This window comes from Taudactylus pleione, unplaced genomic scaffold, assembly GCF_031769625.1.
Source record: "Taudactylus pleione unplaced genomic scaffold, aTauple2 ptg000100l, whole genome shotgun sequence".
Taxonomy (NCBI): Eukaryota; Metazoa; Chordata; class Amphibia; order Anura; family Myobatrachidae; genus Taudactylus; species Taudactylus pleione.
In genome coordinates this window covers 254,674-398,852 of record NW_028284502.1, presented here as the reverse complement: position 1 = coordinate 398,852, position 144,179 = coordinate 254,674, and the positions used below count along the sequence as shown (strand labels likewise).

General features: G+C 44.8%; 1 protein-coding gene across 1 annotated transcript; it reads left to right on the top strand.

Moving 5' to 3' along the window:
• The first annotated feature begins 24,713 nt into the window (after nucleotides 1-24,713).
• On the top strand, nucleotides 24,714-141,075 carry LOC148525786 (SITS-binding protein-like). The gene is made up of 10 exons (XM_088470453.1): nucleotides 24,714-25,421; nucleotides 87,737-87,908; nucleotides 94,043-94,250; nucleotides 103,859-104,009; nucleotides 109,688-109,882; nucleotides 113,322-113,590; nucleotides 114,971-115,107; nucleotides 118,387-118,508; nucleotides 126,152-126,331; nucleotides 140,590-141,075. Exons 1-10 carry the CDS (start codon nucleotides 24,957-24,959, stop codon nucleotides 140,764-140,766), a joined length of 2,076 nt encoding a protein of 691 aa, XP_088326579.1. The 5' UTR covers nucleotides 24,714-24,956; the 3' UTR covers nucleotides 140,767-141,075.
• The last annotated feature ends 3,104 nt before the right edge of the window (nucleotides 141,076-144,179 follow it).

Sequence of the window (144,179 nt, the reverse complement as noted above, 5' to 3'; positions counted from 1 at the left end):
AACCGATGGGCTGGTCGAGAGGTTTAACAAGACGTTAAAACACATGCTTAGGAAAGTGGTCGACAAGGATGGTAGGGATTGGGACTACTTATTGCCGTATTTATTGTTGGCCATAAGAGAAGTTCCCCAGTCCTCCACCGGGTTTTCACCCTTCGACTTGTTGTATGGGAGACACCCAAGGGGGTTACTAGACATTGCCAAAGAGACATGGGAGGGGCAGTCTAGTCCTTACAAAATGGTGATTGAGTATGTTTCTCAAATGCAGGAGAGAATTGCTGCGGTAGTGCCGATAGTGAGAGAGCACCTGGAACAGGCTCAACAGGCACAGCAGAGGGTATACAACCGCAATGCTCGGTTACGCAGCTTTGCTCCTGGGGACAGAGTGTTAGTATTGGTTCCCACTGTGGAAAATAAACTTTTGGCTAAATGGCAAGGGCCCTTTGAAATCTTAGAAAGAGTGGGGCAGGTCAATTACAAAGTTTACCAGCCGGGGAAAAGAAAGCCAAAACAGATATAATATATAAATCTGTTAAAGCCCTGGAAAGATAGAACGGTACTGTCGGCCATCCGAGACCCTCTAGTAAGTCCAGGGCCCTTAGTTCCCGAAGTGACAGTGGCAAAAACCCTGTCGGCAATTCAACAACAAGAGGTCAAGGAGTTTCTGATTAGAAATAGGGTGCTGTTCTCTGACGTACCTGGAAAAACCTTGGTCATTAAACATGACATCATCACTGACCCAGGGGTTAAAGTTAATCTAAAGCCCTATAGGTTACCAGAAGCACAAAGAGAATCAGTGTCGAAAGAAATTAAAAATATGCTAGAGTTAGGGGTTATTGAAGAATCACATAGTGAATGGTCAAGTCCCATTGTGTTGATTCCAAAGCCCGACGGGAGTGTGCGTTTCTGCAATGACTTCCGAAAGTTGAACAGTGTTTCAAAATTCAATGCCTACCCGATGCCAAGAGTGGATGAACTGATTGAGAGACTAGGGACGGCAAGGTATTTAACCACTCTTGACCTAACCAAAGGGTATTGGCAAGTACCGTTAACCGAGAGTGCCAAACAAAAGACAGCTTTTTCAGCGCCAGAGGGCCTGTTTCAGTACAAGATGTTGCCCTTCGGGCTACATGGGGCACCTGCTACCTTCCAAAGAATGATGGACAGGATTCTAAGGCCCCATAGACGGTATGCGGCTGCTTATCTGGATGACATGGTCGTTCATAGTCCTGATTGGCAGTCTCACTTACCCAGGGTACAAGCAGTGTTGGACTCCATCTATAAGGCAGGTTTGACAACCAACCCAAAAAAGTGTTGTCTAGGCATGGAGGAAGTAAAATATCTGGGATACACCATTGGCAGAGGCCTGATAAAGCCTCAGCTCAATAAAGTTGATGCCATACAAAACTGGCCACGGCCTCTGAATAAGAAGCAGGTGAGAGCCTTCTTGGGAATTATGGGGTACTACAGGAGGTTTATACCCAACTTTGCCACCATGGCAGTCCCACTGAATGACCTGACCAAAGGCAAACAAAAAGTCATGGTAGAATGGAGTCCTAAGGCAGAGAGAGCTTTTCAGGAGTTGAAAGTAGTGTTGTGTTCCCAACTAGTCCTGATGACTCCTAATTTTGAAAGGGAATTCATAGTACAAACCGATGCATCAGAAGTAGGTATAGGAGCGGTCCTGTCCCAGAACAAGGAGGGTGAGGAACACCCTATTTTCTATCTTAGCAGAAAGTTGAATGTACATGAGAGAAACTATGCCACAGTGGAAAAGGAGGTGTTGGCTATAAAGTGGGCGTTAGAGGCTCTCAGGTTCTACTTGGTCGGAAGAAAGTTCAAATTGATCACTGACCATGCCCCTCTGAAGTGGATGTCTGAAAATAAAGACAGTAATGCGAGAATTACAAGATGGTTCTTGGCATTACAAACTTTTAAATTTTCAGTGGAACACAGGCCAGGAAGCCAGCTGGACAAAGCTGACGCATTGTCACGCGTTCATTGTTTGGGGGCTTCAGTTGTTCCACCCCACAGGTCGAAACAAAGGGGGGGGATATGTGATAGGATCACTGGTAAAGTGGTCTGTGGCAGGTACATTTGTCCCAGATTCCTGTCTTTTGTGTTTTAAACCCCCAGGAGAAAGTCTGCAGTGTAGCAGGCTTGAGTTTCGGCTTTTTGAAAAGCCGGTTTGGGACCTGGGGGTTGTGGGTGAGAGGAGAGGGAGGGATCCACCCACAGCCACTCCAGGTTTTGGTTCTCGCAGCCTGGTAACAGGCTTGTTAGTTTTCCACCTGAGAGTGGCCAATATAAGCCTAGTGTGTTTAGGGCTGAGTGTCTCACCTGGGAGAGCAGACAGGGAGTTTGCTCAGAGACACTTGAAAAACCTATTTGTGAGTACTGTGCTGTGCTTTGTTGCTGGCGAGGGCATTAGGCCCTGCCAGGTTCTGGTAGTGAGGGAACTACCTGTGAAGTTAGTGCCCCGACATGGCTAGGATTTATATTTATGTTTTCTTTATATTTCTGTCATTGTACAATAAAGACTGGCGCCGACCAGCTTGTACTTGCATCCAGACTGGTGTGCTGCTTCCCTGCTGCTGTGTGTGTGTAAGGAAGGAGTCCTCTAACCTAACTGTGTCACAATATATATATATATATGGCGAGAGCTGAGTTTTGTGTTTTTAATAATTTAAGCAATGTGGTCACATGCCACTTTGCACCCGAAGCCAGGGAATGGTGAGTGCAGGTTTGCTCCCCAAATCTGGGAGTGGCGAGTGCAGTGGATTTATGGCTGTCTATTTGGTTAATTTTTAATTAACATGTTTATGATCACAGCTCTGTCATGCACCCCTTAATACTGTAAGCTCATTTATTTTAACCTGTGTCAGCTGCTTTCTTGGTAGCATGACAGCAGTTATGTTCGGTGATTGTCTCACCTTTAAAAGCCATGTCAGTTGGCAGGTGAGCATTAAACAAGTTAACATGTCTTCAGTTTAAACTCTGTGATATCAGTGACCATGTACACATAAGTATGACTGATAGTGTAGGACCTGCAGAGAAATGGGGTCCTGTGATGTCGGCTGCAGGCTTAAATGCATTGATCAATACATGAACTAAAACCCCATTATTTATGTATTATGGTGAGTGACGGCTGAGTTTTCTGTTTTTATTTATTTATTTATTATATAACCTTTAGTAACCTAGCGGCTCTCACCATTGAAGTCAATAGTGGAAACCGTTCATTGACTGAGAGAGGAGGAGGTTCGCTTCTCTCAGCCACTGAAGTGAAATGCTGCGTCTGAGCTGTAATTTGGGAAGTGCCGTCCTCAGAGGATGGTACTTATGTCCGTGGTTCGGGACTTGACTTTTTTTGGTTGTGAAAATACAGGGGAAAAAAGACATAGGGGTTCCCTGTATTTTGCACAACCAGCACTGGGCTCAGTGAGTCAGTCCTGGTTTTGGAAATACGGGGGACAAAAGACGTAACGGTCCCCCCTATTTTTCAAAACCAGCACGGACTCTTTCTAGCGGATGTATAATGCCACAGCCGGGGGACCCGGCCAAAGCATTATACTTGACCGTTAGTCAACCAGGCCGGGGATTCCTGGGGGGGTGGGGACCCCCACAATGAAGGGGTTAACCCTCTCCAGGGCACCCCAGTCTTGGGCTGATAGCTTTTGTAACCCTTCAAAAGTCCAGGAATGATGATGTTCGTCCGTGCAAGATGACGTTTTGCCTCTTTCTGAGTTCCGTTTTTTTGGAGGGAAAAATCCGAACTCCACGTGCAAACTCGAATCTATCCGAGCCTGCACATCCCTAGTATAAATATAATTATTTTGGAGTATGAATAGTTATGTTCATTGTGACTGTGATGGAATAACCCCACAGGACTATATTTGTTGATATTGCAAGGCTTATATACTTACCAAGGTACCAGCATAAGCACATTATATGGACTTAGATATATTGTGGGGGGGAGTCCAGTTATACTAATCTATGGCATGACAAAGTCTATAATACGACCAAGGAAAAGTGATGGCTTGCTAGAGGAAAAGCCCCATAAGGATAATTAACAAAGACAATATCTACACTTCAAAAACTGAACCGGGACTATAAACTCTGGATTGGAACTATTTATAAATATAGTCTCCTAACTAATGTTATAACATTGTTTAAGTTTAAGGGTTTTGTATATTAAGCAATGTATTGATGTAATACATGGAGTTGTGTTTATCCTCTGTATATTAACAGCAGTTTATATGCAAAGTACAAGTGAAGATCCTTTACTTATATTCCTTATAAAAGTAACTTTAATGTTTTTTTAACTACTGTGTGTTTACTTACCTGGAGTGATTACGGTGGGAGATCCATTACTGCGGAATCTGTGGAAGGAGAAGACATTGGTGGTAAATGTGAAGTGAAATGATACAGTATTGTATGTGATTACACATTATCTATACACCACACTATATATTCTATCACTGGGTTTTCCCAGGTGAGCCCTTTTGACATTCAAAATAATTAACCTGGGTGGAGGCACTGACAAAGGGGACGTACACCACCAATAGAGGGTAAGGGTGGGTACATTAGGAGTAACAAAGGTGGTAGTAACCTGGTGACCCTTTAGTGGTAAAAAGGGGGGTTACACTTTATTGGAAAATCTGGTGAGTGGTCCTTTCATTTCACTCTATCTTAGATTTTGGATATCTACATCAATTAAGGGGTGGACTGAAGCTTACTGAACATGTGAGTGTGGACCTTACATCTGTTTTATATATACAGTACATATATAAACAGGAGGTAGATGAAATGCCGGCTGTCCGGAAATTAGCAAATGTCCATCAGTGGTATGTAGATTTGGAGAACAGCAACGCGTTTCAGCCACAGCTTGAAAAAGGCCACAGCAGTGGCTGAAGCGCGTCAAGCCACACCAATGCAAAGTATAATACAAATTTAAAATGATACAAATATACAATATTTAATAGGAAATAAATATAAAAAATCATTATATTGCACTTGATAGTAAATAATCCATGTCACATATATGCTGTAGGAATGATATTTCACGCTGGTAAAGAATAATATAATATGAGCCATTTGTATAGTTAGTCCCAATGATTTCAATGCATATAATGGAAATAAAAAGGGCCTCCTATGACTAGAAGTGTGTTTGTATTAGTACACATTCCAAGAGTATGTAAACAATCACGGACCCAATAAATAAAGGAAGCTGATGAAAATACCAGAAGGTCCGGCTATGCGTTAATGACCGGTTGAGCTGAACTTTTAGGTTGGTGTTTACCGCCACAGCGCTTCCAGTCAGACGGATGAGTGGTGCAGTCAGCATCGCTATGCAGTGAACTCCAACTGGGAAAGTCTTTCAGAATAAAACAAGCTGCTCAGGTATCCAATAATAGCATGAGTAGTTTCACACCTAAATAGATAAGTGTGCCCCTTAAATATCTGCAACCAACACTAGACTTTACCAGCCAAGGCAGGTGTCACTATAGCAATCCTGCAGTGTGAGGTTTCTCCACCATAGTGCCAACCAGACCAGGGGCGTAACTAGGTATTTGAAGGCCCCATAGCAAAAGTTTGTAAGGGCCCCATGTACCACCCAATGGTAAAAAATGTATATAACACATGTAACTTTGACAAGAAATATGGCCCCCACTCAGTTCTGGGCCTCATAGCAGCTGCACCCCTTGCACCTATGGTATTTATGCCCATGAACCAGACCTTTGCCAGTCAGCACGGGGTTGTACTCCCTAGATGGAAGCTAGTATATTTGTTATGAATGACTTGCTTAACTGGTCATTCACATTGATGCTCATCGGGAAAGTTGTGCATCATGCATGTTTTTTGTTTTTTTTGTGCCAATTATGGATCATGTTTTCCACATGAACCTTTTGGAATATAGCTGAGTAATACATTTAATATTTTGTAGGTGTATTTTCCATGTGCTAGCATGTAATGGCACCCATTCAAATTGGGCATGACAAGGCTTGTTGGGACAAATTAGCAAGCCCAAAAATCAACACATTGTTAATATTAGTAACCATACTATTACAGTAAGACCCCCCAAGGGGTGTGGAGGGAGCCCTAATGTTATCAAAACGTTTCTCAGGACCCAATCCCCTATGCAGGGCTGGTGCAAGGTGTCATGGTGCCCTAGGCAAAATTTTTAGATTATCACCCCTCACCCCGACTTTGGAAAAAAAAATTCTTGCCTGATCCTGACTGGCGTGGCCTGGGTCCAAGAACATGGATGTCTGATGTGAACGCTGTCCTTTAATTGCTGCAGTAACATTTCTTGGTGGAGGTGGGGGGGAGACTAAATGTTAGGGCAAATGGCAGGCAGCAGTAAGAAGAGACTTACCATATCACTAAAGCTGGTCACACATTAGAACGATATCGTTCCAACCAGCCAACTAGTTGGCTGGTTGGAATGATAATCGTCTAGTGTGTGGGAGCAAATGATAGTTAGCTGTTTGCTCCCACACGTTGAAAAACGTGCAGAAACGGTCGTTCCAACTAGTTGGTGAAAATCAAACATGTTTGATTTTCACCAACTATCATTCTAATGTAGGGGGGAACTTTCCCCCCAACTGAATAAGTAGGCGGACACTGGCCAGACAAACGACGTAGGGGCCCCCCGTATTAAGCACAACCAGCACTGGGCTATTCAGAACCAGTCCTGGTTGCCAATATACGGGGAACAAATGACGTAGGGTCCCCTGTATTAAATGCAACCAGCACTGGGCTCAGAGCCCAACCAGTACTGGGACTCCAAAGCTGTTTTTTTTGGGGGGGAGGGGGGCACAGGTTTTCATTTTATTTTAAACACAGAAGCACAGATGGATTTCACTGATCCACCTGTGCTTATGTGTTTATTTATACACAGATGCAGGCATAACGGATCTTCCTGATCCAAGCCTACATCTGTCTGCTGCTAACTCCTGCGGATCCTGTAGCCTGCACCACCGCTGCCCGCTACCTTCCCCGGGTTCCGGCCGCGGCTGACGCCTGCTACCCCCCCTCCCCCCTGTCCCGGCAACAGCTAATGCTCGCTTCCTTTACCCGAGTCTCACTGCCGCTACGCCCGCACTGGCCAGCCATCTTGGTGCACCCAAGTGAAGCCACAGTGAGTACACCTGCTGAAGGCACCAACTGAGGCTGCACAACAAGTTGAAGCTTCCTATCTGTATAATGGCGCAATTGTGAGGTGATACTGTAAAAACTGTAACTTTCTAATTCACTGAACTCCAAAAGCACCTACCCCGGAAGCTACCTAACAAAACAAACCCCAAGTCTAAATTCATCCTAATTGATAGTATCAGAAAAAATTGACACATGGAACTTTAGATTACTCCCAAATCCTATTTTTTTTATGTTTTTGCCCTGAAATTTGGCATGCAGCACCAAGCGACAGTTCTACCCATCCATGCCAAATTTCAGCTTGGTACAGTACCTCCAATAGTTTTTGAGGTGTAGCCCCTTAAACACCACACCCCCCCCTTGGGATTTCTCTATGACAGAATTCCTTTTCTTTAGATTCAGCCTTAATATAAGGGCATGACTTTCATAGATATCTATCAGTGTGTACAACCAAAATTGTTTGACCTGCACTACAGAAAGTTGGAGGGAAATTTATCAACGATTTCTATGGTTGTTCAAGTTGTTCCGTGTGTATGCAGTATAATGCTGCATACACACGGAACAACTTGAACAACCATAGATATCGTTGATAAATTTAGGCATACATCTGCTGCATTGTGGATCCTTTACCATAGGCCGTGCGTGCCGCACCTCCTGCTGGAAAATAAAAAAACTATATACTGTATATGTATAAAATAAACTGTGAACATTGAGCTCGATTCAATTCAGCGCAATGTTTGGTCTAACAGTTGTCAGTTAAGTCAGAGAATGCCAGTTCAAGGGTGTTTAGTCTCGAGAGCCTGCATTCTCCGATTAAAGTGCCATCCGAATGGCTGTTAGCACCGCGCTAAGCAGGAAAACAGCCGCGCGGCCAGCACTTTTGTCGGATTTCTCTTCACATCCTCAGGGGGGTGTGGGCAAGAAATCTTTTAGTTGGTCCAAACAGCGCAGTGAATTGAATAGATTCGGGAGCTATCTCCCTGGGATATTCAGCATCACACTGAATTGAATAGAACCCATTGATATATCCCCTTCATCATCTTCCACAAAACACCCCTACGCACCCACACACAACATCACACTATCCCCAAATAACTTACATATAGCCCAACACATAATGCATACCTCCCAACATGACCATCTCCAGGAGGGACACAGTGCTCTTTTCCTGGACTTCCCTGGTAATTTATGGTTGCCATCACCTGTGTAGAACTCGTTCATTGATAAGAAAGATGTTTCACCACAGCTGAGGCAATCATAAATTACCAGGGAAGTCCAGGAACAGAGCATTGTGTCCTTCCTGGAGAGGGTCATGTTGGCAGGTATGATCATGGTAATACTACACCCCCCACAATATTATTATACAAACCCCCCCTTATATACTCAATCCCCTATATAAAACTATAAAGCCTCCATCCCCCACAGATTCTTACCTGTCATTGCAGAAGGTTATGTGGTTATGTGGTCCTTCCAGTGTTCATCCCACTGAGCTGGCTGGGGAGGAATCAGTCATTGGAATGGGCGGAGTCTCGGATGGAGGGGGAGGAGCCTCGGGAGGGCTGGGAGAGGGCAATACCTGATATCATTGGTGGCTGGTCCCTGGGGAGAGAACAGCCACCATGCAGAGAGTGAAGGGGGCTGGGCTGGTCACTTTTGCTTCTGCTGGCTGCACTCTACAGACATGTCACACTATGACATGGCTGCACTGCTGACTCAGCCAGGCAGCAAGTGACAAGTCTGGGGGCGGCAGCTGCGGCATACAGGATCCGCGGCCAGTGTTACATGAAAGGATGTCTCTTTTAGGTGCCGGCACTCTAGGGAGCTGCCTAATGAAAACGTCGGCCCTGCCCCTATGGCAGAGGTTCCCAAACTCAATCATGCTTAGGCACAGATGACTTAATTAGTCAATTTGATTTAACCATCTATTCTCAACCATGGATATTCATAAAACCTGGACTGTGAGGATGCCTTGAGGACCAAGTTTGGGAACCACTGACCTATGAAATACAGCTTCATGCTGACTTGGCTAGGTCATGTTTGTCTCTAAGGTGGGAAGACCTCACACTGCTGGTTTCTTCACTATAGTGCCAAGCAGAAGCGTATTAACAGGGCCGTAACTAGGGTAGTGCGACATGTGCCATGACACGGCACCGCAGGGCAGGGGGCGCAGTTCAGGCCAGTACATTTTTTGTTTATAATCACTCTCACTTGTAGCTTCCTCTTCTTTTATCCCCGACATCTCCTGACCTCCTCTATCTCCTTTCTGGCTGATGCCCCCTCCATCTGGCCACATCCCCAAACACCTTCAGTCACATCCTCCTTTATTTAATACACAAAGTTATCTGCCCCACAATTTCTGATGACAGCCCTGATCACAGCCTCAGACCCAAGTGTTACCAGCACACCTTGCCAGTGAGTTCAGCTGCCTGCACAGGGTACATCTCCCCGCCGCTGATATGTGCTGCATATACACTACAAGCAGCACTCGTCCTATATCTTCAGTTGGTCAGCTACCCTGCTGACTCCAGACTTGTGCATGGCTGTTCTGATGGGCAAATCCTGCTGCAGCTTCACCAGTGCTCTCCTACATCTAGAGCTGGTGAGTTATACTGCATAATTATAGTGTATCATCACTGCAGCCATTGGATTCACACTGTATTTGACAGTGACGACTGAATGACAGTGGTTCGGGATTGATACCCCTTCATCATTGTACGGGACAAATCATATTTGTCATGGCCATGCTCCTTTCTGGGGCAGGTACTGTAAGTTATGTCCCTATTTGAAAAATGAGGTGGGGGGGGCGCCAATGCTCTTTCTGGCCCAGGGCACCAAAAAGTCTAGTTACGGCTCTGTGTATGAACACATGTGTGCAGCATACCCCTTCATCTAAGCAGTGGGCCCCCCAAACCAGGAATCTTACCACACTCCAGCACACGGATCCCCCCTCCCCCGAAGCCCCATCTTCCCAGTGATATTTGGGAAGATAGTACATGCACACTAGAGAGTAAAGGCTGGCACAGTGCTAGAGTCTTTGCTGTCACTGTGCAGTACCATCTTCCTGAAGATGTCACTGTAAGATGGTGCCTCAGAGGAGAATGGACCAGCTTTCCGGAGCGATCTAAGTATAGGGTGCAGGGTGTGTGGTGTGGGGCCCAAGTGTACTGCATTGCATACCCTGCACCCATTATAAATATGCCTATGGTGCCACGAGTCCTGGTTGGCAAAAACCTAGTGCTTTTCTGAAATTATTTGTGATATATTTGATTTGTCCATATTTGTATTACCTTTTTCTGTAACCAATAAATGTTGGAAATTTTTTCGGCTTAAACATTCTTAATCCAGTGTATTCTCCGTGTCCTTGTCGAATTCACAAGCCTGTGAGGTCAAAGCTACATACCTATATGTGAGTGTGCAATATTGATATTTGAGGGGAGAACCTAACCTAACGACTCCCGTGAACATCGTTGGTGTGGCAGTACTGTGTTAGATTAACCGCACATGCTGAGGTAACCATAATTCTCTGGTGACGATTCTCAGATTGAGGTACCTGGAGAATCGGCAGTCTGGTCATGACAATTTGGTAGCAAGCAGTGGGATAATAATTTTTTTGTAATAAAAACTTAAGTCAATTAGTTGTGTGATTCTGGATAGGATAAGCATCCTAATTGACTGAAGAGTACGCTCAAGGCTTATAATATTTTAAAAGATGTACAGTTGTAAATACTTTCTGTTCCCCCCCTCTCTTGTTTTTCTTTTCTATTTTTATTTGGCAAGAAGTGAGATCCAAAATGGCCGCTGGGTACAAGCATCTAAAGAAGGATGAGCTTTGTGACCTATGTGAGGACAGAGAGATTGTTAGCACCAACAAGAGTGAACATCAGCTGATCCAAGCACTCCTAGAGGCAGATAAGGGCCAGGATGTTGGAAAGGATATCGCTGAGGCAAAACTTATTGGGAGAAATCCTCTGACACTGGACATTACAACTGATACTAGGGAAGGTCAGATATCTTTACTAGTTCCAGTGATGATACGGCCTTGGATAAGTACTTACAAAAAGGCCCTCAAAGATGTGAGGGAAACAGACAGTGTGTCGCTCCTACAGCTGTTACAGCAGTTCCATGTCAGAGAGGCTGTGGAACGTGCGAATGCCAGGGAAGCTGCAGAAAGCCATGCGGAGAGCTTATACCAGCTGGAGCTGTCTTGGCTGCACTATCAGCCTGCAGCTAGAGACTTACATGTCACTCACCCAGAGCATTCCCTGTGCTGGAACCTGAGCTGAGAACCCAGACAGCAACAGAGGATCAGAGTGAGCATGTTCTCCCCGATCCAGATGATCCATTTCCCATGATGAGTCTGGCAGAGCTAATTGAAGAATGCCAGCTGTGAGGTGTCTCCTGCCACAGCAATACCCGCAGTTAGATAATCGAGCAGCTAACCTGCGTACAAGAAGATCCGACCAATGCTTCAGTGATAATTGCATGTGTACTCTTCCTCTGGGTCCCAAGATGAGTCTTGTAGACCAGCTGTGGTGTCTAGAGGATTGTTTTGAATGCACTTTCAACAAGTATGTGATTGGGGGAAACTCCATACCTCATTTTGGCAAGACCAGTGTCGCCGGGTGGATGCTGAAAGGCAGCGCCTGCAACAGTTTCTTTCACAAGCTAGAGAAGCAGCCACCCAGCCTACAGAGGTGGCCCGCAAGGAAAAGATGCCCTCACCAGCTACAGTCGACGTGTAGTATGCTGCCGAGATATTGCATCCGAAGGCCCAGTTCACGCTGCTGGGGAAAGCTGATGGTACTAGCAGCGTACCACCACAGGACACCCAGAATGTGCTACTGGGGGAGGCTGATTTTGAAGAGGACATAATTGTTGAGAATCCTATTTCTATGAGAGAGGTGGGAGTGTCTGCGACTATTCCCACAAATGTGTTGGGTACACAGATAAAGATTTTCTGTCCAACCATCCAACTAGTTGATTGGTTAGAATGAAAATCTGGTAAGGTATGATAGCAAATGACAATCAGCAATTTGCTCCCATACACTGGAAAATGGACAAAAACTGTTGTTTGAACAAACTGTTTATATTAAACATTTAACAAACTTGTCTGAACGACTATTTTCATCTATTTTCTGGCATTTAGGAGCAAATTGCTGATCATCAGTTACTCCCATATGTTACCAGATTTTCATTCCAACCAATCAACTAGTTGGTGTCACGTCTGAGACTGGAGTAGAGGACGTGGAGGGCCTAAGATGTGGAAGGAAGCGGAGACGTGGGGCCTGGATATATGTTCTCCTCTCCTCTCCTGTTGTCGAGACCTGGGCAAAGGTGCGGAATCTAACCCACAGGATGGTGTTCACCAGTGACCCCCCCAATTGGGATTTGGGCTTAGCTGCACCCCGTGAGCAGGTCGCGGTCCTTTGACCAGGTACCCAAGCCCTGCGGGAAACAGAGACACAACACCCGTGGCCCAGAGAGGAAATAACTGGATAGGCACTAGCAATACCCTAACCGTACAATAACTATATCTTGACACGTAGATCAATATCAATAAGAAGTTCAAGTGGAGACTCACGGTTACTTGAGAAATCACCAGAGATAGAAGGCACACAGGTATGGATGGTATACACTGCTGCATGGATATTCACCAGAGACGGGAGGCACACAGGTAGAGATGGTATACACTGCTGCACGATATTCACCAGAGACAGGAGGCACACAGGTAGAGATGGTATACACTGCTGCACGATATTCACCTGAGACGGGAGGCACACAGGTAGAGATGGTATACACTGCTGCACGATATTCACCAGAGACGGGAGGCACACAGGTAGAGATGGTATACACTGCTGCACGATATTCACCAGAGACGGGAGGCACACAGGTAGAGATGGTATACACTGCTGCACGATATTCACCAGAGACGGGAGGCACACAGGTAGAGATGGTATACACTGCTGCACGATATTCACCAGAGACGGGAGGCACACAGGTAGAAATGGTAACACTGCTGCTGTAAAGAAGGTTAGGAACCTGGACCGGGAACTCACTAAGGCACGCTAGGAGACAACTGTTGTTCAGGCAACTTCCTGTAACCTGTGGAACAGTTATATACCCAGGGGAACCCTTTGATAGATGCACAGCATCAGCTGATCACTCACCTATCCTGGGAAGAAGATACTGTCACATGGGCTGACTGTCATGACGGCCCCATGTCCGGAATTGCGATGCCAGACACCAGCCCACCAGGAAGCCACTGCATGTGGGGAGAATACTCAGCTTCTCCCCCGACGCCGTGCCAGCTGTCCGACCACCCAGAATGACAGGGGAAGCTGGCGGCGCGGTAAGCGGGAGCCGATCCCCGGCTGAGCCCTGACAGTACCCTCCCCTTTCAGGGTGGGCACCGAACACCCATCAGGCTTATCTGGAAATCTATGAAAACTCTGGACTAGTCGCGGAGCGTGCACATCAGAGGCTCTGATCCAGGCCCTTTCCTCGGGGCCGTAGCCCTTCCAATCAATGAGATATTGAAGGGTGTTAAATCTGTGTCGAGAATCTAGGATCCTCTCCACCTCAAATTCAGTGCCTTGTAACGTCTTAACTTGAGGTAATTTAGGAGAACAACTCTGAAAACGATTGAGCACCAGAGGTCGTAAAAGAGAAACGTGAAAAGTGTTTGAAATCTTCATTTGAGGGGGAAGTTCCAATTTATAGGTTACTGGACTGATTACCTTAAGGACACAATATGGCCCAATAAAACGTGGGGCGAGTTTCATGGACGTTACTCTTAACCGAATATTCTTGGAGGACAACCAAACCCTGTCCCCAACTCTCAACAGAGGAACAGCCAAACGTCTCCTGTCCGAAAATTTATTGTAATTTTTTGAACATTGCTTTAATGATTTATGAATTTTACTCCACAAAACTGAAAAGGATTGGATATCCTGGTTCACAGCCGAAACATACATAGCTGGAAGCTTTTGGAAATCTGGAACTCGTGGGTGTCTACCAAAAACCGTAAAAAAAGGAGTGGATTTGGAGGAAGAATGGTACTTAAAATTATGAGAAAACTCTGCCCAGGGTAGGAGGTCCACCCAATCATCCTGGGAGGATGACACAAAGAGCCTAATGAAGGTCTCCAGCTCTTGATTGACCCTTTCCGTTTGACCATTCGACTGTGGGTGGTAGGCCGAGGAAAAGTTCAGTTTGATTCCACAAGTATTACGTAGGGCTCTCCAGAATTTGGCTATAAATTGAACACCTCGATCAGAGACTATTTCCTTTGGGAGACCGTGTAATCTGAAGATGTCTCGAATAAAAATTTTTGCTACTTGAGGGGCTGAAGGAAGGCCAAACAGTGGGATAAAATGTGCCATTTTGGAAAAGTGATCCATGACCACCCATACCGTGTTATGCCCTTTGCACCGAGGTAATTCAGAAATGAAATCCATTGAGATGTGGGTCCATGGAGCAGCTGGGATAGATAAGGGACGTAGAGGACCAACCACTTTTCTACGTGTAGTCTTATGTTGGGCACATTTAATACAGGACAGGACAAACTCTCTGACATCCTTCTTCATGGTAGGCCACCAGTAAGATCCAAGTAAGAACTGGTTGGTTTTGGTGATTCCAGTGTGACCTGCGAACAAGGATGCATGAGCCCAAACCAGTAATTTTTTGCGTAAATTAGGAGGTACAAAATTTTTTCCAGGTGGTAGAGACACTACTTGAGTAGGAGCAAACACAATTGGGTCCAAAATGGAACGAACTTGAGAACACTCCTCCTCCTCCAACTTAGTCATAAAGGAGCGAGATAATGCATCAGCTTTTTTGTTCAACAAACCTGGATGAAACTGAAGTTTTAAATTAAACCTAGAAAAGAAAAGTGACCATCGTGCCTGCCTGGCATTCAACCGGTGTGCAGTTTGCAGATAGATCAGATTCTTGTGGTCTGTAATACTCATGACAGGAAATTTAGCCCCTTCAAGAAGATACCGCCATTCCTCCAAGGCTAAACGCATAGCTAAAAGTTCTTGGTCGCCTATAATATAATTCCTTTCTGCAGGAGAAAATTTACGGGAGAAAAATCCACAGGGATGAGTCTTCCCGTCTTCAGAAGTCTGAGATAATACCACCCCTACTCCAACAGAGGATGCGTCCACCTCCACAATGAATGGTTTGTCTATTCGAGGCTGGCAGAGGATTGGAGCTCTAGAAAAGGTTTTTTTTAGGTTTTGAAAGGCTTGTACTGCTGGAACAGACCATTTAGAAGGATTGGCTCCTTTCCTTGTGAGGGAGGTAATGGGTGCTACCAGCGTAGAAAAGTGTGAAATAAATCTCCTATAATAGTTTGCGAATCCTAAGAAGCGCTGAGTACCTTTTAAAGAAGTAGGCAGGGGCCACTCCGAGATTGCTTTTAGTTTATCAGGATCCATCTGGAGACTCCTCCTGGAGATTATATGACCCAAAAAAAGTACCGAAGTTTGATTAAACATACATTTGGATAGTTTTCCAAAGAGGTGATAAACACGAAGGCGGGACAATACTTCCCGTACATGAAGACGATGGCTCTGTAAATATCTGGAAAAAATTAAGATGTCATCGAGATAGATAACAACAAATTTATGAAGAATATCCCGGAAGACCTCGTTAACATAACCTTGAAAAATAGCTGGTGCATTGCAAAGACCGAAGGGCATTACTAGGTACTCGAAGTGCCCGTCTCTGGTATTGAACGCGGTCTTCCACTCGTCCCGCGCTTTAATTTGAATCAAGTTATACGCGCCACGTAGATCCAGCTTGGTGAAGACCTGAGCCCCTTGGACTTTGTCAAAAAGTTCTGAAATTAAAGGTAAGGGGTACCGATTCTTTATGGTGATCTGATTTAAGTCTCAGTAATCTATGCAAGGACGGAGTCCTCCATCCTTTTTCCCTACAAAAAAGAAACCTGCCCCTGCCGGAGAAGAAGAAGGCCGAATGAACCCTTAAGCAAGGTTTTCTTTAATGTATTCTTCCATAGCCACGGTCTCTTGCAAGGACAAGGGGTTAACACGGCCACGTGGAGGACTTTTCCCGGGAAGTAAATCGATAGCGCAATCCCATGGTCGATGCGGAGGAAGTTCGTCTGCGGTTTGTTCACAGAATACGTCAGCAAACTCTTGATAAGCCTCGGGCAACCCCGGCTGCGGGGGTGTCTTGGAGACTCAGGACGGAGAAACTTCTTAGCTGGGTTGGAACCGTTGCTTGGTTACATACTGGAATGACCTTGGTCAAACAATTTTGAAAACAACATGAGCCCCAGGATAGGATTTGCATAGCATCCCAGTCGAAGACAGGATTGTGTTTTTTCAACCAGGGCAATCCTAATACCAGGTCATAGGAGGATTCGGGTAATACAAAAAATTCTAGCATTTCTTGATGTAAGCATCCAACTCGGACAGTCACAGGATAAGAGAGCGAAGAAATGGGTAACCCCACCAGAGTTTTACCATCTAGACCGGACAGTAACAATTTATTAGGTAGGGGAACGACTGGAATACCCAAAGTGTGAATCAATTTTTCTGCAATAAAATTACCAGCGGCTCCAGAATCAATTAAAGCATGGACCTTTCTTGTCCTGGACTTATGGGAAAGCGACACTACTAGAAGACTTTCTGATAATTGGGATGGCTTGAGAATGACCCCCAACTGAATGCTCCCTACTTCAGTCAGGGCCTCGCATTTCCCGCAAGTAGAGGACAATTCTTCAGAATGTGGTTAGGTGCAGCGCAATAAATACACAGCTTATTTTGGAAGCGTCTATTGCGTTCTGCCGGAGTGAGTTTGGTTCTATTGACTTGCATTGGTTCCTCTTCACTAGCTGAGGTGGTCATAGGCGGATTGGCAGCAGAAGAACAAGCTGGTAGACGTTCACCTCTTCCTCTACTAGCCCACCTTTCCCGGTGACGAAGATCAATTTTGATACAGAGAGAGATAACGTCAGCGAAGGATTCTGGCAAATCTCTGGAGGCGAGTTCATCCTTCATCCTCTCAGAGAGTCCATGAAGGAAGGACCCTTTAAGAGCTTCCTCATTCCATTTTAATTCTGATGCCAGGGTCTGAAACTGGACTACATACTGCCCTACGGATCGTGTGCCCTGACGCACACGGAGAAGATCAGAAGATGCAGAACGGCCTGGCTCATCAAAAATTCTCTTAAATGCTGAAACGAATTCCTTGTAAGTAGATATGATGGGGTCGGCCCGTTCCCATAGAGGAGAAACCCAGTCTAATGCTGCTCCTGTTAACAGTGATATAACATATGCCACCTTCGCCCGAGACGTGGGAAAATTCTGGGGAAGGCACTCGAATTGGATCTCACATTGGTTAATGAATCCGCGGCACCGCCTGGGATCACCGTCAAACCTTTCCGGAGTAGCTAACTGGAGTCGGGGTTTGGGGGTAGGAGCCACCAGTGGAGGGACTGATGGAGAAGGTGCGGGAGCTGCAGCCGGAGGAGCCGGAAGAATAGAAGCCAACGTGGTTTGAACAGAAACCAGTTGCCTCGAGAGCTCCTGTAAATACTGAGCCACTTGTTGTTGGGCCGCCTCTTGGTTGTCCATCCGAGAGGTCAACTCTTGTAGTGACGCAGTACCTTGGGATCCTGCAGCCTCCATTGGGCCTGAACAAACTGTCACGTCTGAGACTGGAGTAGAGGACGTGGAGGGCCTAAGTTGTGGAAGGAAGCGGAGACGTGGGGCCTGGATATATGTTCTCCTCATCCACAGGTCTTGAGTGTTGGCGAGACCTGGGCAAAGGTGCGGAATCGAACCCACGGGATGGTGTTCGCCAGTGACCCCCCCCAATTGGGATTTGGGCTTAGCTGCACCCCGTGAGCAGGTCGCGGTCCTTTGACCAGGTACCCAAGCCCTGCGGGAAACAGAGACACAACACCCGTGGCCCAGAGAGGAAATGCCTGGATAGGCACTAGCAATACCCTAACCGTACAATAACTATATCTTGACACGTAGATCAATATCAATAAGAAGTTCAAGTGGAGACTCACGGTTACTTGAGAAATCACCAGAGATAGAAGGCACACAGGTATGGATGGTATACACTGCTGCACGGATATTCACCAGAGACGGGAGGCACACAGGTAGAGATGGTATACAATGCTGCACGGATATTCACCAGAGACGGGAGGCACACAGGTAGAGATGGTATACACTGCTGCACGATATTCACCAGAGACGGGAGGCACACAGGTAGAGATGGTATACACTGCTGCACGATATTCACCAGAGATGGGAGGCACACAGGTAAAGATGGTATACACTGCTGCACGATAATCACCAGAGACGGGAGGTACACAGGTAGAAATGGTAACACTGCTGCTGTAAAGAAGGTTAGGAACCTGGACCGGGAACTCACTAAGGCACGCTAGCAGACAACCGTTATTCAGGCAACTTCCTGTAACCTGTGGAACAGTTATATACCCAGGGGAACCCTTTGATAGATGCACAGCGTCAGCTGATCACTCACCTATCCTGGGAAGAAGATACTGTCACATGGGCCGACTGTCATGGCGGCGCCCATGTCCGGAATTGCGATGCCAGACACCAGCCCACCAGGAAGCCACTGCATGCGGGGAGAATACTCAGCTTCTCTCCTGCCGCCGCGCCAGCTGTCCGACCACCCAGGATGACAGGGGAAGTCGGCGGCGCGGTAAGCGGGAGCCGATCCCCGGCTGAGCCCTGACAGTTGGATGTTGGACAGAAAATCTTTACGTGTGTACCCAGCTGCATACACACGGAACAACTTGAACAACCATAGATATCGTTGATAGATTTCCCTCCAACTTTCTGTAGTGCAGGGCAAACGATTTTGGTTGTACACACTGATAGATATCTATGATAGATATTTCAGTGAAGCTCTTTTCATAAGCAAATCTTTACAAAATCGTCCAAGTTGGCCTGCATGCATGAAAGACCATAGATATCATTATCATTCATGTGGGAAGGGAACGCGCAACCTTGGTCGTTGTCAGGTTAGTGACTGCAAAAAAAGTGAACGATATGAACTAGAAAGATATGAATGATATCGTTCAAATTGCTCATAAAAGTTGTACTGTGTGTATGCACCATAACCCTTTGCAGATTCCCAGGGCAGAATCTAGGCAGGCAGAAATGTGTTACAATGCAAATATGTGTGATATGGGGTTATCAAATGATTTGACAACTGTTCCCTTATCAGTATTTGAGGTTAATACTTTATGCAACAATGAGTCCAATGTAACACCTTCATTTACAGTAATGACCCAGCCCACAGCAGCACAGAGGGGCTGTGAGTTAACCCTTGCAGGTGTGGAGACCAGCTCAATAAAGGTTAATCCTCCTCAACCCCCTCCCTCCCTGTACACCAGAGATTCCCAAATCTGGTCCACAAGGCTCCCCAACAGTGCAGGTTTTAGATGGTTGAGCACAGGTGGTTAAATAAAAATGACTGAGGTACTAACAAAGTCATCTGTGCTCAAGCATGGATATCTCTAAAACATGAACTGTTGGGGAGCCTTGAGGACTGCATTTGGGAACCTCTGCTGTACACAGGGCCTGATTCAGAGCCGGACGCTCTGACAGAGCGCTCGCTCTGAATCAGGGCCGGCCCTCTGGTTTTTCAGAACGGCCTACTTGCCACTCGCATAGCTGTGGGTGACCACCCACAGCTATAGCAAGCGGCCATGATGATGGTCACTATGGTCAAGACCATCGCGACCATCGGGCTTGCGACGAGACCCTTGTGGTAGGGTCTCATTGCTGCAAGCCCAAGAGTGCTTTCAGCTCAAACAGAGCTGAAAGCACTCCCACTGACATCACTTGTGATGTCAGTGGGGCCGGCCCCAGATGGTAGGCGTTCCCATGGGAACGCCTCCTTCTGGGCAGCCACGCCCCCGGCCCGCCCACAAAAGGGGGCGTTCTGTCACTCAACATCGACAGCATGCCCCCTTTGGTATGAGACCCGGAGCAACGATTTGCCCGTCGCTATCCGGGTCTTGCACATGCGCACTGGGCCACCATCGACCCGCATAGCGCTCGCGAGCGGGTCTGAATCAGGCCCACAGTTCAGTCTCAGTCACTGAATTGGGAAAGGGCGGGGCAGCTACTTCCCTACCTCCTCACAATGACCAGGTATTCCAGAGGGAAAGCTGAACAGTAAACTGACCCTAGCCTTGAATCTGAAAGAGCAAGAGTTAGCCAAGCAGATCAGGAAGGGAAACATGATAGAATCACCCAGGAATACCAGGAAGGTAAACCAGATATAATATTTTGGGAAAATGAAATATCTTGGGAGAAAAGTGTCAGGGTTGTGCAACAAGGTGCAGTTACTGGCATAGCCGAGTGTCCCACGGTATATGGTACTAGTGAAATTACTCCAGTCCCTGGTGCAAATTATCTAGCAAAGTTACAAGTACCAGGGGTTGATGGGAACAAAATGTATAAACATGTGTCCGATGTGATTCCTGTCATAATAATAAGTACCAGGGAGGAAGCAGCACAGAGGAGCTGTTCATTAATCCCTGAAGGAATGAGCAGTGGTCTGCTAGCAGTCACAGAGGACAGTAACATTGCATGTCCAAAGTCTCCCCACACTCACACACAGACCTTCATTCCAGCAGATCTAGGAAGAGAGGAAGTTTTCAAGACGGAACCTGGTAGGTTCAGTGATGTGTTAGAATCTACCCCTGTTTATATGGCAACTGATGGTCCAGATATCAGGGCCAAAGCATATGGTTCCCAGTATGTAATGTCCCTCTGTGCTATGATGGTTCATGAGAGGGAGGAAAGGATTCTAGCCCCAAGTAACTATGACAGAGAGAGCCTTAGCCTCAAACTCCCTGCTGCTGAGCCTGTGCTTGTGATCCTGTCACATACCACTGACCAAGTCAAGAGCTATCCACCCCCACTGGGTTGTTGGATAAGAACCTGACTGAAATGCTTTATTGAAATGCATTAGATGATCCTATGAGTGAGGAGGGTGTGTCAGAGTCACAGCTAGCACTATTGAAAACCCTATCCCTTGAATTAGAAAGGCAGGCTGGTGACCAACTTTTTACCAATGTGGTGTCTGATTGTACTTGGTGTCTAGTGAATGATACTGAGTTTGTAAAAGACCATGCTCCCTCTCCTGTTGCAGGTCTCAGGGCGCTAGAGATTGACAATGATCACTCCCAGGTACTGTGTAGGGAGATGGAGCCAGGGCAGAGTGATAAAGGGAAGTACTCTTTACCTGAACCAGCAGTGATTCAGACAAGTCCAGATGAGCTGGAGGCCCAGGACTGCCCAGAAGGAATGAGTGATGTGCAGTACTCAAGGCACAGGGTAGAAGGAGGTATCCTTCACCCAGAACCAGACTGGGTGGAGGCTATGGCTGCATGGTCTACCCCTAAGGCTGACAAGAAGGTTGCATCTCTGTTAGGTACTGCTGAGTACTCCCGCAGGTCTGAACCCCACTACAGCACCCATAACCAAATACTTAAGTATTTTGTGGAATCCCAGGGAAGACTCCAGCAGAGGTTCCTGCCGCATCTCCTCTTTGCATACAGCGCGGTACCACAGGAACACACTGGCTTCTCACCCTCTGGACTCCTATATGGGTGCAAGGTGTGCGGCCCCTTAGATTTGGTTAGGAAATAGTGGGAATGTAAATTGATTCCCCCTGAAATGTCAGTGGTGTCGTACATGGTGAAGTTCTGGGAGGAGTTGCAGTCCCTAAGGAGAATGGAGCAGAACGACCTGAAAGTTGCGCAGGTGAAACAAAAAGTCTGGTATGACTGCAGCACGAGGGAGCGCACATTTGAGGTGGGCCACAAGGGCCTGGTGCTGAGCCCTATGCAGCTGACCAAGCTACAGGCTGCCTGAGAAAGTCCCCAGATAATAGTACCACATCTCCAAGATGTCAATTATGTGTTGGCAGAACGGGTGTGGCAAAAGAGGCAGACTGGAATCGGTATGACATACCGCTGCACCGAAGCCCGGCGGATGAAATATTGACACCGGAAGTCAGCAGATGATGATCCCGATGGCGCCTGGTAAGTATCCAACCCTCCCCTCCCCTCCCCCCTAACCCTCCCTTAGGGATGCCTAACCCTAATCTTTCCCCTTAGTGCCTAACCCTAACCACTCCCCATGGGTGCCTAAACCTAACCCCCCTTCCCTGCTCCCTAAACCTAACCCTCCCGGGGGCTGCCTAACCCTAACCTCCCCCCGGGGGTGCCTGAGCTTAACCCCCCCCTTCCAATAGCCTAATCATAACCCTCCCAGGGTGGTGCCTAGCCCTAACTCGGGAGTCCCTAACCCTCACCCCCAGGGCTAACAGGTCCCGACGCCCGGCTTACCTACGTTCGGTATGCCAGGCGTCAGGACCTCGGCATGGGGCTGATGATAGGCGTCGGTATTTAGATGCCTATCATTAGTCCCATGCCGTGATTTCACAGTCGGGAAGCCGGCGGTCGACATTTCGACTGCCGGCTTCCTGACTACATACCGGCACACTGTGTACCACATTAATTTGCTCAGAGCTTGCCATTACATGGAAACTTGTGTAATAACCATGTGTCGCCTAAATGAAAATGATCAGAAACCTGACCCCTTGGTGGATTTAGCAGCTGCTGCTAAAGAGGCAGATGGGCGCTGCAATTAGGAGACATGGTAGTGGGGGTCACAGGAGAGAATGTGTCTCTCCTGTGTCCATCTTAAGGGGTAGGTGTGGTGTTTAATCTCAGGAATAATCGCCAGAAATAATTTCATGTGAATGTGTATATATAAATTTGTATGTCAACATGGTTTCTAATCTGTGCCCTGTATTTGACCTGTGGGCCTGATTCAGAGCTGGACGCTATGTGCGCTTGCTCGTTCAGAAAAAGGGGCCGGATATTTAAAAAGAGCGCTCGCTCTTTGCGGTCTGTTGACGCCTCTATGTCTGAATGAGCGAACGAAACATGCGCTCGCTATTTTTTTAAAAACGCCCCCTGGCCGCTCGCATCCTACGTCATCTCCGCTATTTATTAGATTAATCGAGTACATCGAAAGGCGTATGAACTGCTTGCAGTGCTTGTGGTAGCATTTTCCTACCGCAATCATGCGAGCAGTTCAGGCTAAAAGACAACCAAGTGACGTGGTCAATGACGCTGCTTTGTTAATTATGCACACCCTAAAAACGCCCGTTTTGACCGTTTGGCACACCTGCGTTCGGATCTCCACTCCCCGTTTTCAAGCACCTTCCCCTGTTACCACCCACAAACGCCTCATCTGTCACTGAAATTAGCAGGCATTCGCTATTTTGCGAGCACACAATTTCCGACCGCAATGACTGGTTCGCGCATGCGTATTATTACAACCCATACGCATGCGCAGTTGTGCGAACATCGCTCGGAGCGAGCGAGCGGCCACTTACGAGCGGCTCTGAATCAGGCCCTGTATTCCAACAAGGCTTGGGGGAGAAGGAGCAACTTCTGTCTTCCTGGAACCAGACCTCCAGATAACCATCTCTAGTGCCTAACCATAACCTCCCCCCAAGGGTGCCTAACCCCACATTACTGCTCCCTAAACCTAACCCTCCCTGGCGGGGAGTGCCTAGCCCTTACTTTCCCCCGGGGGTGCCTAACCCTAACCTACCCCCAAAATCTAACCCTAACCCCTCTACGCTCCCTAAACCTAATTCCCCCCGCAGCTAAGTGCGAAGACGCCCAGTCTTACCTCTATCGGTCCAGCATCCATCTGTATCTTTATTTTTATGTCTAGCCTGATATCACAACTGGGCGGGCATTTACATTTACCCGCCCAGTTGTGATGTCAGTGTCGGCAGCCCCTGCAGCCAGTGTATGGGTTGTCGGTGGTACTCCCATACACACATGCCGATGCACCGATATATCTTTCAGACATATCGGCATCGGCTGTGCTGCATGGCCAACCTGATATGTCTGTGAACGTCATCATTCACAGACATATCGGGTGTACACACGTCCAGATGCACGATGTGATATATCGTTCATTAATCAAATGAACGATATATCGACAAAGTGTATACCCAGTATTAATGTGCAGTAGAAGAGTTCTTCAAGCACTGATTCTGCTACAATGCGGTCTTTATAACTTTAAGTTCCGGGAATTGATTTAAATGGTTTCAAGCAGATGCACAGCTCAGGTCAGATACAGCTAGCTATAGGGGGGCTGCCCGCCAATCACCTAAAGCCAGGTATTAGATCTATGCCCTAAGTGCGACAATAGTTAACATACAGTAAACATAAAGGGCTTGTCCATATAAGAAACAAGTTTTCCTAACAAATGAGTTACTAATGCCGTAAGAGCACTTAAAACAAATAGTGTATTTTACAAAGTGTAAAGTCTTAATAGAGACACAATGTCAGTTTGTTTTAGCGAGAAAAAGAAAAGTGACACTTTATGGGAGTGTATTTAAATTTGGCTTCTTGGGTCACAAGTAGTGTAATTGATTAGGTACAGTCCACATGCTATAGTCGTCACTGCTGAAGCACCTGGGACAAATCTGGCAGTGGGACGGCTCTGAGCTGATTCCTTATAGTGCCAGTTGTAGCTATTTCAAGGCTCTCTCCTTCTGCTGAGAGCACAGAATACAACTAGACAAGAATAACTTCCCTTTACTTATTGCAACATGTGCTAAGCTGAAGATGGCTTTTCAAAGTTCACATATGAAAATGCTTTATCCTACATAATGTTTGATGTTTTTTTCATGAAGAAGAAACACGTTTTTATTGTAAGAGTAATAACTGAATACTGTTTGCAATGCCTCACACACGCACAAGGAACTCCAGCCCTGTCCCTGAAGTTAACTGGGATGCAGGACTTAAGGAAATGAACGAAACATGGAAAGGAGCTGTTGCCTGTGTCGGGGTTGCGATTTTCTTTATCATGACAATCGGCATTATCTACTGGCAGGTGATGGACCAACCTAACAAAAACTGGATCCTGAAAGGAAGAGTCAGCGGACTTATATGGGATAGGAATACTCACACGTTGATACTGCAGACATTAAGTGAAAACAAAACATACGTGGAGATAGACGTGGGGAACTTTCCCGATATGGAACAAAATTTTGTTAAAAACTTATGTTGGCTCAATAAGACAGACTTTTGCTATACATGGGATTCTATAACAGACCTGAAAATTACGCTAGACCGCAATTTTGCAGCTGGTACTGAATGCTACAATATAACTTGGACCCCCATACACTGTGATGTGAAACTAAAGGTATGTTTAATCGATCATTACTGATACAGTATGTGATCTTGTAGATATCACAAAGCCTTAGCAGGGTTTTCCAGTTTCAGGTTACTTTTATTTAATGGTTCATCATTTATATGCCCTCCTACAACTTTTACATGTACATTATTTATTTGCACTTTCAACCTTGCTTTTATATTATCAGGAAAAGTAGTTTATTGTAGTTAAGATTTCACAAAACAGCTTCCTGGTTACATTGCAGAAAGCGCAGGGGAGCTTATCACGGACGTGGGGAACATTAGGTAAACAGGTGATATAAATACATGACTGAAAAGCAGGAAGTAACAAAGTTAAAGCAATGCATCTAACACAAGTTGCATGAGGGTATTTTCAAGACAAAAAATTAAAACTATTTTTAGGTGGGAAAAGGTAAGATAATAAGGAAAACATACCAATCACCACATATCATAAATTTTTCCTTGTTTGGGAAATTCTAGGAATACAATATTTAATAATCTGGAATTTTTCCTTGTTTGGGAAATTCTAGGAATACAATATTTAATAATCTGGAATTTTTCCTTGTTTGGGAAATTCTGGGAAAACAATATTAATAATCTAGAATTTTTAAATATCAAGGTAAGAAAGATGATACTACTATAATAATAATAATATTAATAATAATAATAATATGTTTATAGCACAAATGTGCCAGATAATGACTTCTTTAGTCTAACTCAAACAGAGCTTTGATATAACACAAATCCGTGCAATATAATTTTATTTCATAAACCTATTACTGTTATTTTCTAGCTAATGCGAGCCATTCATCTATGGCCCAATTCCCCGTTCTGCCGACGCCGATCCAATCCACCGATCGGCGATTAAAAACAGATCTGCGGACATTGATGATCAGAGATCTGTCCGTGGATTGGTGAAATTTAACATGTTAAAAAATTCCAAAATTGCTGATTTCCACCATTTTCGGCCAGAATTGGGGAATCGAGATTGTCAAATATATTGGATTTCTCAGATCCGACAACTCCGGTGTCAGCAGAACGGGATAATTGGGGTAATCCATTGTAGATGTATTGGCCCCATAATAAGGGACATGAGGTCTATCAGTCTGACCTAGTTTGGAATTTTCTGTAGCTTTAAACTTTTTAACCACATTAAATTGTCCTTAATGTTTGCAAGCAGAGAATGTTAAATATGAGTATATATCAAAACCCCCTATTTCTTATTTTATTTGTTTCAGATACAATTTTCAATTAGTTTTTTCTATTTTATTATTTTAGGGTTGTTCTAATCAGTGAGATGTTTAGCTAGTTAATATTTACCAAATTAAATATTAATAAGAAAAATGCAAACAGCTGACACTGAACTCCAACAGTGCAATTTATATATAATGTAAATATATGTTTCAAGCTAAATATTGTTGCTTCATCAAGATTTTGCCCAAGTCCCCTTGTTTCAGTCCAGTGTCCCCATCTATTCACCTGCCGATTGTCTGTAGTGAATCTAAAACATCTGAGCTTCCATAATGGGTGCATCAAGATTCTTATCTCCTTCTCAGCTGTAAGTGATGGTCTATGTTTGTTACATAATGAAGCCTATAATGGCTCATATTCACACAAGTACATAAAGGGGGTATATATGAAACCCTGGTGAGGGGTAAAGTAGAGGGAGATAAAGTACCAACCAATCAGCTCCTGTCATTTTTGAAACACAGCCTGTAAAATGTCAGTTAGATGCTGATTACTCTGTACGTTATCTCTATCCAAGGTTTGATATATCTCCCCCTTATTCTGTTCCTTTGTGAACAGAGGACATAATTCAGACCCGCTCGCTAGGCTGCTTTCGCATTCTGTGCATGCATATTTATAGCAGTGTGTGTTGCGTGAACTAGTGTGAACGATCGGGAAGCGTTAGCTCCAGGGCCGATTTAAGGTCTGTGGGGGCCCCTGGGCAACAAACATGTGGGGGACCCATCAATAAGTTATATATATAAATAAATATATAATATATATATATATATATATATACACACACACACATACACACACCGGTCTATCTGCCTGATGTCCAATGCCCCCTGTAGTTGTGCCCCTGCCCCCTGTAGTTGTGCCCCTTCTGCAATGCCCCCAGCAGTCGTGCCCCTTCTGCAATGCCCCCTGTAGTTGTGTCCTTTCAATTCCCCCTGTAGTTGTGCCCCTTCTTTAATGCCCCAGTAATTGTGCCCCTTCTGCAATGCCCCAAGTATTTGTGCCTTTCCACCAATGCCCCCAGTATTTGTGCCCCTTCTTTTATGCCCTTTGTAGTTGAGCACCTACTCAAATGCTTCCAGTAGTTGTGCCACCTGCAATGCCCCCAGTAGTTGTGCCCCTTCCAATGCCCCCATAGTTGTGCCTCTTCTTAAATACCCCCAGTAGTTGTGTCTCTTGCAATGCCCCCAGTAGTTGTGCCTCTTCTTAAATACCCCCAGTAGTTGTGCCCCTTCCAATGCCCCCAGTAGTTGTGCCTCTTCTTAAATACCCCCAGTAGTTGTGCCCCTCTTCTTAAATACCCCCAGTAGTTGTGCCCCTTGCAATGCCCCTAGTAGTTGTGCCTCTTCTTAAATGCCCCCAGTAGTTGTGCCCCTTGCAATGCTCCCAGTAGTTGTGCCTCTTCTTAAATACCCCCAGTAGTTGTGCCCCTTCCAATGCCCCCAGTAGTTGTGCCTCTTCTTAAATACCCCCAGTAGTTGTGCCCCTTGCAATGCCCCCAGTAGTTGTGCCTCTTCTTAAATGCCCCCAGTAGTTGTGCCCCTTGCAATGCCCCCAGTAGTTGTGCCTCTTCTTAAATGCCCCCTGTAGATGTGCCCCGTAAAGTAGTACCCCCAGTAGCTCTCCCTCCCCTCCCACACCCGTTAAAAAAACGTACCTGTCTTCGCTCCACTCTGTCACGGCTCCCGAGTCCCGCCATCACTGCTACTGCTGCTGCCGCTGTCTGCTGGATCTAACTGGGTCCAGTAGAGGTGCGCAGGCTCCTCTCCTCTGCAGTGCGCGGATGATGTCATGACGTCACCCGCGCAATGCATCACTGGGAACGATGGCCTCTGAAGCGATCAGTATTCAGAGGTCAACGTTCCCACTTACCTTAGTTGATCACGATCTACGGGCGGGAGCTCCGCGAGCTTCCAGTAGATCGCGATCAACCTTTTCGCCGGGCATGTGGCCAGGGGTCGGGGACAGTGTGTGGGGGCCCCTGGACGACCGCCCCTGTCGCCCTGCCCTTAGTCCGGCCCTGGTTAGCTCGCTGCACATAGACAGCCCGGCACATTGAGTGACAGAAGAAGCCTTTTGTGGGTGGTGACAGGGGCAGGCCACTAGAAACGGGGGAATGTAGGTGCGAACGCATAATTAACAGGCAGCGTCATAGTACACGTCACTTGGTTGTATTTCACACTGAAGCAGTCGCAGTGCTTGTGGTAGGGTATGGTCAGCCACAAGCACTGCGATCGCTTCCGATGGTACTCAATGTCACCGATGGTTGCATACACTTACTGGAGATGACGTGCACTAGTGGACATCTTAAGACAGGTTGGTGGGCGTCTGTATACACAATGCAATCGCACACTAAAACATAGTGGGCGTGCTAATGCTTTGCCGTGCGATCGATTGCCTTGCCGAATTTGCATACGCATCTAGCGAGCGGGCCTGAATTGGGCCCAGAGTTTGATCAGAGGTAAAATTAAAATATAAAATGAATCAAACAGAAGCATTATCAAATTTTGAATTACATTCTAGCTTAATAACTTTAATTGTGAAAATGGGTCTAATGAAGTGCACAGATCAGACTTTGGGTGTACTGTATATGTAGACCCTGGTGAGTAGCTATTTTGTGAGATTACATCCTATAAAATCAATAAACAGATAATGAAAGCACACTAAGAAAAAAAGATCATGATCAAATTACTTTAAACGTTCCTGCTTGTGTTTTCAAAGCTACCGGTTTATCTGTCTAGATTTAACTTTCAAAACACTTCTGAAACATAATACACGTAAAGTATGTAACATGTGATATCTAATTGATAAAACATGCATATATGCATTATTAAGTATACAATTATAGCAGATTGTAGCATTTCTGGGAGCAGCATACAACACAGAGAGCATCCTAGTGACCACAATAAACCACATGGTGGCCATATAATACAGCGAGCACACTAATGATATATATTCAATACTGAGAGCATCCTAGTGAAATATATTTAATACAGAGAACATGCTAATGGAAAATATTGAATACAGATAACGCCCTACTGATATCTATACAATACAGGGAACATCCAAGTAACTTCCATACAATACAGAGACCATGCTAATGATGCCATACAATACAGAGACCATACTAATGATGCCGTACAATACAGAGAGTATTCCAGGGACTGTCTTACAATACAAGGAGCAATACAGTGAATGCAATAAAATACAGAGAGCATCCTAATAACAGCCAAACAACACAGAGGACATCCAAGTGACTGTCATAAAATATGGAAAGCATCCCAATGATCATTATACAATACAGAAAACTTAACCGTGACTGACATACAGTATAGAGGGCATCCTTGCAACACCATACAATACAGAGAGCATCCAAATGGGACACACACATGATACAGAGCATCCTAGTTATATATTCACACAGATACTTATCTGTTTGAAGTATCTTAAGCCATTTGATTTTGCTCTATGTTATAATTTTTCTATACATATCATTGCCTCCCTCTGTCTTCAAATATAATGGATCAGTCTCCAAGATCTACCATCTGCACCATGGATGATGTTTATGGAGGCCCAGTCATACAATGGGAATCTCTTTATCCTTCTCTCCTTTTTCCTACTCTATCATTTTCTTTTATCCTTCTTCCTCATCCACCTACATCTTTTTCTTCCTACTCCTTCATCTTTCTTATTACTCTATGTTTTTCCTCCTCTATCCTCCTCCTACCTCCTCAATCCTTTTCCTTCTGTCTCCTCCTTGTTCAACCTTCCTCCATCACTCAACATTGATCATGTGAGGCTAAGTGAAAGAATAGTGGGTCTCATTCAGACCCGGTCGCAAGCACCTATGCGCTCGCAACCGGGTTGATGGTCCCCACAGAGCATGCGTACAACGGAGCCGGCTTCGACTTGCGCATGCGCGAGACCCGGCTAGCGACGGGCGCTCCGTCGCTAGGGGTCTCGTAGCAGACGGGACGAGCTGTCGATGTTGAGTGACAGCTCGTCCCGTTTGCTGAGCGGGCCGGGGGCATGCCCGGCCAAACGGAGGCGTTCCAGTCGGAACGCTTGCCATTTGGGGGTGGCCCCACTGACATCATTGATGATGTCAGTGGGGAACTTCCTGCTCAAACAGAGCAGGAAGTTCCCTGCGGCTTACGAGAGCCCAGACCCAACCTTAGGATCTGGTCGTAAGCCCCGATGGTCGCGATGGTGATGACCATCGCGACCATTACCCTGATCGCAAGCTAAGCTGTGGGTGGTAACCCACAGATTAGCTTGCGACCTGGAGGCAGCACTTCTGGAGGCAGCACTTCTTGCGATTGACTCTGAATGAGGGCTAGTGTGTGCTGAATTTCAGCACATGAAGTTACTGTGGAGTTGATGTGGTGCAATGCATATAGTATACCACTCCAACAAAAAAAAAAGACTAAACTGCTTTATTACAGTACAAAAAATGCAAAACCAACAGTTTGATTAAAAAAAACACAAGTTAAAAAAGTTTTACAGTTCCTATCAGATTACAAAAATATTTCAAACTATGTAAATGTAAAATGTTTTATCTTAAAAATAATAATAAAAATAAGACCAAGAGCAAACTCTTAAGCCAGTGGTTCCCAAACTGGGTGCCGTTACACCGTGGGGTGCCACGGAGCACTTGCAGGGGTGCAACGGGTTGGTGGTCCAGAACCAAATCAAATTAAATCTGGTCAATGTGATAGGCAAAACGAGTGCTGGTGGCTGCCAATGATAAAATATTTGGCAAGCAGAAGTACCACTCAACCACCACATAACTGAACCTAAGGGTGACAGGTAAGCACAATTTTCTTAAATATTCTTTTCTGAATTGCTCAATAGCAAACTTTTGATACTCTAGAGCGCCGTGATTCAAGAAAGTTTGGGAACCAATATCTTAAGCAACATACTTTTAGTCAACTTGCAGACAAGGATTAATTGAGAGCTTGACCTAAACATATTTTTTGGCAAATAAAAATTTGGGGATCCAGCTGTATGTAGATTCGATTGCATTATGCGCTTATGACTCATTACCCTTAGAGATGCAGCATGGGGGAGGTAAGTGTGCAAAAGTTGGCCAAGTACAGTTGAGGCATGTTCGCATAATGCCTCATGTAGACCACATTAAATTCAAACATGCACCTTTTAGGAAGTTTATAGCTTGTGGGAGTTGATCTGTTGTGCAAAATACATACTGATGATGATTGCAACTGCTTCTGATTGCTCAGAGTGTGTTTTGGTCCCTCCAAGTGTATTATTGCTATTATTAGTGTGGCTACTGCAATGTATTGGCACTATTTATTATACTGTTGTTGATATTTGTGGTCCATGACACAAACAGCAGATTCCATTTAACTTTATTAGGAGGAAGGCCACGGATTGTATTTATAATTTTTATGTACATCAGTATTTAACTGTATTTTACATGGTAAATGCAATTTTATTATTTATTAATAACACTGTGCAGACACAGACTGTGTTATGTATATGACAATTTATTAAAATACTATATTGTGTACAAATTTACTGCTGAAAATTTACCATTTACTACTAACTGTTACTAATGTTTCAAACCAGGCATATAGCGTTCCCACTAGGCTGTTTAAGCGGGGCGCCGCGCCATGCCTGATTTCAAAAGGGCAGAATGCGCCCTGCCCCCCTTGGCGGTGACCCGCTAAAACAGTTGTCCCCACCCGTGGGCCGCAGTGTCCCACAGGTGAGGAAAATTGCGGCATAGCAATTACCGGCGGTGAATAGATGCCAGAGACATGAGCTCTTGGAGGTATCCCGGCACGTCCGTAAGTGCTGGGCATGCCCCCAAGAGTGCTGAAAAGGGGGCGTTTCTTAAAGCGCTATATAAATAAAATTATTATTAATAATAATAACAATAATAATAAACAATAATAATAATAATTGGAGAGGAATCCACATGTTGGGGTGACATCCACATACATATACTCTTAAACATTTAAATGTGATTAAAACAATTGCAGCGGGCCCCCTCCTGTTGACAGCGCCCCCCCCCCACACTTTACAGTCACACATTTGAACTTGCTGGTTGGCTAGTGGGTTCCCCTCCTCCACTACGCCATCTTCCCACTGATATTCGGGAAGATAGCTCATGCGCACAAGAGAGCAAAGGCTCTTGCACAGTGCCAGAGTCTCTATTTTGAATTTGCGGTGCTATCTGAAGATATCACTGGGAAGATGGCGCCGCAGAGGAGGAAGGACACTAGGTTAAAAAGAATTTGGATGCATGTTCCCCTTGGACGCAGGGGCCATTGTGCATTACACACCCTGCACACATTCTACATACGCCTATGGGTGGAGCTAACTACACTGCACAGGGGCATCTTTAGAGAGGAGGGGGCCCGTGTGCATCCTCTCTCATGGGCCTCCTACTCTCACCCCGGCAGCAGGCCACCGCAGAATAAGTAGACTCTGGGCACTAGAGTGCGCCCATAGTCTACTGAGCATGCGCAGATCGCCGGGGAAATGACGCGGCCGCCATTTTCCGGGCAATTTCCTCACAGCGCATGCGCAAAATGCCAGAAAAATGGCCACGGCGGACATTTTCCGGCGTTTTGAGCAGCGCTGAGAGACCCGATGCGGGACCTCAGAGAGGTAAGTTTTATATAATATGGGTGCAGGATGTGCTGTACGGACCCCCCTTGGACCCGGGGGCCCATGTTCACCGCATCTCCCACACCCATTATAGATACACCCCTGACACTGCAGTAAGTGCAGGGACTTTGGGGTGGAGCAATACAGGTTCATACTGCCTTGGCTTCTGCTCTTCTTTTTTTGTGCATCAATGGGGGCTGGCACAGGTGCAGAGGGAGAAGCAGAACACCCCCTCCCCCTCTCTGTAGAAAATAATGTATTTGTTAAATAGGACACATTCTTCAAAATGATCCGTTTTATACATTTTGTCCTCTTTTTTTGACAACTTTCCATCTTTCTTGCATGCTCCACAATTTAGCAAACACCCATCTCAGTTACATGAACCCATAAGCGGCTGGGAGCCTTATGTTGCTGTGAGTCTTCTACCATATAGCTGCAAAGACCTCTATTTAGTTCAATTGGGACTATTCATCATTACTAAAATTTCTCTGGAGGTAATTAGGTTTAGAACTCGCATGGAGTTCTACCTAATTACCGGAGGAATTCATCATTCCTCCTCCCCATAACTATCTATTCCGAAAAGCTGTCATTTTTGTGATGACAGCTTTTTGGGAAATAGATACTTTCCCTGCCTGCTCTAGCTTACCGCAGCTGTAATCAGTGCTGTGCATGCGCTGTTACATCCGTAAAAGCAGCGCATGCGCAGCACTGCCTACAGCTGTAGTAATTGTGTCCCCCCCAACCCCTGCCGCCCCCCCCCCCCTGTCCCCCACCTACCTGGCCATTGCAGCCACTTCCGGCTCTGACTGCTACTCAGACACTGTGTTCCCCTGGCAGAACACAGTAAAGTTTAGACAAAAAACCCAAGGTTTTTTTTTCTAAACTTTACTGTGTTCTGCCGGGAGAACACAGGGGGTCATTCAGACACGCTCGCGAGCGCAGGACGCTCGCAAGCGGGTCGATGTTGCCCCACTGCGCATGCGCACGACGGAGGGAGCTCCGTTGTGCGCATGCGTGAGACCCGGACAGCGACGGGCTCTCCGTCGCTCCGGGTCTCGCACAAAAGGGGTGGTCACCCACAGCTATGCGAGCGTCCAGGAGGACACTCCATTTTCATGGAGGAGGGCCCTGATTCAGAGCGATCGCTCTGGTCAGAGCGTCCGGCTCTGAATCAGGCCCACAGTGTCAGAGCAGCAGCCGGAGCCTGAGAAGCGACCAGAGTGACGGAGGGAGCCGTCAGAGAACCTACCCAGCTGACAGCAGGTATGAGCCGGCAGAGAACCTACCCAGCTGACAGCAGGTAAGAGCCGGCGGAGAACCTACCCAGCTGACAGCAGGTAAGTGCAACCCGCTATCATACCTCCCAACTGTCCAACATTCCTGTTAATTCCTGTTAATCACTTGGGATTAAGGCCCTGATTCAGACCCGGACGCAAGTGGGCGTACGTACGTTCGGCGTACGTAAAAAAATATTTAAATTCAAGCACTCGCTCGTATTTTCGTACGCAGCTAAAAATCCGCCCCAAACTCAACAGACCCCTCCTCTAACTAACGAGCGTGCCAAATAGCGAGCGTACATCCCCGAAATGGCTTGAAGGGAACGCACGCACAAGTACAAACCGGAAGTGGGCCTGTCAGATTCCGATTACCTGCTCGTTTATTCTGCCTAACTCCCTCAATCGTATCATGCCAATCAATGTATCAATTAGCTTAATTGTTTTTTTTTTTTCAACACAATGCAATAAACTTTAATCTTGTCCGTGTTTGTGTTTACCCGCAGAATACGTACGGCTTAAACATTCGCTTTTATTGGTCAAAATACATGTTAGCCCCAATTAAACAATTGTTCTATTTGTTTGGATCCCCGCATATTTTCTGTGGTTCATTTCTTTTTTTAAATTTGCTTACGCATGTCACTGCATCAAGCCTATCATAACTCTCAAGAGATTTCTGGCCCTGTCGAACACATGACTCATATACTAACCAATAGAATTGGTCCTGTTAATTTCCCAAATACATTAGCCAATCAAATTTTTTTTTGGTGCTTTATTAAAATGAATTTTTAAAAAATACACCATTGCCATCATGAGAGCCGCCGCATTCACCAGGCGCGAGCTGCTGGTGCTCACGGAGGTGATGGACAGGCGGATCACCAGGCAGCCTCCACCCATCACAAATCGCAGAAAGCGTTCTGCATATGCGGAGGTACGTCGCCGCCTGCGCTCCTTCGGCTCACGCCGACATATCGGCCAGCTGGAGCGCAGGTGGTCGGACCTGCACCGGCGGACGCCCCGCTTGCTGGCATGCTTTCGCATGCAGATCGCGGAAAGTAAGTTTTATGGACTGTGGTTTTCATGTTTATCTTGTGGGCCCTAACTGCGTGTGCATGTTTTCATGTATGTTCTATTTATTCATTGTACTCATATCTGTATGTGCATGTTTTCATGTCTGTCCTATTTATTCATTGTAGTCATATCTGCATGTGCATGTTTTCATGTCTGTCCTATTTATTCATTGTACTCATATCTGCATGGCCATGTTTTCCTATTTGTTTTTTTTTTTTTTTTTGGATTCATGTTGAAACTAACCACAATTTTTTTTTTACATCTTTTAGGGGCACAGCAAAGACTACGGCGTCATCGGCAGACAAGACGCCGGTCACGGCCCCTCTCGCCAACCCCCAATTCCTCAATTACCCCCTCCTCCCCAGACCCTGTGGCCGAGATTTCGGGGCTACTTCCCCTCCAGCCCAATTCCCCCTCTCCTCCAACCGCCCCTCCTCCAAATACCCCCTCCCAGGATTCAGCCAACACCCTGCCCCTAGGTTTGGGGAATGTAGCCACCTCCGAGGAGGTCGAGGGAGTGGCTTCTCGCTCTGGCGTTTTGCAGAATGGTATGTTTTTTTGTTTTTTTTTGGGCACCACAAACTGTTTGTATGTAATCATGTGTCGTCCCCTTTTTTGTTGGCTTTTTGTCGCCTTTTTGTATTTTTTGGGGTTGTCTTTACCTGTTCCTGCTGATTTCACCATACACATATCACACCTGTGGGCATTTTTTTTTGGCCCTTGTATTTTTGGCCTACCACATTTTGGGGTGCTGGGTTTTATCCGTGTAATGTTGGTTTTTTTCACAAGCTTTTAAGTTTTGGTTTGCTTGTTTTGTGTTATTTTGAATGTGGCTTCATTATTGATGTATTAATCCCCAAACTTTTGTCACCCACAGAGGAACAGAGGCGTCGGGCTGAAATCTGTCAGTGTGTGGCCCGTATGCGGGAGCAAGTCACCAGGCTGCTGCAGGGCCTTGACCATCTGGCGGTCCTCCTTAGGAATTAGTTTTTTTTTTTTTTTTTTTACAAATTGTTTAAAAATAAATCAGTTTTAATTAACGCTCTGTCTCATGCGTTTTTTGAAAATCAAAGATTCTTTACACTGACATAAGTAGACTCTTCAAGCAAGGATTGCCAATTAATCTCACTACAGATTGTGTGTTGTATTTTGAAGGCAAACAGGCACAAGAAACACCTACCAGTACCAATGTCATTTTCCTTTTTTGGGGTGAGCAACATTATAGTTTACAACATTTTACAGGTTCCTATTTGGTGGGCAAGCTGCTTAGGCCGATCTTACGAAGCCAACTGATTGTACAGGATTCCTTGGGTTGTTGGTTTGTACCCCGAAAACATATTACATTTTAGCTCAACTTGCTTCATTACTGGGTTACCCCTTAGGCAAATGTAACATTTGTGAGTTTGGTTACACTTGCTTCTAACGTGCCCAAAAAGGAAACAAATTACACTCTCAAAATATTTATTCACAACAGAAATCAAAAAACAAAGTGGTCACTCACAAACAAAACACACAGTGATAATCAGAAATACACCACATACCAAAAACAGGAAACAAACACACAACAAATCAAGAACTGGTTGACGAAGGTCCATGCCCACATGATTCCACAAATATGGCGTTGCAATATGGGTGACATAATATATTCCACAAGTTTCCACATAAAGGTTTTTGAAGGGTAGCAGGAAGTAGTCATCGTGGGAGTGCCAAAGATTATGCAAACAAACAGAAGATGGGGCAAAAATTAATTAAAAAAAATATGAATGCAAACAAACTGTAACACATTGGGTAGAAACACTGTTGTTTGGTCAATAATGACCTAAAATATCTGGCCACCACATCATCGCGTATGGCCCCCCCACATACTGACCTCCGACCAACCTCGGGGGGGCCATCCTCAGGTAAGGCATCCTCTGGCTGCATTGGGACACCACTCCTTATGGCGATGTTGTGAAATATCCCACACAGGACCACAATTTTCGAAACCATATCCGGCAAATACATGAGCTCGCCACCAGAGCGGTGGAGGCATCTGAATCGGCCTTTTAAAAGGCCGATACAGCACTCCACCACTTGCCTGGTGGCTGTAAGTTCGGTATTAAACTCACTTTGTGGGCCTGGTGTGGGAGCCAAATAAGGAGTGAGCAGCCAAGGCATGCAAGGGTAGCCACTGTCTCCTGTGGAAAAGAATAGACAACATCAGGATCACTGTGTATCAAGCTTAACATTGTTATGCACTAAAGGTCTCCACTTACCCAGAAGCCACGCATCACCAGCTTGTAGGTTGGTTAATTTGTGCCATATCCCTGATTGCCGGATGACGAAGGAGTCATGTGCACTTCCTGGTAATTTTGCATTCAGGGACAGGATCTGGAGGGAGGCATCACATACCACCATTACATTCAGGGAGTGATAGTGTTTACGGTTGCGAAATATGGCCTCCAGCCGTGCTGGAGGCTGAAGTGGTATGTGAGTACCATCCACAACCCCTATGATGTGTGGGAAGCCAGCTATTTGGTAAAAATTGGCCTTGGCCACACTAAGAGCACCCATATCCAAAGGCATTTTAATAAAATGATGGAGGTGCTTGAAAAGTGCCTCCATCACTGCCCTCAGGATCCTGGAAAAGGAGGATTGTGAGATGCCCGCCACTATTCCCACCGTTGTTTGAAACGATCCTGAGGCACAGAAATGTAACACCGCCATAAATTGCATAAGTGGTGGTATTGCTGTAGGACTGTCAATTTGCCGCTCAAGATCACTCTCTATTAATGAGAGAGTGTCTATGATGGTTTTGGGAGGAAGACGGTAGCATCTTAAAACCTCATCATCGGGCATTCCAAAAAGGGTGACACGTGTTCGAAATATCTGGGGCCTTGCACGCCTATGATGCCTACGCCTGGGATGAGATTGAGGTTGGTCGGCTTCCGGGAGCATGGCCAGAACAATCCGCCCCAGATCAACATGAAATGGCAAGATTTGAATGTAAGGCTTTTTACCCACCCCAAAATAAAATTAAAACAACTTAGCTTGATGATACCATCCATTGCTGCTTACATGCCGGGGTATTGTCATGATACGTCCAAACTGTAAATATTCCCAATATTAAAAAAAATCTGTTTAGTCTGTGCATTTATGTTTGTAAATTTGGTGCAAGACAAAACATAAAATAGGCGAAACACACATTTGGCCAATGAGCAAAACGACATTGCACACAGTACGTCAAATTGGGGTCAAATGTAAGCCAAAAATGCTAAAGGGAAAACACAAACAATTTTACAGGATGAATAAGCATTTAAAAATGCGCTAATTAGTTCGCAAATACAAGTCACTATACAAACAGAGAAAAATGCGCTAATTAGTTCGCAAATACAAGTCAATATACAAACAGAGAAAAATGCGCTAATTAGTTCGCAAATACAAGTAAAAAAATGGACTTACCAAGAGCTAATATATAAGATTCCCGATCAAAAGGTCTTTGGGACCGAAAGAAAAAAAAAACCTAACAGAGATGAAATTAGGGAAAAAAAACTTTAGAAATATAAGAAAAAGAAGGAGACACAAATTGAACCAAAGTTAGACTTCACAAAACTTACCAAATCAAGAAACGAGGCCAAACAAAACTCCAAAAAATAAGCGACCGGAAAATAAAAACGCAACTATAGCAAACAAAATAAACTCCAAACAACGCCAACTCCTAAATCCGCAAACAAGAAACTCCGACCAAGGTAACCTCCAACAATCCAAAAACGCCACCTCGACTCGAGACACACCAAGCCATAAATAGTGTTTAGTTTCCCGCACAAATTAAGGAGGGATCATAGGAACACACAATCAATGATGCGGCCGCAAAATAAGGACGCATGTATAAATACGTCACGAAACACCATTTAAATTCTGGTGTATTTCTTGTTTGGAGCTCAGACATGGCTACAGACCAGGGAAACAATGGACAACAGTCAGGCGGTAAGTATTTCATGCATTTTGTCTCAATGATTAATTTGAAACATAATATTGGGCAAGTTGTGAAGTTGAGAAATCTGCATATTTACACAAATAGGTGAGGAGGATGACATGGAAGAGGCTGCTGGGCCCAGTATTCCGGGCAAAGCTGCCAAAAAGAAAAGGCAGCCACATTTCACAAGAAAGGAGATGGAGGTTTTGATTCAGAAGTGTGTGGACATCCTGCCACAGGCAGACAGGAATATGAGTACAAGCTAGAAGTGGAGAATGTGGGAAGAGGTAGCCGTTGCTGTCAATAGGGTGGGTGATTATGTCCGTCTAGCCCGGGATGTCAAACGGCGGTAAGTAAACACTTGCCCCCCCCTATAAACAAACCCCATTTTAAACAAAAGGATAATGGTTCCAATTTTATCCCACAGATGGGGCGACTTCAAATATCGCCTAAAGCAAAAACTGGCGGACAGGGCTAGGCGTGCAAGGGGGACAGGTGGGGGTCCCACCCCTGTGTCATTGGAGTTGACGGATTTAGAAGAGCTGGCACAGGGGTGTGTGCAGCCTGTGGAGGTGTTTGGCGTGTCCAACATGGATACGGACATGCCAGACTTTGTGGCTCCTCATGTTATCCCAGGTAAATATTGTGATGTCACCAACTCTGAAATGTTATTGTGCCAATATGTAGATTCTAATGTGAGTGTTTTCTCATTTTTCCAACAGAGACACAGGCGGATGAGTCTGCTCCAGAGGGGAGCCTTGGCCGCAGAATTTCTGCTGGCTCTGCAGGGGAGGAACCAGTACATCCGGCTGAGGACCCTGCAGAAGCCAGTCCAGGGCAATCCCCCTCGCAGGCAGTGGCCCTCCTCACAGAACTCAATTTCAAATCGGATTTCCATACGGAGATTCTGCAGAGGATGGACGCCAGTCTGATACGGGTGTCTGAGGCCCTGGAGCAAAATGCTGCGGCCAACGTGGCCATTGGTCAGGCCCTGGCGGAAAATACCAGGGCCAACATCCGCATCGCCAATGCCCTGGAGCAGCTCGTTCGCCAGCACATGGTGGAGCCGACCTCCCTTCCTGCCGGAACATCAGGATCCTCCACCTCTGGCACAACATCAGCCAATCCTCCAAATGTGCCTAGCCCTGTGCCTAGTCCAGAGGCCACAACATCTGCCTCTGGACAGGCCAGCCCGATGACATCCCGGACCCGGTCTGGCGCCCTCCCTCCCCCAGCCAAACGGGTGAAAAAACGGTGACAGCAATGGCTACTTTTCCCACACTCCTTCTGTGCTTGGCTCATATTCCTTTCTGGACAAAACTTCCCTCTCCTTTCTTGTGAATTGTTTTTAATTTTGTGTTTTACGTTTCATAAATCTTTTATGTTGGCCCAATTATTGTAACTTTGGGATTGAACCCTGCAAAAAATCGTTTTGTAAAATCGGTTTTTTATTTTAATTTTTGTTTGAGCAATAAAAATAAAAAAAAAGTCTGAAATTGTATTCTCACATTATTGTCAAAATGGGTTACATTTAATCCGGGGCTAAAAGGCAAAAACGGGCAAAAACCACATTTTACATGAATTAAAAAATGGCCCTTTAAGGAACGTTTAAAATTTTACGTAACGATGCAAATTCAACAGGCCAAAAGAAAAAGGTAAAAACAAAAAAAACATGATGACATTATTGTTACAATAGGCCAAAACCAACAAATTGAGGCCAAAAGAAACCCCCACAAATGTACGCAAATTGATTGTGTAATCCTGACATTAGCAGCTATGATTTCCACCTGCGTACGCTTTTGTGCTAACCCAAAAAACTGATTTAAAAACACATACCAAGCCGGTTTTCAATCCAACACTAATTGCTGTTCTGACCACCCGCGATTAATCGCTGCAACATCGTGGAGTGCCGGGACGGAGGAGAAGGCCATCGCCAATGTGGTCGAGTAATCCAGACCCTAAGCTGTGCGAGCATTTTGAAGGGAAAGAGGATCATCCAGTGACGTATGAGTCGGTCCGAACACATTTTACGTTCGCATCTGCTAATGTATGTACGCCCCAAAAACGCCTCGCCACGCCTGCGTTTTTCCAACTCCACCCCCGTCAACACCCAAAAACGCCCTGTTCTGTCAATCACATTGGACATGTCACTTCCTGTACGCTATTTTACGAACGAGACAAAATAAGCTCGCAATCTGCCGTACGCACGTGCGCAGTGTTACACCGACGCATGCGCGGTTAGTCAACATCGGAACGCAACGAGCGTACTGCTGTTAGCGAGCGGCTCTGAATGAGGGCCTAAATCCTCACTACAACCGTAATCGCAATTCAATTGCAATACATACGTGATTTAGCTGGTACACAATCACTAAAGTGGACACCCTATTTAGGTTTTGCTCCAATTCTATACATATACCACATCTCCTTTTATAGGTATATAATTGAAGTATTAATTATAATTTTATTCTGCAAATTCAGCATCTTAACCCTTTGGTTGAAAAAGTACCCGGGAGAATTTCCTGGCTCATTCCTGAGAAAGAATCTTCTATTTTTAAACCTGGAAATGTAACACTTCCTGGTCCAGTTTCATTACTGCACATCAACACCCTCTGTGAGGAACAGCTTCAGAGTTATAACTAGTATACATCTCCTCAAGGACTGGACTGACAGCTTGTGACCAAGGAGACATGTTTATAGCTATAGTCGCAGTGGTCCAGGCGACTGCCATGGTGTCTACCAGCATAGGGGACCCTGGTTAAGAGAACAATGGATGACAGGTCACTTATAGCTTTGGCTGTACTTAAGCAGTAAATGTTTGCAGGATGTTGGGAAGTTGCATATCTGACTATGTGAAGCGTCTCTAAGCCCTATTTAATAGTATATGTCTACTCCAGTCCGTTTGTGTAGTCTATGTATTCAGGAACATGTCCGTCAACTTGTCCATGTGAACTGACAGTACTGATGTTTGACTGTATTCTTCTAGCTTCTTCATTATCGGCTTCAGTGAATTACTTGGATTAGCTAAATAAAAGGATGTCTTTACAGAGGCTCAAATCTACATTCCCTGTACTTCATAAAAGATCACCAGAATGTCTTTAATAGTCATCTGGGGGTAAATGTAATAGACTGCGGCTTTGAGACATCGTTGACTTCCGTGCGGGACTACCTGATGTCTCAAAGAATAGTAGTAGTCTTTTAGTAGGCAAAATCAACCTAGCACGGGACTCACCAATTAGGTTCTATGTAACATTTCTCTAGTACATTCTATAAAATGATAATAGAATATAATTAGTTGCTATGGGTAATACCTAAACTTGCCCTATTTAGAAGGTTAGATAAATCTCCCCCATTACGTTGCAGCAGGAACCTTTTCCAGTGATAGCTATGATGGTATATGGAGCCTGATGTCTTTTGGGATTTATAACTTACTAGCAACTCGCCCCGGCTTCGCACGAGAGCAATTTTGAATTTACAACTACTGTATAGTCTTTTTTTTTTAACCGAGGTCTTAGTGGATTGCCTTGTAGGTGACATTTTTCCTCCTGATGTCAACACAAAAAGATTTAGGAGCTCATTCAGACCCACTTGCTAGATGCGATCACTCGCTCCGAGCATTTGGAAATTTGGCTAAGTGACATCAAGGTAGCAGCTCACAGGGCAAGGCATAAGCACTCCCACTTTGTTTTGGCGAGCAATCACTTTTCATTTGTAGACGCCCACCAGCCTGTCTTAAGACGCCCACTTGCGTACGTCATCTCCAGGAAGTGCATGAAACCATTGGTACATCGAGCAGCATAGAATGCGATCGCAGCGTTTGAGGTTGACTATACCCTGCCGCAAGCACTGCGAGCACTTCAGTGTGAAATTCCACCAAGTGACGTGAACTATGATGCTGCCTCTTAATTATGCATGCCTCTGAAACGGCGTTGCCACACTCAGGCACGCGTGCGTTTGCACCTCCACTCCCCCGTTAGTAGTGCCTTGCCCGTTACCACCCACAAATGGCATCTCCTGTCACTCATTCAGATGGGCTGTCTATGCTGGGCGAGCGAGCACTTCCAGACCACTCACAGTGGTTCACGCACGCGCATTGGGATGTATACGCATGCGCAGATTGGAAATATCGGCCGCGAACGAGCAATCGGTCACTTGCGAGTGGGTCTGAATCAGGTCCTTAGTTTTGACGTGACACGCAAAAGGACCATGTAAAATTCCCATGTGAAATAGAGTCTTCACTTATACCCCTTTTACACCGGAGCTCCTTGGTGTAAAAGGGGAGAAGGTTGGATCGCCGAGTCAAGTGACCCGGCAATCCAACCCAGGTAACTTGCAGGGTTTAACATGGGAGTAACCAGTGAAACCCTGCAGTGGGAACGGCGCGCTCCGGGTCATGATGACCTGGAGCGCGCCGCATGCCAGCCGATTGGTCCGGCTTCAATGCCAGAAAAGCCGGGTCTATGCAGGCCCGACTCCGGTGTGAACGGCGCCGACTCGGGAATGTCCTGGGTCGGCGCCGGCTAAATTCCGGGTCTGATCCGGACTGGAACCCTGTTCCAACTCCAGGTCAGACCTGGAATTTAGGTGTAAAAGGGGTATTAGTGTCTGTCCCTGTGCTTTATTTATCGTTATGCCAAAGCAGACTCTTACCGGGAATTTAACTTGTTTGAAATTATAGGATTTTTTTTTACATAAATTAAATAGGAATGGTAAAAAAAGGGAAAAATTAAATGTTGTATCAGTAAACAGGGCTTACTGTTCATCAATTTTTTTGGAGAAACTAACAAATAAGTATCAATCTCTATATGGTATAAAATAGAGGGCCTGATTCTGACCCGCTCGCGAGAGCTGAGCGCTCGCAAGCGGGTCGATGGTGCCCAAGTGCGCATGACGGAGGCGGCTCTGTCGTGCGCATGCACGGGACCTGAATAACGACGGCCAAGCCGTCGTTATGGGTCTCGCACCAAAGGGGGCGTGCTGTCGATGGTGATTGACAGCACGCCACCTTTGGTGGGCGTGCCAGGGGCGTGGCTGCCCAGACGGAGGCATTCCCATGGCCGGCCCCACTGACATCACTAGTGGTGTCAGTGGGAGTGCTTTTTGGCTCTGATAGAGCCAAAAGCACTCCTGGGCTTGCGGCAGTGAGACCCTACCGCAGGGTCTCGTCGCAAGCCCGATGATCGCGATGGTCTTGGCTATAGCTGTGGGTGGTCACCCACAGCTATGCGAGCGGGCAGGAGGCCGCTCCAAAAAGGAGCAGGGTCGGCCCTGATTCAGAGCGAGCGCTCAGTCAGAGCGTCCGGCTCTGAATCAGGGCCAGAGTCCATTGTTGTGATATATTTTTAATGGTTTAGGCAGCGTAAGCCAAGAGAGCCCTCGGATGTCTGTTTTTTTCATTGACTTGCTTCACTAAAATCGTCACTGCTTGGCTCCCTTTTGTCATACATTAATGTTTCATACACCTAAACCTTCCTCGACAAAAGCTCTATAGAAAAGTGAACAATGCATCAAAATCCATCCATTGGTTCTCGAGATTAGCCTGAACAAACAGACAGATACCTACCAGGGACTTTATTTTATACTATGTAATAGCTCATAATGGGGGGGAATTCAGGGCCTGATTCAGACCCGCTCGCTATGCGCTCGCAAGCGGGTCGATGGTGGCCCAGTGCGCATGCGCATGATGGAGCTGGCTCCGTCGTGCGCATGCGTGAGACCCGGATAGCGACGGGCAAACCGTTGGTCCGGGTCTCGTACCAAAGGGGGCGTGCTGTCGATGTTGAGTGACAGCACGCCCCCTTTGGTGGGTGGGCCGGGGGCGTGGCTGCTCAGACGGAGGCGTTCCCATGGGAACGCCTACCGTCTGGGGCCGGCCCCCACTGACATCACTTGTTACAGCTGAAAGCACTCTAGGGCTTGCGGCAACGAGACCCTACCACAAGGGTCTCGTCGCAAGCCCGATGGTCGCGATGGTCTTGACCATCGCAACCATCTTCCTGGCCTCTCGCTATAGCTGTGGGTGGTTAAAAAAACAGAAGGCCGGCCCTGATTCATAGCGATCGTTCTGTCAGAGCGTCCGGCTCTGAATCAGGCCCTCAATTCAGTGCGATGTTGAATAGCGACGGGAGGGAGCTCCCGAAGTTATTCAATACACTGCGCTGTTTTGGCAGCTAAGGATTCCTTCTCGCACCCCCCTGAGGATGCGAGGAGAAATCTGACCAAAGTGCCGGGCGCGCAGCTGTTTTTCTACATAGCGCGGCACTAACAGCCGCGCGCCCAGCACTTTGATCAGAGAATGCCGGTTACCACGCCTTAACACTCTTGTTAAGGAGCGAGAACCGGCATTCTCCGATCACACAGCGCACTGAATTGAATAGCTCAGGGAGCTCGGTTCCGGCGCTATTTAATTCGCGTGGAATTTAATTGCCCCAAATGACCTCTGCAACAAGGTACTAGCTGAAAAGAGGACCATTGTACCTATTGCAGCTACCCAAAATGAATGCAGTGACCTTATAAACAAGTAACTTTAGGAAAGTTCGGGATTAGGTATTTAGTATTCCCCAAGGTACCAAACCAACAAAAGAGTTAATCAGAAAGATGCTGCAGAACCACTTATGGACAAGAAGCCGTTTTAAATTGACACCCTCTGAAAATACAGTACAGTGCTAGTCAGTGGTGTAGTACCTAATTAATAGAGTGCTAAGTCCTTGATATGATATTTAATTCCTAGTAACTTTCTCCATTCGCTGGCAGAGACTTGTTCCATTTTTTCTCCTCAAGTGTCCAGACTAAATTTAGGACTCATATAGATGGGTGTTGAAAAGTTGCACTACTTAATATGTAAACAAAATCTTGTACTTTGTCCATGCTTTAACAGAGCGTTAGAGGTACGTTAATTAATGCATCATGTACCAGCCTGGTTTAAGATGTCCACTTGTGCATGTCATGTCCAGGAAGTGTATGCAACCATCGGTACATCGGGTAACATCGGATGCTATCGCAGCGCCTGAGGTTGACCATACCCTGCCGCAAGCAATGTGAGCACTTCAGTGTAAAAACAAGCCAGGTGACGTGTACTATGATGCTGTCTTTTAATTATGCACACCTCTAACACGCTGTTGAGATGCTCAGGTACGTCTGCATTTGCAACTCCACTCCAAACGGCTCCCCCTGTCACTCACTCTGCTAAAGTATGCACACACGTACTGCGATGCATATGCATGCGCACAATGCATACACACTGCATACCATTGGCAGCAGCGAGAGTATGCATCTTAGCGAGCTGGTCTGAATGAGCTCCTGAGTACGATAAATCAAGTAACTGTGTATTGCGGTAAAACCATGCTGCACTGCAGGTGGGACAGATGCAAAATGTGCAGAGATTTGGGAGGAGTTGTCTATACCCAGTGTAAAAATAAAACTGCCCAGCATTTGTGGGCTACATGCAAAAGCAGCCAGTATTTACCCTGCATGCTAAATAAATGTATATATTTGCACCCCTTGCAGTGCAGCACGGTTTGTCCAGGTACACAGGACCTCATTCAGAGTCGGTCGCAAGCGCTGATGCGCTCGTAACCGACTTGATGGTGCGTGCGCAAGCCCCGGAGCGACAGAGAAACTCTATCGCTCCGGAGCTCGTTACCAAAGGGGCGGCTGACGATGTTGATCGACAGCTGCCCCCATTTGGTAGGCGGGCCGGCGGGTGGTTTCCAAAATGGAGGCGTTCCTTTACTTTTTTTGTGGGCGGTCGCACTGACATCAGTGATGTCAGTGGGGAGCTTCCTGCTCCATCAGAGCAGAAAGCTCCATGGGGCTTACGAGCGCCCAGACCCAACCTTAGGGTCTGGTCGTAAGCCCCTATGGTTGCGATGGTGGTCACCGTCGTGACCATCAACTTGGTCGGTCGTTAAGCTGTGGGTGGTAACCACAGCTTAACGATCGACAAGGAGGCGGCCGTTCAGGAAGCAAGCGGCCGCCCTGATTCAGTGCGACCATTTGCAACTAACGACCGCCTCTGAATGAGGTCCCCAGTTACTTGCTCTATCTTACGCTATTCCCAACTCTAAATCAGGCCCTGTGTCAGGTATAATGACAGTGCCTTTTTATTACATAGTTAATTTTATAGAAATATTTTAAGGACAAACCATGTTTGTTTTTTTTATTTAGCATATTACATTAATTGGATGTTTATTTTATTTAGAGTAGACAATATGGGGTTAATTCAATTGTTTTTTTGGGGCATCTTAACTAATGGGCGTCTATTAGAGCAATTCAATTGTTTCTTCGATTCAGTGTTTAACGCACCCAGAAGCACCGGGTTTAGCAATGCAAAGCAGCTAAACCTGACTAAACTCCTGGGGGTATATTTACCAAGGTTTGATTTTGTTTTCTGTTTGATTTTGCATTCGATTTTGGTAAAAAGAAAAAATTTTATGAAGGGATTTACTAAAGTCTAAATCAAATGTCAAATTGAACAGAAAAATTAATTTCAAATGAAATCGAGTTTCTGAAAAACATCGGTTTACTCATAGAGGACTATAGGATCCCTTCATTTACTAACGTTCGATTTGCAAATTGAATGAAAAACGAACACCAAATCGAACTGCAAATTAATAGAAGAGCTTCATGCTTTCGTTTTCAGCATGAGCAGTTCGATTTGACACAGATATATGCAAACATCAGTGAGATGCATGCATGTATCTTATTGTAAAAAGGTTTGTTAAGTGTTAATTTAAAAAATAAAATGACATGGGGTACTCCCATAAAACCACAACCAGCCCCGGACGTTCATAGCCAGTGCTGGTTGTGTAAGTACAGGGGAAAAATTGCGTAGCGTTCCCCTGTACTTAATGCAACCAGCACCAGGCACTGATCCAGTCCTGGTTTTGGAATTACAGGGGAAAAAAAGCGTAAGGTTCCCCTGTAATTTCCACAACCAGCACTAGACCCTTTTTAGCGGGGGGTAATTTCACGGTCAGGGAACCCCTTTCACCAGTTTCTCCAGCCGCAACATTACCCCTGACCACTAGCCAGCCCAGGCCAGGGATTCCTGGGGAGTTGTGGACCCCCCAATAAAGGGGTCCCCCTCTCCAGGGCACCCCAGGCCTAGGCTGATAGCCCAGGGCTATCCCCGGAACCCATGGGCGGTGGGTACCGGGTTGATAGTGTAAAAGTGTAGTGCAAAAAGAGAAGTGTAAACATTGTCTTTACCAGTAGAACTGCAGGTCCCAGCAAGCCTCCTCTGCATGCTGGTACTTGGAAAACCACAAGTACCAGCATTTGGGGCATTAAGGGCCCACTTGTACCTGTAGTTCACCAGTAGAAATGTTAAAAGAAAGACATTACACACACCGTGACAGTATACATTTAATACGTATATACACACTCACACATACTCACCTACATTACCTGGACCAGTCCCATTCTCCCTTTAGGCATCCTTGGTCTTCGGAAAATAAAAAAATGAAAATACTTACCACGAACTCAAGTACCATCCTCGAAGGATGGTACCTCCCGAATGACGGGCTCAGACGTGGCATTTCCCATTGAAGTGCCGTGTCTGAGGGTTCATTGGCTGAGAGAGGTCAGCCCCCACCTCTCTCAGCCAATGAACAGCTCCCACCATTAAAGTCATGGTGAGAATTGGAGGCTAACCTTTAGTAACCCTGCGGCAACCACAAACTGCTAAACTTCCTGTCACCATCTAGACCTCTGCCAGCATATGCAATCGCAGGGGCTCAATTATGCACGCCCCTGTAATGGCATTAAAACGCACCGGCATGCTTGCGTTCCACCGACCACCCCCCCTCTCCACCCTCAAATGGTCACTTCATGTCAATCACTGTGAGATTGGACTGCGTGCTCACTGTGATTGCTTCCCGATAGCAGCAGCCGGTTCGTGCACTGCGATGCATGCGCGCACAGCGCAAACATTGACTGGCTGTGTGTGAACGCAGCTGTGCGATCCAAGCTGAATCAGGCCCTTTGCACACATTTTTTTCTCGCACTTCAGGAGGCTGCGAGAAAAAATGTGTCTGCCACGGCTAATGGGCATCTATTGGACAAACAATAGAGTTGCTCTGATAGACAACTATTACTTAAGATGCCCCAAAAAACAATTGAATTCCCCCCAAAAGTGTAAACAGAATAATACTACACCTAGCAATCATTATGTGTGTACAGCAGGTGGAAATATTAGCAAAGACAAATCACCTGATTCAGAGGTGGACGCTAATGCAACTGCGATTGCAACTTTTTATGCAATGCTACTGCGCACTTAGGGAAGCAGTCGGGAAGCCGATGGACGGTATCCCGACCGTTGGCTTCCCGACTGTCTATACCCGGCAAGGGGTAAATGACAGGCACCGAAATCCCGACGCCTGTCATTTTACCTACGCCGGGAGCCTGACACCCGGCTTACCAATCTTCGGTAAGCCGGGCGCCGAGGGCGGACAGCCATGGGGGGGAGGGTCTTAGGGTTAGGCACCCCCCTGGGAGGTTAGGGTTAGTCTAGGGGAAACGGGGGTTAGGGTTAGGCACCCCAGGGGGGAGGTTAGAGTTATGCACACACCCCCCCTGGGGACTTAGGTTTAGGCAGCAGGGAATGGGGGGTTAGGTTTAGGCACTTAGAGGGGGGATTAGGCACTTGGGGGAGAGGTAAGGGTTAGGCACCCCTAAAGGAGGGTTAGGGTGTAGAATTAGGTTTGGAAATACTTAGCTTTGACGATCGGGATTTCCTCCTCTACCAGGATGCCGCTGTCGGGATTATAAATCGTATGTATTCCGTGCACTTATGCTAAGGCCACAGCGAATAGGATTCATCACATGAGCAGACTGAAAAAATCAGCCACTTGCGTTCAACACCTCTGAATCTGTCTAAAATATTGCAATTATTTTTGATCACGTCCCTGTCATAGAACACAGTGTAACATTCCCAAGCATCATAGTCTAATAGTTTCCAGGGAAGTGAAGACCTCAAGAAATACGACATACATCTCGTACAGGTAGTAGTTGTGCTTATTCCCTATAACTTTTTCTCCTTCTTTTGCTTTTTAAAAATGCCCCTTCTGTGTCTCACCTGATCACCTCTTCCCCAGCCTTTTACCACTGTTGTCACCGGGTAAATAATGGTTAACCAGCAGCCTGATACAATGTTGTTATGCCCCAATTAATATTTAAAAAATGAGTAGACTTGCAACTTCAAAAACAAAACATTAGCTTATTTAAAAGCAAAATATTGAACCTTAAAAACACCCCCGAACTTGTGACATCATGATATCATGTTGAGGGGGGCAGGGTCGCCTAGAGCAGGAGCATCCTTATTACTCTCTAGACAGCAGGGTGCCATTCCAGGTACCCCGAAATCCAAATGCTGGTGCCACAGCCCCCTAAGGCCATGCACTCTGGGCAGCAGCACCAATCACTCGCCCAGCCCTGGTCATGGCTCTGCTACTATCAAATGATATGTTTCTTTTGGAGGTAATTTGGCAACACAGGAAAATCTATGCTTCATGCGGTCGAATTTCGACTTCATGGGTTATAGGCAGTGGCGGTTACTCAGTGGGGGCTGCAGACCAAAGATAGCAGAGGGAGGGCCAGATAAAACATTATACTAACTCTGCCTTTAAACTTGTTTGTAATATTGCTGGGTGTCTGCCAGGAAGGTAAGCTCCCCGGTTATCATCGCCATGTATCACAGCCGCTGCAGCCAGGACGCAACGATCAGCACCTCCTTCCTGTATCTGCCCACCCCCCAGACCCCTGTGTACACATGTGCAGTAATATAGAAGAAAAATCTACTGTTTCATACTGACAGTACTTTGTCAATTGCACGGTGTAAACTGCGAGAAAATCTATTCTAAAGTCAATGAATTTATGAAACCATGAAGAAAAATGTAACATTTTATAAAGCGTAACATTATGGAATAAGGGATCGGCTGTATTTCCTTCTGTATCCAACAGTGAAACCATAAGGATCTTGTCCTGATCACAGAACTGTGTCGCCAGTGTAGTGATGATATACATGTTATGGTATTTGCTGAATTGGGATCAGCAGTAATACAAGATGGAAAGTTCCAAGTTAGTTTATATGCTCACTTTCAGGGATGCCAAGAGGGAGGGGTGGGTGGGTACTGTTTATCCAGGCCTGGGCTTGCTGGAGGGGCCCACTGGGGGCCCAGGTCAGCTGCTGTTGGGGGGGCATTGTCACCATTTGCAGCGTTGCTGAGGGGGACAAGTGTTAGAACCACATTACTATGTGAATAGTTGCCGCCACGTAAATATTTCAATAAATATAATTATTCCTATAATTTCTAATGGCCATTTACAGAACATGTGGCACTACAACGTGTATTTAACGAACATGGGTATAATGAAATGTGTTTGTCTTTTACAAATTATGTTTAAGAAATACTAATTTAAAGATCCCCGCATATAAAAATAGTGATTGTCCATCTGTATACAGTATTAATAGCATTTGTACAGTACAGTTGGTCAGTCTTAAAAAGTGGGAAATTTAAAGAGGCAAAAACATTCCTGGTACGCAGGGTTGTCTTAACAGCAGTGTGGGCCCTGGGCAGAGCAATGCATTGAGGCCCCTACCCACCCATTCACGGGAAAAAAATGTAAATGGTCAATAAAATTAAACCCTCCTGCATGCCAATCAGACCTCCCACACATGCATAGAGACTCTGGGCCTGATTCAGACCCGCTCGCGAGCTCTGAGCGCTCGCAAGCGGATCGATGTTGCCCAAGTGCGCAAGCACGACGGAGCCGGACCCGAATAACGACAGCCAAGCAGTCGTTATGGGTCTTGCACCAAAGGGGGCGTGCTGTCGAAGGTGATTGACAGCACGCCCCCTTTGGTGGGCATGCCGGGGGCGTGGCTGCCCAGACGGAGGCGTTCCCATGGGAACACCTACCGTCTGGGGCCGGCCCCACTGACATCACTAGTGATGTCAGTAGGGCCGGCCCCAGACGGTAGTGATGTCAGTAGGAGTGCTTTTTTGTTCTGATAGAGCCAAAAGCCCTCCAGGGCTTGCGGCAGCGAGACACTACCGCAAGGGTCTCGTGGGTGGTCACCCAAAGGTATGCGAGCAGCCAGGAGGCCGCTCCAAAAAGTAAGAGGGACGGCCCTGATTCAGAGCGAGCGCTCTGTCAGAGCGTCCGGCTCTGAATCAGGGCCACTTGCTGGTCTGAAGCCGGCGGATGAAGTAAAACTGGGAGAGAACTCGTCACCGGGGGGGTGGGGTAGGGGAGGTTAGAACAGAATACAGTGCACCGGCAGCCGGCTTATAAAAATATCACAAGTTTACCAACTGGCCGCGGGTGCAGGGGGGCGGGTTGGCGGGCCCCTACAAGCTTCGGGCCCTTGGGCAACTGCCCAACAAGCCCAATGGAAGAGATGGCCCTGCTGGTACGGAAATAACAAATTTCATCTGGATGAAATCATTTATACTTACACCCCCACCCACTGAAAAAAAAAAAAAAAAAAAAAAAAAAAAAAAGTTCTTTTTTTCTGTTAACATCACTCACTAATGACATTAACTGAACAGCTATTACAATGGTACTTGATAAAAAGGGAGAATATCGCCTGTGGCAATACAAAACCTTCCCTTTTTGTTCTACATCGTTTAATAAATAAAGCAGTTTCCTGGTTATTATAGCAATATTGTTGTTAGAATTATTATTGATTGATACAATTTTCAATATTTATTCTTATTCTTTGCATTTTATAAAGTTCATATTTATTGACTAACAATATAAGTTCAGTATACAGTAGTGATGGTTATTCAAGTACATGCATTCACACCTAGGGCTGTAATCAATTAGGAGTGAAAAGCCGTTTTTGCCCGTTTTTTGGAGATAATTTCACCTGAAAGTTTATCTCCGTATTCAATTCCATTCCATTTTAGCCTAAGCGAAAAGTCAATGAACTGAAATAGGCGAAACTTTTTCACAACAGAATGGCAGGAGAAGAAAAGTGCAAAATATATAATTTGGGGTGCAGATGTTGGGAAACCACCCAGAACCCTTGGTACCCCCCCCCCCAAAAGGACAATTCACACCAAAAAAGGGGGAAAAAATCCCAGAACACCCCAAATAGGGGGCAAAAATGAAAAAAGTGGGGAGACAACTTCAAAAACTAGCGAAATAAGCTTCTGGGAGTGCTCTAACAAGGGCCCAAGTGTTTTAGGCATTGCAGGTGCTTGTATGACGGAGGAAATTTCCTTTTCCTAAAGATGCATACACACACCGATTTTGTTACCAACGATTTTATGAACGATTTTCTGTCAGATTATCTGTCAGATTTTTTAAAGTGTAATGAATGATTTTTTTGAACTACAAACGATTTTTGCATATTCCCTTAATGAAAATCGTTGAGTTGACACGTGTGACTGAACTACAAACTACAAACGTGAACACACATGAACGATAATTGTTCATCGTTTGACTCCGAAAGTGAACATTTTTTTCAAATGATTATCGTTTAACGATAATCTTTAAAAAAATCGTTGTGTGTGTATGCAGCTTGACACTTCACTTTAGAGACATAAAAATATGCTAGTACCCATTTTCAAGCATCCCAAATTTGATGGGACTACTTATTGTCTCCAAAAAACACTGCTTTGTGCCGTTCTTCACCACTTTTACCTAGACGCTAATAGCAAGCAATTACCACCACTTACTTGTTCAATTAGGGCTAATACTAAACTACCAAAATGATTTCTGAAGTCAGCCCATCTTTTTTGGGGTACAGAGTGTTTTCCCCAATTCATCCTGCACTTTTCCCCTGGTTCACATTCGCCGGGTCCCATTTTCACCTGTTTGGAAACTGAATACGGAGTAAATCGGGAGCGCTCACAAAAAGTTTTCACCTCCAAAACAGGCAAAGACAGCGAAAATGTCAGGTAGGCGGAACTTTTTTGCGGAGGCGAAACTAATTGAATACGGCCCTTATACAGTCTTGTGCTTGTCTTGCTTACATGCACTGGCTCAGCAGCAAACTGAATATTGCTATGTATGGGACTGCCCTTGCAGAAATCCCTGCACTCCAGTATAAACTTCAACCAGATTGAGCTGTGGCATAACAGCAACAGGGACTATGGGTATATTTACTAAGGGCAATTTTGGTTGATTTTTGGTCGATTTTGTATTTCGGGGTCTAAATCATACATTAGTGCAAGAAAAAAAAAAAAAATCTAAATCATACATTTACTAACATGATTTTGACATAAGACATATCGTGATTATACAGATATGTCCTCTTGCATCTTTGACGCTTGTGTGGCAAATCGCGACACTCATGGCGAGAGTCACGCACCCACGAACATGTACGCACATTGCGACTCCCTAAGATTGTATGGTGAAAACAAAGTACGCGGCATAGCGTGGTGCATCGGGCACGGCTGATCGCATGGCGCGATGTGTGTGCACGTTTTGCAGTTCGATTGGCAAAGGTAACGACATGTCATAATGACATATCGTGCATATCGAGCAGTGTGTATACACGATATACACGTTCCCACGGTCGCATGTGATGTCATTAGGTTTGATGGGTTGCACCTGACTATTTCACTTGCGCTCTATGGCCCGTATTCAATTTGAGGCGAAAAGCCGGAATCAGTGAAAAAGTTTTGCCGATGGCGTCATTTCGCCAGGTGGAAAAGTATCGCTGTATTCAATTTGAAAGACTTTCTGCCTAGGCGGATGCAATGTAATAGGCGAAAAAGTTTCGCCTATGAATAGCAGGCGGACAAAAGTGCAGAATTGGGGTTTTGGGGTGCAATGCTGCGGGAACCCCCATGCAGGCTTCAGGCAGTCCCCCAAAGGTAAACTGTGTCAAAAATTTAAAAAACACACTTAAGAACACCCCAAAAAAAATCACTTTGAATTTCGGGGCGAAAAAAAAAAAGTTGGGGGACAAAGTTAAAAACTAGGGAACTTGACTCTGGGGGGTCCCCAAGTATGCCCCAGGTGTTTGTTTCATTGCAGGACCTTGTGACAGGTGGATTTTTCAAATTTTTTTAATCTTAACTTTAGCAACTTTAAAATATGCTGGCCCCCATTTTCAAGTACCCCAAAATTGCTGGGATAAGTTATTTTCTCCAAAACAAACTTCCTGAATTCTATTCCACTTATACAAAAACGCTATTTAGCAGCTATTGAGCCCATTTAAAAACACCAAATACCTTCAGCAAGCCAAATCTACCATAGCTAACCCTCATGTCAGAGCATCTTTTGGGGGGTGTCAGGCTGATTTCCCCAAATCTGACGGTACTTTCCGCTTGTTTAAGTTTCGCCAGGTCCCGTTTTAGCCTACTTTCAAAATTAATACAGGGATACGCGGGCACGCGCGCTATACTTTTACGCCTACAAAACACGTGATGTAGGCGAAAAGTCTGGGAGGAAAAGTATCACGGGTCCGGTCAAATTGAATACGGCTCTATGCACGTTAACAAAGGACCGAACAAGGGATCATTCCGTCGTTCATTACATGTCAGCCTGACATATTGGCTGGGTACACATCGCTCAGTGTTTACCCAGCTTTAGGCCCCTATTTACTAACAATCAGCATTTCAAATGCGGTTGCAGTTGTAGTGTGATATTTTTGCCGAAAATTAGCATTGCGAATTCAGGAAATATCACAGGAATGTACGAAGATTCTCAAGCAGGGACAGAGCTTGGGAGAAAGCTTTGTCCCTGTGAATCCTCTCCACACACCTCACAAAAAACTATAGGGCCTCATTTATCAATGAGTTTTATCATATGCAACAAGTTTTAAAACTTGTTGCATATAATAAATGGTGCTCCGGCCAATCAGCTCCCAACTGTCATTATTCAAACATGTCAGTTGGGAGCTGATTGGCTGAAGCACCATTATCATATGAAACGAGTTTTAAAACTTTTTGCGTATAGTAAAACTTGTTGATAAATGAGGCTCATGGTGACAGTGTCTCCGCGTATGCAGATATATAGCTGCTACAGAAGGAGATCCATGTGAGTCTACTGGACTTGATTTACTTAAAAATATTTAAATCACTGACTGGTTGAGTAGACTAGATAACACTATTGCTACTTTTAGAGGTCATTTATTGTTCATTAAGAAAATAAGTATAAAAAGGTAAAAAAGGACTACAAGGTCCTCAGGGTATATCCGTTGTTATTTAACCAGGAAACCGGGCTACCTTGCATCCTTACTGAGAGTATCTAAACTAATATAGACACCCAGACTTCTCATGGTGTTTGCGATCTCTCTAACACATAATATTAGAGATGTGCGGGTCTGGATTTCTGAAATCCATACACACCCGAATTTAGGGGTTCCAAGTAGAACTGGGTTCCAAGTAGAACTGGTTCTATGTTCGGATTCACTTTTGTGACCTGGTTCGGATGTGTTGCCGGTTCAGAACTCACATTTAAAAACTGAACTCAGGTTTTGGATTCGGTCATTTTAGATGTTTTTATTGATTTTTATCCAAATCCAAAACCAAAACCAATATACTTGAGGGTGGTTTTGCAAAACTAGAACTAAAACCAAAACACAAAGATGAACCCGGAACCAAAACCAAAACATACGGGTAGGCGTATATCTTTACATGATACAAAACTTTTTTTTTTTAAATGGGACATCACCGCTCAGATCAAAATCAAGACCGTGTGAGATATTGCAGACATAAAGGAGGAGACAGAGGAATGCAAAATGGAAGAAAGAAGTGCAAAATGGAGAGTAGAAATGTCAGTCCTGTCCAGTGGCAGCTCCAGAGGTGGGGCTGCAGCACAGTCCAAAATTCAAATAGTGGAGTCACACCACCAACTGCCAGTGGGTTCCAGCCAGTGATGTTTGGCAGCGAGTGAAATGGCAGTTGGTGGTGTGACTCCCCTATTTGAATTTTGAACTGTGCTGCAACCCTACCTCTGGAGTCTCCACTAATTCTTTCTAAGGGCTTATCTATTCTACACACTTACCGACAGAAACTGTTCAATTGATACATGGAACTACAGTATACAAAGTACAAACCTCACCACCAATTGACACTTCATGATTACTTTAGCAAATATGACAAGCACACAGATGATAAATCACTTTTTCATGTGAAAATTACTTTCAACCACCCTTCCAATATAACACTGTACAACAAATGAATACTTTTAATTTGTTTCCTTTCTAAAAATAGTCATACATTACTAATTTGAGGTCAAGAAAAACTAAAATGATTTCAGAATATTTTTACTAGCTCTATTTTTTGAGCTACACTACTTGCACTATACTGAATGTACAGGGGCGGATTGGGCCACCGGGACAGGTCCCGCTGGGCCGGTCCAATGCACCTCTCTGCTGGGCCGGCTGACATGCCCTGCCGGGCCGGCTGACATTGGCTGCCGGCACAGGCTAATTCCCATGTATGCCTGGGCTGGCTGCATCGCTTCCTGGATTTACGCTTCTATGAGGAACGCAAACCGGAAGCTGTTGTCCTCTCCGGCTAGCAGCCATTTCAGAGTGCGGCCCGTCAGCCAGGAGCAGCAGTCTCACTGTATGGAGCTTGTGCTTGTGCTCCTACGAGGCAACCACAGCGGCCAGGGGCAGAGTGCGGCACTGTTAGCAGGGCCAGGTGAAGCCAAGGGTTTGTCCGTTTGTGACAAGACCACCCCTTAGCAGTGCGGGGCCAGGCAGCAGGCAATGCCGACATCGGGCAGGAGGACACAGGAGTGGGCCACCCACAGTTACCACAATCACAGTGGTGGATATAGCCGGAGGTATGGTGCCTCCTTATCTTTATCAGCCCACCTTCCCAGCAGTCCAGAACTGTACCACCTGTCGCCACAGTCTACACACCGTAATCCTGGACCCTGGGGGGTCATGTAAGGGGGCTGCACTAGGACAGGATGGCCTGGCGCTCTACTTTTAAACGTAAGAGAAGTATCGGGATCCTATATGTAACTAGAACATTGACTGCATATCCAGCTGTGATGAGACTACAAGTCCCAGCACACTATCAACTGAATGTGCTGGGACTTGTAGTGCCATCAAACCACGCCTACTTTACGAGCAAGCCACGCTGTGTCCCTACACTCAGTCTCCCTGTAACTCCCCCATCAGTGTCCCGGCTTTCACAATCCATGCGCCGGGGACTGCAATAGTTTAAAAAAAGAAAAAGAAGCCCAGGCAATGCTGGATTATGTATTTGTATGTTTATATGAATCTCTCTCTCTCACTCTCTCACTCTCTCCCCCCTCCAGTCATTAGGGCTGCTACCATAAATTTCCCGGGCTGGTTCTCCATCCCAATCTGCCCCTGTGTATGTACATTAGTAATATAGTCATAGTGAAAAGCTATTTTAAAATAATCTGATATTTTCTTGATAGAAAATAAATAACAGTTGTTTTAATTCAATCAATCACAAATAAGAACACAAAACGAAACAAACATACAGCATACGAAAGTACTATCTAATATAGTGGCCTATTCATGGGGGTGCTTTCTCTGCACCACAGTTATCTTGTGTGGGTAATCCCGTGAATCGCATATATTTGAATAGGAGAGGGGACAAACAACTGATTAATTTAATTGGGTCATTGGGCCCTGCCCCCTCTGCGCGGAACGCAGATAGCTGCTAAGATTCTCTCCATTCTGCCCACTTCACTAGGAATACCCCTACAGTACATAAATGGGCTATATCTCGGAGCTCAGAGCTAACTGAGGGCCTGATTCAGAGCCGGACGCTATTTGCGCTCGCTCGTTCAGAAAAAGGGGCCGGCTATTTAAATTGAGCGCTCGCTCTTTGCGGTCTGTTGACGCCTCTATGTCTGAGCGAGCGAACGAAACATGCGCTCGCTATTTTGTAAGACGCCCCCTGGCCGCTCGCATCCTACGTCATCTCTGCTATTTATTTGATTAATCGAGTACATCGAAAGGCGTCTGAACTGCTCGCAGTGCTTGTGGTAGGATTTTCCTACCGCAATCATGCGAACAGTTCAGGTTAAGAAACAACCAAGTGACTTGGTCGATGACGCTGCTTTGTTAATTATGCGCACCCTTAAAACGCCCGTTTTGACCGTTTGGCATGCCTGCGTTCGGATCACCACTCCCCGTTTTCAAGCACCTTCCCGTTACCACCCACAAACGCCTCATCCTGTCACTCAAATTAGCAGGCACTCGCTATTTTGCGAGCACTCGATTTCCTACTGCAATGACTGGTTGGCGCATGCGCATTACGACCCATACGCATGCGCAGATGTCCGAACATTACTCGGAGTGAACGAGCGGCCGCTTACGAGCGGCTCTGAATCAGGTCCTGAGAGTTTTAAATGTCATATTCATTCTTTGCATGCTGAAATCAATTAGAAGCAACTATTTTCACATCGGAAACATTTTCATTGTTGTGCAGTGTAATCAGTCGATACCTTTGTGTTTGGTTATACATGATACACTGCCTTTAATGGCTAGACAAAAGATGTACTTTTCCAACATATCTACAGAAAAGAGACTAGCTACAGTGCATTATGAAATAACAAACAGATTAGTATCCATCCAGTGGATAAGGGAGAGAGGGTTGTAATCATGAATTGGGATAATTACTTAGCTAAGGTTAGCAGACAACTATGTGATTGCACCTGTATAAGAGACTGGTGTATGATTCGGCTGTAATTTACAAAAACTTGAAATTGACAACATTATTCACATGGGATGTTCAAATAACTAGATAGATGAACGCACTGCCAAATTCCTCACCCAAGAGATCCCTAGAATTCCATTATTATATATTTTACAGAAGATTCACAAATCTCTCAGTAATCTCATGGAGAGAGTCTCTATGCCAAACATTAAGTCAGTTCATGGCCTTTTATCTACAACCGATTATTCAACATACTAACTGAATTTTTCTTGAAGGACACTTCTGACCTTTTGTGTAAATTGTCTAACTTTCCTGTTGACACCGAAATGGTCACCCGGTCTGACATTTGCTCTAAGATGGCTTTAACACCATAGCTCTAGAAGTATTCATTTACCCTGTGGGAACACTATTTGCACTTTTCTATGAATTTTTTGGCATAGTTAATGTGAAGTTAGTTGGACTTTTCAGACTTATTTTGCCTTAATATTCACAGTATTATGATATTCATATGACCTGGCACCCTAATGTATATTATATAATAAATAATAATAATAATAATATATATATATAATTATATATATATATATATATATATATATATATATATTTAAAAAACATAAAAAATGGTGGAGCACAAGTACTTCTCACTTTTTGAAGTGATTGCAGGGGGCTAGACATGGTGATGACGACATTCTCCGTAAATAACAGCACTTACTTCACATTTTGTTTTTTTAAATTGATTCTGATTTTTGAACAATTTCCAACGTAATAGTCCCTGTTCCAGCGAGTCTGTTGAAGATCTTTCCAGAGAGAATCGATTATATTGCCTTTTTTTTTAATCTTGATAGATGGGTGTAACAATTCTAAATGTAGGGTTTATCTATTGCCATTTCAAATCTTAACCTCCATTGAGAACTTCATAATTTTTAACTTATTATTATTATTATTAATAATAATTTTTTTAATTATTATTATCGTTTATTTATATGGCACCAGAAATGTTCTGCAGCACCTTACAAAGTACATTACCAAAAAAGTGACTAACAGTACAATAGAAATACAATGGAGGACAATGACAGGTATAATATACATTGCTACATTGGTGACCATAACACCCAGATAAGCAACAGAACATAAGCAATCAAGTGTTAGGTGCCCTAGTAGGGAGTAAGAAGTAGATGAAAATAAAGTAAGGAGAAGCACAAGAGGGGTAGAGGGCCCTGCTCGCAAGAGCTTACATTCTAAAGGATAAACTATAAAAATAATGGGTTTAATTATTAAAATAATTTTATATACTGTGGGCTATGTTGATTATTTCTGGCCTTATAGCAGTACATTCTGTAATATGAATTATTTTGTTATGATCATCTGTGTGGGAACATCAATGCGCTATTTTATGTTAAATCTTTTGCACTTTGTTAAGGAGTCATGCGGATTGTTAAACCTCACTAATCCTCTCTGGAGACGAAAACGACTTAATGGGTACAGAGGATTTGCGTTCGGGCTGACAGGCAGCATAACTGAAAAATTCCAAAGAACTTATTAAAGAATGTGAATCTGAGGCAAAGGCCAAAGTAACACTTTGTGTGAGAATGAGTGCAGTGAATTATAATAATCAAAATGACTGGGTTCAACTTTTATCAGATACATAAATGGAAGAGTTCTAAATCAAATTTTTTTTTCCATTTAGTGTGTTACCTTGTGAAGATAAACTCTTAACCTGCGATTTACCCTGTCAAGTTACTGAAGTTGCACAGAATGTAAAAAAAAAGATATTAAATAAAAAAAATTATAAAATAGAAAAAATAAATTCCACACTAGAATAAGTCGCACTGATCCCCAGTGCCCTAGAATGTGGAAGAATGTCTTATCTTCCCAACTCTACCCATGATGTGTTGGTTATGCATTGGTATTTTATTGTGACCTTGGACTGACACTTCAACCACTAGGCTGGGGTTGATTTCATTGTGATGGCCCACGCAAATGCCCAAAAGGTGGCTTCACCTACTCTACTCAGATTTCCAGTGAGCTAGAGAACCTGGAAGAAAATATTAGGCACTGAGCTACTGTATGTCTATATTAATGTTCCACCCTAAATAGATTTTGTACTTTTGTGTCCACTTAGCCTAGAGGGAGCAGCAAGAAGCGATTACTGTCAGTGTCCCTGCTAATACCAATTTTAATTTACTAATTAGTTGCTTTACTTAATAGAATATTTATGTAAATGTATTGTTTAATAAACATATCACGTGTCATCAGTATAGCTATAATAAACAAAATGCCCTGTTGTGTTGGCGTCACTTGTAGCTTTATGTTAAGTGTACATACATATAGTAGCCAGGATTATGTATGTAGAATACTTGTCATTAGTGCAGATATTCATCAATTCCATTTTCAGCTACAGTAAGACGTGAAGTTTGTCTGAAGAAGGGCACGGTCTCATTTAAAATTTGCTAAGGTTGGGCAGATGAGGGCAAATATTTTTATGGCTGTGGATAATCTCTCCACTCTTTCCAATCAGGAATGTTGGCAATGTGGTTGTGGGATCAGATCATGGTTCTTTTGAAGGATTAGGAATGCTCTTGGTGCTTGCATTGGCTTTGCTTGCCTAGATGTGTTGCAGTGAAAGAAATGCAACTAACAGAAAGGAGTCATTAAAGCTGAAACTAATCTAATTGGTCAGTTTCTCTTGCATTCAAACACATATGTATATATATATATATATATATATATATATACAAAATGGGTGTAACACCACACACTGTGGCAAACACAATACGTCACTCCAGGATTTGAAAATACACTGTTTAATGCGATGTTTCGGGACTCTGTCGGTCCCGTCTTCAGGAAATGACGTATATGTAATTTCCTGAAGACGGGACCAACAGAGTCCTGAAACGTCGGATTAAACAGTGTATTTTCAAGTCCTGGAGTGACGCATTGTGTTTGCCACCGTGTGTGGTGTTACACCCATTTTGTACATTTCTCCATTGTTCGGGCACTCAGGCCATTACCACCGGGATGAGAATTGAGTGCCAAACCAGGACTTTGTGTGTGTATGTACATATATATATATATATATATATATATATATCTATATCAAAACAGCTTTAGTGTGTCCTATATTTCAATCATAAGGCACCACAAAAATAATATTAATGTACAAATTTTATTAACATTATAGTGTATGAATTTTTTAAAAAAAAGGTTGATTTTCCTATTAAATAATGACTACTAATTATTGTTAAATCACCCTAAACATTTATCTGTGGCTGTTTTATCTGAATTCTCAGGTGGCAGAACATGACGCAAGTAAATTAAATGCTGTCACCCAATTTAGACTTGGTTCTTAGTACAAGAGGTCACTGCTCTCACCAAGGTATTGATGGACGGTGTACACAAATTATTCTGCAGCGCTGTAGGAGATGGTCCACGTAAATTAAAGGAATGAAAGATCTGCACAAATGGTAGAGAGAAATCGTAGATGTGGTGAAAGGAGCAGATGACTGACAATTACACAAATTGCCAACACTGCTGAAATGATATAATTCATAAGCATGCCTTACATAGAGATTGAAGTGCTTTTAAATGTCCACTGATCCATATAAGCTACTGTAAGTGTAAAGTGAAAACATGGTATTTTGGTACATATATATTTTAGAATTATTGTTAGACCGCATGGGGTCTGATTTAGAGTTAAGTGCAACTTTGGTGCACAATATTCAGCTGATTTGTTTTGCATGGGTCGCATATGCTAACAGTTTTTGTATGTATGGCAAATACTCTGTGCTCACACTGTTCATACTGTACATAGGGACTGATTTATAATTGGGAGCAATTACACCTCCACATACCTGTCCCACATCAGTTACATCACCACATACCTGTCCCACATCAGTTACATCACCACATACCTGCCTCACATCATTTACACATCCACATACCTATCCCCCATGATTTGCACCTCCACATACCTGTCCCACATCATTCACACCTCCACATACCTGTCCCAGATCATTGACACCTCCACATACCTGTCCCAGATTATTTACACCTCCCCATACCTGTCCCACATCATTTACACCTCCACATACCTGTCTTACATCATTTACACCTCCACATACCTGTCTTACATCATTTACACCTGCACATACCTGTTCCAGATCATTTACACCTCCTCATACCTGTCCTACATCACTTACACCTGCACATACCTGTCCCAGATCATTTACACATCTACATGTGGTACCCCGAAAGTGTATATAACCTAATTGATGTGTATGCCATTTATTTATATGCCAGTTTATTTATATATGTTAACCCCTTCCTGGGGAACCTTGGAGCGATCTACCCCTCAAGGGGAGCAAATGGAGCCGGCTGCCCGCTCTGCACATGGGGAGTCATTGGGCACGTGGTCCATTATCAGGACAGCCCAGTCATAGCAGAGGGGAGAACCCTTTGCCCAATTCCTGCATGGATGGCCCGTGGACAGAGCGGCGCGTGCGGTCGGCGGGAAGCAGCTCCGCACGCGACCGCTAGTATATAAGGAGACGCTCGCAGGGACTGCCGGGTAGTGGAGTCCTGAGGAGAGCTCTTAGAAGGAGGGAGCGGGACTTACTTGAAGCGGCTAGCCGTGGAACGGGTGCCGCGCTACCCGGAGGAAAGCCTCAGACATCGTGAGGCAGCAGCAGCTAAGAGTCTGGTCCGGAGTGTGCAGGAAGCTGTCAGGGCTCTGCCGGAGGAAGCAGAGTCAGAGGGAGCCGCCCAGAGACCTTCCCTCGGGGCTGGTGAGGTGACAGCCAGAGCCAGGAGCAGAGGCGGGGCTGAGGCGGGCTGTGGGCGTCGGCAAGTGCCGGAGGCTGACCCAGAGACTGGAGGAGGGTGTCAGAGGTGGTGTCTGAAAAAGGAGACCTCCCTTTGGATGTACAGCTGCCAGAGAGGTCTGTAGCAAAACAGCAGAAATCACCTCACATTATAGTGACACTGCCTTACTATCAGGACACCACTTAACACTTAATTACATAAAAGACTGTGCCTGCTCCAGTGTAGCAAACCCCAACCAGCCCTAAGTCCGGCAATGATAGCACAAATCTATAAAGCAGAGGCAGTGACAGTAACCCTTCTTCCCTCAACTTGTCAGCTGTTAGTGTCAGTGCTCAGCATAGACCTTACCAAGACTGTGTTGCCCTCACACAAGCAAGAATAATTAAGCATACTGACAGCCCCTTTTACCTCAGAATAAAACTAAGTTCAGCGGAAGGCAGTGCTCCCTGAACTGACACCACTTTTACCTCAGAATAGAACTCAGTAAGGACAGCGAGTGGAGTTATCAAATCTCTCAGACTTAATCCAGAGAGCATAGTCAGAAGAGACTCAGACAATTAATTCATAAACGGACTTAATTGGATAAAAATCATTAACCTTTAGAGGAGTTACCTCAACTTTCGAATGCAGGACAGATAACAGACATATCCCACAAATGACAATTGCCGGATCTTTATAAAGGATCTATATACTTTCCCTCTGTTAATCTACTCGTCAACCCGGGCAACATTGTATCAATTTTAATAGCCAATTATCTCTAGCATGCAGAGATAGACTACAGACTAGGGTACTTCATATTCAGGTGCACCTGGTATTAGTGAGGCATTTGTTTTGAGTTAAACTACGGTCTGAAAGGGAAATGTTATATGTTCATATGTCAATCACCTATTGATTCCACAGTTGGTTAGCGTATCCTGAGATCCTGCATAATAAAGAAACGGACCAGAGTGTACTTTAATTCGTTTAAAAGAGTGTCCATCCTAATGTATTGTAAATGTGTTAATGAAATGTTATTGTGAAGAATTGCCTTTACCAGTTATTTTCCTGAAAATAAATACTTTTTGTGAGTACTTACATTTGCCTGTATCACCGTCTGGAAGGTAGAGAATTAAGCAGAACTGAGGAACTGGTAAGGAAATATCTGCTACACCACCCTTATTATCACCTTGCCCCTTTCGGGGTATGACATACATACCTGTCTCACATCATTTACACCTCCACATACCTGTCTTACATCATTTACACCTGCACATACCTGTTCCAGATCATTTACACCTCCACATACCTGTCTCACATCATTTACATCTCCACATACCAGTCCCAGATTATTTACACCTCCCCATACCTGTCCCAAATCACTTATACCTGCACATACCTGTCCCAGATCATTTACACCTCCACATACCTGTCCCACATCATTTACACCTCCACATACCTGTCCCAGATCATTTACACCTCTACATACCTGTCCCAGATCATTTACACCTCTACATACCTGTCCCACATCATTTACACCTTCACATACCTGTCCCAGATCATTTACACCTCCACATATTTCTCCTAGATTATTTACACCTCCACATACCTGTCCGAGATCATTTACACCTCCTGTCCCAGATCATTTAGACCTCCACATACCTGTCCTAGATCATTTACACCTCCACGTACCTGTCCCACAGCATTTAACCCATTATTGAGCTTTTTATAGAAATTCACTTGAAAATTGATGACTTTTTAGGCCAAATTGTACTATTTAAACCTCTCTAAGTGCATAATCATTCATTGTGTGTACCAGAGGTTCTGCACTTTGGGCCTGATTCAGCATGGATCGCAATTGCAACAGCATACGCAGATCGGCCGATGGTAAGTACTGTGCATGCGTATGCGATCACGCACGCAGTTAGGAAGCCATCGCAGAGTGAGTGACTGGACGTCAGTTTTTTTGGGAGTGGTCGGAATAATGCAGGCGTGCCTATCAGTCGTACGCCGTTGCATGGGTGTGCATAAATTAGCCACTGCGACAGCATACACAGCTTGAGTACTCACCGTGCGACGAGACTTGCAACTTCTGAGAAAGGTCAGAGCTGCTGTAATTCTGCATGACGGGCCAAAATTACCGATGTATACGCAGGACTGTGGGGTAACCAGTAGTGGGCGTCTCTCTGCTGGCTGAGCAGTTGCAAACATTAGCATATTTTATCAGCAGAACTGCGTGTGTAATCGCAGCTGCGATCACTATAGCGATCCATAAGGAATCCGGCCCTTTGTCCCAACATTTGTACCTTAAAATAAAGATTTCCCTACCTTTCACCTGCTCAGGGGAGTGAGCACAAACACATGTGAATTTGCTGGGGAAATGCAACGCAAGTCTGGAATTGAATTGCAAAGGATGGTATTTGTATGCCACCCTTAACTAACTATCCTAATACAGTATAAATGTTTAAACTGCTGAAAATGCTGATACCTTAAGAACATACTTGCCTACTTTTGAAAAAGCATTTCAGGGAGATTGTGAAAGCAGCACCTATGAGCGCGTGTTACAGTGGGCGTGTACTGATAAATCTGAGAGGCGTGTCCTAAACCTGACTTACATCCAAATGTAAACCAGCCCAAAAGCAGTTAGTAAGATCTGTTTGTTGATGAAAACACACTAATATTTTTCAGAAATTCATAGGGATCATTGTGCCTTATAATAATCAATGCAAGGAAATTACACTAATGATCTCATTTGAATGTATATATCTCTGTTTTTTAATATAACAGCTTCATAATGGGGGTAAGGATGAAATGAGGGAGATTGCTAGACTCTTTAGGGAGACAGGGAGATTGCTGCTATTTCAGGGAGTCTACCTGACAATGAGGGATAGTTGGCAAGTATGCTTAAGAACCATTTTAAAGTTGCTTTTACAATCATAACAGTTTTGAACTGGATACTATTCATTTTATTCTAATAAAACCTTGTATTCGCCATATTGACATTTAATTACCAAGAGTGTCTAGTGTTCAATAATGAAATTTTTGGAGATTGAGGGGTCTATTTACTAAGCAGTGTTATGAGAAGTGAAAAGTGAAGAGTGAAAAGTGATAAGGTGCCAGCCAATCAGCTCCCAACTGCCATCTCACAGGCTGTGTTTGAAAAATGACAGTTGGGAGCTGATTGGCTGGCACCTTATCACTTTTCACTCTTCACTTTTCACTTCTCCTAACACTGCTTAGTAAATAGACCCCTGAATGTTTTACACCCAATTCAGGCATTCACTTATTTCCATTCCAATGATTACTTCCTGTGACAGAAAGAGACACACTGACTTGTCCAAGGTCACAAGAAGCTGACACTGTAATTCAAACGGTGTTGTCAACATTTTGCAGTCAGTGCACTAAGGGCCGGATTCAGCCACGATCGCAATTGCAACTACGTACGTAGATTGAGCAATTATTAGCCACTGTGCATTCGTATGCACAGCGCTAGGTGTGCACAGCGATCACGCATGCAAATAGGAATCCATCGCAGAGTGAGTGACTGGCCGTGAGCGTTTGGGGGTGGTGATGGAGGAGTGGTTGCAGAAACGCAGGCGTGTCTGTCCGTATAAACACCATTGCATGGGCGTGCATAAATTAGCCACTGCGATTGCATACGCAGCTTGTGTACTCACTGTGTGCGACGAGACTTGCAATTTTTGTGACAGGTCAGAGCTGTAATTGTGAGTGACGGGCCGATGTGCTTCAATGTTACCGATGTATACGTGGGTCTGCGAGACATTACGGATGTGAGAAAGCAGTAGTGGGTGTCTGTATGCTGGCTGAGCAGTGGCAAGCATTACCATATTTTCACAGCTGCATTGCGTGCGATTACGCAGCTGTGATCGGAGTTGCAATCTGTGCTGAATCTGGCTTTTAGTCACCAAACCAATTCTTGAGTAAAACAGTTGTGTAAAATTCAAGATTCACAGGGAATGTAATGATCTTAGATCAATATTAATTGTATTGATTGAACGTTTGACCAAGCAGACTGGATGTAGTATTTGGATGTATTTGCCAACCGCCAAACTTCCCGACAGTGAAATCCCGGCATGGGACTAATGATAGGCGTCTAAATACCAACAAATTCAAATAAACAAGGTGTAGCGCTCAGCCTGGTTTGTAAGTGGTCTTGTTGTTAGTAGATGTTGTACCTTCTCTAGGTGCTCTAATTCTTTATACTACAAAGATGAGTCTAATTGTGTACAAATGCCCAAATGTAGTATAGTGATGATGTTCTGTACACAGTGATTGAATAAAAAATTACTTTACTATGGCTTAATTGGCATAATATACAAATACAGAAAAAAGCATATACAAATTGCTGTGGATACAAATAATTGCAGTCCTAATTTGATGCTATTAGGTTGAGTGGTGAGAGATAGCAACAATCATTGATCAAATAATTTGTCTCTGAGTCTGTATCAAACTTGTGGGTAATTTGACTAACAAACTAGAGAAGGTACAACATCTACTAACAACAAGACCACTTACAAACCAGTCTGAGCGCTACACCTTGTTTATTTGAATTTGTATGTACTCTATATAGCTAGGGGAGCCTATTTGGTTGCTAGCAGCTGGTGGCCATCATACTGTAAAACAGCTCAGTGCGCAGGATTGCTCCAACCATAAAGTGTAAATACCGATGCCAATCATTAGCCCCACGCCGAAATCCCGACGCCCGGTATACCGAACATAGGTAAGCCGGGCGTCGGGAGGTGATAGCCTTGGGGGGGAGGGTTAGGTTTAGGGACTCCCAGGGGGTCTTAGGGTTAGGCACCCCCTCGAGAGGGTTAGGGTCAGGCTAAGGGAAGGGGGGTTAGCGTCAAGCACCCCTGGGGGGGAGGTTAGGTTTAGGTAACCCCCCGGGAAGGTTAGGTTTAGGGTGCAGGGAGGGTGGGTTAGGTTTAGGCACCCCTGGGGGGAGGTTAGGGTTAGGCACTAGGGGGGAGGTTAGGGTTAGGCTCCCCTAAGGGAGGGTTAGGGTTAGGGGGGAGAGGGGATGGTTAGGGGTTTTACTTACCTCTGTCGGCATCTTTTTTCCCGGCCTTCCAGCATTGGTAGTTCATCCCCCGGACTTAGGTCGGGCGGTAATTCATACCGATTCCCAAGCAGTCGGCTAAACTCAGAAGTCAAACTAAAAGAGTCAATAGCCAAAGCAACATAAGACAGTAGCCACTACCAGGGGCATTGAGAGGGGGGGGGGAGCGGGTACAGATTACCGGGGCCCGGCGGGGGCCCGGGTCCGGCGCCGCTCCCCCTCCCTCACAGCAGCCCAGCTGAGCTGCAGTGGAGACTGCTCGTGGAGTCTCCTATGCCTGTGGTGGTGAGCGATCACACTGATCGTGTCCCCCTGGCTTTGATCAGGGCTGAGGGGGCACAGAGCGCCCCCCTCCCCAGCGCGCAGCGCCGCTTCGCGGCACCGCACATCTTTTTTTTTTTCGGGAAGGGGGTGTGGCCACGCCTCCCGCGATTACACCACGCCCCCTATTACCCGGGCCCACCGCGGCTCTCAGCGGGCCTGGTCACTACAATTAGATTGCTAAATATACTGTATATTTGCAAAGAGCTGTTTGTATCTGGTTGGCATGATTAGCAAGCACATACTTATATCTCCATTGAGACGACTATGGGCCAGATTCAATTACCTGCGAAAAGCCGCGTTTTCTCCAAAGACCAAAACCGGCACACTTTTTTCACCATCTGAAAGCAGGTGAAAAGTTGTTCAAAATCTCTATTTTGGCTTAATAATGTGGGGTCTTGGTTCAGAACCACTAGGACACCCCCGCCCCTCCCCCTAATGACTAATTAGGCAAATTAATTTTTTTATTTGCTTTATTTGGCTAATAATGCCATGTCAATTTTGGGGTGAAAAAGTAGTGGAGAATCCGTTTAAAGTATTGGGTCTTGTACTGTGGGGCCTGTATGGATGGGACATGTGTATTAAACATTGCAGGTGGCTGCACTTGGTGTATTTTTTAAAAAAATTAAAAGTGCACTTTTTGGACTCAAAAATATACTTGCATCCATTTTAATGTACTCCCTAAATACTTTACTTTAAGAACCCTAAATACTTTTATTAGGGCCACTTTTTTGTATCTAATTGAATTCCCCCCTAAAAAACAAAACTTGGTTTTACAATTTGAACTGCAATATGCATTAAACACTAAAGCTAAGTACATATTTGGAAGAGTAATGATCAATAATCTCTTTTTCTGAGAGATGAAATGATCATGAGAACATCTGATTCCCAGTGTACACACAACTCAGTTATCTTCCAGATCCAAAGGATTATCTGTCCTAAAGATCTACAAAGGTGACGTTTTTAAATAATCTATCAGGCATAAAAGTCAGATGGCTTCTGGCACTTTGATTAGTGGTAAGCAGCACCCCATTCCCAAATCAGAATTTAAGAAGCCATCTACTTGGTATGATGGCTTTCTGGAACTTCTACAGTGTGCTGAAAGGCGGTGCAGGACCACATTACTGGTGAATAAATTATTAAGGTCTAGGGCAGGGGTGGCCAACCAGTCAGAGTCAAAGAGCGCAAAATATCTGTAGGTATGTAAAAGAGCCAAGATTATGCGCACACACCGATGGTGTACATGCAAAAAGGGGTGTGGCCTTTTGCCAGCTAGGCCATGCTCCTGGTATGATTTTCGTAGGAGCATGTAAAAGTGCATGCACACAATCACTGTGGATGTAACTATTAAAGGGAAAGAAAAAGCCAGAATATAAAAAACATTTTAAAAAAACAGATCCTCATAACATATAAACTGAAACAAGCCACATCCACAAAAAATACATTGAAATAAAAAACTGTGTCACTTCAGACCCTCCATGGAGGGTATTCAATTAGCCGCAGAGTTTACGCCGCAACTAATTGCCGACCAAAATACCCACAGTGTGGGTAAAGGCTATTCAATTAAATAGCCCTTTTCCTGGCCGAAAAATTTGGGACTCGCGCGGAAACACGGATTCTGCATAAAAGTCCAAAATCAATGTGTTTTTTTTCCCACGCTTGAGCCTGATTTGGTATTTTTTCCAGTCAGTTCAGTCTGACTGCAGGGACTCGCGCACGGGGTAATCCCCGCTAATTAAATATCCACCATGTGTCACTCCAGTCCTCCATGTCACTGCAGTCCCCCTCATGGTTCACTTCAACAGCCTCTTATGCATCACTTCAGCCCCCCATTTGTCATTCCAGCAGCCCCTCGTGTGTCACTCCAGCCCTCCATTTGTCACTCCAGCAGACCCTCATGTGCCACTCCAGCTCCCCCTCTCTTTCCAGGCCGCTCCAGTCCAGCCACCTTCCCCCACACTCCCTCCCTCCTACACGGGCCACTCCAGCCTTCCACGTCACAAAAAAAATTAAAAAAGCAAATAAAAAAACCTCACAGATCTTACCTTGTTGCAGACTGTCTGTGTCACGTAGGTAGGCTCTGGCATCTGCGACCGCATCCTCTTCATGGCTGCAGGTTCAGTCACTCCTCTTTGCGTCGTGACGTCACCACATCAACCCATACAAGCCTCCGGAGAGGAGCAGACTGCTGCAACAAAGGACGAGCCTCCTCTGAACTGCTGTGTGCCCATCAGAGGAGGCAGTCAGTGTCAGGCAGGGGAGCCACATCAGGACAATGGAAGAGCCACATGTGGCTCAAGAGCCACAAGTTGGCCATCGATGGTCTAGATGTGTCACTGGTGATCTAGAGTTTGTATTGTGTCAAGAGATTTAGATGTCCGCATTTTACAGCTAACATAAATGTGGAATTCTGCATTGGAAAGTAAACAGAGGTTTATAGAAGGTCTACATTGTAAATTGCTACTAGAGATATCTGGTCTGCATTGTAAAGCCTCCAAAGATTTTGTGATTTCCCTTGTAATGCTTACATACATTTTAGTGCCTGCTTTGTAATAGCAACAGATATTTGGCTACCTATATTGGGCACTGACTTCAAGAACAGGGAAAGCATTATATATGAGTCACTAAGAAGCTCTCTGTATTGTACTGTATTTTATATTACTCACACAAATGCTCTCTGTATTAGTCAGTAGAATTTTAGATTTCACATCAGTTACTAGAGAATCATTTGTATTGTAAAATGGTAACTAGGAGTCTCTGTGCTCCAGTGCAATCAAGGGAAGACTCTCTGTATTGTATAGAGATGATTAGAATGCACTGTGTAGTGTATACTAGTCTCTAGATTGTTAATTGGGCTCAAGAATAATCTCTGTATTGATTACTGGTCAGCAAGGCTGTATTGTACTTTATTATACTACAGTTCTCTAAATAAAAAAATAAATGCCCACATTGCACAAATGTGATATATGCCACCTGCTTCCCAGATAAACATATATAACCGTGTCTGGTCCTCACCTATAGCAGCTACTAGTTCCCTTTGTGCTCACTGGTACTCAAATGTCTTGCGTGCAATATTATATATTCAGGGGTGGATCCAGAACAAACTGACAGGGGGGGCACCGCGGTAGTGGAAGGTGTGGGGTGGGTGGTGTTTTGCGCGCGCCGTAGGCGTGCAAGTTCCTGGGTGTGTCCTCATAGCAGGGACGTGGCCTCACAGGGAATGCCATACCCACGAGCCATGTACTCGTTTTCATCACGCTGAGGGCATATAATGACCAAGGCCAAGACAATTTATGTCCTACCTGCCAGCTGGTGTTCTAAGCTCCATTGGTAGCTGTCTAAATCTTGGAAAGTCTCAGACCTGTCTGTAAAAGAGAGGGAATAAATACCTGCATTTAAGTGTCAAATAACTTCGATCCCGCCCCCTGAATCTGCATCTGCTAGCCTGCCCTCTCCCTGCCCTTATCTATATTACTTCCCCCTCCATAGCTGTCTATTTGCCCCCTCCCTCCATATCACTTTGATTACCACATCCATTGTTGTCTCAATGCCCTTGCATATCTCCCCGATTACCCCCTCCACAGGTGTCTCACTGCCAATGTCCACATAACACTGACCCCTCACAGATCACTCATTAACTCCCTCACTGCCCACCTAACAGTACCCACTGTCGACCTTAGAGCACTCACTGTCCCTTTCATTGTCCACCTCTCAACACTCCCCTCCCCACCACACAGCACTCCCTCCTTCATTGCCACCCCCATAATTATCATTTTTACTATTTTTAATATTAAAAAACACAAAATTGGCTTCCACAGGGAAAAAAACAAACACATTGCTCCACATGGGAAAAAATAAAAGACATTTGCCCCCATAGGAGAAAATAAATTGGGCCCACAGGAATAAAACACACATATTGCACCCTACATGAAAAAAAAAAAAAAAACACCAGCCCCCTCACAGATGAATGACCTCACCTGTTAGTAGCAGAAGCCGAGGGCAGCATAGGTCTGGTGTTGGCAGGGTCAGAGAGTCTTTGGATACAGGTCTGGTGGATGACAGGGTGAGTATGCACAGACAGGTATGGTAGGTGATAGGTGAGTATATGGGTGACAGGACGAGAAAGTCAGTAGGCAGGTCTGGACACAGCAACCCTTCCCCTTCAATGTTTTCCTCTCACAGCACTTCCCCAGTTCAAAACACTCTCCCCCCTTCATTATATCACAGCACAACCCCTGCCCCTCCCTCATTGTTCATCCCGTCACAGCACTCTAACCCTTCCTTCAATATTAACCTCACTCATCGCCAAAGGCAGCACCAGCAAACTGCTTACCTTCAAACTAACTCCCCTGCAGTATCGCTCACACCAGCCTGCCCTCACGTGACACTGCTGAGGAACAGAGGAGCTAATGGAGGCAGAGCTGCTTGGCTGCTCCGATTGTGTTAAAAGTGTACTGTAATAAATGCAGGGCAACCCCCCTCACTGTGTTTCTGCAAGTCCAGCCCTACAGCCAGCCCCCCTTCTCTGTCCCTAGCTCCAACAGCCCCACTTCTGTGTCTCCATCCCCAGCAGTTTCTTCTGTATCCCTTTCGCCAGCAGTCATCCTCCTGTGTCCACAGCCAGCCCCCCTTCTGTGTCCCCAGCTCCAGCAGCCTCCCTTCTGTAGTCTTCATCCCCATCAGTCCCCCTTTTGTGTCCCCAGCCAGCCCCAGCAGCCCCCCTTCTATGTCTCCACTCCCCAGCCAGCTCCAGCAGACCCCCTTCTATGTCCCAACTCCCCGGCAGCCCCCCTTCTATATCCCCACTGCCCGGCAGCCCCTTTCTATATCCCCACTCCCCATCTATGTCTCCACTCCCCAGCCAGCCCCAGCAGACCCCCTTCTATGTCCCAACTTCCCGGCAACCCCCCTTCTATAGTGCCCACTCTAGTCTCCAGGCAGCCCCCTTCTGTGCCCCCAATCTCCCCTTCTTACCTTATTACAGAAATGCACTCGCGGGCTGGCCTGTGGCTCCTCTGTCCCCTCTTCAGCGGCGCGGCTGTCAGGACATCACGCGCGCCGGGACTTCTCTTAAAAAAAAAAACATTGCACACGCGTCACACGGCTCCGGCAGGTGTGCACATCAATAAGCTGCATGGCCCGGGGAGGGCTGGCAGCAGCAGCAGCCTCATCCTCGTTGCGGCCGTGCAGCTGTGATCAAAGGGAAAAAAACAACAACTCCTAATCGGCAGGGGGGGCAAGTGGCTGGGTGCCCCCCCCCTCCCTGAATCCGCCACTGTATATATTTATAATAAAGACTGGTATGTACATACAATCATAATTGTAGAGTCTAAGGGCCTGATTCAGACCCGCTCGCTAGATGCGGCCACTCGCTCCCAGCGTATGGAAATTCAGCTAAGTGATGTCAAGGCAGCTGCTCGCACGGCAAGGCATAAGCTCGCCCACTATGTTTGGCCGAGCAATCACTTTGTGTTTATAGACGCCCATCAGCCTGTCTTTAGCCGCCCACTAGCGTACGTCATCTCCAGGAAGTATATACAACCATTGGTACATCGGGAACCATCGGATCAGATTGCAGCGCTAGCGGTTGACTGTACCCTACCGCAAGCACTGCGAGCAGCTCAGTGTAAAAATCTACCAAGTGACGTGTAGTATGATGCTGCCTGTTAATTATGCACGCCCCAGAAACGACGTGAAAACACTCTGGCACGCCTGCCCCTGTTACTACAGCCTGCCCCTGTTACCACCCACAAACGGCCTCTCCTGTCACTCCCTCCACTGGGCTGTCTTTGCAGGGCGAGCGAGAACATTCCGATGGCTCGTACTAGTTCGTGCACGCGCACTATGAGCTACACGCATGCGCACATTAGCAAACATCGTCTGCAACGAGCGGCCACTTGCTAGCGAGCAGCTATGAATCAGGCCCTAAATCCCTGTTATGAGACAAAGCAAAACAAACATGTTTTACACATATCATGGTCACGGCTGGCGGCAGACAAGGATAACCAAAAAAAAAAAAAAGATATCAGCATGTGCAGGTGGGCAAGGAGAAGTCAGAACAAGCAGAACTCAGAGTGGGCAGCAGGTAGGAAGTAGTTTATTCATCAACACTCACAATGTCAACAGTAAGAATGTTGACAGTGTAATGTTGACCAGAGAATGCCACCAGAGTAGTAATCATATTTCAAGCATTATAACTTTAGACATGGTGCTTGTCATGTTAAAAGTTATAACACTGACACGATTAAAATGCTTGAAATAACATTACTATTATGCAGGCATTCTCTGTCTGACATTACACTGTTGACATACTGACTGTCAATATTGTGAATGTCAACAGTTCATACCAAACACAGGAAGTCAATAATAATCAAAATGTGCTGGCTCAAATAACAAGCAGATTTGTAATTGATACATAGCACAATAGCTAAATGAATTAATACTATAAAAGGCAATGAGTCAATTGGGCAGGCAATGGGGGAAATCAGCACTTACCAATCCTACCAGAAGATCAATCAGCCCTCACATTGTTGACAGTAATGCTGAGCACTTGAGTATCAGAAGTTAAGCAATGTCACAGCAATTAATGTATTACACTCCGAACACTTAATACCACCTTTTTACCTCTCCGGTGACTGTCTAGGATAGCACCGAGGTCCGTGCATGCTGTGCATCACTCCAGGATAGCACAGAGGCCCGCTCATGCTGCACATCACCACCAGCTACTCCTGCCCCGTCTGCTCAGTATTCTGTCACTGAGCATGGAAATGACTCTCCGCAGTTACTTACTCACAGCATGATGGTATACAAGCTGCACGCCAGAGGGCCTGACTCAGAGCCGGACGCTATTTGCACTCGCTTGTTCAGAAAAAGGGTCCGGCTATTTAAATTGAGCGCTCGCTCTTTGCGGTCTGTTGACACCTCTATGTCTGAGCGAGCGAACGAAACATGCGCTCGCTATTTTGTAAAGACGCCCCCTGGCCACTCGCATTATACGTCATCTCCGCTATTTATTTGATTAATCGAGTACATCGAAAGGCATCTGAACTGCTCGCAGTGCTTGTGGTAGGATTTTCCTACCGCAATCATGCGAACAGTTCAGGCTAAGAGACAACCAAGTGACGTGGTCGATGACGCTGCTTTGTTAATTATGCACACCCTTAAAACGCCCGTTTTGACCATTTGGCACGCCTGCTTTCGGATCTCCACACCCCGTTTTCAAGCACCTTCCCCTGTTGCCACCCACAAACGCCTCATTCTGTCACTCAAATTAGCAGGCACTCGCAATTTTGCGAACACACGTTTTCCGACCGCACTGACTGGTTGGCGCATACGCATTACGACCCATACGCTCGCGCAGATGTGCGAACATCGCTCGGAGCGAACGAGCGGCCGCTTACGAGCAGCTCTGAATCAGGCCCTCTGTCACCTTGCTATCCTCCATCACTCAGAGTGCTGCTCCCAGACAAGCTGATCACAGTCTCCACTCCCTGGGGATTCTCTCCTATAAATTCCATTTCCTGACTGGCCACTGTTGCCAGTACAATGTCACTTCTTGCTGAAGTTACAGCTCAGTGCTGAGCTCCCAGGTACTCTGCATATGAACGGTCCCAGTCCATTATATCCAGTTCCTAGATCTGGTAAACAAAACTTGTATACCATCTTGCACACCAGTCTGGTTTTTACCACTGAGATTTGTTCTTACAGCCACCATCGGTTCCAGACGATACCTCCAACCATCGGTCTCATCCGATGTTTCCAACATCAGACTCATCAATTAAGTTCCTCAATTATCAACATCGGTCCCAACCGATCAAGTTCAACAATTCATCAACATCGGACTCATATCAATTAAGTTCTTACATTTTTCAACATCGGTCTCAAACCAATCAAGTTAATCAATTCTTCAACATCAGATTCAAATCCATCAAGTTCTTCAAATCATCAACATCGGTCTCAAACCAATCCAGCTCTCAGTCCAGCATTATCGGTCCCAATCCGATTCTGCTCATTCATTCAGTTTTATCACCTCCAGTTCGCACCCAACCTGCTGTTTAATAAAGACATTCTATTTCCGTCCTCGCCTTTGGGGCCATCATCCACTGTCGTATCTCTATCTCCTCACATCATTGCATGAGGAAGTCCTGGCTCAAGCCATCCAAGTTCCTTCACGCATCTTCAGCCTCCCACACCTGTTCCTACCCAAACCAAACCTCAGGTGTGACATAATATACAGTAGAAACCGTCTGAGAAGCTTTGGAACACATTAATCTGCCACTGTTTTGATTGCAGGCATTCTGTTTCTAAACCTGACCACCATTTTATCCATAATCATCTTCCACCACTGCACATTTTGTACACCATAAAAAAATCTCCCAAGTTGATGTCTCTGCAACATGAAGCGGGTAAGGGCAACAACCATTTAACATGCGATTTAACTTGCAGAATAAAGAGGCAGTATGTGTAGGAGACAGAAAACCATTACTAGAGAGAGACTGTTGGAGGTAACTCTCAGAGAGGTTCCGTACAATGGTCTTACTTCTGCATATGTTAACTACTAAATCAGAGATTAAAGTAAAGAGGAGTTTCCTTACGCATTAAGTAGAGAGATCAGAATACTTCTGTATGCAGCTGCCATGGTAAATCCTTGCTTAAGATAGTGGCAGGTTCGGAGATCCAAACTGCAGGACAGCAGGATTCATTCAGTTTTATCTCTTATCATTTTCTACAAGCCCACTGGGAACATAAAGTGGCCCTGGAAAATTTGATAAAAGTGGCCTCATGTAGGTGGGACCAAATCTAACATAAGTGAGTCCAATATAAAAGTACATGGGTTAAAATACATTTTATCTAGCAGTGTTATCTGCCTAACTATACCCAAGTTATAGAGCATCCTAGTGACTTACAATACAGAGAACATGCTAGTGTCCACCAAACAAGACAGGGCGGGGTGCTGGGTAGTTACGGCACTGGTTATGTGATTAGTCTATCTTGCGGACACCTTGGTCCTTAACCTTTGTGCCCCAGCCTCCAACCCACCTGCTAATAAGAAAAAAAATCTAATAAAAAAAAAAAAGAAAAAAAAAACAGAGAACAAAACAGGAAAAAAGATCAAGCAACCTTCAGGCAAAGACCATGGACATTTAGCTCTTGACCCCTATAAATCTAATACTCTCTTTCCCTCCTTAGAGGACTAGGCCCGATGATAAATAGGAAACTATTTAATTTTTAATTTAATTTTGAAACATTCTTATAGGCAAGACAGCTCAAACAGCATACACTTTGAGCTATCTTACCTATAAGCAGTTTAGCATATTGATGATTAATACAATGATGTATGTACCTTCTATGCGTTAAATTTGATATTACAGTTAAAAAAATGCATTTTGATGTGCAGTTTGGTCAAAATCAAACTAAAAAGCACAGGAAAACCTGCAATTTGATCAAACTGGAGTCCTGTAGATCTTCCCCTTAGAATTTTAGTTCTCATTAAGTATCAGTTTATTTTCAAAAACAGTTGTTGGGCAAGGTGTTTTTGAGACCCCTGTTATCAGTATTACTAAATTTCATTTTTGGGAATTTGAGACTTCCAGATTTATAAATAAATCAGATATTGTGCTAGACACATTTTAAATATTGTTCTCTAAGAAAACTTTTAGTGGTTTTAGTGATTATCCTAAATTCAAGTGCAGAAGCAATACAAAGATGTGTTCTGGAATTAAAATATCATGACACTAGATACAGTGCAGTATGCTATTGGCATGTGTCATTTAAAACATGATCTAAATTGCCTACAAACTTTCCACAAGGTTACCACGGGCATTTGTTTCTACTTGTAAATTACAATCAGTAAATATCAAGTAATTAAAGCCGAGCAACATTATACTGTAGCAATGTATTGCCAATGGAGTGTGTGTGTGTATATATATATATATATATATATATATATATATAGTGGCATGATCAGGGTAAGGGTGCTGTCTTCTGGAGAACACGGTTACACTTGTCATGCAGCAGCTAGGTAGTAGTAAACCAGTCTAGGGCCTCGGTGCAAGTATCTGCAGCTACTTTTCTTAGCATTATAAAATAAACAAAACATAAAAGTAAATCCTGGCCTGTTTGGCTCTAACTGAACAAAATGATTCCCTCTCTTAAAGTGGAGAGACTTAACTTTCCTCTCACAAAATAGAAGTCTTAAGCATAGAACTTACATTCAGTAATCACAGTATCTCTCAACAGGCCTCTGACCTGTTCCCTAGGCAGTGAGAGGCTGATTACAGTGACTGAAACACATTTATCAGCCTCTAACACAGGGTTTCCCAACCTCGGTCCTCAAGGCACACTAACAGTCCAGGTTTTAGTGATATCCATGCTTAAGCACAGATGGTTGAATCAAAAGAACTGAGGTACTAATTAAGACACGTGCTCAATTATGGCTATCCTTAAAACCTGGACCGTTAGTGTGCCTTGAGGACTGTGGTTGGGAACCCCTGCTCTAACAGGTGGTGTGGCAATCAAGGCTGCTAATCATTTTTATTCTGCAGATACCTTTTTTGGTCTAATATATATTGTTGATTTTATATACTACACTGTGTTCTGAGCAATGACCCTGGCTGGGAGGATTTACTGAAATATACAGTACTGTGCAAAAGGTTTAGACAAGTGTGGAAGAAATGCTGCAAAGTAAGAATGCTTTCAAACATAGAAGTGTTAATAGTTTATTTTTATCAAATAACAAAATGCAAAGTGAATGAACAGGAGAGAAAACAAAATCAAATCAATATTTGGTGTGACTACCCTTTGCCTTCAAAACAGCATCAATTCTTCTAGGTACACTTGCACACAGTTTTTAAAGGAACTCAGCAGGAAGGTTGTTCCAAACATCTTGGAGAACTAACCACAGATCTGTGGATTTAGGCTTGCTCAAATCCTTCTGTCTCTTTATGTAATCCCAGACAGACTCAATGATGATGAGATCAGGGCTCTGTGGGGGCCATATCATCACTTCCAGGACTCCTTGTTCTTCATTACGCTGAAGATAGTTTTCCACACCTGCCTAAAACTTTTGCACAGTACAATATGGGCCTGATTCAGAGCCACTCGTAAGCGGCAGCTCGTTCGCTCCGAGCGATTTTTGCCCAACTGCGCATGCGTACGGATCGTTATATGCATGCGCGAACCAGTCAGTGCGGACGAAATTCATGTGCTCGCAAAATAGCGAATGCCTGATAAATTGAGTGACAGGATGAGGCGTATGTGGGTGGTAACAGGGGAAGGTGCTTGAAAACAGGGAGTGGAGATCCGATCGCAGGCGTGCTTAAAGGTCAAAACGGGCGTTTTATGGGTGTGCATAATTAAAACAGCAGCGTCATTGACCACGTCACTGGGTTTTTTTTAAGCCAGAACTGCTCGCAAAATTGTGGTAGCAAAAACCAACCACAAGAATAGCGAGCAGCTCATACCCTGTTCGATGTACTCGATTAATCTAATAAATAGCGGACATGACGTAGGATGCGAGCGGCCAGGGGGCGTAGTTTCCCAAAAAACGACCGCAAGTTTTGTTCGCTCGTTCAGACCTAGAGGCGTGAACAGACCGCAAACAGCGAACAGTTAATTTGAATAGCCACCCCTATTTTCTGGACGAGCGAGCGCAAATAGCGACCGGCTCTGAATCAGGCCCTATATTCAGAGCCAAATAAACCTTTAAGTGCAACATTTCAATTGGAATTTATGTACACTTAATCACAAAGAGGTATTGTCCCCAATCTTCTATTTATTCCAATATCTGCATCCATCCTGATTGGGTTCTATATTGAAAGCATTTAATTTTTCGTATGCCGGGACGGTATTTCCTCTATTAGACTGTGTGTGTTTTTCAGTTTTTATTGGCATGGTGAGAACTTCTAGCAACTACAGGAGGAATAAATAGGAACCTCTTGTGAGATTATAAAGTTATGCCAACTTTGCAGGACACTATTCAACCATCTATTTGCACATTATTGTTGCATTTTTTGTGTCTTTCATAATGCTGTACAGTGCCCCTTTGTCTATGTATAAGTGGCAGCCAGATAAATAGCAGTGAGGAGCATTTCCAACTTTTTGTTTTATAAATTACAAAACAAGTTATGGAATATGTGAAGCCAGTCTTCTCAGATTAGAATGTGAACATGTAATAGAGGAAATGACAGTACTGTACATGACGTATACGTATGAACATCGATACCTGCCAGATGGCTTTGTCATCAATGGTTTCTAAATATTGTCATGAAATAATCAGTGGTTTAGCTTGAGCGCAGTCGCATATGAACAAAGCACAGCCACCCCCAACGATGCACACCATAGGTGGTCCTCCAAACCTACCTGTCAGTGCAGACAGAAAGGTCTATCACGTGTTGATCCCAGTATGAATGCAGATTTGTTTACAGCTGGCACACAGGACAATATAACTATACAGGTCTCAGGTGCATTAGTTAATATAGTGAAATGCTACCTAAGTAAAAAATCCTGTGTTTTCATAGCAGTTATGGTGGGTATACACTTTGGTGACGGATCGGTTAGAAGACCGATCCGCCATCAGAACGGCCGATTGGTAAATTAAACATAATGGCAAATCGGCCGCTCGATGTGTCTGGCCTGACATCACAACAGGGCAGGCAATTTGCCTGCCCAGGTGAGATGTCAGTGTCGGCACTCCCTGCAGCATGTGTATGGGTGGTCGGCGGGTCGCACATACACACAGCCAGATTTACTATTTACTGTGCTACATGGCCAACCTGATATGTGTGTAAATTACATTGTTCACAGACATACCCGCGCAAGGCCGTTAAGAGCTGGCCCAGGCCCCTTTACTGATGGAGGGCGTGGCCTAATCATAGCAGACATGGCCATGTCCCCGTAGAAAAAAATAAAAAAAATGATTTGCAGCGCCAAGAAGCGGCGCAGTGTGCTGGGTAGTGGGAGTGCTGTGAGCCCCTCAGCCCGGCGCAAATCCAGAGGGGTTGCGATCAGTGTGCTTGGTTCCCGCACAGACAGAGGAGAAGTGAGCAGTCTCCCACCGCAGCCCAGCATACACTGCTGACAGGTACGAGGGAGGTGAGGCGGCATCGGACTCGGACCCTCGCTGGGCCCTTCTATCAAGCCCGGGTAATTAGTACCCGCCCTCCCCCCTCGGTGCCCCAGCACCCACGATGCACTCGTGATATATCGTACAACGATAGAACAAGCGTTATATTGCCAAGTATGTTCCCAGCATAAGACATAGGACCTCATTCAGACCCGCTTGCAAGCTCCAGGGCTCGCTACAAACGGGGCGGCTGTCGACGTTGACTGGTGATGTCAGTAGGGCCGCCCCCAATGGCAGGCGTTCCTTTGGGTACGCCTCCGTTTGAACAGCCACCCCCCCTCCCCGCCTACAAAACGGGGCGAGCTGTCAATCAATATCGACAGCCCGTCTTGTAGTGAGCCCAGGAGCGACAGAGCTGCCGTGCGCAGGCTCTCTGGCATGCGCAGTGGGGGACCATCGACTCGCTTGCGAGCAATGTGCGCTCGCAAGCGGGTCTGAATCAGGCCCACTGTGCACATACTTGATGATATTCATCTCTAAACAGTCAATATTGTATCAGCATATAAATGCATAAAAACATGGAGTCACCTTCAAGAGGTTCAGGTGTTGTTCATACCAAACACCAGAATGGGGAAGAAATATAATAATGACTTTGACCAGGGAATGCTTATTGTACTGGAATGGTTTCTCAGAAACTGCTCATCTCCTGGGATTATCATGCACAATAGTCACTAGAACTTACAGAGTACGCTGCACAAATCAAAATACATCCAGTGAGCTGCAGTTCTGTGAGTGAAATGTTTTGTTAATGAGAGAGGTGAATGGGCAGACTGGTTCAAGCTGACAGGATGGCAACAGTAGCTAAAATAACCATGTGTTACAAGAGTGGTATGCAGAAGAGCATCTCCGAATGCACAGCATGTCAAATATTTAAACGGAAGGGCTAAAACAGCAGGAGACCACTCCGGGTTCCACTCCTGTCAGCTGAAAACAAGAATCTGAGGCTACAGTGGGCACAGCGCCACCAAAACTGGAGAGTTGAAGGTTGGAAAAATGTTGCCTAGTCTGATGAATCTCGATTTCTTCTGTGATATGCAGAACTGGTCAGAATTAGACATTAACAATATGAATCCATGGATCCATCCTGCCTTGTGTCAAGAATTCAGGCTGGTGGTGGTGATAGCAATATTTTTGTTTTAAATGCCACAGCCTGAGTATTGTCGCTAAACATTGGACCTGATTCGCATCTTCCCAATTATCGGGAATCTCCGTGTGCGCAGGACCCATTCTTTACATGTATGCATAATCGGTTTTGCATAGTCGCACGCAGCCCCTTTGATGCCTCTTCCTGATTGACAGGCAGAGGCAGTTAAGGGGCAGTATGGGGGCGGGGCGGCCAGCATTCACGGAAACGGGGGCGTGTCATACACCCTATGATGCATTTGCATAATAGCAAGGACGTTCCTTGCTGAATTACCCCCATTGTCCTTATTCTGAGTTGGATGCAAATTGAAGTGCGGATGGATCTTTGGATTTCAGCATACTGTGCATGTGCCAAAGAAGGAGTTTGACGCCTACGCATGTGTTGGGTCAGGCATACGCATACGGAAGGAGATTACTATGGAGTACAGATTTATCCGTCCAATGATGGTGCAAGCTTTCAGTGTAGTGGGCATTTCTGGTTGGTAACTGGGTGATTACCATGCAGAAGCACGGATGCACTTTCTCATGGGAATGTCATAGGAGTGTAAGTCGTGCGTAAGGTGACTTTCGTGTTCATTTGGAGCTTGCAGATGGAGATAGGACCCCTGTTTCAGATGGCTCTTTGGCAAGTGCAGACACTAATGATAATGGCTGCAGATGTAAAAATCGTGGGCGGGCTAGGCCTCCAAATGCAGGCACGGGTGGGTTCTTTCATTAGAATAAGGAAGTAATTAGGCTGCCGCAGCCGAACGGGAAGGCGGACTCTATATCAGGCCCCATGTGCCTCCCTTTATAGGCAGTCTACTCATCGTCTAATGGTTATTGTAGCCATGTCACAAAGCACATGTCATCTCAACCTGGTTCCATGGACATGACAATGAGTTCATTGTTCTCCAATGGCCTCCACATTCACCAAATCCCAATCCAATACAGCACCTTTGGGAAATGGGGGATTCTTAGCATGAACATGCAGCCAAGAAATCTGCAACAACTGCATGACGCTATTATGTCACCATGGACCAGAATCTCTAAAGAATGTTTCCAGTAACATGTTGAATCCATGCCAATTCACATTCTTCTGGGGGCAAAGAGGGTGTCTGACCAGGTACTAGATAGGTATGCCTAATAAACAGTGGTGTAACTAGGGTATTTGGAGCCCTGAGCAAATTGAAAAATGGAGCCCCCCCCCTCTATGTGCACGCACTGTAAAATGGGCGTGGTCACAAGGGTGTGGCCACTGAAAACATGACACACCTCCCTTTCTCATCACTCTGGGAATATTCCTTTCCATTCCATATGCACCTTAATGCAGTGCCCCCTATAGTGACCCCCCTATGCATTGCCCCTTATACAGTACCTATAGTGGTCCCCCCTAGCAGGCCCCCAGTAGTGCCTCTTATGCAGGCCTCGAGCAGTGATCCCCCTATGCAGTGCCCCTAGGAGTGGTCCCCCTTATGCAGGCCCCCAGTAGTTGTCCCCCATATGCAGGACCCCAGTAGTGATCGCCCCCAATGCAGTGCCCCTTATACAGTGCGCCTTGTAGTTGTCCTCCCTATTCAGTGCCCCATGGCTAAAAGTGGTCCCCCCCAGTAGTAAGCCCCTTATATAGTGCCCCCAGTAGTAGTCCCCCATATGCAGTGCCGTTTATATAATGCCCCCAGTAGTAGTCCCCCCTATTCAGTGCCCCCAGTAGTAGTCCCCCCCAATAGTAGTCCCCTCCAATGCAGTCCCCTCTGATGCAGTGCCCCCAGTAGTAAGTCCCCACTCAGTAGTGATCCCTTCTGATGCAGTGCCCCCGGTAGTAGTCCCCCCTGATGCAGTTCTCCAGTAGTAGTCACCACTAGTGGTCCCCCCGGTTGTAGTCCCCCCCAGTAGTAGTCTCCAGTAGTAGTCCACCCCTCCGATGCAGTGCCCTCAGTAGTTGTGTACCTCCCAGCAGTAGTCCCCAGTAGTGGTCTCCCCCAATGCAGTGCCCCCAGTAGCAATCCCCCCCAATAGACACACACGTAAAAAAAAAAAGCACTTGCCTGAATCCCGCTCCTGCTCCCGCCGCCACCATCTGCTCCTCTGTCCTCCAGGGCTGGCCCACTCTGCATTATGGGAGAGAAGTCATGATGTCTTTCCCATTACCCACTGCAGGAGCCGGAAGATGGAGCTCATGAGTGAGGTCCAGCCCGGCTCCGGCAGTTGTCGCAGCAGTCAATGAGAGTCTGTCTGACTCTCATTGACTGCTCAATAAAACAAACACACAGCCACCCCGCCACCAACGGTACCTCCTGTCAATCACTCTGCAATGGGTCTGCGTAGTCACTGCAATCGCAGTCCTGATTGCAGTGGAGTGTTCACGCACGAGCACTGCAATGCATACGCCGAACGCAACAATCAGCCATCTGCGTGCATAATCGCACTTGCAATCCTTGCTGAATCAGGACCCTGGTTACAAGTTTTACATGTTGCTTGCAGTTTAGGACTCAACCTCATTGATACAAAGGTGAGAATTTACGAAGCATCGGCTTCTGTAAGCCGCTGCTTCCGGGTGGGTTGCAAGTACTGTACGTATTTAAAATGGCACCCGGAGTCAGTGTAAAGCACACCAGGTTTTACACCGACTCCGGTTGCCTTTTTAAGAATATGTACCTGCAACTCGCCGGGAAGCAGCGGCTTACAGAAGCCACTGCTTCGTAAATTCTCCCCAATAGCTTTCTAACCCTCTATGCAGTCGGATCGAAGCCACTTTGATTGATTACTTGCAAACAGGCCCATGACCTGTTTAATTACTATTATTCATATACCCAACAGCAATAGAACATACTGGTACTTATATTACTGCAACTGGTATTAATGTACACCTTCCTCTGCATCGTGGATATGAGTCATATGAGTGATTTAATCAATGAAGTGACACCAGTTCACTTAACCCTAATCCCTTCACATCTGCATGGATCCCACCACTATATCCTTGGATTCGGCAATAAAAAATATCTAATTTTATCATGTGAATAAACTTTGATCTAATTTACAGCAAATATTTTGCATATAACCTACTGGCTGATTTGTTTCAGGACTGTTTTTCAATGACAAATGTATCATGGTATGGAGGAGCAAGCCTCAGTGCTCAGCACTGGCCCATGAACAATGTCAATGTGGCTCTGCAACCATTTGTCATCAGCAACTTGAAATCCAGCCCAGGTGCCTATGGATCTGTCTTAGAAAGATACTTTCTGGGATCAACAGGTAAGAAAGTCACAAGCAGTGTGTTCTATTACAGTGATCTATTTCAGTGTTATGTTAGTGCGGTGTTTGACCTTCCATGATGAGATGATGATGATGTGTAAATTAGTGATATGCTAATTTACACAATGAGAATGGCGATCTGCAGAATGGCAAAGCAAAAGCTGCGCGCAAACATTGTATTGCTGTATCCGCTGCAAAATTGCAGAAAAAAACCTTGATTAATAGCAAATTTCCTAATTTGTACATATGTATTGTATGAAGGATATCTATTGTAAAGGGGTATACAGAAATGTCCCTATCACTAGTTCTGAATGCAAACCTATTAATGACCATCAGCATACAATGCCATATCTGGTGGCCAGAATACAGTACAGTGCCTCACTCTTTGACGGGCAGCTGGAGAATAACATAGGCCCGATACATTGATGACTAGTCAGGACTAAACACAACTCATTCACTGGTTGTTAATCTGGTCTCATGTGTGGTAACTAGTGTACAGAGTGGTTACTGTAATAGAAAACAAACCAATTTCTCTCAGTTAGTGAACAATACCAACCCCATTAATTGGTGACTAGTAAACAATACAGAACCCATTCAGTAGTGGAAAATAGACAATGCAGATCTCATGCAATGTTAGTTAGTTGACAACTTCAATCCTCAATCACTGGTGATTTTGTTCCCTATGTAAAGTTGGTACCACAACTGTTTTCCGATAATATTTTGGCTGACCCAGTTATAAAGCAGTCCTTAAGCATAAGAACAGTGGTCTATCAATTACTATACTTAATTCCTTTAGCACATGTGGGTGGATTCCATTTGATTCAGGTGTATTATCTGTCCTAATGTGTTTTTTTAAGTGTACCTGCACTTTAGTGATAGATTAAGAGGATCTGGGGCTGTTGACTATATGTACATAATGGTCCTTAGCACACATGGAAATTTCAGCTACATGTTCAATATACAGTATGCAAAATGTAATGCCCCTGCCACATAGATAGATGAGACTTGTATACTTCTCTGATATACCTCTCTCATGGTCTTGGGTCACCTTATATCCACTCTTTCCCTTGTTACACATAATTATCATACCTCCTCCCCCTACCTCATATCATATGTGACAGTGGGATTGAGGTCTTGTGTTGCAAGGAAAGAATTGTGGGGGAGCATATTTTACAAGCTTTTGTACCACTCTCCCCACCATTCTCATATTTGTCCTACTATCCCCGCCACACCATTTCCTACCTACTGCAGGGTTCAGCTGATGAGGCCTCTAAAGAGAAGCTCTGTGCAGAGGACAGGTAACTCACCAGCATGAGCACCACTGATGGATGCCCATGGCTCCTCTTCATGAGCACAGCACCACCATTAAATAAAAGGCATTTATATTTAATAGGCAGGATTATATCCCCTGACTAGCCTCATTATTTTAATACAGAGAATATACATTGCATTATTAGCCCCTACATTTTACATAGAAATTCCATTAACAACACATTACAATACTAGTTGCCCATTGAGGAAATAGAGTCTCTGTATTAAACGGCCCCCACCAGCCACTACATTACATTAATAGCTCCCATACTACATTAGTATACACCACATTGCATTAATAACCTCATACTTTGTGGAGTCTGTACATGACAAACATGTTCTGAAGGATGAGGGAATGGAAGGAATACATGTGGGAATTGCAGAAATGCAAAAGTAAGTTTAAGTGGGGGAGTGGGGGACCTGACTTTTGCACCACATTATGGGTCTGATTCTGAGTCACACAGCGAGTTTTTGCATACAGTGCAGTAGCGACTTTATGGATCTTTGCATATACCCGCCCTAGTCGGATGCAACTTGGCCAGACCTGTCTTCCCATGTCTTTCATGGCAGAAGGTGGCAAAAGCAATCTCATGGAACCACCCTGACTTGTTAGAGTGTCGTGGGCGTGACTCGAGAGCTCCATGTGAGTCATGTGTATGGGGAAGGGAAGCCTGTTTTTGACAGATCACTTGCACCTATCATGGAGCTGGTGCAATTACAGATATTAATGATGATGGTTGCAGCTCCCAGCGTAAAATGAATGTGTGGCACGCACACAAACCCCAGCATTGGTTGAACAAATACTCACATTAGCATAAAGTAATAAAACAGGCTTCTGCGGCAGCCACTTTGCTTGTGACTCAGAATCACCCATGTGTCTCAATGATGTAGCTGATTCCTGACAAGCTAGTAGGATGTGCTCTCAGAAATACTACTTCCCCTAACAGAAAGCCTGCTTTGAATGTATGGTGGTGGTAATTCATATTGTACACTAAACAATTATAGCAAAAAAAAAATCTGAGATTGTGCTGCGTCAGTATCAGATTTTACAGAAAAAAACATTAACAGTAAAAATTTGGTTTTCTGGCTTCACCCTAAATATAATTTCTGTATTTATTAATATAACATGTATATCCACAAGCCAGGATCTGACATAAGGTGACTGGTGTCTTTATTTCTTCCGGATGCTTAAATTCAAGGCTATTTTTTAGTACCCTTCAATGTTGTTCTGAGATCTCGCTCAACATGTGAAAAACGAATCTCCTTTGAGTTGTGGATGTGTATATGCTACAAAAAGTGATACTAAATAAATTACCAAAAAAAATCTACTTGTTTTGAATTTACCAGTAATGTGCAAATTCTAGCAAATACTGTCCTCCCAATATAATCCCGTGTTTTTTATTAGTCATATTTGTTTTTCTTTAATTAAATCAATGCACAGATTCACCAAATCAGATGGAATTTCAGGGTCCAGCCATTAGCTCTCTGCAGAAATTACAACGACCCAATCATGTAAAGTGATCTAGCAAATGAAAAACATTTGTGTTCCTTACAGATCAATGGTTGGAACACAAACAGAGCATTAGGAGAGGTTTCTTTCTAGGAATTTGGAAAATCTAAGGATGGGGCTCAAATCTTTCTCCTAGACTGTAAGAGAGAAATCAAATATTAAATAATTTTAAAAATATGATTGTTTCCTGTGTGCCCAAAAATCAAGAATGACACATCTTGAAAAGTTTTGTTCTCAGAAATGTTCAGCAATTAATTTAAAGCCCAGGAATTTATACTTACGTTAAATCCTTTTTTTTTAAATCCTTTAGGGACCATGGAATATATTGATTCATCCAGGCACTATAAAAAATATTTGCTCCTTCATTGACTATTCCTATTCCAATACTTTATCGAACTCAGTTATTTTCTAACCAATTCCCTATGATGACTGCACTGAGTATTTGTGCAAATCTATAGCTCGGGCCTCCAGTGTTCAATTATAGCAACCCCTTTTAACATAAAGCATGATTTGCTAACCGGTTGCCCCAAGGACTTATTTTGGCTAGTACAAATTTACAACATGCAGCTGTAGTCAACAAAGATATATATGAAAACACCAGTGTGATAAGTAAGAATTAAAAATATATTGTAAATTGTTATCCTGAAGACTGGAGGCTGGAAACTAGTACAGCACCTGAAAACCAACATACAAAGCAGTCCCTGGCACCACTCAGCTAATCACAGATAAGAGACTGCTCCTGATTGGCTACCCTATTTTAATACTATGGAAGCAAAATGATTAACTTGTTCATCTACTGGCGGCACAGCCATTATACATTTGTACTGGTATTATGCCCTAGTGCACATATGCATGTTGGAACCGGTAGTGCCCAAGACTATATTTTCAGATTTTTAATCTGGTACCCATGGTGTATTCTTCTGTTACTCTTCTGGTACTCTTAAATATAATTTTAGTAGTAACAGAAAATAAACTATCATTAATCAGGCATAATGTACATGCACAAAAAGTTGGGTTATCTGACACTCAATAGTGATATAAAACACACAAGAAATAGTTTTTCGCTGCATTGGTGTAAGAGTGAGTATATTAAAGTCTGCTTTTTGTCATATGAGGCTTTTTGTTTTAAAATTAACAGAATTTAATAAGAAAAGATAAGCATATAAATAATAATAATCATTAAATGAATCAAAACATCAGAATATAATTCAAGTAAAATTATATTAGCACCTGCTATTGTATTATTTCTTGATTGAGCTCTTATGCAATATGCACCAATAATACAATTAATGATTATATTTGTATTATAAATATGAGATATGCACCAACAAAGGTCAATATTGCTTAGAAGGTAATTAATGTTTAAAAGTTTCAATACTCAAAAAAATGCATGCTACAATAATAAGCAAGAGCTGATCAGGAAACTGAATCACATTGCTGCAAAAAATGTATTCATACAATATTAAGGAACTTGGAACATGTGGGAGGGGGGGGGGGCATTCAATGGTTTGTAATAAAACAAATAGGACATTAATTTTTCTTCCCTTAGAACTGAGGGAAGGATAGATGAATAAATTATTTATAACAAATATATAAGGAATTTATGTAGAAAGCGATATTTGGCTTCCAAAGCATTAAAAGGAAGTACTGAAGAAATGTTCCGTTATATTATATAATTAAGCCTAGGAGGGAGTGAAAACTTGGATAGTCTCCTAGAGGAATGAACATTTTGTGGGTAGGAGCTACATTATATAAATAATGTTGCTAATGTATTTATCCCAGTCTAAATAGAACCCTGTCATTCAATGTTCAGGAAGAGGAAATCCAAGTCTTTTCCTCTTGAACATTAGAGTGCAGTGATTATATTTTTTTTTACAGCAAATCTTTAGAGGACTTTAAAAAGTATGGAAACTTCTAAACAATTAAATTACTGTCTAAGCAATATTGCACTTTGCTGGTACATCTCTCATATTTATATTTATTTATGTGAATACAAAGATAATTGTTAAGACTATCGTTGGTGCATATTACACAAGTGTTTAATCAATCAAAACATAATACAATGGCAGGTGTTTGTATAACTGCATTTGTTTTTGCATGTGACATAAATTCTGATGTTTTAGTATATACATTTTTGTGATTATTATTATAATCTTAATAGTAGTAATTTAATTTTAATTTGTATGCTAATTTTTTTATATATTATATATGAAAACAAGAAGCATCCTTGCTCTTATGACAAAAGTCAGACACTAATACACTTATACTTATACCAACGCAGTGAAAAAACAATTTGTCATAGGTTAGATATACTCCCACAGTTGCCATCTTGTATTTATATCAGTAATATAGTATCACAGACGGTGTAACGGTTAGCGTTATTGCCTCACAGCAATGAGGTCATGGGTTTGATTCCCACCATAGCCCTACCTGTGTGGAGTTTGTATATTCTCCCTGTGCTTGCGAGGGTTTACTCTGGGTACTCCGGTTTCCTCCCACACTCCAAAAAATATACTGGTAGGTTAAGTGGCTCCCCACAAAAAATTGACCATTATGTGTGTGTGTGTGCATATCATAGGGAATATAGGCCCTGATTCAGAGCCGGACACTCTGACCAGAGCGCTCGCTCTGAATCAGGGCCCTCCTCCATTAATATGGAGCATCCTCCTGGACGCTCGTATAGCTGTGGGTCACTACCCACAGCATATACGAGCATGCAACAAGATGGTCGCGATGGTCTTGACCATTGCGACCATCGGACTTGCGAGTGAAACCCTGTGGTCGGGTTTCTCAACCACAAGCCCTGGAGTGATTTTGGCTCCGTCTGGCAGGCACGCCCCCGGCACACCCACCAAAGGGGGTGTCAATCAACATCGACAGCACGCCCCCTTTGGTGCGAGACCCGGAGCGATGGAAAGTCCTTCGCTCGCTGGGTCTCGCGCATGCGCACGACGGAGCTCCTTCCATCGTGCGCATGCGCAGTGGAGACCATCGACCCATTTGCGAGTGTACTGCCGCTCGCGAGTGGGTCTGAATGACCCCCATAGATTGTAAGCTCCACTGGGGCAGGGAAAGATGTGAATGGTAAGATATTCTTTGTAAAAGCGCTGCGGAATATGTATGTGCTATATAAATAACTGGTATAAATAATATCAATATAGTTAAGCAAGGCCAGAGATTTTTAACAAATGGTCTGTTGCAAAACTTGAGGTGATGACAGAGTATATATAGAAGATAATTATTTCTTATTTGGTTATTTATAATTTTCTTATATAATTATTTTGTATTTTTTTTATTTGTTTGCCTTTACCAGGTGTTTCAGTGCTGATCAATCCCAATATTCAAATTTCCATGTCAATTGAAAAGAATAAGTCATTTTGTGTGGAAACACCAGCAAGTACAGAGAGGTTCCCACTGCAATATACCATTTGCATTGGTCAGACCATCCAGTCTGTTCACCAAGAGATAGAAAGCCAGCTTTATGAGAATCAGAGAATGCTTCCGGATATCACTATTGTTAGGTAATTCTAACAGTAAATAAATAAAAACTAAATATGTTGAGTTAAAATGATGTAGAATGTATGGTTTTTATTTGCGTATTTCTCATTTTCTTACAATTGTTATTAATGAATTATGGACCCGATTCAGACCCGGTCACTAAGTTTCGCTCGCTCGCTATAAGCGATTTTCGCCCGTCTGCGCATGCGTATAATTCGCAGTGCGCAAGCCAGACTTTGCAATCTGATTTTGGTTGCTCATAAGCCACTATCATGTCGCTGCTTTGAGTGACAGATAGCGCCGTTTGTGGGTGGTAACAGGGGAAGGTGCTTGTAAACGGGGGAGTGGTGTTGCGGACGCTGGCGTGTCAGACCGCCAAAACGCCGTTTAAAGGGCATGCATAATTAGCAAAATAGCTTCATTGTACTTCACCTGCGTGTTTTTCAGGCCGCACTGATCGCAGTGCTTGCGGTGGGGAAAGGTAATCTAAAGGGCTGCAAGCAGCTCCGATGGCTCTCGATGTTAACAATTAATCCTACAATTCCCGGAGATGACGTGTGTTGCGAGTGGCAAGGGGGCGTCTTTATACATTTGCGAGCGCTCTTTGACATAGCTCGCTAAGACATAGAGGACGTCCTTACACAACGCAGTGCAAGCGCTTCATTTAAATGGTCGGCCCCTTTTTGCTAGCGAGCGGCCGCATCTTGCGGTCAGGTCTGAATGAGCTCCAATATCTTGATTATTCTTTCCAAAAATGTTAATGGTGCAATAATGGTGCAATAACCTCAAACCTTTTCTGTGGTCAGTAGTATCTAGCACACGGCAAGGCATGTACAGTATATACTATCTCTCTGTGCAGTTTAAGGAGTAGTGTTTGCCGCTTTTTTGCCCTGTTTCCTGTGGAGTTTGTACTGTGTTTATCCTAATCAGAGAAATGGTCACTTGATAAACATACAAAAAATGTATATGGAAATAACAGTGTAGAAAGGTAATAATATGGAAACCCCACAGTGTCCAGATACAGTAGGAAGAAGTGGGGTTCTCCTTCCACCAAAGATTTTCACTCCTCCATATATAGTGAAGGAGGAGATTCCTTTAGGCAGAGATAGTGCTCTTATTAGATCCCTCTCTTAGGGTTCAACATATCATAAAGTAGGTAAATTCTCTTTTCTCTCCTCAAGGATATGATACTTAAAAACAATGATACACTAAAAGTTGTCTTTTCCTTTTTTGTATAGTATAATACAGGGATGGGGAACGTCAGGCCTGGGGGCCGTATCAGGCCCCTGGAATCATTTGGTATGGCCCTCTGCTTTTTTCTGCTAGCCTCACTTGGCTAGCAGGCTGCCAAGAATGGCATCCTGCAGCCAGAATCTATGCAGCAGTGCCGTTTGGAGCGTCCTTAGGACGCTTCAGATGGTCACACCGCTGCCCTTACGGCTGCCCAGAGCATCCTCAGGATGCTCCAGGGATTGCTGTAATCACCAGTGATTGTGGCCACCTCCCGTGTGATGTCACACGGAGGGTTGTGGCCTGCACCGGCCCGGGTAAATAATGTTATATATATCAAAATGGCCCTCGTCAGAAAAAAGGTTCCCCACCCCTGGTGTAATACATATAAACCTTTTAAAAAAAATTACTAGAAAAAAACATTACTGTGGCCCCTTTAATCTAATAATATTAATCAGTGGCAGCATGAGTATAATAATAATAATAATAATAATAATAATAATAATGTGTCACCTTTAGTTTAATAAATACAATCAGTGCTCCTTTAGTCTAATAATCTGTGCCCCATTCAGCCTAATAATAATTACCTGTGCCCACTTTACAAAAAAGGAAAAGACAACTTTTAGTGTAATACGTATAAATCTTTTTAAAAATGTTTAATAGGAAAAAACATTCCACTCGCATTTTGCATAGAATATAACAGCATATCACAAGAATAATACCACAATCTCCAGATATATATTACAGATAAATATGTCACAGAATAAAGCCAATATAGGCTTATCAAATTCTTTTGGAATCCTGGGTATTTCCTTAGAGCCATTGAATTAGCCGGACAGATGGTATGGTAGTAAGTCCTCGGTCATTTTCGAAACATAACGCGTTTCAATACTGTCCAGCAGAAATGATGAAGGCAAATAGAACTTTTTTGCATTAATGTTAGGCTGTCCATTACATTAAATATTATTTTCATCTTTGGTATATTATTTTTAAGAATAGTCCACCTAGTGTATAGTCTACAGTAGCAGCTCCTATGATCTTTGTCCCATTGCAGAATAATCAGGCCATTGAAATGGATATCTCAGGAGCCCATATTATATTTATATAATCTTCAGTATCGGACTGGGGCATTAAGGGACCAACAGGGAAATGCAGTGGCATGGGCCAGCTGAAGGGGCAAGGACCAACTGTTGGGTAGGTGTGGTCATCAACAGGAGGACAGTGACCATCCCACAAAGGACATGGCATATTTTGCATTATCTGATTCCCAGACACAGAATTGTGCCCAATTTAGTCTAATACTTTTTATCTGTGGCCCCTATAATCTAATAATAATAATCAGTGGCAGCATGAGTATAATAAAGTGTCACCTTTAGTTTAATATAATTGGTGTCCCATTTATAATAATAACCTGTGCCCACTTTCATCTAATAATAATAATAATAATAATATGTACATCTTTGCATCTCACAGTCACTGGCATACACTCTGTGCCACTCACACACATTGTGCCTCTCACATACACTGACGCACACTCTGTGCCTTTCACACACATGGATACACATTGTGCCGTCTCTCGCACACACTGACACATACTCTGTGGCCCTCACTCACTGACAGACATGTCTCTCTCACATACTGACACACACTCTGTGCAGGATGTAGTCGGTATCCCGGCGTGCAGGATGCAGACAATTTGAATACTGGCAACGAAATCCCAAAAGGTCGGGATCCCGGTATTGGCATCCTGAAGGTAAGTATCAGGTTGTTAGGGGGAGGTTAGGGTTGGGCACTAGGGGGAGGGTTAGTGTTAGACACCAGGGATGGAGGGTTAGTATTAGGGTGCGGGGAGGGGAGGGAGAGGTTAGGTTTAGGCATTAGGGGGGGTTAGGGTTAGACACCGGGGATGGAGGGTTAGTATTAAGGTGCGGGGAGGGGAGGGAGAGGTTAGGTTTAGGCATTAGGGGGGGGGTTAGGGTTAGGCATCGGGGAGAGAGCTTTACGGTTCGAGTAGGGGTTAGGAAAACACTTACCTGTCTTACCTATAGGTGTCGGGATGCCACTGTTGGTATTCATATCCAACCCCTCTTTGCATCTCACACACACTGTGCCTCTCTGTCACACACTGTGCCTCTCTCTCACACACTGTGGGGGGAGATGTTTTAAATCTTTGAGGGAGGTAAAGTGGGGAAGTTGAACATAGCAGCCAATCAGCTTCTGTCATTTCCTAGACTGTGCTAGATTATTATTTATCTTGCACAGTATGGGAAATGGCAATTAGAAGCTTATTCTAAGCTATGTTCAACTTCTTCACTTTCTCTCTCTAAGGCCTGATACATCTCCCCATGTCTCTCTCACACAGGTACACACTGTGGACCTTATTCAGAGTCGGTCGCAAGCACTGATGCGTTCATAAACGACTCGATGGTTAGTACTGCGCACGTGCAGCGGCCGCACTACGCGTGTGCAAGCCCCGGAGCGACAGTGAAACTCTGTCGCTCCGGAGCTCGTTACCAAAGGGGCGGCTGTCGATGTTGATCGACAGCTCGCCCCGTTTGGTAGGCGGGCCGGGGGGGTGATTTCCAAAACGGAGGCATTCCTTTACGAACACCTACCGTTTTGTGGGCGGCCGCACTGACATCATCAGTAATAGTGTCATGTCAGTGGGGAGCTTCCTGCTCCATCAGAGCAGAAAGCTACCTGGGGCTTATGAGTGCCCAGACCCAACCTTAGGGTCTGGTCGTAAGCCCCGATGGTCGCGATGGTGATCACCATCAACCTGGTCGGTCATTAAGCTGTGGGCGGTAACCCACAGCTTAGCGATCGACAAGGAGGTAGTCATTGCAAGTGGCCGCCCTGATTCAGAGTGACCGCTTGCATCTAACGACCGCCTCTGAATGAGGTCCTGTATCTCTCTCATACTATGGGGCAGATTCAATTAGCCACGAAAAACCAAGTTTTGGTGAAAATCATTCGCAGGTGCGAACTTTTCGCACAAAAATGTGTATCATGTAATCCTATTGCCGAAGTTTTTGCATGTGTGAAAATTCCATAGACAAAAACGGGCAAATCTCAGAGCAGGTGAGAAAATGTGCAAAATCACTATTTTTGATTCAAAATGTGGAGACTTGGGGCCCGATTCAGCTTGGATCGCAGTTGCTCATACACACGCAATTGGCCGATTCTTGCATTCTGATCATGCATCACAGTGCACGTGCGCAAACTAGCTATTGCGATCAGGACTGCGATCTCAGAGGCTACGCAGACCCCTCGCAGAGTGATTGACAGGAAGCACCGTTTGTGAGAGGTGACGGAGGGGTTGTCGGAGAAACTTAGATGTGCCACTGCGTTTGTGCGGCGTTTCAGGGGCGTGCGTAAATTAGCCACTACGATGCCATACGCAGTGTGAGGCGTGCGTGGAAGTTAGCAGTTTATTAGTAAGGTATGGGCTTGTGCAAGTGTGCGTATGGGTTCTCAATGTTACAGATTATTTCGCTATGTTGCCAAAGTGTATGAATGTAAGTAAGGGGAAGTGGGCATGCTTATGTTAGGCTGCGATCGCAATGCGAATGCAAACATTTGCATATCACAGCTGATATTAGCAATTGCGAGTGTGCGCTATAGCAGAATCAGGGCTTGATTCAGCAGTGCATGTTGAACGCAGATTCCTGATTATGGCAGAGGCATTTAAGGGGTGGTGCGGGGGCGGGGGCAGCCGGCGTTCCCGGAAATGGGGTCGTATCTGCCCCGTATTCCTGCGTGAATGGACGCAGTCTTCTGGGCTCGCAAGCTGGCCAGCCTGAGTAAGCTCCATCACTCATCGCGATGGTGATCCCAGCCTGCAACCTCCGTCGCAGTGTTGGGATCGCAAATGCAGCAGAGGGTGTCATACACCTCCTGCTGCTTTTGCATTATTGCAAGGATTGCAATTGCACACCAGCCTGCGTGCAGCTCTGTGATTGCAATCCTTGCTGAATCAGGTCCTAAGGCCACCGGTTCAAATCCTGACAGTGGAAGGCCGACAGTAGGAGATCCTGACGCCCGGTGGTAAGTATCCTAACCCCCCTCTCCCCCCCTAACACTCCCTTTGGGGTACCTAACCCTAACCTCCTCCCCTAGTGCCTAACCCTAACCTCCTCCCAGAGGTGCCTAAACCTAACCCCCCCTCCCCGCACCCTAGACCTAAACCTCCTGGGGAGGTGTCTAACCCTAACGTCCCCCCGATGGTGCCTGACCCTAACCCCCCCTTCCCCTAGCCTAACCCTAAGTCCCCCCGGGGGTCCCTAAACCTAACCTCCTCATTCCCGGGCTAAGTGTTATGCTTACCCGGCACACAACAATCGGGATGGCGGGGGTCGGTCTTCCAACGTCGGGATTAAGATAGGCATCAGTATTTTGACTCCTATCTTAAAGGTAGTATTGGGATTTAGACCGGCGCCATTGCGTCTGCCGGTCTATTAACTACATTGTGATTTAAACATTGCAGGTGGCTGCAGTAGGTGTATTTTTTTTTTTTTTTTATAAGTGCACTTTTAGGACACAAAAATATACTAGCACACATTTTAATGTACCCCCAATTTAACTACAGCAATTATTTTCTCAAAAAAATATTGCTTTTTATAATTTTTCAACACTAATACAAATTTGCATATAACAACCATTTAACACAATTTAAGAACCACAAATACTTTTATTAGGGCCACTAATACACTTCTATATTGATTTCCTATGTCAGTTAGGCTTTTTATGGGGTACAGACTGATTTCCCCCAAATTTGCTGTCCTTTTTGCTGGTTTCACCATACACAGTTTTCGTATGAATGAGTTTTCACATCTTTTGTAATAGGATATTGTGCGAAAAACGGGAGCGTGCAGACAAAAGACGCGAAAATATCGCACCAAAACACGAGAATTGTGCAAAAAACTTCTCCAACGTTAAGTTTTTGTCTTTCTGCGGCTAATTAAATCTGCCCCTATGTCTCTCTCATGCACCCTGTGCCTTTCTCATTTTCACAATGTGCCTCTCACACACAATGTGCCCAGGGACGTATTAAGAGAGGAGGGGTCCGTGTTCACTCCCCATCCGCATTTACAGCCTCCCTAGATTATACTAGGGATGTGCGCCGGACCATTTTTGCCGGATTTGGATTTGGTTCTAATTCGTCGTCCGGCTTTGGATTTGGATTTGCCAAACTGCGGTGACTGGCTTTGGATTTGGATTTGGATTTGAATTTTTTTACAAAAATTGAGAAAAAAAGCTAAAATCACATAAAGTGGTCTTTTTTTTCTTCCTAGAGTATTATTAACCTCAATAACATTAATTTCCAGTCAATTTAGATCATATCACAGCTTATAATATTGTTTTCAACATTATTGGCCAAAGGATGCAGTGAGCTGACTGGTTACTAAGCGACAAAGCAGCGGCACAACGACACACACACCACAGTATAAAGCACATCTATGACACATTGCCACACAGCAGTGGCAGAAATGAAAAGTAGTGCACCCACCCAGTGGGGTACGGCCAGCAGAATCACAGTACTTGTTTACATAGTGGGCTACGGCCCTAGGAGTCACAGTGCACAATCTTATTCACATTACACCACACATAGTGCCCCTGATTCACATTACACCATAAAGTAGTGTCTCTTATTTATGTTACGACACACAGTACTGCCTCTTTTACACAATGCCCACAGTAGTGACCCTTTTACACAATGCCCACAGTAGTGCCCCTTTTACACAATGCCCACAGTAGCGGTGTCCCTTACACAATGCCCCCAGCAGTGGTGACCCCTATGCAGTCCCCTTAGTAGTAGGGTCCACTATGCAGTGCCCCCAGTAGAATGCCCCCCATTAGCAGGCCCCCCCAGTAGTATGCCCCCCATTAGCATGCCACCCAGTAGTATGCCCCCCCAGTAGTATGCCCCCCATTAGCAGGCCCCCCCTGTAGTATGCCCCCCATTAGCATGCCACCCAGTAGTATGCCCCCCCAGTAGTATGGCCCCCCCAGTAGTAGGCTGCCCCAGTAGCAGCTCCCCCCAGTAGTAGGCTTCCCCAGTAGTAGCCCCCCTGTAGTATGGGCCCCCCCTGTAGTATGGCCCCCCCGTAGTAGGCTGCCCCAGTAGCAGGCCCCCCCCAGTAGTAGTAAGCCCCCCCAGTAGTATGGCCCCCCCAGTAGCAGGCCCCTCGGTAGTATGGCCCCCCCAGTAGCAGACTCCCCCTCAGTAGTATAGCCCCCCCCAGTAGCAGGCCTCTCAGTAGTATGGCCCCCCAGTAGTATAGCCTCCCCCAGTAGCAGACCCCCCCAGTAGTGCAGCCCCCCCAGTAGTATGGCCCCCTCCCGCACCCCCAGTAGCAGACCCCCCCAGTAGCAGACCCCACCCCAGTAGCGCCCCCGGCCCTTGCACAAATACAAAATAAAAAAATAAAAACTTACCTGTATCCCCGCTCCCGCGCCGTCCGTTCTGCTGTCACACGCTGAGGAGGGAGCCGGAAGACGGAGCTCATGTGTGAGCTCCAGCCGGCTCGCTCCGTGCAGCAGCCAATGAGAGTCTGTGTGACTCTCATTGGCTGCTGTAACAAACACACAGCTGCCGCTGGCGGCTGTGTGTTTGTATCTGTGTAGGGCAGAGCGCTATCACAGCGCTCTGCCCTACACAATAGGAGCCCTGATGTCGGATTCTCTAGTGAGAATCCGACATCAGGCGGCCGCCGTTCGGCCCCGAACGGGGATCCGAGTCAGGCGCTGAACACCCGAACAGGGACTCGGATCCCCAATGTTCGGAGCGGTTCGGATTTCACAGAATCCGAACCGCTCATTTCTAGATTATACAGCATTTTCCTCCCTGCAAAAGGGCTCGATTTATTCCACTGACTCGAAGGTGGGACTCATCTATGCAGTGTCGTAATTAGGGGTGGGCAAGCAGTGCCACTGCCCAGAGTGCCTAGGGGGCACCTGGAACAGCACCCTGCAGCTTTCATAGGATGCTCCAGGTGCTCAACTTCTCTCCCGGTCCAAACGGGATACTCAACTTCTCCTTGGTCATGGGTGTGAACCACTGCAGAGCCTTAGGACTCTCTGAGGGCCTTATTTATCAGCGAGTTATATCACTCACGAGTGCTAAAACTCGTTGCGTATGATAAATGGTGCTCCAGCCATTTTTCAAACAGATGAGAGGAGCTGATTGGCTGGAGCATCATTATCATATGCATTGAGTGAGTGATAATACTCGTTGATAAATAAGGCCCTCAAGGTGCTCAGATACTCCTTGGTCCTTGTTACGTCACATGATTGAGGGGAGGGGCTTGCACAGGACACATTTTTGCCTTCTATGGCTCTGATCCTACGCTTTCATTGGGCCTCCATTTCAACCCTTCGGATGCAGTGCAGGCCAAATGTACTAAGCTCTGAAAAGTGATAAAGTGGCGAGTGATCAACCACCAGCCACTCAGCTCCCAACTGTCAAGTTACAGGCTGTGTTTGAAAAATGACAGTTAGGAGCTGAATGGCTGGTAGCTTATCACTATCTATATTATCACTTTCCAGAGCTTAGTACATCTGGCCCTGCGTAGTCTTGTTGTAAAGCTTATTTCTTTTCACACCTAACTGATGTGATTTTCCCTATATTTCATAATTAATTTAAGAAATAAATGAAGCTAAAAGGAAAAGAATTTTGGGTGTATAATGTAAAAGTTGAAGTGAATGTAACACCACGCCATGTGCAATTTCTGGTGCATCCACAAATGTTCAAAATGTGGGGGCAGATATCCGTGATATGCGCTTTGTGGGGTAGGCAGATAGGGGCTGATTCTGAAGCAGACGCAAATGCGGCCTCAGCCGCGTCTTTTATCGCAGTCACATTTGCGCCTTACGCTAATGTCATGGCCGATATGCTACAAACTGAAATGTCCACTTGCAACATTGTGAGACAGTGCATTTCCGTATTGGATCATCTGTAGACGCACCATCGATACTTACACCAGCCCTATGACAGGATCATACCTGAAAAGACACCCTCTATAAATAGGCTTTTAACGGGTAAAAAGACTTTTCACACATTCTATGCATTTCTATGTGTTTCTATGTGTTAATTTAACGGCCGTTAAAAAGGGTCTCTAACTGAATAGCCCCGGGCGTTACAGCCCAAAGCTATCACCCTTTTTCACACCCTTACATTGACGTGTCTAATTGAATTCCCCCCATAGTTTTGCATATCTTTTTAAAATAGATTATTATTATATATTTTTGGTAACTCAATAATAAGAAGCACAAGATCAGGCGAATATCATAAAACAACACAAACACACAATAGATATTATCAGCATCATACTATAAAATGTAAGTGTCCTGTCTCTTTCCATAGTGGAAATTGTTAATTGTCACTATGTTTTCCATTCAGGAGGCCAATCTGGAAACATTATGGGGTATCCGATTCTGCAGCAAAACTTGAAAGAGAAGTAAGATCCTTCCATAATAAATTAAAGAGGCATGGCCTGGGAGAATGCCTAATATCTATCAATGAACATTCCACAATGCTACTTTCTAGCAAGGTTAAGTTTCAAATTTATATAATCTGCTGACTGAATGTACACATAGTAAAAAGAAAATCTGCTACTATTGTCTTGGTGTATATGTACAGTACAATCCATGCAACTGTCAGTTTCTGTCTGCACAAGGTGCCTTTGAGCTCATGTCATGGGGCCTTACTAGCAGATGTTGCTGGAAAATTGCATCTTCACAGAAACAAATCGTGTTTGTCTTTGCATTATATATGTAGTGGTTATTAGGCGGGCATTGGTGAGTGGGCCATAGGGTCATATTTATTCATTTCTGCCAATTTTCTCCCAATAAACAAAATCTCTTATTACTGCTATTTTTAGTGATAATAGATGCTCATTTGGGGATATTTATCAAGAAAATCTAGCAGAGATAGTGCATAAGATAAGATGCTGTCTGTAAAAGATTTATGCTTATGGGGATTTTAGCTGTGCATCTGTGTTCATATGGCAAAAGGAGGGGACGAGCAGCCAGCCTGTCAAGAGATTAGAAGATTCCTCTCCAGCCAGACATGCTGAAATATGGAGTGCACTACTGCACAGTCTCCTTGGTGCTACTTCAGGGAAGCATCAGTACCTTACCAAGATAGCAGCAGTTTGGTCTTCTGCGCGTGCTCAATGCCATTCTGTCACTATGTTACAGTGACACCGTAGGACACAGACATGCTCCACTAAGATCCTGCTATATATTCACAGTATACCAGCTATCACTGTTTGTATATTCAGACATTCTCAGCATAAGCAGAACCAGGAAGCACTGGGCCTGATTCAGCAAGGAACGCAACTGATAATATGAACGCAATCGGCCAATTGTTGCATGCATCGCAGTGCGCCTGCATGAATCGGCCACTGCGATCGCAGCAGCTACGCAGACCCATCGCAGAGTGATTGTCAGGAAGTGCCGTTTGTGAGTGGTGACGGGTGGGTGGTCGGGGGAAACGCAAGCGTGCCAGTGTGTTTGAGCGCCGTTGCATGGGCTTGCATAAATTATCCACTGCGATGCCATACGCAGCCTACGGACTCAGCGTGCAAGGAAGTTAGCAGTTTCTGAGTAAGGTCAGAGCTTGTGCAAGTGTGCGTGAGGCTGCGATGGTTCTCGATTGTACCGATGTTTTCACAGTCTTGCTAAAACATTACGGATGTGTGTAAGGTACAGCGGGCATCCTTATGTTATGCTGCTGCGGCATTGCAATCGCAAAGAATTTTCATACTATCGCAGTTGAACTGCGTGCTTAATCGCTATTGCATTCGCAGTTGCGATCTGTAATGAATCAGGCCCACTATCTGAAGATAGCGCTAGCTAATAAAGTCAAGCTCCGAAAACAAAACTTTCGGAGCTTGACAAAAAGCTTTGTAGAGTTGTCCCCATTAGGGCTGGCCAGTGGCGTCACTAGGGGGGTGCGGCCCACATTGGGTGTCACCTTTCAAGAGGGTGACACCAAAAAGAGCAACACACACACATGCGGGCTGCACCCCATCCACAGACCCGTCCGCTGCCCGTACACCGCCTGCCGACCCCAAATGGACTGGCCCTGCAGCCGCCGCTGCGGGTCAGTTAAGTCTCTCACTGCGGCGCGGCCGGCGTTCAGAGCCACACACAGGCACAGAGCATCTCTCTTTGCCTGTGTGTGGCTCTGGACGCTTGCCGCGGTGACGTCATCAGGCACGCGGCACGCCGTGTGGAGGTGTGTGCTCGCCGCCCGGACAAGCCAGCCTGGACTTCGTAAAGGAAGGTAAGTAGTACTGCACAGGGGTGGGGGCACAGCATAAGCAGCGTTACTGGGGCCACTGCATATTGGCACTACTGGGGATAGTGTATAGGGGGCACAGTATAAGGGTACTACTGGGGGCACAGCATAAGGGGCATTACTGTCTGGGGACATTGCATAAGGGGAGCTCCTGGGGGTATTGTATAAGGGGTGCTACTGGGGGTACTATATAAGGGGCATTGCATAAGGGGCGCTACTGGGGCACTGTGTAAGGGCACTACTGGGGGCACAGTATATGGGGGTCTAATACAGGAGGCATTGCATGATGGGCTATAATACAGGGGGCATTGCATATTGGGCACAGCTGCAGGGTACATTGCATAAAGCGGCACTACTTAAGGGGGAACTGCTTAAATGGGCAGAGCTACCGGGGGCATTGCATAAGAGGCACTACTACTATGGGCATTGTGTATAAGGGTCACTAATGTGGGCATTATGTAAAAAGGACACTACTGTGGGCATTGTGTAAAAGGGGCACTACTGTGTGTCGTAACATAAATAAGGGACACTAATTTATGGTGCAATAAGGGGCACTATGTGCGGTGTAATGTGAATAAGATTGTGCTACTGTGCGTTGTAATTTGAATTGGGGATAGTATTTTCTTTCGAGATCACGCCCCTTTTTTACACCATGTGCCTTAGGTGCATGCTGTCCTTTTATTGATAAATTGCTGAGGATGGGGCGGTCGTTCCACCACATCTCTAGGACCACTTTAAGCACTGCTACCCAGAATACCGGGCGTGGCATCATTACGCCCGCCGGGTGCGCCCGGCATCCTGGGAGGAGCACAGTGTGAATGCTGGACAGGTAAGGGGGAAAAGTTTGCGGCGCTGCGCATCTTGGTCTCAATTTTTTTTTGGGTGGAGAGGGGGGGGGTGTCACCATGCATTACAGCACCAGGTGACACCAACCCTAGTGACGCCTCTGGGGCTGGCAAAAGAAATCTTGGTGCCCAGTACACTTTTTGGGGCCCCCATCCCGCACTGTGGGCCTGATTCTGACCCGGTCGCAAGTGCTGTACGCTCGCAACCGTGTCGATGGTGGGCCAGTGTGCATGCACACGACGGAGCCCGCTCCGATGTGCGTATGCGTGAGACCCGGATAGCGACGGGCAATCCGTCGTTCCGGGTCTCGTACCAAAGGGAGCGTGCTGTCGATGTTGAGTGACAGCACGCCCCCTTTGGCGGGCGGGCCAGGGGAGTGGCTGCCCAAACGGAGGCGTTCCCATGTGAACGCCTCCGTTTGGGGCCGGCCCCACTGACATCACGAATGATGTCAGTGGGAGAGATTTCGGCTCTGTCAGAGCCGAAATCTCTCTGGGGCTTGCGGCAACGAGACCCTACCACAAGGGTCTCGTCGCAAGCCCGATGGTTGCGATGGTCTTGACCATCGCAACCATCTTCCTGGCCGCTCGCTGTAGCTGTGGGTGGTCACCCACAGCTATGCGAGTGGCCAGGAGGCAGTTCTAAAAAAAAAAAACACCGGCCCTGATTCAGAGCGAGCGCTCTGTCAGACCGTCCGGCTCTGAATCAGGGCCTGTGCCCCCAAATCAAAATATATGCCACAGAGTGTCCCCAAATTACAGAATATGTCACACTGTGCTCTGAAATCACATTTATATGCCGCATTATGCCCCAAAATCACATTATGTGCCACACAGTGCCCATAATCACAGTATGGGCGGAATTTAATTGTTTACGCGGTCCCGATCTCCCATCTAAAGTGACAGGAGATCGCGGGCCGCTATTCAATTGCTGCCATTTTTTGTGCTAATCGCGCCCAAAGTGGTCGGGTTTAGCTGCGTAAAGCAGCTACCCCCGACCAAAGTACTAAGCGCGACCGCGAAAAGTGATGTTGGGGCGCCCAAACAGGTCACTTTTCGCACATTTCAGCTCTCACCCCTCTGGGGCTGCGAGGTGAAATGGAGCGCTGACAGCTGATCGCGCACGACAGGAGCAACAATTGAATAGCTCCGTCGGGCGCGATGGGGGGCAGGAAACAATTGAATTCCGCCCTATATGTCACCCTAGTACCACTAAATCTCCTTATATTCCATATGGTGCCTCCAACTTTAGTTGTACATGAGGCCCCCAGATCTCAATAACAGAAAAATAAATCAAAGGTGCAGAAGAGCTTGATATCTTATTTTAAATATGACTTTATGAGATAACTACCAGCTGCTAACTTTCTAGTTGATTCCCAAAAAAACTATTGAGCAAAGTCTACATGGTTACGAGGAGCAAAGCTGTAGTTGCACACTTCTGTTTCATAACCGAAACAGTCACAAACCTGTGTGGAGACCTGCAGGAGGTTGCGTCACCGGCCAGTCTGTAATGTCTGCCTGTGTCTGCGGCATAATACTCTTTTTCCCTGTGATGGCACATGTGGGGGCTGAGGGGGATCTAGACTTTTCTTTTGGGGGGGGGGTTGAAAATGAATCCTGCTACCTCCCCTTGCTACTCATCCCTCCTCCCACTTCCAGTCCTGGCTCCTCCCATTTTCAGGCATTGACCTTACATCATAGCTTTGTGTATGCATTCCTGTCTCCATTTATTTAACTTTTTTCCCTTCCATTTCAAATTTCACTCTTTCCTCGTCACTATGCCCTGTCCTAAGCATATAGTTTGTGCTCATAAACCCCTCCCCTCACCCTTCTATATTTTATACTCATTATCCATCCCCTTCCCTCACCCCTTATATTTTTTATGTTCATTACCCACTCCCCTCACCCCTTATATATTTTATGTCCATCATCCCTTATATATTATATGCCCATTACCCACTTGCCTCAACCTTTATATATGTTATGGTCATAACCCCCTCCCCACACCACTTATATATTGTATGCTCATTATCCCCACCCCTCACCCCAGTCCTAGGTTAGGATGTTTTACCTTTAATTTCCCAATTTCCAGAGTGCATGCTCAGAATAGCCGGTTAGCTCCAGCGGCGGCCAGCTTTGTAAAGGGTGCAGTGCCTACTGAGAAGTACTATGCTGTAAAAGTTAAACTACAAATCGCATGCCAGTCTCCTTTCTTCTCTGATCGTCTGGGTGCCTCAGGCTGACAGCTGACTAAGCCTGACTGTATGTGGACAGCACGGCCAGTCCAAGCTGGTGCTCGCAGCTCACCCAGGCCTCTGCTCTGCCCGGAGCTGCACTTTTCACCCCGCACTGTGTGGGGGAGAAGTTCAAGAAGTGGGTCAGCCCTGGCCACATTAGATATTCGGGCGGGAGAAGGAAAAGGAATAGATCAGTCATTGGCTGATCCGGTGTCGGGCTGCTCATGCTGTAAAATGGCTGGTCTTTGGGGAGGGGCCAGCCACCAGGAAGATTAGCACTATGGGGGATATGTACTAAGCCTTAGAGAGAGATAAAGTGCCATCCAATCAGCTCCTGTCACTTAACAGACTTTACAGAATATGCTTGAAAAATGATAGGTGCTGATTGGTTGGTTGGTACTTTATCTCTCTCCACTTTATCTATCTCCAAGGCATAATCCATCTATATCTATGTCCGGGGCCTTGAGCGTGGAATTAATGCACCAGAGCTGCCCCCGATAAACCCTGCCATGGATGGGAGGAGCCGCCTCAGCTGTTACTACAGTATCACTTGTGAAGTGAAGCGCCTGCGGTGTAGACTAGGTAGCTCAGCTGGCCTGGCCTCGGTACATGTTTCCCCCTAGTCACCCCCTTTCGCCGGGCCTGGTCTCCATAGAGAACTATGGGAATCGTGGTTCTTTAGCAAACATGGCATTTCTTTAGTAATGCCTACCTATTAAGCATACATACAATATTAAATATTCATAAAAAATTAGATATTCTTTTAAAAGCAATTTGGAAATCTGACTTAGGTGAAGTAACAATTGTTAATAACTCACAGTATACTCTCTTTTTGTTTGTAGGACCATGTAACTATCACAGACCAAGGAAGAGAGACTCAAAGACCTCAGAAAGATCCGCATCCGTTTAAGCACCTCAATCTTTCAATAACCACATCTCCGTACCAAAGTGTTAACTCAGAGCAACTTCAAAGTTACCTCAATAAAGAGCAAGAAAACTATTGGCTCAGTCTACAATCAAAATTAGATGGATCATTGGTATAACATGATTTTAGTTTTTTAACAACTGTGTTTAAGTTTTACAGAAAATTTGTAGATACAATATAATAAACAAACAAAATTAACTAGATATAGGTACATATATTTTAAAGTACAATTCTACTTACTTCCCAAAATGACTTATAGGGAAGTTAATACACTCTGTAGTCTTACGTCTACACTATATGGGTTATGAGTCTTGTTTAATCAGGCTAAAAGTAGCATGATATTACTCTTATATAAACTCTTTTATGGGCCCTTCTATTGCAGAATTACATAGCAGTGTCATTCACTGGGTACGTATGTAGGCAAGTTGTGCATGACATTATTAAAAGATGAACCTTGCTTGATCTGACCTATGTATTGCAGGTGACCGATTGCTGTATGTGCCACAATTGGCATTGTTGCCTATTATTTCTGTTTCGGACATACCCCTTTGAGCACTGTGCACTATCCCATCACTCAGTAGTGTTCGTTCCTTGGTGAACACAGCTGATTTGATCGTAGATGCAGTCCAGATAAGAGGCACTGCATAGTGTTTGTGCATCCTATGTGATGGAATATAGAACCAATTAAAGAAGATAGATTTTGCCTTCACCCTATACATTTCTGTCTTTCCAATGTTGAAGTTGTATCCAAGCACTGTCTACAGAGGAAAGGGGGCCGCCGAGCTGAGTCTTTCCCTTGAAAGTTTGTTTATTTGTCTGTCCGGTTATGGATTTGGACAACCCTGTACAGATTGGGATGAAACCAACACGAGGTCATCCAGTTGGATCCTGGCAAGGTTTTAGGGGGGTTAGGGTCCCGGTCGGACCTCCCATTGGTGTACGCTGGGCAGAACTTTGACCTGGGGAGCCTGTTCTGAGTTTTCCACTGGATGGATTTGGCCGAAAACTTCACAGAGTGGTAACATTGGATCCCAGAAGACATACTAGGATGTTGAGGTCCCGTTTGGACCTCCTGTTGGGGACCCGGGAATGCTGGGCAGAGCTTTGACCCAGGGAGTCTGTTCTGGGCCTTCCACTTAATGGATTCTGATGAAATGTTATAGAGGGGTGGCAATTGGTCTGGCATACCTAATGGAGTGGTTAGGGTCCTGGTCGGACCTCACGGCGGTGTGCGCTGGGAACAACTTTGTCCCAGGGAACCCGATCTGGGCCTCCCACTGGATGGATTTGGACGACATCACATAATTTGGACAGAGTGGTAAAATTGGATCAAAGAAAAGACATACTAAGGGGTTGAGGACCCAGTGGGACCTCCCATTGGTGTATGCTCGGCAGAACTTTGACCCAGGGATCCTATTATGGGCCTTCCACTGGCTAGATTTGGATGAAAACTTCACAGAGGGGCAATTGATCTGAGATGCCTAATGGAGTGGTTGGGTTCAGGTCGGACCTCAGAGGAGTGCGCTGGGTAGAACTTTGACCCAGGGAGCCTGTTCTGAGCCTTTCATTAGATGGACTTGGATGAACATTTCACAAAGTGGTAACAATGGATCCCAGAAGACATACTAGTGGGTTGAGGTCCCGGTCGCTGTTGGTGTACGCTGGGCAGAATTTTGATCCGGGGAGTCTATTCTGGGCCTTCCACTAGATGGATTTGAATGAAAACTTCACACAGGGGTGGCAATTGGTCTGGAATGCCTAATGGAGTGGTTGGGGTCCGGGTCGGACATCATGGTGGAGTGCGCCAGGCAGAATTTTGACCCAGGGAGGCCTGTTCTGGGCCTTCCACTGGATGGATTTGGACATCACATAATAAAACTTGAAGATTTAAACCTCTGACAATATATATATATATATATATATATATATATAAAATATGGCTATTGTTCTGGAAATATAGGTTCAGGAACTGTGGATGGAACTATTGGGGGTGGAGCTTAAGAAAAACAATTATATTATATACTGTGTGTGTGTTTATATATGTATACTGTATATATATTATTTACATATTACGTATACATATATATGATATTTAAAAATGAAGGCAGTCAATAGGGACTTTAAGATAAAACTTATCTTATAGAAAATACATTTTGGCCCAGGACATTATGTCATAGTTAATGAGAGGTTAACTGAGTTCCTGCTGAAAAACAGCACTGGATGTACAGTATATATACAGTATATGTGTGTGTGCGTGTGTCTAATTGATATACCACTCCTTGGTGTGCGGATGTGCTTTGATATAAGCACAAGACCAAAGACATGCATATCCTTTATCAGAGAGCGACTGCACACCTAAGAGTGGTATATCTATCTTATAAAATGGTTCCTGATGTGACAAAATAATTCTATGTGGAGAATGATGTATGGAGAAATAGATACAGAATAGGATGAGAAAAGAGTTTACAATATACTTTTTTAATTGGAATGTTTTTTTTTAATAAATAAATATTTAATGCAATGATCATGTAATTGTTTAAAACAGATGAACATTAATGACTACTGTCACTGTGGTTCATTTTGTAAAGAAAATATGTGTTGTACAGTAAATTGTACTGGCAGGAAGTGCTTAATGCTTCTTCTGGTCAAGTATGGCATGATTACTCTGTTTGCTGTACTGGATTCTGAAGTGGTTGCTCAGGTAAGGCCTGTTCAAGTTTTTTGATGAGGACTACTATCAGGTCCATTGAGTCATTAAGTCATTTGGACATTTCTTGAAATTTTTCTGTCAGAAATGTGTATGTCAGTGAAGCAGTGATGTGTATGACTGTCAGTGAGGCAGTGATGTGTATGTCTGTCAGTGAGGCTTCGTGATGAAGTTCAGATTACAGTTGGAAGCAGACCAGGCCTGAGGTGGACAGTCGAAATAATTCATAGTAATGTGATCTAGTGTGTCCAATCATGTTGGTTCAATCTCTCTCAGTACCACACAATTATATATTTATATATATATATTAGGGATGTGCAGGCTCGGATAGGTTCGAGTTTGCAAGTGGAGTTCGGATTTTTCCCTCCAAAAAAACGGAACTCAGAAAGAGGCTAAACGTCATCTTACATGGACGAACATCATCATTCCTGGACTTTTGTCCAGGAATGATGATGTTCGTCCATGTAAGAAGACGTTTAGCCTCTTTCTGAGTTCCGTTTTTTTGGAGGGAAAAATCTGAACTCAACGTGCAAACTCGAACCTATCCGAGCCTGCACATCCCTAATATATATATATATATATATATATATATATATATATATATATATATTAGTATCTCAGGGGGAAAACTAGGCTTCCTGTCACACTGTCACACAGGGCAGGCACAGACTCAACTATGTGCCCCCTTTCCTCTGTAGATAGTGGTTACCCATGGCTTGCTTGGATAGTCAGCAATCGAGTGACCAAGTATGTATATACACCTAGAAACAAGCCACGCTAAACAGTAGCATTGTTTTCTTGCTATTCACTTGACACAAGATTTTTTCTTATTTTCTCCCTATAGGCCCCAATTCTTACAAAATGGAAAGGACAGTTTTCTGTCAGATTAAATGTAACCAGTAATGCTGCTGTTAGCTGGTATTTCAACAAGGTGATTAATTTGAGAAACAAACTTGGGGCACAATACATCACATTTGAAGGGGCAGAAGGCAACACATTTCTAGAGCAATCAATGCAGCCTCCCAAAGGCTTGGAGGGTGACCGTTATGCTGAATCTCTAGCAAAGGCGATTGCACAGCTTGGCAAAACTGCAATAATTACAGCCAGCGCAAGGTAAGGAATATAAAGCTGTATATAATGTAACAATACTTTCTGTGAGGAGATTCATAGATCATCATTTAATGTGGAGATAGAGAGACCTTTAAGCTAAAACATTATTTCTAAAATTATTGTATGGGGACTATCCTCACATTCAGCAAACACTATGGGCGGTATTCAATTTCAGTGCACCCGATCTCTCGTCTAAAGTGACAGGAGATCACAGGGCGCTATTCAATTGATGCTGATTATCGCACTGACCGCGCCCATACGGGTCGTGTTTAGCTGTGTGAAACAGCTACCCCCGACCAAAGTGCTGGGCAAACTGGGCACTTTTCGCCCAATTCAGCTCGTACCTCCCGGGGGGTGGGGGTTGAGATGGTGCACCGGCAGCTGATAGCGCCCGACAGGAGAAACAATTGATTAGCTCTGTCGGGCGCGACATACCACCCTATGGATCATTTCAATTCATAAAGCCTTGTACAAATGCTACTTTTTATTTATTTATGTATGACATATTCCAAAGCCTCAGCACCTATTATGATACTAGTAAAGGCTTCAGCAATATGGCACATGTGGGAGAAGCATGCATTTTCCTTTGTAATAACCATATGCCTCTCTGCGACACTCACACATAGGGCCTGATTCTAATGCTGGGTACACACTGGCTGACATATCTGCCGCTCAATGGAATCTTTCAAACTTTATCTCTCTCCAAGGCTAAGTGAATAGAACCCTGTGGGAGTATCTTCTTTCTATAATTATAAAACAGTGGAAGAAAAATATCCTCGGTACTATAAAAGGCTGCACCTGATTGGACAGATGTTGCCATGTATCCACTAGCAGATATTAATGAGCGATTGCACGATTATGACATGGTAATTGTCGGAAACGACCAGCGATGCGCGCTCCCGCTGGCCGTTTCCGACATCAATCATCGGCTGAGCATGCCGGTCAATCTGCCGATTACGACAGATTGCCCATGTTCAGGGATGATGGAGAGTGCCTACACTGAACGACTAATCATTCAGTGTAGGCACTGCAGGGGATGGGGAGCGACGGTACGATTACGATGTCGTAAGCGTACTGTCGTTACCTCATCTGCTAGTGGATGTGTGCCTTTAGCATCCAATCCTATTCATTTATTTTTTAATACACCCATCCAATAGTATGGGCAGAGTTCTGAGTTTAATACACCCATCCAATAGCATGGGCAGAAGCTTCAGACACCACTACCTAGTGCCTTAATTCAAGGTGGAGCCAGATGTTGTGAATAACATGTATCAGGGAGATGAAACTCAAAGGATCAAAAAGTCACTTAATTTCTAGCTGCTATTTGAGCTGTAAAGCAAATGTAACAAAATATAATGACTGCTAAATTGTCTTTGTCAACAGGTCAAATTACTTACCGCTCTTTGTGCAAATGAGTCCTCTTCACTCAGACTGGAGCTATCATGGAATAAAGGGCATCATCCCCTCTGTACTGCACTACAGTTTGTTAGGAAACAATTTTTTCATTCCAGATGCAGTAGGTAATTGTTTTATTGGTTGTCTGTCTTTGCACTCTATTACATATACCCCAATGTGCTTAAGTTTGTTAATTCATACAGTATATTAATTCACGAGAAAAAAATACAACTGCAGTTAGCTGCTTTCAGTTCCTAGGGCTCGATTCAGACCCGCTCGCTAGATTTTGGAAAGGCAAGCGATCGCACGCCAAGGCATTAGCACACCCACTATGTCTTGGCGAGCGATCGCTCTGTGTATGCAGATGGCCACCAGCCTATCTTAAGAAGCCCACTTGTGCACGTCATCTCCAGGAAGTGTATGCAACCATCGGTACATCAAGTACCATCGTAAGCGCACGAAGCGCTTGTGGCTGACCATACCCTGCCGCAATCACTGCGACTGCTTCAGTGTGAAAGATAACCAAGTGACGTGTACCATGACGCTTCCTCTTCATTATGCACGCCTCTGAAATGGCATTGAGATGCTCGGGCACGCCTGCATGCGCACATCTACTCCCCTGTTTCTAGTGGCCTGTCACTGTTACCACCCACAAAAGGCTTCTCCTGTGACTCATTCAGCGGGGCTGTCTATGCGCAGCGAGCGTACACTTCCCGATCGCTTGCACTGGTTTTTGCACGCGCATTGCGATTCATACTGATGCGCAGAATGCAAACAATCGGCTGGCTGTGTGTGAACGCTTCCTAGCGAGGGGGTCTGAATCGGGCCCCTAGTCCGAAGCAATCCGGAGCTTGGCCCTGGTTAGCCATTGCAGTCTATGGACTACTTTCTGCACAATTTACCAGGAGAAAGATCTGTAGGATGGATGCTCGCACATGGGTAGTCTGATGACCGAGTATGCGCAGTGGTGCGGAAGTCCCCAACGCAACCAGAAAGTCAAGTGACAGCAAAAGCGATCACTTTACTTTTACACATCGCAGGGATGAGTTCCTGTAGGAGCCCCTCTATATTGTTTAATATATTCCAGTGATACATAATTTCTTATTGCCGCAATAATTATAATATTTGGGTCTTAAACCCGATAATTAATAAACATGTTCTTCTGTAGCTTACCAAGCATCCATATTGCAGCTGCTATAGATTTGTCATTAGTGGCAACCACTGAGCAATTTGAGCCATCTAAACTGCCTCTGATACCCCCATAGCTTATACTTATTATTTTCACTTCTTTTGATTGATTATATATATATATATATATATATATATGTGTGTACTGACCCACCCACTAAAACTTTATTCATTAGTGTTTCTGCTATATAGTATTAAGTTTATTCACATTACTTAATGGACTATATTAACTTATGGACTATCATTTAAGAACATTCCCATTTGATTTTATAGGGGTAAACAAATGAGATTGAATTTAATTTCATTTATATTGATTTTGTGTTTATATTTTATATGGTAAATGTGACTATCCTGTTTATAGATTACTCTGTGAGGACACTATTCTCTCTTATACACTTCAGCAGGGGCCGGCCCTAGGGGTGTTCAACCAGTTCGGTCGAACAGGGGCGCCTCCCATAGAGGGCGCACCCCTCCCCAACATCCCAATTTCAGCGGGACAGTACTGGCCCGCGGGTGGTGAAATCGGGCGGTCGGGGAACCCCACCGCCGGACCCTGGAGTCTGAATGGATGCTGCGCACATGCGTGCGCCATACATTCAGTGACGGTAGGGGGCTGGGGGAAGCCCAGCTAGTGAGGCCCCCCCCAGCCTGACTTTATTTGGAGGCATGCCATGCGGGCACGCTTCCAAATAACGTCACATAAGGGGTGTGACCCATGGTAATTCGGTCACGCCCCCATTTTTGGCTTCTCTGTGCGCGATGTGAGGGCGCACTTTGAAGAGCTGGCACAGGGTGCTCTGAACCCTGGAGCTGACCCTGCACTTCAGTATATTATGCTATTGTGTAGAAATTGGGTAATATGACTTTAACATTACTGTCAAGCCAAGCTATGCTATTTCTGTGGTTTCTGCATGCTTATGTATGCACCCTTGTTACATTATCCTGATTCATACACTAGTGTTCTAGGGCTGGACAAATCTCTACAGTAGATGCAACTAACCAAGGATATGTATGTAAATGCAGTTTTTTTATGCATACGTAAAATGTAGCTATTTTGGTAACATTTCCATTTTTAAAAAAGGAAGCTCGAAATTAGGCTTACAGTTACTAATAGTACACTAATGCTACTAGCTATGGTGGGAGAGAGAGTATGTGTCTCTGGGCCTATCCATCATCAGGGGCCACATGGCCCCCAGTGATTAAGTATTTGAATAGCTGCGAGTTGCAGCAGTGGGTAATAAGTATTAATTATCACTGCAAAAGCAGCCGTCCCCGCGATCAGTAGTAACAATGCTACCGAAGTAGCTTCTCCATGCCAGCCTTGTGTGCATGCATGACCTGAGGTAGAGCATTCACTGCTTGGTTCCCTCTTTGCATCCCTGGAGCTCCTTCTCATTGGAAGGAGCAGGGCTCTGGGAAACAAAGCCATCTGAAGATGCGTTGGTTCCCGCAAGCAAACTCCAAAATCATTCAGTTTTCAAAGTTTGCTGAATACTAGGCTGCCCTCTCGGACAGAAACTAGTGATGATCAACAGGGGCACCAAGAGGGGGGAGGGGGAGCGGGTACAAATTACCCGGCCTGGGCTTGCTGGAAGGGCCCGGTGGGGGCCCAGTACCGCGCCCCCCCCCTTTCATCACAGCAGCCCAGTACACGCTGTTGTGTGCTGGGCTGCACTGGGAGATTGCTTGCGGCTGCTATGAAGCAGCCACAGCAGTCTCCTATGCCTGTTGTGGGAGCGATCAAGCTAATCGTGCTCCCCACTGGTTATGCGCCTGGCTTTGTGGCGCTGCAAAACTTTTTTTTCCCCTTGATGGGGTCGTGGCCACGCCTCCCACGATTAGGCCATGCCCCCTTTATCCGGGCCCACCGCTGCTCTCTGATGATCAATAGGACCTATGTTAAAAATAACCACTGCAAGTTGCTAAATAACACATTAAGGGCTTTTTAATAACATTTATCAATGACAATTGCTTTCAATATATTGCTAACGCTACACAGAAAATTGGAATTGCTGATTGCTTGCTAGATTTCCTCCTTCGATCAGTGTTGGTAATTACTGTATCCTCTGGGAAGTTAGTAAATATGGCCTAATTTAGCATTGCAAATTAAATGTAGGGACTGTTGCATTGTATTTTTCAGTCATTTGAAAAAGAAAAAAGTACTTTACATTTTTAATTCTGCATACAATTTCTTCTTCATATGTGCTTATTTAAAGGTGGAACGCTAGCTGATGAATTTTTAACAGATGAAGAATTATTCATACGGTGGCTACAAATTGTCACATTTCTACCTGTCATGTCTTTTAATACTCCTCCGTGGGTTTGCTGCAATGATTGGGTAAGATTTTTAAATACTGTAACAAAAAAACATTATGGCTGAAAAAAAAGAAAAATATCACAATAATTATTATGGTAGTTGATTTCTAATGTGCCTCCACGCTCCACAGCGCAGGTCAGTTTGGAAAAAGAGGGAAATACATAAAACGGACATTACAGGATAGACAAAAATAATACAGACGTGTAAACAAAGGGTTAGGAGGACCATGCACATAAGAGAATTTACCATCTAATTGGTAGAGGACACAGCTGAGACAAGAGGGGCTTAGGCCGGTATCCTATTAGCAGAGAAAAAAATTCTGATGCATAAAATGGGTGTTTCTCGCAGATTTTTTTTGTGGTATCCATTAAGCTCTGTTTTTTACGTCCGCAAATGTTGTTTTTCTCGTGAAAACACATTTGATCCGCGAAAAAGTCATGGCAAAAAGGGATTCTTATCACGGATTTGGTTTCACCTGCCTGAGGCAGGTGAAATAAAATCCCCGATAAGTGCTGGCAACAGGGCTAATTGGATAGCCCCGGGCGAGGTAATTAGCCGCGGTAATATACCGTGGCTAATAGGATACTGGCCGTAGTGTGGCTCAGAGTAGAACTTAGGAAGCTGTAGTAAACTGATGGGATTCAGAAAATGTTTTTGGATTTATTAGGGCTTCCATATCTCAATAACGGCATGGGAGAGTGAGTTAAGACTACCAGAGATGAGATGAGATTCAGGATAGAGGTAAATTGAAGAAGGAAGAGGGAGAGGTTCAGCATGATGAGTATAGAGATGTGGTATTTAGACTTTGTTGCAAGGAGTGCAGTCTCAGTGAGATTTTGGGGACAGACAGTTGAGAAGTGAGTGAGAGGAGAGAAAGTGGGATTATTGATTATACAAAAATCATTCAAATAATTTGTAGACCAAGTAATGGAAATAAATAAGGTGGTAGTTAGGGGGATAAGCTGTGTTTAGAGGGAATTTCTTTAGGATTGGTATAATAAGAATGTGTATAAAGGATATGATGATGGGGACCCACTTAATGTATAATATAACTGCTCAGGAGTGATGCCATCTGGAAGGAGCAGCCAATCACGTGCATGTACAAATTGTGTTTTTATTCTATTTTGAGATGCTGATCAAAGGTAAGTATATTCCCTACTGAGAGGCCCAAGTAACCTGCTAGACCAAAAGACTTGGGGGGCTTATTCATCATTACTAAAAATTCAATGGAGATAATTAGGTTTAGAACTCGCATGGAGTTGTACCTAATTACCGGAGGAATTCATCATTCCTCCTCTCCATAAGTATATATTCCGAAAAGCTGTCACTTTTGCGATGACAGTTTTTTGGGAAATAGATACTTTTCCCTCTCTACACTAACTTACCGCAGCTGTAATCTGTGCTGCGCATGTGCCGTTACATTCACAAAAGCGGGGAATGGGCAGCACTGCCTACAGCTGAGGTAATACTGGTTCCCCTTTAGTTGTCCCCCACCTACCTGACTGCTGCAGCCGCCTCTGGCTACTGCTGCTCTGACACTGTGTTCTCCCAGCAGAACACAGTAAAGTTTAGAAAAAAATAAAGATTTTTTTTTTAAACTTTACTGTGTTCTTCCGGGAGAACACTGTGTCAGAGCAGCCACCGGAGCCGGAGGAGGGACCATGGAGCGCCAGAGGCAGCCGAAGAGGACCTGCTCACGCTGACAGCAGGTAAGTGTAACCCGCTTTACGCCACCTGATAGTGGCGGATAGTAACACCATCAAATTCCGAAAATACTTAATTTTCGGAATTTGATGAATAGCCTAATTTCTACATGGAATTAACTCCAGCGGACTTAACTAGGAGATATCAGTGATATTGCCTGTGTTAAGTGTCTTAATACTAAATAAAGGTAATTAAGGAAAATGTCCTTAAAACCGTTATTTTAGTGTTGATGAATAGGCCTCCGGGAGACAGCCAGTCTAAGTTATCCCTCAGAGAAGCCCAGCAATCTGTGAATACCCCCTAGGGGTGTCAGGGGCATTTAATTGCAAGTAGGTGTGAAACGAGCTCAGCTTTATTAGGTTTGGCTAGAATGTCAAACTCCCTAGGTCTCCTATCCCCCACCCCCATACTCTCAAACCAGAGGGGGGAGCTTTCCCTACCAAAAAGGGGACAGGGCCCAACCAGTATATTAGCTGAGTCCAGTGATCAGCCGTAGTTCATTTTCGTGACCATAGGGTCAGAATACACCATACCCCCAAGAAGAGACCTCACTTCTGCCATTGTTCAACCCTGTACAGGTGACCTGAACTTTGTTTTTCCCCTTTATTTTATTTTAACTTGTGTGAACCTTTAATAATTATTATAATCTTTGTAACCTTTTGTAACCATACACTTTGAAGTGATTACTAAAATTAAAATCTAATTTTTTGTTCTGATTTTCTGTGATTCTTAAACTCACTGCCTGCTATGGCCACATGCTACTGACTTAAAGGTATATTTTTCTGGTGAAGCGGAACGGAAGAACCTCAGTGGGAGGGGAATCTCTCAGTCTAACTGTTGGTGGTGGCAGGACTTTATTTTATTTTTGGTAATAAGGTAACCCGCAAACCTCAACCGTCACAACCATCCATCTTAGATAGCAATCTGAGTACGGATGAGTTCATGACACAGGACAAGGGAAATATCAGATTGAAGATAAAATATAAAGATGTGCATGCAATGGCAGAGGGAACAGAGAAATTGGTAACAAATAGGGGGATAGGTCTAGGGTGAGATGTTGAGATAAGTACAGAGACCTCATCTTTGTTTACTGGATAGAATACAGTTTGGATTGTCAAAGACTATATTGGCAGCTGGGCTGTATTTTGTAGTGCTAAAGGGCCTAATTCAGAGGTGCACACTACTTGAACACAATGCTGATATTCACGTACTTGAGTAATTATTTGCAAGTATGCATGCGGCAGACGTTCAGAAAACCCCTAAGACGCATATGTTAAAGATGATGCTGTGATCGCGACAGATTGTATCAGCAAAGTGAAGGGCATTCTTGGGTGGTGACTGGGATGTGGCCTGAAGTGAACGCAGAAAAAAAATCTGTCTCATGGGCGTGTTATGGGAATGTCGCGTACGTGTCAGTGAGAGTGGTTGCGTTCTCAGAAGCACAGTCACAACCAAAGAGGCCATGTTCAGATGGAGAACGGCACCTACCATTTGGAGCACGTAATAGTGCACCGATGGTAGCATGTCATGAGTCACCGGTGGTTTTGGCAAATCCACCCTCAAATGTTATGGTTTTGGATCTGGCAAAACCACTCAGAAGTGTTTTTGTGTGTATTAGGTTCCAGTTTTTGGATTGCTTTAAAATTGATAACAACAGCTAAAATCATGTAATTTGGACCTGTTTTCATGCAATCCAAAACCAGAGATTTGTTTTTTAAATCCAAGTTCCGAATTTACAGCAGACCCGCGCCGAAACTCTGGGCCTGATTCAGAGCCGGACGCTCTGACAAGAGTGCTCGCTCTGAATCAGTGCCCTCCTACCTAAAAATGGAGCGGCCTCCTGGCCGCTCGCATAGCTGTGGGTGACCACCCACAGCATATGCCAGCGGCCAAAAAGATGGTTAAGACCATCGCGACCATCGGGCTTGCGACGAGACCCTGCGGTAGGGTCTCGGTGACCGCAAGCCCTGGAGTGATTTTGGCTCTATCAGAGCCAAAATCACTCCCACTGACATCACTAGTGATGTCAGTGGGGCCGGATCCAGACGGTAGGCGTTCCCATGGGAACACCTCCGTCTGGCAGCCATGCCCCCGGCACGCCCACCAAAGGGGGCGTGCTGTCAGTCACCATCGACAGCACGCCCCCTTTGGTGCGAGACCCAGAGCGACAGCTTGGCTGTCGCTGTCCGGGTCTCGTGCATGCGCACGACGGAGCTCCCTCCGTCGTGCGCATGCGCATTGGGGTAACATCGGCCCATTTGCGAGCGTCCTGCGCTCGCGAGCGGGTCTGAATGACCCCCTTTTTCTACTCGGAAACCCCAAAAGTGATCCAAGCCGAGACTCGGTTCTACTCGGAAACCCCAAAAGTGATCCAAGACGGGACTCTGTTCTACTCGGAACCCCAAAAGTGATCCAAGCTGGTACTTAATTTAACTCGGAACCCCAAAGTTTGGGTGTGTTTGTATTTCAAGGAAACCGCACATCTCTAGTTAACAAAGTGGGCATTTCAGTGCTTGCACATTCAGACGCAGGTTACTGCATCAGGGGATGGCAGAAAGTAGCATTTGCATATTATTGCAGCCGCGACTCCGGCAACAGATGCATGAGCAGATGCAGCGTTCACTTCTGAATCAGGGCCAAAGTGTGTGTGCTTAGTTGAAGTAAAAGATGTTGTGGTTGGAGAATGGGAAAGGCATATTTGAAAAACTAACAGTGGAGCAGAAGTAGAAGACAAGGTGTTGTCCTTTACAGTGAGAAATTAAGTCCTCTGGGAAAAACTAAAGGAGGAAGTGAGATAAGTTTTGTGGCAGCAGAATAATGGGACTCTTAATGGAAATTATAAATCTGCATACCATGAGAGTAAGCAGGACAGAGGATATGAAATAAGAGTTCCAGGCAGCAATGTTGTCAAGGAATTTGGAAAGTGGATCATGGGTTTCAAAAATTACAGAAGTACAAAAATGGAGAGTAGAGAATAGAAAAATGTGAAGAGCATCACGCTACAGTTGACAAGTGGCAGTACACCACCATCTCTGACAACTGTGACATGAAATTCCACCACAGTATCAGCAATAGATGACAGGTGTCAGTGTGACACCAACACAGACAACTTCATATTCTTTTTACTTATTGTAACTGGCACCAGCGGAGACACCTATCCTTTTGGATAAAGGGGGCTGTCAGTGCTGCAGTCCGGAGACTATCCCTGCACTTGTGCAATGGATCTGGCAGGGGTCAGAACTGGCACATGTGCAGAAGCACCGATGGGGCCAGTGCATGGGTACAAACACCGACATCTAGAGACTACATTGGCTGCAGCCCCTATAAGCTAGGTAGGGCTGTCAGAAAGGCAGGGAGTGGCTTTCTATTGAAAGAGCTCACTCCGTTAATCGTGGTGCCGACTGGCAATCCCCCTGTGCCTGCTTGTCCTGTGTGTGAGTAGCAGATAGTGCTTCCAATCGGAAACCACTGCCTGTGAAGCTAGTGCATGGTTATACTGGCACGCTGGGGGTGATGAATTTTACAGGGTGGGCAGTGCCCCTTGTTTAAATCCACCACTGATTAGCACTGAGAGTACTGTACTACAAGAACTGGACTAGCATAATCTTCACTTATAAGAACCTCTTTTTCCTTCCATCCATATATGTTCACCAGTACTCCTGAAATCCACGTGCAGCAACTACTATAGGTAGTATAGAAAAAATGTCTTACTGGTACTGTAGCAGTCCCGACACTATCATCCGGAGAAAAGTAGCACAGCAGGATACAGTTCCTATCAATAGTATAAGTAGGGGTAGCATTACAGATCAGAGGCCAGCAGCAAGTTGCTAGTGTAGTCAGATTCAGGCACTTGGTCAGAGGCTGGGAGCACACAGATATTATATTAAGATTCAGGAACCGCTTGGTCAGAGGCAGGGGGCTAGCCGTTAACATAGTCAGGTCATGGCAAAAGGTCAGAGGCCGATGGTAGACAGATAACATAATAAGGTACTGGCAAAAAGTCAGCAGCAGAATGAAATAAGTACAAAGAGCAGGAGGCAAGGTTTTGCAACAGAACCTATGTCTATCGCCATGAATAAGGCACCATTGGTTATAAAAGACAGACAGGCAATAGAGGAGCAGCTGATGAGCAAAGATCCACTACTAACAGGCGTAAGTGCCCGCTATTGCACTGAATTTTGTTGCTGGAGATTGCCTCAACAACCAGCAGCACAGAAATGACTCAAATGTGTCTGCTTATTGCCCCTAATAAGGTCAAGTCTATTAAGACATTGAGACTTCACTGGTATGCAGTCTTTAAGGCCCTCACTGCTACCAATTAAGACTCGTTGAAGTTATCAATGACTTTTGTTTTGTTCAACTGTTTATTGACTACAGCTCTGTTTTTTTTTATTGTTTCTGTGTTCTCCAACTCATTGACTTTGGCTCATCATTCACCATTCTTCCTTCCCCACTGCTTCAAGTTCAGCTTTGTTCCTCATGACCTGTCTTCTAAGGACAATGTGGTTTGGTCAATCATGGTGTGTCTCTGCTAGCTTCTCTGGTCAAGTGGTCCTTTCCTAAAAGCTAGAAAATACAGTAGAGAACTGGGAGCGCTAAAATATCTAGAAATAGTAATTTAATGTCTCAAATAGAAATATAGAAATCACATAAATATATGGGAAAAAAATTACTGTAACATAACAATCTAACATATGACAATAAAATTAAATAAAACACAAATGGCATACAATGTAAAAATCAGGGCTAGCAGTTGACAATAAGCACATATATATGGACACTGTGGCCACAGATAATAATCCAACAAGTAAATGCAGTCCGACTTACCTGTTGCAGTTTAGTAGGTGCATGGCTGAATAGCAGCCGCGGGTTAATAGGGGATGAAGTCAGGCCGACGCCCAGGTTACCGAACGAAGGTAAGCCGGGTACCGGGCGCAGACAGCCGCTGGGGGGGTGTTAGGTTTTAGGGCTCCCGTGGGGACTTAGAGTTAGGCACCCTCCCGGGAGACTTATTTTTAGGCTAGGGTGAAGGGGGGGTTAGGGTTAAGCACCTCGGGGGGAGGTTAGGGTTAGGCACCCGCCCGGGAGACTTAGGTTTAGGCTGTGGGGAAGGGGGGGTTAGGTTTAGGCACTTAGAGGGGGTTAGGCACTAGGGAGGGAGGTTAGGGCTAGGATCTTCACTGCTGCTGGTCTTCCGGCATCGGGATTTGAACCGCCAGACATAGGTCCGGCAGTATTTCATACTGATCCCGTTAATAGCGGTATATTAATCAATATGAACAATCCAAAAAGCTCCTTGAAAACTGAACATCTGTATATTCAAAGTGAAAGCTGAGCATTATATAGCAGTTTAGTAGGTGCATGGATAAATAGCAGCAGCTATTGGAGAACATAAAATGCTTAATCCACCACTCTGTCTGTTTCCAGTCTGGGAATGTGACTCGGGGAGAAAACTGCAGAGGATCTGGTGTCAGAGGAGGTAAACAAGGAGGTAGAGGGATTTCTAAGTTAATACATGGTTTGATGTGAAATTGTCACAAACATATCTCACTTCCCAATGTGTGGCTGGAAAAGTGGAGGAAGGCTAGAAGTCCAGGGTTGGATGAGATGTTACCACTTACCAGCAACCATGAAAATAATTAGGGGAATAATAGGGACATATGAGGTTGAATTTTAAGTATGAGTTATATTCTACTTACAGTATGTAGGCTGAAAAGTAGGGGGGTGCAGTGGTGCCAACAGTCCAATCTGTCTAACCATGGCGTTAATTAGTGTAAATTTAATAAATTGGCCAAATGCTAAAAGGGTTCCTTGCATTTACCACAAATCATCTGCAGAATAGATGAACTTATGGTTCAGTAGTTGTTTTTTATGTTATATTCTAAATATATTAGACAGGGCCAGTAGTGGCTTCTTCGAAATAACCGATCATCTAATTTCCTTTTGTTTTAATGTCATAGGTATTGAACCTCACAAGACGATACATACAGAAACATAAGCACCTGGTTGTCCCTCTGTTAATAAAATATGCTGAAGAGTGGCTTAGCTCCGGAAACCCCATCTTCAGGCCTGTCTGGTGGCTCAGTCCAGATGACCCAATTGCATTCACAATAGACAATGAGTTTCTAATTGGAGACGAGGTAAGAAAATAAAATGTCTATGAACAGCATAAAAATAAAATAACCAAGAAAAATGCACTTAAAACTGCTGAATATACTGCAAAGGTGACATTTGAGAGAATTAAGTCATTGTTCCACTATAATCATCTCCAGAATATAACATTGTACTATTCATGTATTTAAGTGTTCTATGTACTAAGCCTTGGAGAGTGAGTAAGTGGAGAGAGATAAAGGGTCTGATTCAGAGATGGCCGGAATTGCGCATCTGCACACAAGCGGCTCTGCAATTCCATCCATTTAAAATGCAGAAGAAAGTGTCAGACAGGAAGTAGTTAGAATCCCGGTGTCGAAATCCTGACTCAGTACTAAAGATAGGCGTCTAAACACCGACGCCTATCTTTAACTGGATGACGGAAACTCGACAGGTGACTTCCCGAGTGAAGGTAAGCGGGAAGGGTTAGCTGTTAGCTGTGCGGGAGGGTTAAGTTTAGGCACCCCTGGGGGGGACTTAGGGTTAGGCACCCCCCGGAGAGGGTTAAGCTAGGGGAAGGGGGGGGGTTAGAGTTAGGCACCACTGGGGGGAGGTTAGGCACCCCCCGGAGGGATAGGTTTAGGGTGCAAGAAGGGGGGGGTTAGGTTTAAGGATCCCCGGGCGGACTTAGGGTTAGGCACCAACCCGGGAGTTTTAGTTTAGGGACCCTTAAGGGAGGGTTAGGGTTAGGGGGGGAAGAAGGGTAGGATTAGCATACTTACCTGCCCCGTCGGGGTTCTGCTATTCTGGGCTTCCGGCATCGGCATTTCACCCAGCGGCAATTCAGTCACCGGGATTTCATACCCAACCTGTGTCTGACACCTCCTTGTTGCATCTGCGTAATCGTAGGGCTGCGACCGAGGTTGCAGCCTAGCATCACCATCGTTCGCGATTGTTGTCACTTGTCAGGCTGCGGTAAGCTTCAGGGCCCTATCAACTTGCGAGGCCAGGAAGTCTGCGTGCACCCACGCAGACTCTGGCCTTGTCCCTCCCGGAAAACGGGGGTGACACGCCCCCGTTTCCGGGAACTCTGCTCAGGAACGCCCCTGCTCCACCTTCTAAACACCATAACCTGTCAATCAGACTGCGGTTGTGAGGCTCTGCGAGCGAACCATGCGCAGTCCTCCCACCATCGGAGATGTATGCTAACCATCAGGTTAGCATACATCTCTGAATCAGGCTCAAAGTAGCAACTAATCAGCTCCTAACTGACATTTTTCAAACACAGCCTGTAACAGGATCTGATTGGTTGGTAATTTATCTCCATCTACTTGATCTCTCTCCAAGGCTTAGTACATAGACCCCATAGTCTCTAAAGCCAAGTAAAGAACTTTCAAAATAATTCAAATAACTGCCTTTTTAAAAATGAAATTTGTTTAGGTGTGCCTCTGATAGGTGAATGCTGTTTGAGCAATCTCATCTGCCAGGAGGTGATAGTAATATATTTTCAATCCCAACAAAATAGGTTTTACCTTTGAATAAATTGCTGCTTTAAATCCCACCACAGAAATGACAAATCACAGCTCATTAAATAAACCTCTATGTACTGTAGGCAAAACCACGTCCAATCTTACCATGTGGATTTGCTTAAAACACGTGGTACAGGGGTTTGCAGTTGTTTCACATTGAGGGCCAAATGTAATAGGGATCGAGTTTTCGCTAAAATCCAACACGCACCTTCTCACATTTTTGAAGGTGCGAGTTGGTGCCGGGACTCGCAAATGTAATGGCCTGCGAACTTTTGAGCTCGAGGCTACTACACTATGCGAATGTGAGCAAGTATTTCCCATGTAAACTCACACCTTTTAATGCGACTAGCATTAAAAGATGCGAGTTATACAAAAGCCTTCACAGATCAGTGAGGTCCGTGTGTTAAAAAGAAAATGACATGCACCCCCTCCCCAGAAGGATAACCAGCATGAGCTTTGTACAGCCTGTGCTGGCTTTTAAAATACAGGGGACAAAATGCGTAGGGGACCCCTGTATTTTAAGTACCAGCCCCAAACTTTCTCTAGCAGGGGGGGGGGTAATGCCACAGCCAGGGATAACCTTTCACTGGGTCCCCCGGCCAAAGCATTACTCCTGACCGCTAGTCCTCTTCGGTCCTTCTAGGCATCCAGGGGGTTAAAAAAAAACAAACAAGAAAACCCGATACCATGCCGGACAGGAGGAAGGGTACGTTTACACATTGCCTTCCTCCACGCGAATGACTGGGACCCACGTGTGCCGAGTCATTGCAGGAGCCACCTGCCAATCAGCAGGTGCCTCCATAGGAGCTGTCCGCTGATTGGCTGTGTACAGTCAGCCTGTCGCCTCCATAGACTTTAATGGTGTGAAATCTCCATTGAAGTCTATGGAGGGAAGCGCTACATTGTATCCTTTGATGGTAACCGCAAGGTTTACCTTTACATCATTGGCTACAATGTAGCATTTTGTCCTATCCTGAAGCTGGTCTATTGTTTTTGCGGTTTCTCAGGCAGCAATATGTGCAAGTGAAGCACTTGCACTCTATTACATTGCCCGTGTTCTATCTAGAGAATGGTAAAACAGTTTTACTATAGTCGCACCCTATTACATTTGTGAGTGAGTAAAAAATGTGAGTTTAGCGCTAAACTCGCATTTTTTACAAATTCGTAACCTATTACATTTGGCCCAGAATGCGGGTTGAATTTTCGCACTACAAACTGCAAGTTAGCAATTCCTGTGGTTCGCCTCTGAATACTGCATCTGATGTGTGTTGGTTTGCAAACTATAGTGCATGCAAACTACAGTGCATATAAAATTGGATGTTAGTAAATTCATCCACAAATGGTAACTACTTTGAGGTAGCTGAAAACGTTCTTTGAAAAAACACTGTGACAAAAGGGTTCAGTATGATTTGTTGACATCTATAATGTCGGCAATCACAATTTAGGCTACAGCTTGTTGACAGGTATTCCACATCATCAGAGTACATGACAACAAGTTCAAAATGTCAACATACACAGTGTCGATTTGGAAGATATGGACACTGCCACAATGTCAGTATGTTCATATGACGACCCCTAACCCTATCCCTAATGCTAACCCTTGTATTCTCAACATTATGACTATGTAGACATGTCATATGTCAACATTTTAACTGTGTTCACATTGTGAAGGTGTCAACATGTAGACTGCCGACACTTTACCCATGTTGACATGCAGGGCTGTAACTAGGGTTTTGAATTTGGTGCTGGCTCTGTGGGCGGCATTGTTGCTACTAACTGGCTAGATGCCTGGAACTGCACCCTATGGCTAGAATCACTGCTGTGGCGCTGCTGGAGTGTCCTGTAGACATTTCTAGCAGGCACCCTGCAGTCTGTGCCGCTGATTGAACATCCTCAGGATCCTCCAATCAGCACTGCACTTGCCGGTGCTTCTGGCCCGCCGACCAGACTCATAGAGTGCTGGTGCCTGGTGCTTTTCAGGGGGAGTGGCCTAATCGTGGTATATGTGGCCTCGTCGCCCTTAGAAAAAAAATTATACATTATTTGCAGTGCCACTGAACAGTGAGGTGCTCTGAGCGATCTGTGTGCCCTCCACCCAGGCAGCCTTTCTGGACTCATTGCAGCCCAGCACACAGCAGCGTGTTTGTGCTGGGCTGGGTTGAGTGGCTGCTGACAGGTAAGAGGGCATGTGGGTGGCGGTGGACCTGGGCCCCTTACCGGGTCTCTCCATAAGCCCAGGCCCAGGAAATTAGTACTCGCTCCCCTCCCTCTCTGCGCCCCTGATGCGACGTCATGACATTGAGCACCCTGACCAATTTGCTGCCTAAGGCAAGATTTAGGTAATGCCCCTTAAATTACAGCCAGTTCCACCACCAAGCATTGTGTGCATACGCTCTCACAGATACTACATCACAGCTTTATGTCTGTGAGATTTTTTATTTTGAAAGAAACCAGTGCTAAGTGCATAAACCACAAAACTATAACTGTACTATAAATAGCAAGGAACTAAACGGCCAATAATAGCGCCTAAGCCATATCATACCTAGAACATTACCATGGGCTTTTGTCCGTTCTTCCTTCTCGTCTTTTCTTTATTTTTGCCATGGACACCAGAGGGCTTTGGGACAATAGACATAATGTGAAGCTCTTACAATAAATCCTAGCTCAAACAAATAAGTGTCTACCTTTACAGATGTCTCCTATTCATGTCCCAGTTCACATTATAATGTCACATGATTATGCCACAAATTATCTACCAAAGATCACATGAGTATGCCAACAATTATCTACCAGAGATCACATGATTATGCCAACAATTATCTACCAGAGATCACATGATTATGCCAACAATTATCTACCAGAGATCACATGATTATGCCAACAATCTAGCAGAGATCACATGATTATGCCAACAATTATCTACCAGAGATCACATGATTATGCCAACAATCTACCAGAGATCACATGATTATGCCACAAATTATCTACCAGAGATCACATGATTATACCACACATTATCTACCAGAGATCACATGATTATGCCACACATTATCTACCAGAGATCACATGATTATGCCACACATTATCTACCAGTGATCACATGATTACGCCACAAATTATCTACCAGAGATCACGATTATGCCACAAATTATCTACCAGAGATCACATGATTATGCCACAAATTATCTACCAAAGATCACATGATTATGCCACACATTATCTACCAGTGATCACATGATTATGCCACACATTATCTACCAGAGATCATATGATTATGCCACACATTATCTACCAGAGATCACATGATTATACCACACATTATCTACCAGAGTCACATGATTATGCCACACATTACTGTCCCCAATTGACATGAATATGCCACAAATTGATAGCCTCAGTCTTCCTCCCTGACGTGCTCATGTTGCTGGTCTAGGTCACATGGTCTGCTACTAGCTCCTCCATCTGTCTCCTCACTGGCACTGATGTGGTGGAGAGATGAATGGAGAAAGCCACCAATAGATGTGACCTCTTCCATCAATGACAGTGGCAAAAAAACAAGTACCGACTGTAGTGCTGATGCCGAGATGTCATTTCTGCTGGCGGCTTGTCCTGTCAGTGTGTGCTTGGTAACGTGGGGCCAGGCTGGCTTGGTCCCCCCCCCTCCTTTCAGGCATTTCTCTAGGTGGCCAATGCCCAGGACAGTCTCTGTATATGACATTATTTTCTGCTACATATTTTTATATTCCGTGAATAATCGCTGCCAAAAAACATGTAATGGATTGCTCCCATATGGCTCTACCATTTGGAGTGAGAGTAACTATAAAAATATGTCTGTGTGACATGATTTATTTGTCATATTACTTTGTACTATGTAAATGAACCCGTCTGACACCACCTTACTCATTATGAAAGTATTCCATGATAGAATATATAGTGCTCATTACATACAGCACTGATTTTCGTTAAATGTGAAAATGCGTCTTTTTTGTGTACACCTGAAAATGCATCTGTGCACTTACTGTATGTATCTAGGGATGTATTTTGAATTGTACGTGTATTAATAGGCATGCAACTTCAACCCTGGTGTGTAGATACATCTGACTCAAATATGCAGCAGTTGATACATTCAGAATGTTGATAGCTTCTGAATGTCGACAGTCAGAATGTCGACACAGACTTTAGGTTGACAAACAATTTATTGACATTCACAAATGTCAACATGGTTAAAGTGTCGACATCTTTATAATGTCTGCATTTACCATGTCGACACCAAAATGTTGACACCTAAATGTGACATGCACTTTTTTTCTTACTGTTAGGGTTAGGCTAAAATAAGCAAAAGCTGCATGTCAACATTCTTGTGCAGACATTAGGAACATGTTGATATTTTAACCATGTCGACATTTTTGAATGTCGACATATTGCTTATCGACCTAAAGTCCAAGTCGACATTCTGACTGTCAACTTTTCACACCACACCACTGAAAGGTATATCTTAAATATATACATAAGTCAAATCAGTTCCATCTCCAAAGTGCCAAGGACTTGTATTGCAATGCGCTTACTAGAGGGTCGGTACGGCAGATAGTGTATGTCCCCATTGGGATGGTAGTTTATGTCCTGGTAGGGGTGGCAGGGGGGGGTTAGCATTTGTCTGGTTGGCGACACACACCTTGCCTTGAATGTGACCCCCGTTCACCTCTATGACTGCACCTTGCTTGTTTTGTACTTTGGAAACAAAATAAAGAACATTTCAAAAAGTCAACTTCTTTTTACTAATACAGGTATTTTAAAAGTAATAATTTTTAAAATAGCATGCCTATTATATTTCACTTAGGGACCAGTAATAGCCCCAAATCAATGCTTTTGTGGCACCAAATTTGCCGAAGCTGTACAGTTCTTGAGAAAACTTAGGGCCCGATTCAGACCCGCTCGCAAGCGCATTGCGCTCGCAAGCGGGTCGATGGTGGCCCAGTTCGCCCGCGCGGCGTGTGCACTACTCGTGCGCGAGCCTCAGAGCGAGCGCAGAAAGCGCTCGCTCCTGGACTCACTACAAAAGAGGCGGCTGTCGATGTTGATCGACAGCTCGCCCCATTTTGTAGGCGTGGCGGGGGGGCGGCTTCACAAACGGAGGCGTTCCCATGCGAACGCCTGCCGTTTGTGGGCGGCCCCACTGACATCACCAGTGATGTCAGTGAGAGAGCTTTCGGCTCTATTTGAGCCAGAAGCTCTCTGGGGCTTGCGGCCACGAGACCCTACCACAAGGGTCTCGTCGCAAGCCCGATGGTCGCGATGGTCTTGACCATCGCGACCATCATCATGGCTGCTCGCAATACCCAAGTGCCGCAACTAAAAAATGTGCGCCCACCCTGATTCAGAGCGAGCGCTCGCTTTTTGTGAGCGCCTCTGAATCAGGCCCTCAGTTCTTATCTAATTGAAATGGTTTCTATTTACTTTCACAATTTGTCAGTTTTGGTAAGTGTTCTTTAAACATCAAAATACTTTATAAGTTCAATGCCTTCATTTACAACTCATTAGGCATCATTTAATAATATAGGTCAAGTAGAACACATGCTGTTATAAAAAACAAAAAGATGTGAATTTACATCAATCTACTGTAACTATACTAGACTGCTAACAGCTAATATCTGATTGGGTGGACTGCACTTTTACTTGGTAATTAACCAGTTCCCTGGCATGCAGCTATGCCAAGCTGGGCTTTCCCTGGGGATGCGGTTAACTTACTGCTGTCTGGAATGGCGGTCGTTGGAAATCAAGGCTGGTACTAAAGATAGGCGTCTAAATCCCAATGCCTATCTTTAGCCAGATGCCAAAATCCCGACGTCCGGCATCCCGAACGAAGGTAAGTGGGGAGTGTTAGTTGTTAGCTGCGGGGAGGGGAGAGTTAGTTTTAGGCACCCTGGGGGGACTTAGGGTTAGGCACCCCCAGACAGGGTTAGGCTAGGGGAAGGGTTGGGTAGGGTTAGGCACCACTGTGGGGAGGTTAGGGATAGGCACCCTCCCAGGAGGGTTAGGTTTAGGGTGCAGGAAGGGGGAGTTAGGGTGAAGCTCAACCAGGGGGAGTTAGGATTAGACACCACCGGGGGGAGGTTAGGCATCACTAACAGAGGGCTTGAGGGGGAGGAAGGTTAGGGTACTTACCAGCCCCAGTCGGGTTTACGGCGTCGGTATTACGCCTGCCGGGAACAGATCCAGCAGCATTACATACCGATTCCTTTGCCACATGGTTGCATCTGACGTGACCAGTGGCGATAGCCGATTATCAGTTTCCTGATATATCAGACAATTATTCCTGATTTTATGTGTCCTTTAGATTATGGTGATCCCGTGACGATTTAGAATATCAATATGGGTCGGCCGACTAGGGATAGTTAAATAGTTTAAAAGTGTTTAATGTTTAAGATTGTGCACAGTATAGAATAAACATTGCTATTTTTATGGCATATTGTGCATGGACAGAGCTTGCGAGACTGCCCTGTCCATGCGAGTCCTTTCCCCACATTTCTCAGGGTATTTTTCACAAAAAATACCCTGACACTGGGCATGCGCATGTGCTGCCAGCTCTGGGCTCTGCTTTCCCTGTCAGCAGCCAGGAAAGGTGAGTTAGCGCAGGTGAAACAGGGGGGAACCCTGCATAATGCCATCTCCTTCGCTGGTCTCCCCCCTGGTATTTTTTACAATTTCTTTTAGTAAGCACAGAAACAGACAATCACAGGTGCACAACTCCAAATTACTGATTATATATATTACTGATTTTATATATATATATATATATATATATATATATATATATATACATTATGCAATTACATTTTGCAATAAATAGGTTTTTAGCATAATCATGGCCAAGGTTATGGGCCTACCCACCATATCCAGGTAACCTCTGTAGGGTAGGTCTGTAACATACTAGGGTTCAAATCCAGAGCGCAGGACACCCCAAACCAGCTCAGCCCCGAGCCACTCCAGGGCATCGCTCTAATGAGAAAGGTGAAGTGTAAAGTAAGAAAGGTAAGAGCAGCTGCAGCTGCATATATAGGATAGAAAAGTGAAAATACAAATATAATAAAAACAAACAGTAAAAGTGTTAAAATGTGCAAAAAAGGAAAAGTGTTAGTCCAGGTAGAAGGTGTCTCAGCCTTCAGGTGTGCAAAGAAGCACACTTTAAATTAGGGATGTGCAGGCTCGGATAGGTTCGAGTTTGCACGTGGAGTTCGGATTTTTCCCTCCAAAAAAACGGAACTCAGAACGAGGCAAAACGTCATCTTACATGGACGAACATCATCATTCCTGGTCTTTTGTCCAGGAATGATGATGTTCGTCCATGTAAGATGACGTTTTGCCTCGTTCTGAGTTCCGTTTTTTTGGAGGGAAAAATCCGAACTCCACGTGCAAACTCGAACCTATCCGAGCCTGCACATCCCTACTTTAAATGAAGTGTATAGGAAAGGGTCCTGGACTGCACACCCTGAATATATATAATGGGAGGTGCTACCTGTTGAGACTATTATTGCAGGCACAGATACAGACAAATCACAGGTGCACAACTCCAAATTACTGATTATATATAAATACATTATGCAATAAATAGAGGTTTTAAGCATAATCGTGGCCAAGGTTATGGGCCTACCCACCATATCCAGGTAACCTCAGTAGGGTAGGTCCCTAACATACTAGGGTTCAAATCCAGAGCGCAGGACACCCCCAACCCAGCTCAGCCGAGCCACCCAAGGGCATCGCTCTAATGAGAAAAGTGAAGTGTGAAGTAAGAAAGGTAAGAGCAGCTGCCGCTGCATATATAGGATGGAGAAGTGAAAATACAAATATAATAAAAACAAACAGTAAAAGTGTTAAAATGTGCAAAAAACGCAAAAGTGTTATAATGGTCTCCCCCCTGGTATTTTTTACAATTTCTTTTAGTAAGCACAGAAACAGACAATCACAGGTGCACAACTCCAAATTACTGATTATATATATTACTGATTACTGATTATACTGAAGCAGACCAACCAAAGCAATCCAGGGGACCCACGCTCCAAAAATCAACTTAAGTTGCACTACAGTATAAAATTTGTAGGACTAACCTAAAATTGTACCTATTACTAGTGTGCATTCACAATACCAGACTCCATGCTTTAAACCAATAAGGGAGGGGTGCTTTTAGTAAATCAGAAACAGATCGCATTTCCCAAGTATCGGAGTTGCGATCTGCTTACTAAAAGAATGCAAATTTAAGGGCTTGGAGTATTTATTTTTTACAAAAACTGCTCCGAAAGGCCTTTGATACATTTTGATACAGGTGTGCAGGTCCGGTTCTTAGAGAAACGCCAACAACCGAATTTATCTGAGTCGAACTGAGGCCCTGATTCAGACCCGGCAGCTCACAGGTCTGAAGGGCTTTTTTTTTTTTTTGAGGCCAGCCTCCTGGCCGCTTGCTAAGCTGTGGGTGACCACCCCCAGCTTTTGTGAGTGGCCAGGTGATGGTCGCAATGGTCGCGACCATCGGGCTTGCGACGAGACCCTTGTGGTAGGGTCTCGTCTGCCGCAAGCCCCAGTGAGCTTCCGGCTCTAATAGAGCCGGAAGCACACTACTGACATCACTCGTGATGTCAGTAGGGCCGCCCCCAAACGGCAGGCGTTCTTTCTGGAACGCCTCCGTTTGGCAAGCCACCCCCCCTCCCCGCCTTTCAACATTGACAGCCGCCCCGTTTGTAGCGAGCCCTGGAGCGAGAAAATTTCTCTCTCGATCCGGGGCTTGCACACACGGCGCATGCGCACTGCCTGGCCATCTACCTGCTTGCGAGTGCATAGCGTTTGGAAGTGGGTCTGAATAAGGCCCAGAGTCTGAGTTCAGTATCACTTGGGGGTACTGAGTAGAACCAAGTCCCGGATCGGATCTTCCTGCGGTTTGGAACTCAGATTTAAAAAATGAACTTGGGTTTTAGATTGCATGCTAACAGGACAAAATTATGTAATTTAGCTTTTTTTTTATTTATTTTGCTAAAAAAATACTGATCCAAAGCCAAAACACGTGAGGGTGTTTTTCCAAAATCAAAACAAGAAGACGAATCTGGATCCAAAACCAAAGCCAAAACATGGGAGTCGGCGCACATCTCTAATACATTTAGGTGTTACTAAAATAATGTGAAAAGGGTGTAAATACACCCATTTTCGCATTATTTTAGTAAAAAAAAAAAAGATTGACAAATAGGCTATTAAAAGAAAGAAAATAAGATACTATTTAAAAAAATAAAACTAAATGTAACCTACCACTTTGGGTGTATTTTCCCTTATGACTGTTTTATTTTTTTCTTCCATAAATTGTGGTTGGAGAATGCTGACTCTGGGCAGTGTTTGAAATATGAACCATTTTTCTCTGGTTGTAAACATTCCAAAGTTTATTGGTTGAAATCATTCATGTTAGGGAATGATCCTACTCAAACAGCTTTATGGATCATATTAGTATCTGCCTCTTTGATGTTCATTTCATTGGAAGTCCAGACTACTCCTCACATTCACATAATAACAGACCACAGGGCCCGAATATCTTGTGTAAAAAGGATGGCCTGAAAGGATGTATTTTGAAGTTGAAGCCAATTAGTCATCCTTTCCATTACAAAAAAAGAAACCTCTAAGGCATCTGCACTTGCCTGAAATGATTTGTATTTCATGTTGCAAACATGAAACTTCCAAAGAGAGACGGTGATGCGTATAGAAGCAATTGTGGATTTATATTTTATTAGGATTAGAGATGTGCGGTTCGTTTCTCCAGAAATCCTAATTTACCTGAATTTTGTGAATCTGCACAGATTCAAGTCACTTTCTGGTCCCTTCGAGATCCGGACAGATCCGAGTCGCGGGTCTGATCTTCCCACGGTTTACATTTCGGATTTTAAATCCGAATTTCAGGTTTTGGATTACAAAAACTACATGATTTTAGCTGTTTTTTAAAAACTTTTTATCCATTTTTAAAAAAAAATAAACCCAGATCCAAAACCGAAACACTTGAGGGTGGTTTTTCAAAGCCAAAACACAAGGATGAATCCAGATTAAAAACCAAAACCAAAACACGGGGGTTATCGCACATTTCTAATTAGGTTGTTATTTTTTTTATATATATATATTTTTTTGCATTATAATCTTATCCTACCTTTTAGCGTCCATCTCTATCCATTTCTCAGCATGTGTAATTCTCACAGGATGTGACACATCAGTTATTATTATTATTATTATCCTTTATTTATATGGAACCACAAGTGTTCCGCAGCACCTTACAGAGTACATAAACTAATAAGTGAACAAGTAATGAGTAATTTACAGTACATTACAGTGCAGGACATGGTTTATATACATTGCTGCAATAGCGTTTAAAAAGATCACAATAAGCAGTTAGCAGTCAAGTGTTAGGTGCCCTAATAGGGAGTAAGAAGTAGAAGAAAGTGTAAGGAGAACCACGTGAGGGAAGAGGTCCCTGCTCATGAGAGCTTACATTCTAAAGGGAAGGGGCGGACAGACAGGCGTGACACAGAAGGGGTAGATAGGGAGGAAAAAGCATGAAGTGGGCTAGGATGAGAGCTGGAAGTCATTGATGAAGTACTGGGTCTTGAGAGCCTGTTTGAAGATATGTAGAGAGGTGGAGAGTCGGAGAGGGAGAGTGTTTCAAAGGTAGGGAGCAGCACGGGCGAAATCTTGGAGGCATGAGTGGGAGGATGTAATTAGTTGGCAAGAGAGGTGGCCTGCATTTGTTGAGCGGGAGATGAGGTCAGAGATGTAAGTGGGAGAGGATTGGTTGATGGCTTCGTAGTTATGCTTTCAATAGGCTATAAAAAAAAGTTGAGTTCATTATTTTGTGGATCCAGATAAAGGTGAAATAGTTACTGGAATAACAATTTCAGATGAGAATATTCTTTCTTGGCTCCAGAATTAGATTGTAAATGGCACTAGACAAAAAAAAATCTGTATAGTTTTAACTTGAAAATTCTCAAAAGTTTAAAGGAGGTTTGCGGTCAAGGTTGTGTTGCACAAAAATAGCCTCTAGCTGCTGGGCACACGGAGGGTATCCCAACCTCCTATCGTAATAGCAGGGATATAGTAAAGTGTCAGCGCTCAGAGGGCTACCTGTCAATTCTTAGCAACCATCCGAGAATATACTTATTGATGCTGGTTGCTATTTCTTTGGGTGGGTTTTATAAAGTAGTCTCGAAGTTATGTACCCAATATATACTATGGGGTAATATTAATGTTTTAATAACAACGTTCAATGGGAGAAGTCAATCATCTAGTGGTGGGTCACAGGTCGGCAACATCTTGGGGCAGAGAAATTCATCTGTATGACACGTGTCGGTGGTGATGTTAGTCTAAAGTGGTCGTGTGTTGCAGATATATTCCTCCCCTCTCCAGCTGGTCAACTTGAAAATTGATTACTGGTAAAGGATCATCCATGATCTTAGTCTTCAGGGTCTAATATGGGCCTGTTTATCAAATTTATCAAAAGATCTCCATTAATTGCCATTTCTTATAGCAGAAAATTGTGACCATAAGAAATAAAACTTCAGTCCTAATTATCAAAGATGTTCAGCTGGGACAGCGCTAATGATGAGCAGGGGTGCAGAGAAGGGGGGGAGCGAGCACTAATTAGCTGGGCTTGCTTGAGGGGCACGGGTCTGACGCCGCTCCTCTCCCTCCCTCATACCTGTCAGTATCCCAGCACATGCTGCTGTGTGCTGGGCTGCACTGGGAGACTGCTCACTGCTGCTGAGCAGCAGTCTCCTCTGTCTGTGGGGGGGAGCAATCACCTGGATTTGCAACGGGCAGGGGGGCTCACAGCGCCCCCTCCCCAGCGAGCAGCGGCACTTCGCTGCACATCAAAAAGTTTTTTTTCTAAGGGGGCATGGCTACAAATAGGACACGCCCCCTTCACCCGGGCCCATGGTGGCTTTCTGCGGCCATGCTGATGAGATGCTGTCCCAGCGAGCAGAATACAGAATAGTAATAGCTTTTGTTAGAACCTGGCCGAGCAAATGCCCTTGCACGCCTCAGGCCATTCTTGCCGACATTCTGGCTGCCCCCTCTGAGGGTGCAGCCAGGACAGCACAGTGAGGGGGAGTGAGTGGGCGTGGCTATAGAATGACAATATTAACTTCTTTGTATAGCGGGAGGCGGGGTGACGATGATCCAGTTCAGCGCAGATTGAATCATCGCCCTCCCTTCCCCCAGACCGCCCACTTGTGCTCAATAAGTGGGCAGCTGCAGGGAGTGCGGGTGTTTAGTGGCCATCTCCGGGATTTTCATGAGTCTCCCAGCCATCCTGGGAGAGTAGGCAAGTATGGCAGAGGCATAGTGAAATATATGCAAAGAAGATAGAGAGGACCTTCCCTTAGAAGGGAAAGAAGGCTAATCGTGGTGTTAACTAATGAAGAAAAGCTGCAAAAATCTAATCTCTTCAAAGCTTGCTAAATAGCCCCATATAGCCATCCCCATAGAGAACTTTGTGGACAGTGGTAGTTAATGGAAGTTTCGAAAACGCTGCAGATATTTGCAGTATCTCAGGACTTAATGGTTTAAACACTGACAAATTACAAAAAGTGACATAATCTTGTGGAAATGGACATTTTTTATTACGTTAGAGACTTAAATTAATAGACCTCATTGAATTTTGCATATGACAATTGTCATGATATGAATAGTTTATGTTGGTGTCAAGTTATGCAGTGTCAGCTATCCATGTACCAAATACCTAATGAGATTTCTGCCCTCCTCAGATGCTGATTGCACCCATCACTGAAAAAGGTCACACTCAACGAGATATATTCCTTCCTGGAAGGGATAGTCAGTGGATGGACACAAATACTTTACAGGTGTTTGATGGCGGCACCGTGATACAAAACTATAACTGCAGCCTGCAGGAAATTCCAGTTTTTATAAAGAAAACTTCATAGATGCAAAACTATTAAAACGCAAACGTGTATCACTTCTAAGAAGACAATTAATGTAGAAGTGTCTCTTATTTTGAGATGACTGCACTTTTCCAAGCACTCCAAGGATCAGATACAGTACTTGTTGCCCTTTGTTACTGTATTGTGTTTTGTCACTGTACTCTATATAATGTGATTTCCGGAAGGTGTCGCACTCGCTCACGATATGATCTACAATCCTAGTGTGTAGTGAAGCTGAGCAAAGCAGATTGTATACTTCAATATAGCACAAAAAAAGATTCTTAGGGGTCTATTTACTAAGCAGTGTCAGGAGACAGAGTGAAAAGTGATAAGAAAGTGATAAGGTGCCAGCCAATCAGCTCCCAACTGTCATTTTTCAAACACAGCCTGTGAGATGGCAGTTGGGAGCTGATTGGCTGGCACCTTATCACTTTTCACTCTGTCTCCTAACACTGCTTAGTAAATAGACCCCTTAGTGAGTAAGCCACTACAGTATATCTACCTCTCTTTATTAACAAAATGTATGCCTTGTATAAGGCTTGGTTGTACCAGTATTAAAGTTCAATATTTTACCTACTTTGGTTCTCTTTCTGGTTTGTCTTTTTGCACATATGCAAAGTTTATTTGCGTAACATACTGTTTATTTGTGTAACCTACTGTATGGTATGCTGTCATACAGTCGACATTCAACAAGTCGACATCAGCCATGTTGGCACTGATGTAATGCCGACACTGGGCCTGATTCAGCACAGAACGCTATTGCGATTACGCAAGCAGTCTCACTGCGAAAATATGCTAATGATTGCAATCGCAGTGCCATCGCAGCACAACATAAGGACGCCCACTTTACCTTACACACATCCGTAATACTTTGCAAGTCTAGAAAACTATCGGTAACATGGAGTACAATCTGAGCCTTACGCACACTTGCACAAGGTCTGGCCTTACTCAAGAATTGCTAACCTCATCGCACGCAGTGAAAGTCCAAGATGCGTAAGGCATTGCAATGGCACGCCTGCGTTTTGACGACCACCTACCATCCCGGAATGTAGTCGGCATCTTGGCGTGCGGGATACCGATGGTCTGACTGGTTGGGATCCTGGCACCAGTATCCCAACCGCCGGCATTCCGAAGGTAAGTATCGGGGTGTTAGGGGGAGGTTAGGTTTAGGCACTAGGTAGAGGGTTAGGGTTAGGCACCGGGGAGGGAGGGTTAGGGTTAGGCACTAGGGGGGAAGGTTAGGTTTAGACACCGGGGAAGGCATGTTAGGTTTAGGGGGGCGGGGAAGGGGGAGGTTAGGTCTAGGAACTAGGGGGGAGGTTAAGGTTAGGCACCGGGGAGGGTGAGTTAGGGTAGGAGTTAGGGTAGGGGTTAGAAAAACACTTACCTGTGTTTTCTATGAGTGTCGGGATTCTGGCTGTTGGGATGCCGCTGTCGGTATTCTGACCAGTGGCATCCTGACATTTCATACCCAACTCTCCGTCTCCACCCCCAAATGGTCACTTCCGATCACAGTGAAGTCTTTGCACATGCGCACTGCGATGCATGCGCAGAACGAAACAAACATCCGATTGCGTGCGTGATCGCAGTTGCGATCCATAAGGAATCAGGACCATTGTCAGAATTTTGTCACTGAATTTTGACAGCTAGAATGTTGACAGCCAATATTAGAGTTAGGGTTAATGTTAGAGTTATGCTGCAGTTATAGTTATATCTAAACTACATCACAATTGCATTGTCGAGATGCCGACTGTCGATTTTCCCAACTCAGGGAATGTCATCCTGAATTTCCGCATTGTGAAAGTTTACATTCTGCCCAAATCAACATTCTGAATGTCGACTTAATATACTCTAATGTACACATTTCCGTACTGCGTATTAATAATACCATAATAAAACACATTCATAGGTCCAAATCCAGATATTAGTTCTTGCTACACTTACAGCTCATTAACTTAGAGAGACAGAAGAGGGGAGGGAAGGGGCTGGCCAACATAAGCAGAGAACAGTGAGGTAATAGTAATTGTTGCTGAAGTAGACCTGGGTGCAGGAGGCATAGCTCAGCTCTCCCAAGTGTTGGAGATCTGATGCAATGATACACAATGAGGATGATGACCGTCAGAATAACTACAGTCGCTAAGCTCTTCTGACTGGTTGATTACATATTGTCCTCTCTAGCTGATAGCTAAAACATTACCATAGCAGCTACAGTGTATGAAGTTGTGGTCGTCTACTTGCATTATTTAATTCACTTTTCCATTTGTACTTCTGCAGAAAAGAAGATTCACATTTAAAATAACAGATGTTTGTATTTAAATTGACTTTCTAATTTACATAAAGTGAAACTTTAAATTTGTGTTTCCATTGAAAATGCAACTTTACCCTTTTCAAATAACTGGGAAGGGGTAGGGGGTTTGGACTGCACACCCTAATTTTAAACATAAGAGGTGCTACCATGCTGAGACTTGTAGTACAATGCAGGGAACAAAGAAGGCAGGTGCACACTAAAGGTGCTTACACACGTAACTATTTTTTGAACGATTTAACTATAATGACGTCGTTATCGTTCAATCGTTGAAAACATCGTTCAGTTTCTGAGTTATAACGATGAACGATTATCGTTCATGCACGTTCCCGTTTGTAATTTGTAGTTCATTCTGACTGACCAACAGAGCGATTTTCATTAAGGGAAGTTACAAAAATTGGGCCTGATTCAGAGCCGCTCGTAAGCGACCGCTCGTTCGCTCCGAGCGATGTTTGCCCAACTGCGCATGCGTACGGATCGTTATACGCATGCGCGAACCAGTCAGTGCGGCCGAAATTCATGTGCTCGCAAAATAGCGAATGCTTGACAATTTGAGTGACAGAAAGGCGTATGTGGGTGGTAACAGGGGAAGGTGCTTAAAAACGGGGAGTGGAGATCCGATCGCAGGCGTGCTTAAAGGTCAAAACGGGTGTTTTATGGGTGTGCATAATTAAAACAGCAGCGTCATTGAGCACGTCACTGGGTTATTTTATAGCCAGAACTGCTCGCAAAATTGTTGTAGCAAAAACCAACCACAAGAATAGCGAGCAGCTCATACCCTGGTCGATGTACTCGATTAATCTAATAAATAGCGGACATGACGTAGGATGCGAGCGGCCAGGGGGCGTAGTTTTACAAAAAACTACCGCAAGTTTTGTTCGCTCGTTCAGACCTACAGGCGTGAACAGACCGCAAAGAGCGAACGGTTCATTTGAATAGCCACCCCTTTTTTTTAAATGAATGACCGCAAATAGCGACCGGCTCTGAATCAGGCCCATTGTTTGTAGTTCAAAAAATCGTTCATTACACTTTAAAAAATCTGACAGATAATCGTTCATAAAATCGTTGGTAACAAAATCGTTGTGTGTGTATGCAGCTTAAGTAATAAGAA

Bases quoted from the DNA above. Each gene is read 5' to 3' on its own strand.
- LOC148525786 (XM_088470453.1), top strand. From the start codon at position 24,957: ATGCCTCACACACGCACAAGGAACTCCAGCCCTGTCCCTGAAGTTAAC. The intron at 94,251-103,858 runs GTAATTCTAACA...TTTTCCATTCAG, and splicing joins CCGGATATCACTATTGTTAG to GAGGCCAATCTGGAAACATT. The intron at 115,108-118,386 runs GTAATTGTTTTA...GCTTATTTAAAG, and splicing joins TTTCATTCCAGATGCAGTAG to GTGGAACGCTAGCTGATGAA.